We start from the raw sequence: 144,179 nt of genomic DNA on the forward strand, positions 1-144,179 counted from the left end.
AGATATGTGCTCTGCACCTGAGGCATGTTCTTGACCTCTGTGAATATTTTTCATTATGTTCAGTGCCCCCCCAAGTTATGAATAGTTTTATACAATAAGGTACTTTCAGCTTATAAGAATGCATTGTAATAAGCAAAATCTCGGAAGCCATTCAGGAAAGTTTTGCTAGACTCATTGTCTCTAACGGGAACAAGTGAGTGGAGAGACCAAGAATTATTACCTTCTATATCTTAGGTTTTTTTGTTTATGTAGATACAATAATTTCTCATGTTTTTTTTTTCATTGAAAACTGTGCTATTATTCCTCCCTGTCTTCTTTTGAGCTGTATTAAACAATGTTGTTTTGGTTACTGTGGTGTTCTGGGCCTTTGTGCTTTCGACTTTCTTGGAGAAAGGAAAGAAAACTGCTTTCTGATGATTCAATGTGTTGGAAGTTGACCTGGAGAAAGACAGGAGAGGACATGAAAGATGAAAGATGGGCATTCTTACCAATAGCAGACAACTTTTTTTTCCTGTAGCACTGTCACTGTAGCACTGTCCTCTTGTTGTTCATCAATTTGCTCAAGTGGGCACCATTAACTTCTCCATTGTGAGACTTGTAACTGTGTTTGGCATATCGAATACGCCCCAGGGCGATTGCCAGACTCTGCCGTGCGCAGGATATTCTTGGTAGCTTGCCAGGCTCTCCCAGAGGGATGGAGGAATCGAACCCCAGTCTGCTGGGCTGCCTGCAAAGCAAACACCCTCCCCACTGTGCTATCTTAGATGTTCTTTCTGTGCACCAAGCAAATGTTTTTTATTTATTTATTTATTTATTTATTTATTTTATTTTTGCACTTTCCTGCCTCTTGTCTAACACTTATTTGCATCTGTAAACCAATTAGTGATTTTGGTTTTGAATCGTGTTATATTCATTCTGCAACTAAGAGAAGGTCTGTTTATTAATCCTTCTCTGTCTTAGATCTGGTCCTTATGATTTTATGAAGGATGATATTTGGCAATAGGATTCCCATTAAGCCATGGAGGGTCTAAAATGGGGTCACTGCCCTTCTAAAACACCTTTCCCATTGTCACTGCTATTTACAATGGAGCACGGGATAGAGTCATAATTAGAGCATACCATATCCTTGGGGGAAATATATATTGCAATCTCTGTTTGTCCCAAACTGTGGAGAATCAAGCAGAAAAAGGAAGCATTTAAGGTATGGTTTAGCCAGCTCTAAATTCAACATTCAATTAAGCAATCTGAAGATCATCCAAGACTTGTAAATAAAAAGGCAATATGTAGCTTTCAAAATGTCAGCTGAAGGGAGTTCCAATTACAGCTTATAAATATGTTACTTGGATAAGTAATATATAAAGCATATTATAGCTACCATTTTCAAGGTTTTTTTTTTCTGATATTTCCTAAACTGAGAATGAAGAGGAACACTTTTTTTAAAAGGATATTCTAAGGTCTATGCTTGAGTTTATCAATGCTCTGGTATTTTTTCAGTTTTCCCTACCATGAAATTAGGGTTTCTATTTCTGGATCATTTCATGAGCACCATGTTCATGAGCACCAATTTCTTACACAATGATGTGTGTTGTATTCATATGCTTCTTAACTCTGAGTGGCTTTGAGTCTATTTGTTGTTTCATCATAAAGTGCTGATACTAGTGTTGAGAGATTACAATAGTCACAACTCCTGTCATGATTTCTGCTGAAAAGTCTTTCACTAGCACTTTTGAGTGCATTTGAGCATAGAGAAAACTGGATTCTAAGTGAAACATTGAGTATGAGTTTCTGAGTCAGTGGAAAAGGAATAGATTTACCAATAAATATTTGACCTTCTGATTTCCTTAACTTACAAATTAACTGCAAATTTGATGAGAAGGAACAACTTATTATTGGATACTAAAAGAAATAGAGCTTTTAAAGTATCTTTTTATCAAATGCTTTAAAATATTGATTTTACATCAGAACCTATATGTGATCAAAAATATATAATCACACACGTTAAAAATATGTTTGCTGCAGGTTGACTTTAGGTTGACCTTGCTGGAGCGATAGCACAGCGGGTAGGGCGTCTGCCTCACATGCAGTCAACATGGCCGACCCGAGTTTGATTCCTCCACCCCTCTTGGAGAGCCCGGCAAGCTACCGAGAGTATTCGATATGCCAGACACAGTAACAACAAAGTCTCCAATGGAGACGTTACTGGGCCCGCTCGAGCAAATCGATGATCAACGGGAGGGCCTTTACTTTACTTTACTTACTAAAATACAGTCCTTGACCTCTGTAGGTAAATGGAAAGATATGAAAAGATAATAAAAATGATATTTAGGGCTGTTGATACAACAAATCAACTTACCATTTATGTAAATAAATAAAGCATTTTAATTTGTATAAAAATAAGATCTGGCTCTAATATTATGCATTGGAATTATCTTCATTTAAATATAAACCAGTTGTTTTTACCCGATCTACTATTCACACATAATATTGACTGGGAAACATAATAAAGCTTTTAATAATGATATAGTGAGTAGAAGCAGTTATGTCAGATTCATCTAGATTAAGCACTACGGGAAGTTAGAGTCATTTAGTATTTCTTTTTCTATCTCAGAAAACTACTTATGCATTTTACTTTGTTGGGACAATAAATACTAAAATCTTAGCCAAAATGCAATAATTAGAAAAGTAATAAATTATTGGCCTCTAAAACCATGGAAAATTTTAAGACTTCCATGTATTTAGAGCTAAATATGTTCTCCTATATTTTCATACAGTAGCAGTTATCATAAAATACTTCAAGTATCACTGACGCTGTCCTCCCATTGTTCATCGATTTGCTTAACTATATATTGTCAATTTCAAAAATACTCAAGAGATCTTAATGGATTCTAAATATTGTTCTTTTCTAGTTTTTGTTCAAAGACATACTATTATAAAGAAAATAGGGACTATTTTAAATTGCTGGTTGCATTTTTTAAAATCTTCATTTGACTGAAAAAGCAAAGAACAAAGTTAATTATGGGAACAAAATAATGTAAACTGCATGAAGTCTCTAGCCATGCAGAGACTGGAAAATTCACCACTCTTATCTCTTTCCTTATAATGTCACTTGTTCCTTTGTGTGTCTGGAGGAACACAACTGGTGTTTGTTTAATGCCTAATAAAGTGGAAACAAATCAACAGTGAAGTTATATCTCCAACTTCAGAACTATGTAAATGCAGGAAAGGAAGCTGATAACCTTAACTTTCAGTTTACTTGTGTATAATACAAGGACACAAGTATTAACTAAATATTTTCTATAGTATATTAAAAAAGGATTAAATAGCATCACATATTTTTATGATTTAATACATGGTTCAATTTAATGTACATTGGACTTTCTATTCCTTTCTAAGTTATTCACATTATGAATACTTTCTATGTGGGGAATGACATGAAGAAGTTAAAACTAGAATTCAAAGGATTTAAGTCTTTGTGAATGTCACTGAACATTCTAACTCCTGAAAATAATATAAACATTGAGATAATATTCTATATATGTGTGTATAAATACATGTCTTGTATATACATGGATATATAGATATAATTTAATACAGGTCTGGAGAGATATTCCAATGGGCTGAATGCAGTGGTTCAATCTTTGCCACCCTCTGGTCATCGGCACCACCAGAAGTAACTCTAAGTCTGACCTAGGAGTAACACCTGGGCACTGACAGTGTAGACCAAAAAACCAAACAAACAAAAATGATGTATAACAGTGCTGACACAGAGTAAATATTCATTAAGTAGGAACATTCTGATGCCCTTAAGAAATGTGTTCATAAAAATGTGCACATTTAGCATGCTGAAAGTAGACTATAGACCGAACATGATTGCCACTCACTGCCTCTTTTGCAAACCACAACACCCAAAAGGAGAGAAAGAACAGAGGGCAATGCCCTGCCACAGAGGCAGGGTGGCATGAGGGTATGGGGGGTGGGTGGGAGGGATAATGGGATCCGTGGTGGTGGGAAATGGGCACTGGTGGAGGGATGGGTATTTGATCATTGTATAATTGAAACCCAAGTACAAAATTTGTAAGTATACAACTGTACCTCATGATGTCTCACTAATAAAAAATTTTTTTAAAATGTGCACATTTTATTTTCTCATGTGGTGCTTCTGAATTAAGATAATTCAACAATCTCCACTCTGGCATTATATAGATAGAAGCCAAAGTTTCCTGATAATTTCCTTTATCACCCCAGCTCCAAAGATAGGAGCAAGGTTGGAAGAATAATATCACCATGGACATGTTCAAATGTAGTATACTAAAGTGATGATCAAAGCTCTTGTGGTAAAACTTTTTTGCCCTATCTACTAAAATATTGTGCATTTACTTTATTGAACTGCTTTTATTTCTTGCTTATTTATACCCTATTAATTTCATTTTTATCCCCCCAGGAAACCAATAAAAATATAAATATTCATAAATAATTGGCTGTTATTTCCAAAGCTATTCAGCCTTTTTCCTGTTATAAAAATCTGTGTTGTTTTTTTTAATATAACTTGAGTAAAGGAGATTTTAATGGAACTAAAGATTTTTTTCCCTACATAATAAAATTACAGTAAACTGTGAACTAAGCTAAGAATCTGAGCTGTGATCTGAATTGTACCACGGAACACTGGGTTTGCTGTGAGAAACAGAATACTACCCTCCCTTTCTCACCCTAGACATCCACTCCTGAACCCCCAAGCCTGTGAATATTTTACTTTTCCACCCCAAAGAGACTCTGAACACAGCATGAAATGAAAGATTATGATCTGGTTTGTGTATTTTGGATTTTTAGTGTAAGTCCAATGTAATCACAAAGAACCTTGCAAGAGAGGCAGGAATGTCAGAAAGAGAGAGAAGTCGTGAGAAAGCAAAGAGCTCTGTGGTTGTAGGTCCCACAAGCCAAAGAATGCAGGTATTTTTTTAGATGCTATGTTAGAGAAGAACATGGATTCTTCTCCAAAACCTCCATATACTAGTGCTTACCCTTGATTTTAGGACTTGGGCAGAGAGAGAGAGAGGAGAGGAGAGAGAGAAAGAGAGAGAGAGTGAGAGAGAGAGAAAGAAAGAGAGAAACAGACAGACAGAGACAGAGAGAGGGTACTGTCACTAAATTTCTGGTAATTTGTTGTAACAGCAATAGGACATTAATATAACATGCTAAGCATCTTTACTAAACCATGTTCTGAGCTCACTCAAAGACAATTTAGAGACTGAGTTTTGTGGCCATTAACGTGATGTGTTGAAGTCTTACCAAATCCTCGGTGTGATGGTATTAGGAAATAGGATTTGGGAAAAGTAAACGATTGTGATAAATTCGTGAGATTAGGGTCCCTCTCATGAATGGAACGGAATTCGTGTCCATTCAAGAGGGAGCTTACTATGTTAGAACACAGTGATAAATGGGGGCCAGAGTGCATCTATAAGTCAGGACAAGGGTCTTCACCTAGACAGAAATCTGCTAGAACCTCGATCTCAGCCCTTTGGGCCTCCAAAACTTGAAAGAAAATGTCTATGTTTAAGCACTCAGTCTATTTGGGCTTTCAGTTGAATAACTCTAAGTCAAACTAGAAAATACACTTGAATATAAACCTTGAAGAGAACTCAGTAAGAGTAGAACAGTGCCCATTCCACACAAATCCTGTTCCAATATGTATAGCAATTGCTCATTTTCAACCTGCCAAGCTGTGTTTGACTGAGAAAGTGATGATACTGTTGTAGCTTACACTTATTGTAGGATTCCCCTTCCCTCCACCAGAAAGCTATAATCTACATTAAGATAAGAGTTGGGCTGGAGCGATAGCACAGCGGGTAAGGTGTTTGCCTTTCACGTGGCCAACCTGGGTTCGATTCTTCCGCCCTTCTCCGAGAGCCCAGCAAGCTACTGAGAGTATTCACCCACAGAGCAAAGCCTGGAGAACTACCGTATTCATATGCCAGAAACAGTAACAACAAATCTCACAATTTGTTATGAGACATTACTGGTGCCCACTTGAGTAAATCGACGAACAACGGGAGAACAGTGCTACAATGCTACATTGGAAGATAATAATTGTTCTCCAGGGTTGGTCACAAAAACTTTTGGTCGCTCCATCAAAGTTCCATATTGTAAACAACAAAAACTAACTGTAATTTACTTAAACCGAAAAATTCACATAAAGTATTAGGCAGGGGGCTGGAGCGATAACACAGCAGGTAGGGCATTGCCTTGCACACGGCCCACCCGTGTTCAATTCCCAGCACTCCATATGGTTCCCTGAGCACCACCAGCAGTGATTTCTGAATGCAGAGCCAGGAGTAACCCCTGTGCATCATCAGGTGTGACCCAAAAAGTAAATATATATATATATAATATATATATATTAGACAGCCCATAGACCCACGGAGATTGGACAAAAAGAGGTAAAACATATATGTAGTTCTATTCATTCATGACAAATTATTGATTTGGCTCAATTGCATGTGATGTAAAAAATAATTTAAGGGGGGGTAACTTCTCACAAAACGTCTTTATTTCAGCAGTTGACTTTAAGAGACTTCTCATTAGCAGTCTTTAGGAGATAAAGAATAACTTATTTTCTCTTTTTAAGTGTAGGTGAATTACGGAATTATTTTTCTCCTCTTCTCTTACAGCGAAAAATACTGCTTCCACCAATAACAAAATCCATGGTTAGTTTCCCAACACTAATTATTTTCTCATAATTTATTACATGTAACAACAGGAATATGAGGATAGGTAATTCATTCTGAATAATGAGGAGGAGATTTTGGAAAAACAAAAATGACAAAAGAGAAACTATGGCTGGAGAATGAAAAATGGAGAACAGAAAATTCATTACCTTGGGTAAGAGAAAATTGTTCAGGAGAGAAAAGTAAAATTGGTCACATTTCACAAGGCTAGCAATAAAAATCTAAACTGCTCGGGTACCAGAGTGAATGTACAGCAGCTGACCTGGATTTGATCCTTAGCACCCCAAACGGTCCCCTAAGCCCTGCCAGGAGTGATCCCTGAGCTCAGAGGGGGGAGTAAGTCCTTAGCAGTACTTGACCTCACCCCGAAAAATAAAAAAAAACACAAACCTAAACTGCTCTTTATCAAGAGTTGCATTATACCAATCAATGTGGTAAAAATCAAATGTTTTCAGATCCAAATCCTATTGCTTTATTTTCTATGGTTTATCCATTAGTCATTAGCAGAGGATGTTAGCATCTGCCTATAAGTTTATTCTTAATATGATCAGATATTCTTCTGTATTTTGTGATCTTCCCATCACTTCTCTAAACTAAGTGTGCTGGAACATATTTATTATCATTACCCAAATCTGAAGCAATAGAACTGGGACTAAGCAAGATGGAAAAAATCCAAAGAAGATAAATGTTCCTCTGTCTTTCCAAATATGGCTACTGCTTAATTGGTAGGAATATTGTAAGTTGAAATGCTTAGTACTGAGGAGAACTCTTAGCTATGAACAACTATTTCCATCCGCTGGGGATATTTGTTATATCCAAAATGTGAGTAGGCTATAGGGTATGAAAGCTCTGTCAATGTGCACACTGTCCTCCCATTGTTCATTGATTTGCTCAAGTGGGCCCAGTAACGTCTCCATTTTGAGACTTGTTGTTACTGTGTCTGACATAATGAATACGTCATGGGGAGCTTGCCAGGCTCTGCTGTGCGGGTGAGATACTCTTAGTAGCTTGCCAGGCTCTCCGAGAGGGGCGGAGGAATCGAACCCAGCTCAGCCAGGCTGACTGCACTCAAGGCAAATGCCCTACTGCTGTGCTAGCACTCCAGCCCTTTTGGTTAAGATCAAGTATAGTATGAAAACTCTGATCAAATAATAATAACATAATAATAAAAGAAAAACTGTTAGAAAATTCTTTTAAAATGCAACTCTGTGATTATAGTTCCTCCATGGTTCTTGGGTTTTTTTTTTTTTTTTTTGCTTTTTAGGTCACACCTGGCGATGCACAGAGGTTACTCCTGGCTCTGCACTCAGGAGTTACTCCTGGCAGTGTTCAGGGGACCAAATGGGATGCGGGGAATTCAACCCGGGTGGGCCGCGTGCAAGGCAAACGCCCTACCTGCTGTCCTATCTTTCTAGCCCCTCCTCTATGGTTCTTCCTCACCCTCCCCACCCCCTCCTCCTTCCACCTCACAGATCCACAGCTTTTAAAAATTCCGTATTTAGGAACCATAATTTACAAATTGTTGATAATTGAGTTTCTGGTGTAGAGTGTTCCAACTCCAATCCTACTGCCAGTGTCCATTGCCTTCCACCAATAATCCCATGATCACCTCTCCCCCACACCTAACCCCTATCAGTAACAGGCACACTTTTACGTTTAATAGTTGGGTTCCACGTTTGAAGTAGCATTGGTTCTGCAGGTTTAACCACAACTTTCCTTCCAAAACTCCCAGATTCACACTTAGAGACCCATTGTCTGATTCCCAGGTGAAGTCTAATATACCTGAATGTACAATTGAAAAGAAAAATATACAAATAGTAGTAGCTATAAGAAAGTTATGAATAGACTATTTCCAATTCTGCCAGCAAGGAACTTTTGTTAGAATTTGAATAGTAAGCTCCTGCTCTAAACACAGAGCTCATCATGCTGTAAGTGGGCAAAAAGGCAGGGGACAAGAACTGATTGTCCAATTCTCTATGGAAAAATGAGTCCATCTAGTTCTCTACTGCTACTGCAGTCAGAGCAAGCTAGCATCCTCTGTTCACTAAACAACCCGCCTTTATGAATCGTCTCTGCCTTTGCCAGGTAATAAAATGTTTTGTTTGAATGAAGTGTTTCAGGAGTGTGCTATGTGCCTAACCTGGCAACTATCACAGTATATAAGGGGAGAACATGTTTTTCTATATATCATTTTGCATAAGGTTGTAGACTCATTGTAAGAGACGCAAAAAATGATTTACACAATCCAAAGAGCATTCATAGTCATTCCTCTGATTTGTAAAATTTAAGAGAAGATACTTAATTTTTTTTTTTGGCATCTTGACTAGGTTGTTATATTATGATTCTCCTTCAGAAGGGGTGGGAAGGTATACAAAATGGGTCACTTGTATGCTGGTAGATGGAAACTAAAAATTCAGAAGTGAGCATAATATAGTATATGTAAATACCTCAATATAAAACTGAAATATTAAAGTGAACTTAAAAATAAAGATTCTTCACAATGCAACCAATATGGCTAGTATTTTGATCACTGACTGAAATTTCCAAATGATAAGAAAATTCTAGTGCTTAAGACAATAAAATTTGTTTCTTTCATTGTTACTTATTCTCAGTGCTACAGCACTTCCAAGCATTAATGCAGGGCTGATTGAGCCCCAAATGTTCAATCTCCTAATTATGGAAAACTCTCAGATCATATTTGGCAGAACCTACAGAACACTGCAATGTCCCCAAGTGCACCACTACTGTCTGAGCCAGGGATCACAGTGATCACCCAAAGATTCTCACTCTTTTTCTAATTTCTTTTGCTGGGAAACTTACCATGTCACTTTATTTAGAGAACTGGAACAGAAAGGATGTGTGTTAGCTCCCGGCCTGAAAAGCACCACTGCTCTCATCCTACCCATCTGCCTCATGAGCTCCTATCACCACAGTGATGTTGAGAGAGCTCTGTGGATCCAGGCTTTGGGTGGTGGTCAAGCTGAGATTCTAGGGTTGGCTAACTGAACTCTTGAATGTGCCATTTCCATCAACTGGCATGACTGGTAATGCACCCCCACCTTGCTTATTATTGAGTTAATGAACTCATCCTGAAATGTAAATACCAGGATGTGAGTGTGATCTGGCTGTGACATCTGTCACCCGCATCTATTGCCAATCTCAATTCATCACAGGAGAGACAGACTGCATGGGATCGAGAATGTACAAATAGCTGTACTGCTTTGCTAGAACTCTCGAACTAGTTCTCAAAGACTGTTTGCAAGAGAACATAGGGTAGTCAGGCTTCCAAGATTTCAGACATCTCCAAATGAGGCGTTGTATGTGACAGTTTGCCTTTCAATTAAAAAAAGGGAAAAAAAAGTATGTGAATACCAGATAGAAGAGTCAAGAGGACTTCATGGGTTAGGCATTCCATTTGATAAGAATGTAGTAGGAAATTCATAATCGCCTTAAAATGACTTATTTAGTTGCTGCAACAAGAAGATGACAAATCTCAACCTTAAGGAAGGACTTCTATGCTAAGACTGACTCTCTTTACAAGGAATTCATTCTATCGCCAAACGTGTCCCACAAAGATGTTTTTAGGATTTGTAAATCCTAAGGTTTATTCATACACTACTCTCAACCAGGGGAAGAATCTTCTCTAGAATTTATAGGAAAGGCAGTAGGAGTGTACAAACTCAGTTCATAAAACTTTATAGATGATGAGCTATATATGAGCTAATAGTTCATGGAATTATTCCTAAAGGCTTGAAGTACAAGGTTACATTTGCTCCATTTTCCCACCATGATCTCTGCCCAGTTCCCATGAATTGAATCCATGCGGCCCTTCCCACCAAGAAATCTGCTAAGAGGATGGTTTGTATGTGGCAGAGGCATAACATTGTTGTAGGTTCATTTATAAGGAAATTAGTTCTTGCTCAATTGAAATAAAGGACTTTCTAGGGCTGTGGCTTCCATAGTTGATCTCTAGGTTCTCATTCTTCAACAAGCCACTCATCTTCTTTTCAATTTCAGCCATTAAAGGCTCGAATATTAGTCAATGGTTGTATTAGATAGGGACTTGTTTCTTGAAACTCTTGATTTATTTCTTACTTGTCTATGTATCACCTGAATCTCTGCATTTATTATTTCAGAATATTCTCCCTGTGCCCCTTGTATGCAAATCTCCACTGTGAAGAGATTCACAGACCCCTGCATATACAGAAGCTAGCTCACAGATAAAAATCTCTTAAATGGAGGTGGTGGGGGGGGGGGGTCCGGGGGTTACAGCAGGAGCCTAGGGTGCCAACAAGGACAGACACTGGCATAGACAGAAAGTACTTCGTGAACAAGTTTCTCTGCAGAATAAAGAGGATTAATGTCTAATTGCCTCCTAACAGATTACAGCCTAGACTAACTGACCTCTGACTGTGAATCATTGCCCTTGATTATATCGAGCAGAGTTTTAGAAAGAACCAATCTTATGAGTTATTTGAAAAAAAATTAAGATGAATTTTGTTGAAGAAAAGAGTTGAGCATATCTAAAGAAATAAATTTTGATTTTGCATGGGTAACTTATTAACAATGACTTTTTGTGAACTTATTAACAATGACTTTTTGAATACCTTGGCCTGAATACTACAAAAGACTGAATGGTAGTTGCTGGTCCTGTTTGTCCGCATAGTTGGTCTTTATCTCTTGCAGCAGAACAAATGTATTTCTATGACTTGTGTTTTTTTATTTGATTCAACTGTTATTTTTTTCATTTTAAACAATCAATTTATGTTTTAAGAATTTTTTATTTAACATTTTATTACAATATTTATGGGGCAGTAATTTTCAACAAACTTCTGTCACGCAGGAGGGTTTTTTTTGATAGGATTTGCAAGTCTGCCAGAAACAGAATTCACGAAAAACATGTTATTCAAAGAAACTGTTAAAGTAATAATGAAAGAAGTGCTGCTAGTGCAAGACTTTTTTTTTCTTTTTGGGTTACACCCGGCGATGCACTGGGGTTACTCCTGGTTCTGAACTCAGGAGTGACTCCTGGTGGTCCTAAGGGGACCATATGGGATGCTGGGAATCGAACCCGGGTCAGCTGCATGCAAGGCAAACACCCTACACGCTGTGCTATCACTCCAGCCCCATGCAAGACTTTCAATACAATATTCAGTGACTATTCTCTTTTACAGAGATAATGAGTGAAAAAGAGCAGGTAGATTATAAAAAAATAAAATTAAAAAATTTAGATACCTACAGAAACCCACAATTACCAAAAGCTAAAGATAACTTCCTTCGTTGTCGCAGCCTAGTTCGGCCTCAAGATTTTATCAGCCTCTCCTCAAAGAGAGAAGAGCAGAAGTGCTGGTAGATGCTGCAGAAGCCGGGAAAAGTATTTGTAATGCCCGTCTGTCCTTCACCAACTACAAGACCAAGATGATTGCCCTCCCACATCCTGATGGATCCATCACATCCTCCAGAACGGCAATGGAGAAGATTATCCATGACTTCTACTCAAATCTCTTCGATAGCCATGTCCACTTGCCGACATACCAAATTCCACAGGATGGATATGTCGTTCCCAATGTTCTCCCTTCCGAAATCCGACACGCGGTAAAGAAACAAACAGCACCCGGCCCAGACAAGGTCAGACCTGAAAACCTGAAGAGCCTGCCGTCAGTACTCATCAATACACTGGATCGGCTCTTCACATGCTACCTGTCTGAATGCAAGGTTCCGTCCCAATGGAAAACCAGCAGGACCATACTACTGTTCAAGAAGGAAGACACCATGACATTGGCAACTATTGCTCGATCTGCCTAGTGTCTGTCATCTACAAGTTGTTCACTGGAGTCATCCTAAATAGGATTGGCAGAACACTAGATGAAGGACAACCATGCAAGCAACCCGGGTTCTGCAAAGGATTCAGCACCATCGACCATATCCACACGATAACCAAGCTCATTGAGGTTTCTCGGGAGTTCAAGATGCTGCTCTGTCTAACTTTCATTGATTTAAAGAAGGCCTTTGATTCTGTTGAGACAGAAGCGGTCATTGAAGCCCTAGCCAATCAGGGCATTCAAGCCCAATACATCAAGAGCCTCCGTGAGCTGTATTGCGGATTCACTACCAGGATCTCACCATTCTACAAAGAAGTAATCATTGATGTCAAGAGAGGGGTGCGGCAGGGTGATATCATTTCACCGAAACTCTCCAGTGCCACCCTCGAGAACATCATGCGACGACTGGAATGGGAAGGAATGGGAGTGAAGATAGATGGTCGGCAATTACACCACCTCCGCTTTGCTGATGACATTGTTTTAATAACACCAAACATCAGCCAAGCGGCACAAATGCTGGCCGACTTTGACCATGGGTGTGGAAAGGTAGGACTACAGCTGAATCTTACGAAGACAATGTTTATGAGAAACAGCCTCGTTCCTGACGCCCCATTCGCTTTCAACAGAATGACCATCTCCGAATGCAACAGCTATGTGTACCTAGGTCGATAGGTCAACATGACAAATGACCTGGCACCCGAGCTGCGCAGGAGGAAGAGAGCGGCTTGGAAGGCCTTCAAGAGCATTGAAGAAATAGCTAAGAGGACAAAGAACCTCCAGCTCTGGGCACATCTCTTTGATTCCATTGTTCTTCCTGCATTAACATATGCCTCAGAGACCTGGGCCCTATGTAAACAGGATGAGAAAGCTATTAGGTCTCACAAAGAGGAATTGAAAGAGCTATGCTTGGAATATCACGTTTCACTCAAATGAGAGAAAGAATCCGGAGTTCCGAAGTCTGTCGACGATCAAGAATCAGGGATGCTGTCTCATTTGCCAAGGTGTCGAAAATCAGATGGGCTGGTCACGTAATGAGATTTAAAGAAGACTCCTGGACTAGAGCTGTTACTGACTGGATCCCACGGGATGCCAAAAGACCACATGGCCGCCCACCTACAGATGGTCAGACTTCTTCATCAAGATCATGAACGATCGGTTTGAGGCTCTTCATGTTCCCAGAGCGAACAGATGCCATTGGGCTACACTGGCACGCGACAGGGACGAATGGAGACGTTACTGGCACCCGTTTGAGCAAATCGACGACTAACGGGAAGTTAAGTGATTAAGTGATTAAAGATAACTTCAGAAATATGCTAAAGGTTTGCAGAAAACCTTAGTTGCCTTTATATGAAACCCATGAATATTTCTAAACAATAGGAAAAAAAGTTTAATATCCTTTGTTCATCGAAAGTCATCTTAGCCAAAGGTGACAAAATTCTTCCAGTTATTTATTCTCTTCTCATATCAAACATTATATCTTGCTATTTTGCTCCTAGAGAGTAAGTTCTCCATTCAGGGGTTTGAAATACCTCAAGGGAATTTCAAGGGAAATTTTAGGGCTAGATTCAAGGAAATCCCTTACTTTAGGAACCATAAGCGCACATGAGCACATGTGCGCTCACGCACACACACACACACACACACACACACACACACACACTCACACCAAAACATACTCACACCACATACAGTCTTTTAAACTATCTCAAAGTGATCTAGTAAATACCACTGGGCTAATGGCATCTGTTTACAAGGCAAAATAATGATTCACCCTGGGGAGAAAGAATATATGAGATTTTTCAATTTAGTCATGCTCATTCAAAAAATACAATGAATTTCTCTGTGATATTGAAAACAGCATTTTATTAATTTTATATATGAATATTCATATTATAAACACATTTCATTACTTATAATTATTGTTGGCATATTAAAATATTTTTTTCTAATTGTGTGCAGGAATCCAAGACGTTGGATTAAATTCTCTAGATGAGTGAATATCAAGTTCTGTCATATACATTTGCAAGTCATCTTTAATTTCCATGTGGGAGGAGGAGAAAGAACAGTAAATACTCAAACGCAAACATATTTTTATTCACTTTGATTTTGCAAGGCATTATTTATGTGGGGAAAAGGACAGCTCCTTGGGATTGAACAGAATCTGGATAGTGCATTGAGGGCATTACTGTTGTAAAGGCACAAAATTCTGTGACCACTATAACTTGCCAAAGGTTATATGGTTCTGTTTGTATCATTGCAGATGTCTATAATACGGTAAGCTGTCCAATTTCTTTAATAGCATTTGTTCATTTGCTTTTGCTTTGTTTTAGTTCTTAGATCTTTCTTTTGTTTCTACAGATGTTTTGGAAACATTTCAGACAAATTAAACAACTTAGCAGATATGTTAGGACCAGGGTTTTATACAAAGTCATTTTATTTATTAAGCAATTCTCTATAAACTTTATAGTGCAATATAAATGTTCAATTTCCTACTTTGATGTTAAGTAGATAAAAATATTGAAAGGCAGCACAACCTTATCCTAATGTCCCATCAGAATATCTGTGATAACTATAGATTTTCCATTATTTTTTTCTGATTATTTAAGTCTCTATGTTTAAATCTTTTAATAGTTTTCCAAAACTAATTTTACTGTGATGGAATCTGTACAGATGGCTTTTAAAAGCCTTAGTGTTAGAATCTGAATTTTTTTCTTTTGGTTTTAAAAATTGAATGTGTGCATTGATGAGCCTTCGTTTCTCAATCTTATAATTATTGCTGGCATATTAAAATACTTTTAATATTTTACTCCCTCCCTCCCTCCTTTTCCAGACAATTGAGCATGGGAAGAAGTTAGTATTACTGAGAAGGTAAGGGATTACTTTCCTATGAACCAGCACGTGGCTCCTGTGAGCTGAGCTAGGGAAAAGTGTAGGTGTGAAGGTTAAGAAAAAGCTGTCTCAAAGAAATGCAGAGGATGATTAAATGTAAAAAGTCTAAGGTTGTTTAAAGTCAGACCGTTAAATGACTGCGCATTATCATGATCATAAAAGAAGCCTTTGAAAGAGAGTCATGCCTTACCTAAAATCTAAAATGGACCCTTTAAGAGAAAAAGTAAATTCAGCACAATGAAAACTACAAAAGATTAATTCCATCAGCTCCTGACTTCCACAGAAAAAATGATTCCTCCACTCTTATTAGCAAAAGAGACTGACCAGAATCACAGCAAAAATGTGCAGGGTAACCCTCTGACCTGGGTTTGAAATTATACACTGGTGTTCCGTACTTGTTCAGAATAAGGGGTTATCATCTCTGTCACATTAAATGTTTTAGAAGAGGTAGTAGGTCCTTTATAGGAACTGCAACTCCTCTGCCTGCCCCTATTCTAGTAAAGATTTCCTCCACACACTTGGTCTGACCTCACCCATCTTTTGACCCATCAGATATGCCTTCATCTAACTTCTCAAGTACAACTATTTAAAGAATGCCCAATTAGGCAAGAAGAACTATTACTCAGGAAATGATCACAATCTATTAAATATCTTCACACATATACATCATAGATACTTCTTTTTATTTAATAATAATGGCTAATCTGGATTCATTTCATTACTTCAAACTACTGCAGTAATCCACTAACAAATTCTCTTTGGAAGTATGGACTATTGCTTTTACAAGAACTTGACTATCAACTTTGAAACATTATACAACCTTAGACTTCATTTGAACTTTGCAGGTAAAGAACAATTTGGACATATTCCCAGTTGTATAAACTTGGGGGTGCATGTCTACCTCCTAGCCATATGTGGAATGAACACTCCCCTTCATTTATCTTGTATTTTCTAGGCTATCCAAAGAACACCTTCTTCTTTCATACCACTGCTTTTAAACTTTCCATAAGATGAACCTGAAGTGCATTTGCCTTTATGTGACTGACATTCTCTTGGAGAAATATGGAAGGAGGTTTAGTCAGATTAATCAATTCTTCCTTCCTCTGAGGGCTATGATGGCCCAACCATGGAGCCATGAATAATGTGAAATTCACATATCAGGTACCCATATTGTACTTTCATTCTTGTGAAGTGGTCAGGATGAATTAGAAATCACTTCCCTTGGAGATACAGGAACAATGTTCACTTCATGATCTGTGCAAGAAAACATGAAACTTGATCTGTGTTGTTTCTGATACTGCCTTTTGGAAACAGCAATTCTGTTTGTATGGTTATCACAAAAATCAGTGCCTCACTTGCCAGTTGTTTTAAAACTACTGAAGACAGAGGAGAAGCCAATGGACATTTTTGTTTGTTTGCTTCTTTTCTTTCACAAGATTTATTTTAAACCAAGCACTTCAGAGAAATTAAAATATTAACCATTACTATCATCGTCATTATTATACTCTTTAACCTGTAGTTAGCTCCCTTCATGTTTTGTATTCAAATATTTATCTTCTCACTCTCAACTCACTCCAGGCAATTCACTGCCCATTATACACACTTAATTTTCAAGACTCCATTTCTTGGAGTAAGTCAGTTTACTTGCTTGGACTATGTGTTTTCCCACTCTACACTTCATGAATTCCTCGAAGACTCCCTAAGATTACAGGAACCTCCAAGCAATGAGTATTTCACTTTGTGCTCTCACAGAATTTTGAGATTATTTATCTTATGTCCACCTTTTTAAAATAAAAATATAGTTTTACCTGTCATCACATAATAATAGCTTGCATATATAAATTAAAATGGTTCAGTTCAAATTGTGTTTTCTGCACAAAATATTGATAAAAATAGAAAATAAGGTAAAAATGGGAAAACATTTTCAGAGAACATCAAAGGAACTCTGCTTGCTTAAGAAATAAGTATAAAAAGAAATTAACTTAGTTTATTACACCAAATAACCTCCATGAAACTAAAAGCTATAGAAGGAAACAACAGAAAAATGAAAGGAACCATTCCTAGGGTTCTCAGTAGAACAGGATAATAAGGAAGCATTTGGGAACTCAAGTTATGAATTAGGAAAGTTCAGTGAACAAGAAGATTCATTATTTTTAGCCACTGACTCTATCTTAGGTCGTCTTTATTTATTCTTTTCTCCTAGTCCAATTCCACTCTTAGCCTCAGAGTTCCTTCCCACTTACTTTGGTCTTTTTATCATTTTAATCATTTAAGTCCTTTCAGAACTTACCTTCTAAGTTGTCTGACACTGGCTAGTGATTTAGATCTGAAAATATCTCGACAATCTTTACCTTCCAAACTGAATAAATAGAGAAAGCAAAAGAATGTCTTACATTTATTGACATGATTTTTTTTTTGCTGTTTGTTTTGGACTATATCCTGCTCAGTACTTGGGGATTGCTCCTGGTTCAGTACTCTATGGACCACATGATGTTAGGAATCTAACCAGGGCCTGTTTTGGACAAATATGTGCTCCACATTGTTGAACTACCTCTCCAGCCCCTTGAATACATTTCATTGTGAAAACATTGTATATGTGATGCTCAGGGCTTAATCCTGGCTCTGAACTAAGAAATCACTCCTGGCAATGCTTGGGGGACCATATGGAGTATCCGGAATTCAAACCCATTTGGCTGTGTGGTAAGCAAGTACCCTATCTGTTACACTATTGTTCCAGCCCTATACCATAATTTTAAAGTTATAGGATGGTCTGGGGAGTCTTCATAGACAATTTATCCAGGCAGATAAATTTGGGTTAGCTTTCTTTAAAATATCAAAAAATTATACAAATTATTTCAATATAGCATCAACTGGGATTGTTTACATTTATTTCCGTCTCTCTCTGTGTAAACATGCATTTTCAACTCTAGTTAACTTACAAATTTTTGTAGACTACATTTTTACTGAACTGGTGTCTGCTTAAATTTCTGATGAAGAAATTTTACCATGTGCTTAAAATTTACATTGCTTTTAAAATTAATATTATTTTCTAAATAATAGTGGTTCAGTCCCAGAAAGAAAAATCTATTTAATGCTTATTTGTTTTTAAATACTTTTTAACTTTATATAATTGTGAAACTCTTAACTATATCTTCCCAGTAACTAGTGCTCTCCAAAACCTTAAGTGACATTTAACAAAACATTTGGTCCTTCAAGACATTGTGATATCATGTGATAACAATTATTAATCATTGCAATATCTAGGGTAATGGTTTCCTACTCCTGATTTCACTATGGAGCTGAGTGTAGATAATTAACAAATTTATAATCTGATTTACTTCTAAGATTTTCAAATAAAAATCTGGTGTACGCATGGCTCTATTAAAGCAGATCTTAAAACTATATGCTAAAAATTATAATGCCCTTGTTTTGACATTTAGCTCTTTTAAAAAACAAATTCAACCCAATCCAAACTGTAAATTATTTAGTTTGCAAGATACTTTGATCTAACATTCTTAAAATTAAACCTTATAATTTTAGAAAAATGTTTAAAAGTATCAATGAGGAAATCACAGCATGGTATTCTTCAATAGTAATATTCTTTTTAAAAAGTCTTTAAATTTAGATATTTCAACTAAAATATTCACAGAAGTGTACTTGAGAAGACAAAAAAACTTGATGATCCTTACGACATATTCACACACCAAAGTTTTCAACACAAATACATTTAAAACCCAAAAGCTATGTATAAAAAGAAAATGTTTCATTTACCACAGTGTACTTAAGTTTTTTTATTGGATTGTTTTTTACTATGGCTCAGCATAGCAATGGAAGATGTCTGCTGAAATAAATTTAATTATGCTGTGTGTGTACATGCGTGTGTGTGTATGTGTGTATGTGTGTGTGTAGTATAAATATTTTGCCTTGATCCTTTACAGTGGGTTCACTTGATACTTAATTATTTCTAGGTTGTTTCAACTTAAGTTAAATTAAAATGGTATTACTGCATTTTATATAAGCAATAAGTCTCTATTTCTACACTAAATGAATTAGTAGGAAGTACATTTGCTTATAAGAATTAAGTAGCCTTTATCATGCATAGAATAACTGTACCCAATAAAAGGAAATATTTATAGTTATGGCACATTATGTCTTGGATAATTTTTATAAAATAATAATTGATTTACAGAACTATTTAATATTCATATTTCATCTAACCCATAATCACTTGTTTTCTTAAAGAAAAGGAAAATGGTAACAGAAAAGGTTATAATGCATTTAGTTATATTCTCCTAATAATGCATGAGAAAAATGTAATAAAAAGCAAAGTTGAAATGATGAAAGTTCACAAGAATTTATAGTATCAATGGCTATAAACTCTTATCAAAAAGCTCTGTTTAAGGCAACACTATCACAAATACACTTTAGGTACCGGAGCATTCCCACCAGGGCACAAGACTTCAGGTGACGTCATCAGATTGCACAGATTACAATTACTGATATATACACAATGCGCTGATGTTTGACATATAATAAGTGATTATTATATAATAGAAATTTCCGCTAAAAGTCACTTTTTGAGGCATTTTTTCCCCTCACTGTGGAATTGGAAGTATGGATGTGAATGTAGTTTTGTCATATTAAGTAGAAGAAAAAGTAGATCATGACTTAACTCCTGATATTTTAATACTGCTCTTTGGCCATCCGCAATCCTAAAGTGCTTTCAGTGGTTCTACATCAGCTCAGAGGGAACAACCCCCAAAGACTAATCACTAGCTAGAGATTTAGCTAATCGATTCCTGATGCTTTGCCCAGGAAATTGGCATTGCCATCTGAAACCTCTTTCTTTTGGAACATTAATTTTGAATCTGTTCTTTGCTGATAGGATTCCAGAAAATGACAGATTCCAGGAATTTCACTGGGGAAGTTCGGTGGGAGATCTTCTCTTGATCGGGGAGTAAACACAAAACCAGGACAGTCTTGGAGTAATCTGGAAAATTAAAATTAGTATTTGGTTTTAATATTTGTATCAATGACTATTCAAGCAAACATAATGCAACTTAATGGGTACTCCTGAAATATTATTAAGTAGAGCATTTTAAGTCTGACAGAAAGAAATTAATAATATTAATATATTCACATAAGCATAATGAAAAATTCACAATGACAAAAAGATCTAGCAAACAACATATTTACCCATAGTAAGAAAAGTAATTATGGAATATTTTTACAAAAATATAGGCTATAATCCTAAGAGTAAGTGCATATACAGAGTGATGGGGAAACAAATCCAAAATAATCAGAAAGTCTAGAAATGGCAAAATGAAACACTATAAACATAATGTTATAGAATAAACCACAACCCTTCCTAAGCAAATAGAGATAAGATAGTGTCCATTCTTCAATATATTTATTTTGTGAATTTTATTAAATGACATCATAGACATGGAGTTATAAGAGAAAAGTTCTTTATAAGTGAAAGAAAAGTTCTAATAAACTGATTACCTTTGTGACATATTAGTAGTGTTTTCTGTGATCAGGTTAGTAGACATCAGAAATATTTAATTGTACATGTTGCCATTCTACTTACTGTCTGATATTTGCAGTAATTTTTAAAATTAAGTTTATCTATTCTATCAACATTCATTTGTTGATGCTATTTGTCTATTTGATGAAGCTAATTTTAAGTTATAACCCTTTGGCTAAAGTTTATGAGTATTTATAATATTAGATTTCAGACAAATGTAAACATAATAAATGTCTTTTCAATCCATTTTTAAGCCCACTGATGAAATACATTGATCTTTCTAAGTCAGCTTTACAGAAAATCACTTACCATATCTGCCCAACCAGATCATGGCTTTACATTCCTGAAGCTTGAAGGTCATATATAAATGGAATACAGAAATGGTGCACGTTTGATTTTTGGATACCTTCTTAAGGACTGAAGAAATTAAGGTCTCAAAATTGACTGTTCTCAAGAACATGAAAGTCTTCTGTTACTGACTTTTAAGGCCTCCCAAGTGATGCTAAGGAGGCCCAATATCCCCTCCTTGTGATGCAATCTGTAGCCAACCAGGTGGCAGTTCCATTTGGGACCCAAGTATGTGGTACAGGGATGCAAAGATTCGAATATCCCTGCAGTGCTGGATTACTGGGATTCAGAGTGCTTGATACTTGCTTGTGCCTTAACCCTTGTACTGTCACTCTGGTTCCATTACTAACTAATTTTTAGCAGTGCACCAATAGCTATGTAATGTGCAAAATAATAACATAAATGAAATGATGATCTAGTAAAGAATCATAATATTTTAAATGCCTATCATTTATAAATCATAGTACTTTATAATATATAATAAAATGTTACAGAATTACATAGTATTAAAAGTGTTATCTTGGAAGCACAGTAGATGTAGGATTGAATAGAAAAAATTATATCAGTTTTATAATCTCTGAGAAGTGAGGATAAGAGTGTATATTTTTAGAACCAATGTTAAGAAAAACAAACTGATTAAATAAGATGAATCAACATTATCTGGATATTACATACCACCTACCATATTGGTAAAAATAACAAAGTCTGATAAAATCAGATTTTGGAGGAAGAAGCCTTCAAACATTGTAGATAGAACTTATGTTGGTATAATCAATTTGCACAGAAAATGGATGCTTATTAAAGTTGAAGCTGGGAGCACTCTATGTTCATAAGTAAATAATCTAAAAGATTCATGTGATGACTATAAATGTTTAAAAATGAAAAGCTGAATACATTCTAATTGATCTTGCAATGAAAACTGATTCTAATTCAAACTGTAGACTATATATTACAGGCACATAGAGTGACATACAGTTCTTGTGAGAGGCAACTGTTAGAGTGAGGAATTTTCAAGCCCGTTAAACCATTACTAGACTAAAGCCAGTTGTGAAAGAAATACATGGGACAAATCAGCAAATGCTAGAGAAGAGGAATTCTTCACTCATTCCCCAAATACTAAGGTTTGTAAGTACACCACATTAGGGTATACATTTCTGAGGAGCGATAGCACAGTGGTAGGGCGTTTGCCTTGCATGCAGCCAACATGGCCGACCCGAGTTCGATTCCTCTGCCCCTCTCGGAGAGCCCGGCAAGCTACCGAGAGTATCTCGCCCGCACGGCAGAGCCTGGCAAGCTCCCCGTGGCGTATTCGATATGCCAGACACAGTAACAACAGAGTCTCCAATGGAGACGTTACTGGGCCTGCTCGAGCAAATCGATGATCAACGGGAGGGCCTTTACTTTACTTACTTTACTATTTCTTAATTTTTTTTTATTTTTGAATCACTGTGAGATATACAGTTACAAAGTTCTTCATCACTGAGTTTCACTCATACAATGTTCCAATACCCATCCCTTCACCAGTGTATATTTCCCAACACCAATGTCCCCAAATTCACTCCCACAGAGCTCCCACCCCAGACTGCCTCTATGGCAGATAGCACTGTAGCACTGTCCTCCCGTTGTTCATGGATTTGCTTGAGCGGGCCCAGTAATGTCTCCATTGTGAGACTTGTTGTTACTGTGTCTGGCATATCGAATATGTCACGGGTAGTTTGCCAGGCTTTGCTGTGCGGGCGAGATACTCTTGGTAGCTTGCTGGGCTCTCCGAGAGGGACAAAGGAATCGAACCTGGGCCGACCAGGTTGGCTGCGTGCAAGGCAAATGCCCTACCTGCTGTGCTATAGCCCAAACATGCATAATAAAAATTTAAATAAAAATTAAACGCTCCAGCCCAAAAATGCATAATAAAAATTTAAATAAAAATTTAAAAAAATAAATTCAGTTCCTCAGTAACATTCCCACTGTTCACAATTCACAAATCAGGTTGCAAATAGCTTCAATATTTAACAGTTCTTTTCCATAGCGATGGTGTGTTCTGACTATTGTTTTCCCTTCCCATTTAGGCTGGCTGGTTGCAGAAAGTAAATCTGCTATTCTGGAATGTGTTTGCTTGCTTTTGGAGACACAGAGTTCTTATTTTTATTTTGTTTTGTTTTCCTTTGGTCTTGCCTAAGCATCTAGATACTGTGGCTTTATTCTCGAATTTTCCCTGGAAATAGGAGTTCCCTGATCCATTTACCTCCCATCTTAGTGCGATTTTTATTTTTAATAATCCATCATCTCCATAAATCTCTATGGTCCATCCATTGACCAACTGATTTTCATACAATATCTAATCTATCTGGCTAGTTCTCTGCTTATAGTCAAAACAAAAAACAAGTGCAGAAAATTGCCCCCTAACATAAAAGAAAAACATCTTCTGTTTAAAATAATACAATATCATTGCATTGCAAGATTTGAAATTGCTCATTAGAACTTGGAAGTGGAAGTTTGAAGGTAAGAGTTCTGTACATATGGGTGTGTATTTTGTGTCCTAAATACAAACATTGTTTAATTAATGTAGCAATAAACTTAAGTTTGCTGTTTTTTTATGTCAGAATTGTCATCCCAGAATTCCATGTGCTGTAAATAAAACTCTCCAAAGAAATAATTGCCTTTTTTACTTATACAACTTCTTATATAACCTCTAACAAATTATTGTTTGTCTTGAATGAGTAAAAATAGAATGATTTTCTTCATAATTCAGTCATTAATTCAACTTTTGAAAGCACAAACTTTTGATTGAAATCAAAATTATACATTCCCTTTTAAGTTTTTAATATGGTATGAGAAGAATAGAGAAGTTTTCTTTTGTCTTCAGGTCACACTGAGCAGTACTCATGGTTTACTCCTGGCTCTGTGCTCAAGGATCACAACTGGTTTGGCTTGGGAACCATATTTGGTGCTGGGGATCAAACCCGGGTTCACTATGTACGAATCTACCTGCTCTACTATCACTTAGGCCACCCAAATATAGAATTTTTTATGGAAAACGTTTAACAATGTTGTTATAAAGCACTGTATTTGCCAGTCTCTGCCCTGTAAATTTCATTTTTACATTTTATTTCACATACTTTATTTTTCTTTTTATTCCAATATTTAATCTTTAAATTATTTCATATGGGAAAATAAATTTTACTCAAATAAAAAATGAGAAAATATAATCTATAACCTATTTGTCTATAAAAATAGAAATGACTTTAGCAAATACGTTGAGATTCAATATAAATTGGCTTTTTACTGTCACTTCTGTGAGTATATACACATACTAAAAAATAATGAAAAAGTAGACAAAAATGTGAAGTGTTAATCTCTGAACAGAGAAGGTATGAGCTACTTTTATTTACTTTCTACATTTCTACTGTTTTTAAGACACATAGTAAAATACAAAATATTTTATTAAGAATACTAGAGGCGAGTTTGCTCTTAAAGCCCATGATCTTTCTTAAACACATAACTCACTTGCTTGTCTCCTTGTTTTTTTGATATTTCCAATACCAAGAAGACTGTGTTCTCTCTAGAACATGCACTTCTCCCCTTCTCTCCCCTCGCATCTTTCTAAATAAATTTCAATAAGAACTTTCTTACTTCACACACACATACACACACATGCACTATAGGTGGAGTAAAGATATGTATGATTACTCCTGGTATCAGTGAAATGTAGTTATCTAAACAGGATATAAGTTTTTAACCTTGTGTTGTCAATGAAAATGTCTTTAATGAAAATGTCTGCTGGGAAGACAAAGACCTGAGTTATATTTTGGGAGTACAACAAGTAACTAATACCAATGTCTCCTATCATAATTCAAGACCACCAGGATTTGAGACATGAGAAAAAATGTTTGAGAGTTTAATTTTATATTGCTTAAATAAACGACTAAAGGGATCAGAAAGATAGCTCAAGAGATGGGAAGAGTGTATGATTAGCATTCAGGAAGCCCAGATTTGCTCCCTGTCACCACGTGGTCCCTGTGCACCTCCAAAGTGACCCTTCTGCTGGGAGCAGTCCTCTGGGGCTTTTGGGTGTAGCTCAAAAATATTAAAAGAGAACTTGAAAAATACAATTTTTATATGCAGAGATTTGGTTTTGCAGATATAAATACAGGCCAGGACACCTCAAAATTCACAGAGACACACAGTTCCTTACCTAATCCCTAGAAAAGTAACAGAGGTATCCAGGAAAGAACTAGTGGTTGACTCTTCTGTAGTAAAGGTGACATCCTTGCAAATCCTCCAAAGAGAAAAAAATAGTACTCTCTAAGACTGACTCATTTCTAGCTAGGACTGATCTGCAGGTAAATTATTTGCAGATAACCTAAGTACCATTTTGTCCCCAGGAACTTTTCTAATTCTCCTGCAGTTATGTGTTATTTTCATACCACAATCAAGAAACTGGTCAGTTAATATTTATATTTTTCCTGCTGACTTCCTGTCATACTCTCATATTAAAGACAAATATCATGGCATTTTCTAGTAAAGGAAGGACTGCATATATGACTGTGATCCTCAAAGACATATTCCATGCAACCTTGGAGGATGATATTCTCCAAGGGGAGACACTCTACAAATGGAAGCAAACACATAAGTAAAAGACCATTTCCAACAACAGTCACTTTCATAGGAGATGACACCATAGTGTGAAGGGGAGGTTAATACTGTAGCTATGGAAACAAAGGAGCATCTATTAAAAGAAGCAATATTTGTCTTAAAGTCTCATGCAGGGGAGATGGGCGGTGGGGGAAAGATGATGTAAAAAGAAGCATAAAATCGGGAACAGAAGCATCTTTGATGCAAGAATCAGGTTAGCGAGTCTGTTGAATAACAACAAGGTCAGGGTGGCAGAAGATCAGTAAAGGAAAGAGGAAGTGGATGAAAACAAGTCATCAGAGGCCAGCAAGACCTTGATTTGACCACAGAGAGGATTTTAGCTTATGGTAATAAGTTTAACGTCACTTCTGCTCATGATGAAAAGTCACTGGAGGGTCTGAAAATAGAAGTAATAAAATCTGATTTATACTTTAGCAAGAAAATCTGATTTTTCTTTTGGGGTTGGGGGGGGAGGGAATTCCAGTGATACTCAGCGGCTCCCTGGGGGTGCTTGGGAGCCTGGAGATCCCACGTGTCCGCTGACAAGTCCAGACAACCTAGGTCATATGTGGAGGAGGAACTGTGGGGAAGAGAGCAGTAAGAACGGACATGGGAGAAGAATGAGTATCACACTGGGGTGTTTTGGAAGAGGAGGCTCAAGAATAGCTTGGCATGAGTTGAAATAAGGAAGAGAAAAGGAAAATGTCATCAGAAAATAATTTATAGTTGCACGTGATGGGGGGGGGGTGAAGCATGGAGAAAGGACTGATCTCTCCCTCTGGGTTTTCTGATTTGAACAGTTTGGAGAACTGTGGAGTCATTTGTAAGAGATCAATATAACTGTTCTGTGTGAGAAGCAGATTTCATGAAGTGCTGTGTATGTGAAATCATTTGCTATACAGGGCTCATTTAATTTGAATATGATAAACAAGTCATGAAAAAGGAAATACAGAATAGAAGATATGAGTGAAGAATTACGGGATGAACTGGAGATGCATAGAAAGGAAACAAGGCATGTGTGTGTGGTGTGATTTCAGTCTAAAGAAGAAATTGTAAAAAGGAAGGACTGTGCACGCTACTCACCTGCTACTTAGTTGTGGGAGACAAAAAAGAAATAAACTTCAAAATACAATCACCATCCCAATTCAAAAGATTCCCATGGGTGGGGTCAGAGCAATCTTACAGAGGGTGGGGAGTTTGCCTTGCGCTCGGACAACCCAGATTCGATCCCCAACTCCCCCCATAGTCCCCAGAGCACTAACAGAAGTGATTCCTCAGTACGGAGTCAGGAATAACCCCTGAGCAGCAACAATAAAAGGATTCCCACGGAGTGCAAGGAACGTAAGGTGGAATAAACTGGAGCATTAAGAAGGAGACAAAGAAAATAGACGTGTAAGAAGTATTGTTGGAAACCAGAGTAGATACATAATAGGCAGGAAGTTGAGAAAGTCTTGAAAACCAGGAGACATTAATTTCCAGAGGCTTAATAGTGAGATAAGTTTATGTTTTTGGTGGAAATGATTCCATTCAAGCAATTGAGGAAAGTATTCCTTTTCAGGAGAAAAGTTTTAAGAAGCTGAAAGCAAAACCAAAGAGGATGAGTTCAAATAGGAGCAGTGGGGCTGGTCTCTGTCTCTGGGAGAAGCTGGGGACCAGGATGCTGTGAGTGGGGCTGGGGTACTGCTAACAGAGCTCTCCCAAAAGAGGGTGTCCTAGTAATAGACTCATCTTTCCATGCTGCGAAATTTGAAGAAAACTTACCAATTTGAGTCAGATTCGGGAGCTTTTTTCAGAAGAAAAAGAACTACTAAATCATTTCTCTATGAACAAGACTGGTTCATTGGCTTAGTTTAAGATTACCACCATCAATGCCATGGGAAAATGTGTTATTATTTTAAGTTTCTATCATAAATGGGATTTTCAAAATGAAATAAGAAGTTAGACAGTAGAGTTAGAAAGACGGGGCTGAAGAAAAAGTATAGTGGGATGCTTGCCTTGCAAGCAGTGAACCTGGGATTAATCCCTGACACCCTAGATGATCCCTCAACCCTACCAGGAGAATGACCTGAGCACAACTGGGTGTCTCCCAAAACCGAAATGTAAAAACTGAATAAAGAATTTAGACATAAGTGGCACCTGCAATAAGGGCATTCTTCTTGGCAAACCAGGCCCCCAACTTTGTGAAGTCAGTGCTAATTCCAGGGAACTTTTCAGATCTGAACTGCAGGAATCCAATTCGGTGTAAGAAGTCTGTCAAAGAGTGAAGAACACTAATGCATGCCACAAAAAGAAGAAGAATGAAATAAAAAGGGGCGTGCGTCAAAGATGACAGTTGGGTGACAGCTATCTCAGGAAAGATGTTCTTGTGACGCCATAGAGTAGTCTTTATAGGTTAACTTGGGGAAAATGAGTTACTATTTTTCTTTTTCCTTTAAGATCCCTTAAGCAACAAGAAGCACTGAGTAGAAAACAAACAAATGGGGAGGGGTGGGCAATGGTAACTGTGTATTCTCAAAAGGGTACACATCAGTTGCTCTGTGCAATCAATACCTGTATGTCGTTGGGCTGACGTTGATTTTCCGTGGTACACTGCACGACTCAAATTTGTTAGCCAAGGTGACATTGTTTCCGAAAAGGCAGTATCGGGGCATCTTCACTCCAACAACTCCAGCAAAAACAGACCCAGAATGCAGACCGATCCGCATCTAAAAATGCACAGCACAACATGGTGTTTTTGGTCACTGGCAAAACAATTCTCACGTGTCCGTGTCCTCTGAATGCTGTCTAAATTATTCCGGTAATCATTCTCCTAATAGCGCTCCACCCTTTCTCAAGAGCTCCAACTCCGTTCCCTGTTCTCCTTACAAACAACTAAAATTTCCAGTGCAGAATCAGTCACAACGCTACACGCCCTTTCTGCACTGTGGTTTTGAAGGCCACCCACTCATCCCCTTGCTCCTCACCTTCTCACCCTCCCCCCTAATATATCCAGATCATGTGTCTTAAGTGCATCTGGGCATGCAGATTATTTTGAGTCAAAATAAGAGGAGGTCCTCTGGGGTCAAGGAACATTTTCCACTGCTTAAATTACCTAGAAGAATTTCTAGGGAAGAGCCTCTTCCCAGAGTTAGGTCAGCACCAGCCGTGCCCTTTCTATCTGAATAACCTATGGCGATACAGGGCAAGATTAATCATCACTTGCAGAACATCTGTGCTTTGTCTCGTGAATAATCCCCTCTTCAGTGACCTTCAGTCCTCTCTCTGTGAAGTCTACTACCCTCATCCATTTCCTTGCTCAGGATAGACATGTAATTAATCCTTCCTCCTTGAATTCTTGTCACTGGGGGACCCTGGTCTATACAAATAGAAGTTTGGGGTTTTGCACAAATCTATCTCAAGTGGTTTTGATGATTTGATCAGTTAGAGAAATACCATCAAGGTAAAGTGAAATTTCCCCTTCTCTCCCATTTAACGTATTAATAATTTTAAATTCATTTGTCTTCAATATTTGGTGCTACCTTCCACACTTAGTCTATCACATTCACCATAGTGACAAGACTAAGTGTCTACGGGTTTTTCATGGGAACATGTTTTATCTAGTGGGTCAGAAAGACACAAAATATTCAGGAGCTGTTTCTGACAACACCATCAGTGAGGGCAAAATAAGACACTTCTTAGGATATAAAGTGGAGGGTTTTAAGCATTCTTCTTTTGAATGACAAATATTATGAGACTAGCAACTGTACCATTTTTTTTTTAGAAACTGTAATTTTTAAGACAAAAAGTACAGAGAAAGAGTTAGAGTTGCTTAGGCCCAGATCATAATGGCCACTGGAGCACTGTCCTCCCACAGTTCATGGATTTGCTCAAGTGGGTACCAGTAATGTCTCCATTGTGAGATTTGTTGTTACTGTTTTTGGCATATTGAATACGCCATGGGGAGCTTGCCAGGCTCTGCAGTGCGGGTGGGATACTCTTGGTAGCTTGCTGGGCTCTCTGAGAGGGGTGGAGGAATCGAACCCGGGTTGGCCACGTGCAAGGCAAGTGTCCTACCTGCTGTGCTATCGCTCCAGCCTGATATACTCTTAAGAGGAACAATCAAGAAAAAACCCCTCAAAACAACAATAAGGTAAAGCAGAGGCAGGGGTCAGAGAATGAATGAAAAAGGAACACAGACAGCATGAAGAACATAACAGCACATGACATGTCGCCACCAATGACTCTGCCGGTTCCTGGCCAAGTTTTTACAACTACAATCTCTCAGCCCTGCCACAAATGAAACATGAGCACAAATCCAGGAGTAATCCCTGAGTACTGCCAGATGTGACTATTCACCAAAAAAACTCACAAAGATAAAAAATTAAAAATTTTAATTATGAAAATTAAATGTGAAAAATTAGATACTATGGTACTTAAGAAAAATTGGGGGGGGGGGAATTGAGGAGTGGAGTTGTCCAGCAGTACTCAGGGCTTACCCCTGGCTCTGTGCTCAGTGATCACTCCTGGCAGTGCCTGGGGACATATGAGATTCTGGGGAATGAACACAGGTCAGGCATATACAAGGGAAGCACCTTACCCCCCAAACTGTCTCTCTGACCCTTGTGGTGCTTTTACAGTCCAACCATGAGGTCAGGTATGTGGCTTAAGTAGTAGGGATCATGCCTTGTGGGTGAGAGACAGTGAGTTCAACTCCCCAAGCCCCACAAATACTACTAAAACTTGCCCTGGTAACCCCTAAATACTACCAGTCTCTAGTGTTTCCCTCTGCAAACAGGAAATACAAGCATATTCTTATTTTAGACTCTCCTCCTGACTCAGTGGATCAAAGAATCCTCCCACCTGTGCAGACTTATAATTGCTTGTGCTCAGATGTAGGAAACAATGAAAGTGTCACTGTAGGGCTACTAAAACTGGATCGAAAAGGCCACACAGTTTGCAGCTCCTTGGCTGCTGCAACATGGGCTGATATGTTAGATGTCAGTTTTTCTTTCTTTTTTTTTTTTGAACTTTGAAATTCTTTTCTTTTTTTTAAATTTTTTTGTAATTTTAATTTTTTTATTAAATCACCATGAGACAGAGCATTATAAAGCTGTTCATGATTGGGTTCCAGTCATACAATATTCCAACACCCATCTCTTCTCCAGTGTAATTTCCCAGTTCTAATGTCCCCAGTTTCCCACCCCAACCCCCACTACATAGTTTACAGCATATCAGATAGGATCCGATATTACTTCAAAGTACATTTCTGAAGATCATCTACTGAGGACTTTTTCATAAAAATTAAATAACAGATTTCCAATAAGTAGGATAATGAATGATAATCTATTCATAGTCTTTTAAACCAATGTCACACATGATCATTTAATTTTAGCAACTGCACTGTGAGGTTATTCTAGGATGGGACTTATCTAGAAATGTTGGATATTATGTACCTTGAAATAAATATTAATGCATTAGCTTTCAGTATTCATTCTTGTATAATGTCATCCCCACGTTGTAAAGAAAAATTAAAAACCACATTTTTCATACTTTTAGTGACTAGATCTACTTCTGTTTGCTCAATGAGGCATACGTTCTGGGATTTGGAAGCCAGGTTTCCTGCACTAACTATCCTTCTGTGGGTCCAAGGCAAAGCACAACTGTGGAAGTCTTGGGTGTTCCACAGCTTGCTGTGCAAAGCCCAGTTTCGAGTCACGCATTTGATGAGGTCCTGATGCAGGAGTTCCAGGTTTCTGACTCAAATTAGAGTTGATCAGTTTTGTTCTATAATCAGTAGTAGAGACAGCAGCTTTCTGAACATGTTTCCTGACTGAACATGGGAGCTTAGTTCTGTAGCCAATTTTAGCATCATAGAAAGAGCATTGGTTCTCCAGGGCAGCTTTGGAAATATTTTTTAAAAAATTGGTATTAAAGGAACAATAGCTTATACCCTAGCTCCTTAAATCATGGCTGATATATACTATATAGGTCATGAACTAAATGTGGAGTGTGATGGGGGAGGGAAGTCATGAAAAATATGCCAGCAGTAAAAGGTTTCTGAAGTGCAATGACAAAAAATCAATTAAAAATCAAATGCATAATAAATCTGAAGTATTTCTGACAGCAGTGTTGCATTTTTTGGGTGAAAAGAGGTCATAAGTGAAAAAAAAAGCATTAAGAGGTACCAGTTTACTACTATATATATTTTACAACACATTAACTTCAAATGTACATCACCAAACCTACCATTCAACTTAAAAACTATTTATTTTCCACAGTTTTAAAATTTAATTTAATTTTTTTTTTTTTGCTTTTTGGGTCACAGCTAGCGATGTTCAGGGGTTACTCCTGGCTCTTCACTCAGGAATTACTCCTGAAGGTTTTGGGGGAACCATATGGGATGCTGGGGATAGAAACCAGGCGGCTGCTTGCAAGGCAAACACCCTACCCAATGTACTATTGCTCCGGCTCCCCAAATTTATTTTTTGATGACTGATTTATAGATGGTATTGGTCTTATCAATGATCCTAGACATCATTTTGTACCTCCTAGTAATTGTTCCTGCTTAAATGAATCAGAGATATTTCACTCTATAGCAAAACTCTAACAGATACATCATTCTTTTAATAACAATGGAGAAGCATCTACTCGCCTGACATGGTCTGGACAATATATGACCTGCCTTACCTTGATAGGCTCCCCATGGGGAGACATGACCTCATCAGAGAGCTCCATCATCTTTAGGGCCATCAGCGCTATCTGCACGGCATGGGTATCACTTTCTTTGTGTAGTCCTCCAGCCACACAATATGCGTCTCCAATGGTCTCTACCTACACACAGCAAAGGTTTGATATTTTTAATACAAGTTCTGGAAGAATCACAGCATATATGTACATATGCACAGTAGAAGTTAAGAAACATGGCACACCCTTCAGAGTGTTTGGGCCCTGTAGAAAGTGAGAATAAAACTCAAATGTCTTTTTCCTCCTTCAGGAAATGGACTCAATTATCACCAGACACCAGGGGATGGTACTGAAAGGGAGAATAATCCTGTGAGCACAGGTTCAGAGAAGTTTCCACATCATACTTGCTCCTAGATTTTTCACATCTCATCTAATCATTTTGCCTTTTCAAATCGTGAAATGAACTTTGTTGTAACAAATGATCAGTTTTGAATTTATAAGGAATTGATTCAAAATATTGGAATCACCTACAGATTTTGCACTCTCTCAATATAATATTTTGCACAAAGTCACACACACACTGTTTGGTGAATGATGTTTTTAAAAGTACTTTAGACCACGGTAATGGGGTTAAGGCACTTGCCTTGCATGTTACTGACTCAGACTATATCCCCAGCACCACATAGGGTACCCCAAGCTCTGCCAGGAGTGATCCCTGAGTACAGAGCCAGGAGTTAGCCCTGAGAAAGCTGAGCGTGCCTGCCCAATGCCTAAAAATAGTCCTTTGTTTTCAAAAGGGACTTTGGGAATTTTCCGAGAAAGCGTTTTCGTTAATATTAGTCACAGGATAGAGAAACCCAGGTGCCATTTCATAAATGAGTAACAGTAATACTTGGAAGGCTATTGAAAATCAAACAAGTTACAAATGTTTTATTTATCACTGTTATGACAGGCATTTTTTATCTGTGATTCTGACTATGAATAATCTATTCATCGAAATCTACAGGTAATTTGCCAACTCTAATAGTTGCATTTTTATTCTCTTCTAAATTTACTGTAATTTATCAGGCCACTTTACTTTTCTTTCCCAGAGCCTCCACTGTGGAATAATGGAGAAGAGAAAGAATGAATTCCCTGAGCAAATGCTGAAGTCTTACAAATCTTCCTTGGCTCCTGACTTGTCTGTCTACTAATCCATAACATGACTCTCCTTATTCCTTATTCCCTTTCTTGCATACTTTTTTCCAATTCCACTGGTCTCCCAATATCCCTCAAACATAACAAATATGTTCCCACTTTCTATTCCTTTCTCTGGAGCAGTAATTCTACAAATGATGACTTGGCATATCTGTGTTTCCTTTACTTCCTGCTAACACTTAAGAAGTTCTGTTCTAACCTTCTGTGATACAACTATCAACCTTTACCATCTCTCTTCTTGAAAAAAATTAATGTAAATGTTTACAAGTTTCAAGTTTAAGCTACACAGTGTTTACCCTCTATCTTCACTCCCCTAAAGCGGTCATATTTTTTTTTTTATTAGTGAAACACCATGAGGTACAGTTGTAGATTTACTATTTTTTGTGCTTGGGTTTCGATTATACAATGATCAGATACCCATCCCTCCACCAGTGCCCATTTTCCACCACCATGGATAATATCCCCCCAACCCCATCCACCCATCCCCCCCGTCTCTGTGGCAGGGCAATCCCCTGTGTTCTCTCTCTCCTTTTGGGTGTTGTGGTCTGCAAAAGAGGCATTGAGTGGCAAACATGTTCAGTCCATAGTCTACTTTCGACATGAATCTCCCCTCCTGGGAGGATCCTCCTAACACCCTTTATTTGGTGCTCCCTTCTCTATCTGAACTGCCCTTTCCCCTAGAATACCCAGCTGGCCTCTAAGTTATGGAGTAATCCTCCTGGTGCTGATCTCAGCTATTCTTGGGTATTAATCTCATATTTTGTTACTTTATATCTCCCAGATGAATGCAATCTTTCTATGTCTATCCCTCTCTTTCTGACTCATTTCACTTAGCATGGTACTTTCCATGTAGTACCACTTGTATGTAAATTTCATGATTTCATCTTTTCTAACAGCTACATAGTACTCCATTGTGTAGATGTACCAAAGTTTCTTTAACCAGTCATCTGTTCTTGGGCATTCAGGTTTCTTCCAGTTTCTGGCTATTGTAAAGAGTTCTGCAATGAACAAACAAATGCAGATGTCACTTCGACTATACATTTTTGCCTCTCTGGGATATATTCCCAGGAGTGGTATTGCTGGGTCAAACGGGAGCTCAATTTCTAATTTTTTGAGAATCGTCCATACTGTTTTCCAGAAGGGCTGAACCAGTCGACATTCACACCAACAGTGAAGGAGTGTCCCTTTCTCACCACATCCGCGCCAGCATCGGTTGCTTTTGTTCTTTTGAATGTGGGCCAGTCTCTGAGGTGTGAGATGGTATCTCATTGTGGTTTTGATCTGCATCTCCCTAATGATTAATGATGTAGAGCATTTTCTCATGTGATAAAGCAGTCATATTTTTTTTTCTACTAGGATATTAGATCTACTGGAATACAATAGAAATTCACTCATTTGTCACCTTATTTTGCCCCAGTAGAATGCAAATCCTCTAAGTCAGTCTCTTTTTGATGAACCCATTTATAATCAGTGCTTTTGCTAATGAACAAACCAGGCAGTACTGAAAATTTTCTTCAGCAGCAATGACATAAAAAGTGCTTATTATCAAGGCTAACAAATCAAAGGCTTCAATAGATGCTCAGTTGGGGGAAGTGACAACCCTACTTGGTCTTTCTCCCATGTTGCTACGGTACTTGGTACAGTCTGGAAAGGAATCAAACATCCTTCAGGTGAGATGAGAATTTCATGCTTTTCAATACAACCATTGACCCTTAAATATAAACTCCTGTAGGAATTGTGCCCACCTATGCTTGCAAATAATTGATGAATCACAAATATTTGCCCAAGTAATAAATGACCATTTAAATCAACAATAAGAAGAATGAATAAGGTAAAGGCCCTCCCGTTGATCATCGATTTGCTCGAGCGGGCCCAGTAACGTCTCCATTGGAGACTTTGTTGTTACTGTGTCTGGCATATTGAATACGTCACAGGGAGCTTGCCAGGCTCTGCCGTGCGGGAGAGATACTCTCGGTAGCTTGCTGGGCTCTCCGAAAGGGGTGGAGGAATAGACCTCGGGTCGGCCAGGTTGGCTACGTGCAAGGCAAACGCCCTACTGCTGTGCTATCGCTCCAGACCATGAAGAATAAATAGAAAGGAAAAAGTAAATAAGGTTTCAGTTCAATTAGGTCATAGTATTGATAAACTGACAATTCATTGGCAGGCAGGCATCTACTTATCCATCAGCATATAACTAAGCATACTATATGTTTTACATGTATTCATGTATTGTATGCATACATGGATAAGACCCCAATTTGCTAACAATAGTCTCCAAGTATTACAAGTCAAGCGATAACAGAAATGGAGACTAATAGAAATGGCAATTCTTATCTAACTTGAGCTGCTCTTGTATTAGTGCAGATACCCTGGCTACCATCCTTGGTAAGATGCATTTAGTCTAAATACTTGATAGCAATTGCTTCTTCAAGTCCATCACAACCGTTTGCAAAGGAAAGTAAATGTTCTCTCAATTCTGAGAAGAGGAACATTCTCAAGATAGAAAATAACTGCAAATAAATATAACGAATTCCACAAGAGGCCATCAAGCTTAACCTAACAAGCCTATTCATTTATCTGTAATTATACATGAAACTCTTTTTTTTCCCAAGGGAATCGTAGCTTTGCCTGGAATTTCCTGTTAGAAGTTGTAGAAAGGAGGGTTTTACACTTCTGGCATCTAGACTGGAACAAAGCAGAGGTTATGTATTCTCGTGGTAATGATTATTTCCGCCTAAAAAATGTACTCCACGTTAAGGGAAGCTCTGAAATACCAGAGTGCTCTGGCAAATGAAGAGATGGTTCAAGTCACAACAAATGAATTGCATGTTTTCTTCTTATTGATACTATGGCAAAAAAATTAAAACTAATTTCAATCAGCAAAAATATGTATTAATTCTAAATGACTGATAGAATGTAAAAGCTTTTCATCAGTTTCATAAGTTTCATTTTTTATGATTATTATGGTTTAGTTTTAATGTAAACAACAAGTCTCACAATGGAGATGTTACTGGTGCCTGCATGAGCAAATGAATGAATAATGGGACGACAGTGCTATTAGGGTTTAGGAAAAGTCACTACAGTACTTCAAATAACACTCTGAATGAAAGAGGAACTCAATAAATCCTACTCCTGATAAGTACTAGGTACTATCTATCATACTCTTTCTAGATTCTTCTCATGAGGAGTAAGGGGCAGAATGCATTTAGTCAGGCACGTCAGCACTGCAAATAGGTCTCATTTTCTGTTTTAGAAGTGAAAGAGTTTACCTTCCTCAGTTTACCAAGTAAAGTAGAGAAAAGGCTGAAATGCAATCCATCTTCAGATAAACTGCAGATAAACCCTGTCCTCTCTACAATAACGTCTTCCCAAGGCAATTTGGGTTACAGTTCACAACAGTGAAAAGTACAGTGTCAGACCATATAAAATATATCTTCTTTAAGATGAGCTGCTTGGGGCTGGAGTTATAGCACAGCGGGTAGGGCGTTTGCCTTGCACGTGGTTGACCTGGATTTAATTCGCAGAATCCCATATGGTCCCCTGAGCACCGCCAGGAGTAATTCCTGAATGCAGAGCCAGGAGTAACCCCTGTGCAATGCCAGGTGTGAGCCCCCCATCCCCCCAAAAAAAAGATGAGCTGCATAGTACTCAAGTTTATTTTTACTCATATAAAGTGTACATTTTCCCTGTAGAGGCCCACTTCGAATTCTTTTACGCTTTATAACTCTGCTTGATTTTCACAGTCAAATGTCAGGTGTGTTGACTTTTGAACTTATCTTTCCCTGGGTCCAGTCTTGCCGCATTGCCAGCCTCAGCCCTGACTTCTGTGTAAACTATCACCCTTCCATTTGGCACTTATTCTTTGGGAAAAAGAGGGGAAAAAATGCGGGAGTTCTTTTATGGAATAATTATCTCTGCTTCTGAGCAGTTGCAGAGCTATTTCTGGCTAGAGAACACCCACATGATTAATGCACAATGCCTGCTCCCAGGATGGGGCCTGCAGGGCCTGCAGAGAAACGCTTTCATTTGCATTCAGACTCAGGTCCAAGTTGCAGAGATTTTCCCCTCAGTCACTTGGACTGGTACGAGGGACACAGTCCCGTTCCAGGCTTACCTTGTACACATCCAGCTCTCCGCACTGCTGGTCGAAGCGCGTGTACAGGGCATTCAGCATGGTGATGACCTGCAGGGGCGAGCACTGTGAGCAGATGGCAGTGAAGCCCACGATGTCTGAGAAAAGCATGGTGACATTGCTGAACTTCTTGGCTTGCACGACTTGCCCTTGCCACAGCTGCTGCGCGACCTCACAGGGAAAGATAGAGCACAGGAGGTCAACCGTCTTTTTCTTCTCTTCTTCCAGGGCCAGGTGGGCCTGCTCCAATGTGGCCTTCAGCTTCCCCATCCTCTTCTTCAGGCCATCCTGAGCTCTGGCTTGCTCCCCTATCAAGACCACATCCCTCAGTGCATTGTGAATGGGGATATCGGACAGATACAGCCCTCGCCCTGTAAAATCTTCCAATCTGTCCACGCAAGGGGACCCCAAGAACAGGATGGCGCTAGATTCAACAATGTAGAGCATTTGGCCTTTGAGGTCCATAACCTGTGAAGCAAAGGCAAACAAACAACTGTGGTTTTGCAAGAATCCCAAGAGCTTTCTCAGACAAAAGGAGAAAAAGAAGAGATACAATTATCATTCTTTTGCATTTCACCTTATTTTTTCCCCCTTTTTTATTGGACAAAGAAAAGTCTGCTTTCTACTGTTCTTGAAGTTCTCAAACACATGGTGACAACTGAAGACTCTTTTGGCTTGTACTCTACACAGAAATCTTGCTTTTCAATGTCCCAAATTCTGACTTCAATAATATATCAAAAACAAGGATAGCTGGTTCCTGTAACGCCTTTGACAGTAGCACTTAGCAGGAAAAGTTGATCCAAGACACACTTAGGAGAGATGTGGCTTCCATGAGCCATTTTGGGTAAACAGAGTTAACATGTATGGAGGAAGAAAGAGAAGTAAATTTGTGGTTCACTGTAGCAAATCCTCAAAGAAGGCCTGAAATATGTTTAGTGAATTAAAAATGATGAAATAGCAATGTCTGTCCTTAGAAAAAATGTATATTAACTAGTTTTTTCTACAGTGAAATCTTAAATGTCATCCACTTAAAAAAATTAAATATCCATTTTCTAAAAAGCTTACATCTTTATGATAAAAGACAATAAATTTGATTTCATTTGGAGGAGCATTTTGCCTCACCATTATGTGAGGTTTATCAGTATCACAAGCCTGATAACTTTGCTTATATTATCAGCTGTGATTCAGCAAAATTCCTTTGCTAAAACGAAATCATTAGCAAAGTTGATGAGAGAGCATCTCTTAGCAATTTATCAAGTCATGGATTTTCCATGTCTATGAAATACTGGTCAAAAGTCCATTTTTATCCCCATAAGAAACAAGTATTTTTAGTAGTACTTTATAAAACAATACCTCATATTATAATCAATTAAGTTAGTTAGGTGATGATAATTAGATTTTTATGCAACTTATCTAATTCAGCTCTAAAATACTCCTAAATAATTTTCAAAGCTGAACACATTCAATGAATATCTGTGTAGTCAAAAGAAAGAAAACAAATGAGAGGATTGGGCAGAAAAAAATTTCTTTAAATTATTTTTAAAAAAATAAAGAATTAGGCCTTCCAATTATATGAGAGTTGTTTTAGACATAAATGTTTTATTAAAGCATTTTTAGTGAGATATATGATTTTGTCTTTTGCTGTTGCATCTTCAATTATGCTGTAACTAATTTTTATAATCAAAATACTGAAATATTGGACTGGAGAAATAGCATAGCCAACATGGTGCGGGCCTTCCACACAGCTAATCAAGGTTCAATCCCTAGTATATCTTGACCCTTGAGCCTTCCAAGATTGTTCCCTGAGCACAGAGCCAGGAGTAAGCCCCAAGCACAGTCAGGTGTGGTCCTCAAACAAACAAACAAACAAACAAACCAAAACACTAGGAAGAAAACACGATTTTTTTTCCTTACCCTGGATGATTTCTTCACAGAATTGTCCCATCTCCGCACTCGGACAACAAACTGCATGTTTAACATAGTCATGATTCCACTAAACGTCTGGGTGATTTTGGGAGTGAGAATTTCAAAGTACTCTTCAAAGTGAGGTTTCCCTTGGAAATCTCTCCTGTTCATCAGCCGCCGGATGCCATTGCCAAATTGCAGAATTGTCATGTCTTTGTCAAACATGAAATGGAACGGAAACGTCTTACAGAAGAGAGAAGTAGGGATGACCAGGGACGACTGGGGCTTGCCCGGGGACAGGGAGGCCTTGGAGCTCTTGACTTGGACTGAGTAGAGCACGTAGGGCTCATTAACAAACTCCGTGCAGTCATTGTGGAAGCAGGGTGGCAGCAGAGACACAGCCACTTCGGTGTCGTACAGGGTGTGCGCTGCGGCCTTAATGATGCCCGGAAGAATCAATGAAGTGATTTTCTTGGGGAAGAAGTAGTAAACGTTGAGGAAGTCGTCGTCCTTGTCCAGGCACAGAATGGAGGCCTCCTCCAGCCGGCCTCTCTTCTCTGCCTCTTGGCAGTGGCTGCTCTGTTTCAGCAGGGTGCTGAAGCTGTTTAAAAAATCTTTGAGGGTTCCTCCGACCACTTTGAGGATGTGTTCATCTTCTTCATAACAAGTGTTGAAAAGCTCTTCGCCAAGAGATTCCTTGACGATCTCCACTGGAACTCCTGGAAGCACAGAAGAGGCTGTTTTCTTCCATATCAAGTATCATATCATGTCATTCAAGGAGGGTTTAGCCATTACTTCAGAGTAGCCCATATGGTCCCTGAACCCACCAGACGTGATCCCTGAGCACAGAGCCAGGAGTAATCACTGAGCACCACCAAGTGTGGCCCCCAAAGAAAACGACAACAAAAAAGTCCAACTCTGATAAGTTTTTAAAAATATGAATTTAGTATAATGAGAACTTTTATGCACACAAATCTTAAACAAGTATAAAAGAGTAATTAAATTTCTGAGCTTATACCCACTTCAGAAAAAGCTTTCCTTCCTTTCTGTTAACTACTTAACATACATTTTCAAAAAAGAAGACTTTTTTTTTTACTTTTGGGAGTTCTCTAGAAGGTAAGAATCAGACACAGGGTGAATTTTTGTGGGGTATGGCATGTTCGGGCCTTGGACCACACATACCAGTGCTCAGGGTTTACATCTGGCTCCGAGGTCATGGAAACTCCTGGTGGCACATAAGGAATCACCTGTGGAGCGAGGGATCAAACCTGGGACAGCTATATTCAAGTTCCCTACCAGTTTTATTATCTGTGTCTGGCCCAGGTGAAATTTAAATCACTGGTCTTGAAACTCTCTTTTGTCACTTCTTTCTCTACATGATAGAAAGTACCTTTTCTGTTCTCCAGAGAAAGACAACACTCTTGTGTCTAAAAGTCACCAGAATGAGTATTTATTTAGAATATGTTTTTTACTACCTTGATATCCTTCCATTACCTCTATTTCTTACATCCTGTGGAACAAGAGTCTTTTTAATGATGATGTTTAGGCTAGTACCTAGGTCCTAGAAAGGGGTCAAGGTTTTAAATTTGGGGGGGTGAGTGGTGGAGGTTCTCACACAATGCTCCAGAAACGCAGAGTCAATCTTGGAAATAACTAGACAATGGGAAACTTGTCTCAAAGCTGGAACCCAGGAATATAACACTGGCTGGGTTGGTGGACCATGCATTGGGGGCCACGCAGAGAATCAAACTTGAAATCTAGGTCATGTGAAATATATGCCCTAAACTCTGAGCTTTGTCACTGGCCCCATTATTAAATTCTCATTATCTTGTACATCTGGAAAGACAGCCTATTGGGCATCATAATCACTGAAAAGAAGTGACAAAGTTATTCATCTATTTTTTAAAAAAAAACCTATGAAAATGAAAATATGAAAACTCTTAACCTTTTCCCCATTATTGCCTCCAACCCTTCTGAAAATATAATTTATTTTATTCACTTGAGTAGAAATGTTCATGCATAAATGAAGAACACTTCAACACGTGATTACAATATATAAACCTCTATGGGTAGGATTCCCAGGAAGTCTTCTCTGTCTCCACAAATAAATAACATAAAAGGAGAAAATGTTTTAGATCAAACAAAAGAATGTAATAAAAAGAGAGTTATTCTTTATGGTAACAATGCATAATAATGACCAGTTTACATGGGAATTTACCCACAAATATATCCATGTATTTCAGGAGAAACGTTAGTTCCATACATATTTTCCAACAATGGAAAATAGTAGTTAACAGAACAAACATTAGTTCTACAAAGATAATCACTTGACAATGACATGTATTCAAACAACTTTATTACCTGCAGAAATTGCTTGGTCTGCAATTATTTTTTCAAAGTCTTCTTTTTCCAAAGATTTTCTGAAAATAGTTCAATAGCTTAAATTACAAAGTGGCAAATAATTTTTAAAACTTGAGACTACAACATATAGAAATAAGGAAGAAATCAAGTTCAATTGCGTGTTCAGTTGAGAAAGAACTGGACTATCACATTAAAATGAAAGAAAGAGTGAAATTTTTAATTAAAAAAATGTTGGAAGGGTTTATGGCATACCCATTGTAGATTATTTAATCATTTTAATAAAACATATTTACCTTTCTATTAAAATTATTAGGCTAATATTATCAGTTCTATATTGACAGAAAACCAGTATATATAAAAACTCCCAGGAGGGAATGTAAATAAAGCAGACCAGTCTTTTTCTGTAATCTAACCAAGATGAAAAATCTATGTTTTGTTAAATTTTACTTGTAGATATTAATATATTTTATAAAGAAAATACATCAAATAATTTGGGGGGTTTTGTTTATATATGCATATATACTTTTAGATATTACACTAAAGTTTTGTTTTCTTGTATAAGAATATGTATCTAAGGAAATCTATTACTTATCTGATTTTGTTCCTGGTTTCTATAGGATTGAAGTTGTTGATGATATAATAGCATTCATTCTTATTGTTAGAAGGTTCAGATAATTTCAACTCAACAATACACTGATTTATGGTTTCGCAGTTATTTTTGATGATTTCTAATAAATTACCACAGTGAACAAATTTGCCGAACCACTAAAGCATATTCAAAGACAATCAAAATTATTTGTCAGCTTTGTTCAATTTGTTATTACACAGTGAAATTTATAAATAATCATAAATATAAACTTTTAAATAAGTTTCACGACAAAGTTTTGTGTGGAGAAGTTTTGAAAGGAAATATTTGCAAAAGGAGAAGCTGTTCATTCCATAATTTTCCTACATAAAGCTAAATTGCTTTGTGTTAAAGTAGAATTATTTTTTAAAATTGGTCAAAGCTCACTATATCCAATTTAAGTATAAAGTTCCCCCCAAAACTTTATGTTATATATTTTGTTTTATAAGTAATCATCTTTTAGATTTACCTCTTTTTCTCATGTGAGTAATTTTTACTTTTGTTCACAAATAATAAGAGCAAAACTGCTCAGAGAACTCTGAGATGTGAGAAAATTTACTAGTCCAAATAGTACTTAGTCCAATTCAAAATGAATTCTCTATCTTTTTCTTCAATGAAAATAGTTTTAAGTGCAGGTGTGCATTCACACACACACACACACACACACACACACAACACACATGAGCTGATTAATGTTACGATGTATCACATGGCCACAGAAAGAGAAGAAAAGTGAAAATTCCTTCTTATAACCAAATTAAGGAGTTTATCACAAATACTATTATTCACAACTGCACTATAACTCACTCACTTACTGTGAATAGGATGTTTAGTCTTTTATTGAAGAACAATTCATTGTTTAACATGTTAGGATTTTGCTTTTCAAGTCACGCTAGTGGTATTCAGTGGCTGACACACTGAGAAGAGTAAAAGTTGCAGCTCACTTGCCAAAAATAGAAGATGGGGGATGGAGGCAGACAGGGAAAAAAAAAAAGAAAAAAAAACAAACAAAAACAGAAACAAGAAGAGGGAAGTCATTTACCCTATCAGCAGGCAGTCTTATGAGAACAAAAATTCCTTATCTTCTTTCAACAACTGAATGATTGTTATCAGGGCAATTTCAAACTGTGATCATCAGCTCTTGAAGAAATCAGGAAAGGGTTTGCAAGATTTCCAAAGAAAATAATTTCGGCAAAGTTTTGAAATTTTTAAAAGCACTCCATCACTCCATCGCCTGGAAGGCATCCTAACGAAACGTCTGCCTGTAGCTTTAGGAACTTTCAGAACACAAAGGCCTGAGAATAAATTTTGAGTAAACTGGCTGCCAAAGATTGAGGCAGACAGCCCCAGTAGCACAGCAACAAGGCTAGTGGCTATCTTATCAGGAGACTGAGAATTCAGGTCAGAGGCATTCTGGAATGCTTTTCCTATCACTGCTGTAAACACAGCTTCTGTCAGACACATAGATTCACACTTTCTACTTTGGGATCTATCAATGACCCCTTCTTGGCTGGCTGGCTGGCTATGCAAAGCTGGGAACAGTTAGCCTGCAAGGAAAATGAAGTGCAGATTATCCACAGAGCAGATTATTCCCTCATGAGTTGATGAATGAATTGATTAAATATCCCTGACTATGGTACCACTGATTTGCTAACTTCACTCTTCAAGTCTGCCCACTGGATCTCAAGTAATGTCTTATGTATAAATGAAATCATCCTTGGACTTTGAATCAGCAAGTTTTCTTCTGCCAACAGTAAATGTACTAAAATGTATTTGAAAAATGAGCTATGTAAATGAGTTGAAAAAAATCACCTTTAATATTAAGCATCCCCTGAATTATTTTTCAAAGAAAACCTAAAAAAAATAATACAAGGTAAAAATGCCTAGGGACTGGGGAGATAAAGGCCGTGGCCAGCGCTGGTTCAGTCCCCAGCACCATGGATTGAGCCGATCTTGTTTTGGTACTGCCATCAGCATCACCAGCTGAGTGGAGTCCTGGAGGGCCACCAAGCACTGCTAGGGTGACATCAAAGGGCCTCACAGTTCAGGTCTGAGCAGAATAGCATTTTCAGCACTTTGGATTCAGCCATCACCCTAGCTGGACAAGAACAGCCAGGAGTGGCCCCTGAACCAACTGAGAAATTCTTGGGAACCTCCTCCCTTGCCCCAGTCTGATGAAAAAAAGTGTAAGAGAAGCTGATACTGAGGGAGTGTAGAATGTTATAACCAAACAGGCCATAAAAAACACCAAAGCACATGCTTACATCTTGGTCAACAATTATTGTTTAAGGTCTCTAGAAACCTCTCCACCTAACCCACTTGATTCTTCCATCTACTACTTATATAGCTAAAAGCTTAACGATCTCTGACTCTGTGTGAGTGTGGTGTGTGTGTGTGTGTGTGTGTGTGTGTGTGTGTGTGTGAGAGAGAGAGAGAGAGAGAGACGCGCACGCGCACACAGAGGGAAGGGGGTGGGGGGAGGGAGGTTATCACAATCCTGCTTCCATGCAATGCCCAGGCCAGGAGTCTATACTAATTCTTTCAATCCACGACTTGGAGTCTTTTCTAATTCTTTCAATCCACGACTTCTTTGTCTGCCTCTAAATATATATATATATATATATATATATATATATATAGAGAGAGAGAGAGAGAGAGAGAGAGAGAGATGCTCAGGGATTACTCCTGGCTCTGCACTCAGGAATTACTCCTAGTGGTGCTCAGGGGATCATATGGGATGCCAGGGATCAAACCTGGGTTGGACACACATGCAAGGCAAATGTTCTGCCCTGCTGTGCTATTGCTCAGAACCTTCTAAATATTTCTGTTTATATATATTATATTAATATTTATATATTAAATATACATTATGTATATTCTACTAATTATTACCCTTTAGTAGAAAAGAATGATCCTCATGGATGCCTGTGAAAAGCTGTATCTATGCCAACATATTAAAATCACAAACTCTGAAAAATCCAGGTTAAAAACTCAGTCTGTCTTTTATAAAATGCTCTAAGAAAAAGACATTTTCAATTAACACAAAGAGGAAAGGTGGGAAGGGAAAGTATGTTTACTTTCCGATGAGTAACAACAGCTCAAACACTATGTCCAGAGGCTGGCATATCATAGACCTTAAAGAAATGGTGGCACATTCCAGATGAGTTGGCTACTGATAGAGGTCTTAAGATGGAGACACAATTAAAGGGGTTCACTTTACCTGATTTCCTTGATCTTGTGTTTTGCCAGCGTCCTCTGAAGAGCAAGGTTCAGCCTCTCGAGCTGAAAATTTATAAGAAAAGTTTTAATCCCTTAGTCAAATAATAATTCATTTAAAGGGGAATATTTGTTTGAAAATCATCACGAAAGCTCCTTGTGTAGAATTAAACGTCACCACTGTCATGGTAAAATGTGGAAAACTGACACTTTAGAAAACAGGGAACAATTTTATGTGCGGTTTTTCAAACGTGGGAAAACTCAAGCTCTGAGGAGTTTGAGTCTGGATCTTTGGGTCTAGAGCCTGTTCCCTTTGTGGGTGGTCTCACCGCAGCCACACACCGAGGTTGAACTGAGCCAGGCAGAATCCAAATAGAAGAGTCCAGTTTGGTAAGGTCAGACCCTTGAAGAAGGCATCGCGGGCATTGCTTCCTCGGAGGCAGGAAATCCCTTTACAACTGCTGCCAATACTTCAACCTCGACATGGCTCGAGCCAAGTAAATTCTTGTTATTCTCACAAACTCTTTTCCCTTAACTACAAGTACATATTTACTTTCAAAGATACTTTTCACTTCCAGGTCTAGAAAATTCTGGGCTGGGGTTGTCCCCGACTATTCCTGTTCTCTCCACCCTCCCACCCCCACCCCCCATTCCAATCTGTCATCAAGGTTAATTGATGACTAACACGAAACAAGTCTTAGATTTACCCATACTTTTACTGACTTTTTTCTCTTTGGTTTAATGACCCTCAGCAAATACAGTCTTTTCCTCTTTTATTGTTTTATGTGTACTTTGTGAATATTCTATTTCCAAAAAGATATTAAATAAGATGCATGTTCTACACACATACATCTTATTTAATAAATACTTTATTGCCCATTTATTTCTTCTAACGTTCTATTTAGTTATTCACTATATCTAGTAAACTAGAAAACAGAGCAATTGGTAAGCAGAGCTTCCCCTGATTTGGCATCCCACATAAACAGCATGTTTATCATAACCACGGATTCTTTCTGCACTTTACCCAGAAGAAAGTTAAGTACTTTCTGGCTATGCTTCAACTTGGGAAATTCCTTTTTTCTTAAGAACTATTTATATCACCCTTAGTTTTTCCACTGGCCAAGTGAAGTAGGTAGGGTAGCAAAATAGAACAAGCGTTTGCTCTTATAAAAAGAATTATGAAAAGAATTGTCCTTTTTAATGTGCTTATAGAGCCTCAGAAAAGAATTTAAAATTTCTTGGAATTAACTCAGGAGAAATGAAAGGAAACTTCATTGTATAAAACAGAAAATTCCCTTACTATGTACTGACACAGTGAACACCTCTGCCTGAGAAGGAAGCAAGCCAGGAAGGAGATTTGGCTAGTGGTCAAACCTGAGCTCAGTCCTGATAGCAAAGAGCAAGATGGATAGACAAGTTCAGGAAGGAAAGTACAAGCATGTTTCTCAGCAGTATTTTGTATCTAGGGAAAAGGAAATGAATCTTAAATTGGTGAAACCAAAACAAGGTGCATTTCCAAACCAGGGTACTTGAACTGTCTCTGACAGCACTGGCAGAGACACATTAGTGAGGACTAAAGTCCTTGATGTCAGGGATCCCTCTGACATCTTCCTGCAAAACATATTTCTACAGGGAAAGGGTTCATGACTAAGGTTATTAAGAGTCTCCTGGAGTGAATGAGCACTCAAATTTTAGCACGCCTAACTTAAAATAATTAATCTGTAATCGACTGTGCTTCTCTGATTTGCAATACTGTGAGTGATGTTTTCTCCTGTTTCACACCCATTACCTTGCACCCGCCTCCTTCCCCCAATACCAATCCCTTCCGACTCCCTGCTGCACCAACTCAGTTGTGTGGATCAGTTCTCCCATTATGTTGCCTTGGCCCTTGGTTGCCACCTTGCTGTGTATTTTTAAGTCCCAGCTATAAGAGAAATCACTTTCTTTTCTATCTGACTGACCTCACTCACCATGATACTTTCTACTTCCATCCACCTTGCTGCAAATTGCAGGACATTGTTTCCTTCTTAGGGCTCCATAGTATCTCCTGGGTTGCTAGTTCAGATAATGATTAACTTTTCTACCTTTCTTACTTTACTTCTAGATAAGAAATATTATAATTTTTCTTTTTTTTTTTTTCCCCTTTATTTTATTTTATTTTTTTTAAAGTTGTAGATTTACAATTTTTTGTGCTTTGGTTTCAATTATACAATGATCAGATACCCATCCCTCCACCAGTGCCCATTTTCCACCACCATGGATAATATCCCTCCCACCCCCATCCCCCCATCCCCCCGTCTCTGTGGCAGGGCAATCCCCTGTGTTCTCTCTCTCCTTTTGGGTGTTGTGGTCTGCAAAAGAGGCATTGAGTGGCAAACATGTTCAGTCCATAGTCTACTTTCGACATGCATCTCCCCTCCTGGGAGGATCCTCCAAACATCCTTTATTTGGTGCTCCCTTCTCTATCTGAATAGCCCTTTCCTCTAGGATACCCGGCTGGCCTCTAAGTTATGGAGTTATCCTCCTGGTGCTGATCTCAGCTATTCTTGGGTATTAATCTCATACTTTGTTACTTTATATCCCCCAGATGAATGCAATCTTTCTATGTCTATCCCTCTCTTTCTGACTCATTTCGCTTAGCATGATACTTTCCATATTGTACCACTTGTATGTAAATTTCATGACTTCATCTTTTCTAAGAGCTACATAGTACTCCATTGTGTAGATGTACCAAAGTTTCTTTAACCAGTCATCTGTTCTTGGGCATTCAGGTTTCTTCCAGTTTCTGGCTATTGTAAAGAGGGCTGCAATGAACAAACAAGTGCAGATGTCACTTCGACTATACATTTTTGCCTCTCTGGGATATATTCCCAGGAGTGGTATTGCTGGGTCAAATGGGAGCTCAATTTCTAATTTTTTGAGAATCGTCCATACTGTTTTCCAGAAGGGCTGAACCAGTGGACATTCCCACCAACAGTGAAGGAGTGTCCCTTTCTCGCCACATCCACGCCTTATGAATTTGAAATACCTTCCCTTTTTTTCCTTCTTTACCCCCTCTCTTCTTACAATTTAGTATTTTAGAACACATGTAGATCTAGTGATTACTTTCAGATCCTCCTATTAAATCTTTGACTTGAGGTAATATTTACAAGCAAATCAACTTGAGTTGATAAGACAACTCAGTGGATTCTACTTTGCGATAACTGTGGGTAGTATTTCGTTGTGAACTCCTTAAAAATACTATGTTTGGAGATTATCAGAGATCAATATCCATGAAAAATAAGCAAATAATACTGTAGTAGAAAGAGCAATAAATTACAAAATAGACACAGAGACTCTTCCACTTCTCTAGCTATTTTTTGTCTATAATGTAAGTGCCGTAATTTTACATGCCCAATTTCCTCAAGCAGAACTGAAAAATGTGCCGTAGATGGCCAGTAAATGCTAAATGCTATGACTCCAGCATTCTAGGTTGGTAGCTCCCACTCTAACTTAACTGAGGTTACTCAGTCTTAATGTTTGTTCCCATAAAAACATGATTGAAGAGTGAATTTAATCTGATTATCTAGAATAAGAACTATTCTGTGGTGAAATGGTATTTGAGATGATCCCAGTGGACTGTGAATATTAATTAAATTAATAGTATGCAAAGCTGCTGTGCTCTGGCAAAGACTATGAAGAAACGGTAAAAAGTCACCTTGTCACTTTTAGTATTGTCACGCTCATTAAGATCTCTTTGGAACGTGACAGTGAGTCAACAACAGGCAAGCATTGCTTTGGTCTTCCATGTAAATATTACATAAATTTCTAGAAATTACTCAGTAAGAAGGAGAATCTCAAGCATGTAGGGATAAAATTAATGGATCCCTTATTTCCTGGAACTGGTGAATGGGATATTTTAAAAGCTGTTATTTTCAAAATTAGTGTTATTGGGGTATAATAAATATACACTAAAGGCCACTCGATTTTAGGTATACAATTTAATAAACCATCCCTTACAACCACTAAAAAAAACCTATGCAAAGGATAAGTCTGAACAATATAAAAAGAATATGAAGAAGAAAGTTGTTATCAAAAAACCATACTTATGTTTGTTGTTGATATTATTATTATGGTTTGGGGGCCCTATGCAACGATAGATGTTGAATCAAGGTCAATTTCATGTAAGACAAAACACTTTAACCCCTGTGCTATCTCTCAGGCTCAAAGATATAATATTTAAATAACTGATAAGCTATTCCAGATCAGGACTTCTTAATCTTTTTCCAACTGTGGTTTCCTTCCAAACTTGGTCCCTTCCTGGGACCCTCCTGTCTGTTTCCTACAGCTTCACTCCCTACTCTCATTCTATGGTCTACACTAATGTCAACCTCCCATGTTGTGGGTTTACAAAAAAAATCTATGAGCACTAACAAAGAAAGGAATATATAATGGAGATGTTCAATTGCTTTTACTTTTAGCCTAATGTGTAGAGAAGTGCTCTACACGTCTCTTCTGTTCTTAAAATACTTAACCTAATTAAGAATATGCTCTGGGCCCTAGAGGTAGGATAGAGGGAGCAAAGTGCTTGCCTTGCATGCATCTGATTTGGGTTTAATCTCAGGCTCCAAATAAGGTCCCTTGCCTGTCAAAAGAGATTCCTCAGCACAGTCAGGAGTGAGCTCTGAACACACCCAGGTGTGGCCCAAAAATGAAAATGAAAACAAAAGAATTTCTAAAGCTGTTAGAAACAAACGCATTTGGCCCATCCCCAGAGTCTTTTTAAAAATTGCAGTAATAGAAATAGCAACAGGCCTCCAGATAAAGATATTGGCGTAGTTACAATGAAAAGACTGCATATCCTTAAGGTTCAATAAAAAATGAAAAAGTGCTCTATATCCCTAATCATCAGGGAGATGAAAATCAAAAGAACAATGTGGTATCACTTTATACCACAGAGACTGGTACACACCAAAAAGAATAAGAACAACCAGTGCTGGCATGAATGCGTGGAGAAAAGAACTCTCATTCACTGTTGGTGGGAAAGTTGACCTGTCCAGCTTTTTGGAAAAAAAAAACCTGAAAACTAGAAACTGACCTTCCATATGACCTAGCAACACCTCTTGTGGTGCAATAACACACAGCAGAAGACGTCTATACTTGTATGGTTCACTGCAGCACTGTTCACAATAGCCAGAATCTTAAAACAATCCAAGTGCTCGAGAAAAACAACTGGTTAAAGAAACTGTAATACATCTGTAGCACTGTAGCACTGTCCTCCCGTTCATTGATTTGCTCGAGCAGGCACCAGTAACGTCTACATTGTGAGACTTCTTGTTACCGTTTTTGGCATATCGAATATGTCATGGGTCGCTTGCCAAGCTTTGCCGTGTGGGCAGGATACTCTCGGTAGCTTGTCGGGTTTTCCAAGAGGGACAGAGGATTCAAATCCGGGTCTGCTGGGTGCAAGACAAAGGCCCTACCCACTGTGCTATCGCTCCAGCCCATAATACATCTATACAATGGAATACTATACAGTTGTTAGAAAGAATGAAATAATGAAATTCGCTTATAAAAGTATGGACCTGGAGTATGATGAGTGAAATAAGTCAGAAGAAGGACTCATAGAATGACTGTAATTATCTACCGAGAGTATTCGATATGCCAGACACAGTAATTATTTGTGGTATATAAAAAATATATAACATTAGACTACTACCCAAAAACAGTAGAAACAAAGGCCAGGAGGATTGGTCCATTATTGAAAGCCTGCCTCAAGAGCTACAGGAGAGAGCATTTGGGATGGGAATGGGACCATTATGACAATGATGTTTGGAAGGGATCAAAGGAATAGCTCTGGATGAGAGATGGATGCTGAAAAGGTAAAGGGCCAGTCATGATGGCGACTCAGTATCTATACTGCAAAGTTCAACGGGAGAGAGAGAGAGAGAGAGAGAGAGAGAGAGAGAGAGAGAGAGAGAGAGAGAGAGGAGAGAGGTGCCTGCCACAGAGGAGGAAGACTGTGGCAAGGCCGGTGATGGCAGAAGGGATGCGGGGAGGACACTGGTGGTGGGAAATGTATACTGGTGGACAGATGGATGTTGGAACGTCGTATGATGGAAACCCAATCACAAAAGCTTTGTAACTGCGCATATCATAGTAATTCATTAAAATAAATAAATAAATAAATAAATGAGACAAAGCAACCAGGTAACAGAATATTAGCTTTTAAGAGAATTTATTATCCAATCCATATTAGTAAAATGTTAGCAAGGAAGCTAAGCCCTAATTGAAACACTGACACTGTGTTCCTTCCTATAGCCACACATCAATAGGCCTCATCAAATGAGACCAGGAAGAGTCTTTGCCTGCCAAGTTCTTCTGCCCCTCTGCTGCCAATTGTAGGAACAGTCCTGATGTTTTATCACTCAGAGATGGTTTAAGGAGTTCATGTCCAAGATGCTTCCTTTCTATCAGTTATAACAAAGAGATGTTTACAAATTGAGTTAATTCACTCATTCTACTTTTTTATTATTATTTATTATTTTTATTATTTATTAATATTTTTTATTATTGTCACCCTGGTGTTCATCTAAGAGCTCAATAAAAAAGGCCCTCCCGTTGATCATCGATTTGCTCGAGCGGGCCCAGTAACGTCTCCATTGGAGACTTTGTTGTTACTGTGTTTGGCATATCGAATACTCTCGGTAGCTTGCCGGGCTCTCCTAGAGGGGCGGAGGAATCGAACTTGGGTCGGCCATGTTGGCCGCTTGTAAGGCGAACGCCCTACCCGCTGTGCTATCGCTCCAGAGCTCAATGGGTAGAACAATTTTTTCCTTCCAGAATAAGTTGGTGCTGTGGATTCTTAGTTATCAGAAACTCATTTGGGGACTTTTAAATGGCAAATATTTATGATATATAAGGAAGTCTGATACATAACCACAGATCTTAGTATTATAAAAGATGCTGGGGCAAAAAGTACATTAACAGGAGGTGCTATAGATAACAAAATGGCATTAGTATCAACATCTCAAAGAATAACATCAAGAGGTGTCAAGCTACTGGCATATACCTATTAACAAGCCCAGGCCCAGGGCTCTGACCTGTACCTGGCTAGAACAGAGACTTCAGATTTAGAAGCAGAAGAAACAGCGAGATTTTTCCATATCAAAAAGTGAATTAGAAGTGGAAAACTAGGTGGGGAATAAATATTTGTCCAGAAATTTTATTTTAAAATAATAACAACCAGACACTTAGGATATAGAACAACCAGGTACTTAGGATATAGAAAGGGCTCTTGATATGGCTCACTTAATGCACATTAAAATTCTAGGACTTAAGTACTATTATTATTTCAAATTATCAGACGAAGAAGTTGAGGGTAAGCACTGCTTAAAGTCACAAAGACCATCAGAGTGCACGATTTCCTTGAGAAAGGCCAGCTCTTAAAAATTTGAGATAAAGCAATATTAAATAATATCACTGCTTGAAAGGAATGTTTTTGTGGGTTTCCAGGAAATAGTCTACATTTATTATCAGCTTCAAAGTGAGAAAGCAAGGATGTTTTCTTAGAAAACATCGTTATCATTTTCAAAATATCAATAAACTAAAAAGGGCAAGCACTCACCTCTGGGAATATCAGTTTGCAAATACTCTCCGCCAAAGTGTGAAGATAAACTCGACTTCGACTGGTCTTCCTTTGAGGAATGTTTCCTCCTGCATTCTTCTCTGTAATATCCCCAGAGCCAGCAGGAGTTAATTCGCAGCTTTCAGAGCTTCCTGCTACATCCTGGGATGACTCTTTGGGACCCTGTCCAGGTGCCAGCAAGGAGAAAGGACACTCCCCAGTAATCTTGAGATCCTTCAGCTTGGTGCAAAACATGGTGTTGCTGGTTTTCCCCCAAAGTAGATATATTCTGATTACCTCTGCTTCTTCTGCAAGTAAAGGTCACTTATCTGGTCACGCGCTGTGGTGCCTGAAGTATTTTGGGGAGACAGAAAAAAAAGAGGAGTGACTTTGACACATCGGAGCAATCAAGAAAGACAGGCCTTTGGAGCCAGATAATCTCATCATCAGGCACCATCCAGATCACAAGGCTTTCTCTCATGGAAGAGATCAACATGATGTCAGGTCATAGCTATACAATGGGATCCAGCACCAGGCTGTTTCACTCAGGGCACCCCAGAGGGGGGTGGGTGAGAGCCCTCCTCACCTTCAAGAGACCCAGCCCCAGCAGCCGAAAACCTTCAGGCCCCAACGGCCACAACACTCAAGGCCATTCCCCACACGCTCGGGCCTAGCCTCACGCACAAGTCAACCTATTCATGGACTATGCGTCCACATTTACAGCCATGCAACGCATCATAAGACACTCCCTACACATTCTCCAAGAATACCACACCACATTTGATGGGGTTTAATAGTAGGCAACTAATCACAGAGGAATATATATATATAATATATATAAGGTAAAGGTAAAGGCCCTCCCGTTGATCGTCGATTTGCTCGAGCGGGCCCAGTAACGTCTCCATTGGAGACTTTGTTGTTACTGTGTCTGGCATATCGAACACTCTCGGTAGCTTGCCGGGCTCTCCATATATGTATATATGAAAGTTCACATCACTCAACATTTAACAACATGTTAGTAATATCCTAAAGAAGGTCTTAATGGCCCCTGTCAAAATAGAACAATCTTCACACTGTTTCCTCTATGGATACTTTTTGTAGTATTTTCAGCAGTTTTTCATAACAAACAACACAAGATATATTATTTCAGTTGTGCTTTGGGACAGGGATTGGGGATTGGGATGGAAACATCCCAAATACAGTGGTGGGAAGGTGTAATGGTGGTGGGACTGGTGATTGAATATTAAATATAATCAATTATTGTGAATTATTTTATAAAATTAATTTTTAAAAAAAGAAAGAAAGACAGGTCAGCAAAGGCAAAGAGCACCAGTGATTTTCAAAGAGAAAAAAAAAATTTGGGTGAAAAGATTCATTTTAAAATGATAGTATATTTGGTCAAAGTAAATACAAAATATATATACATATATATATTTTTTCTGGTTTAAGAACCCAATCCACAGTGCTAAATGCTTACTCATGGCTCTGTGCTCAATCAGGGATCATTCCTTGATTATTCAAGGGACCATCTGCAATGTTGGGGGTTGAACTCGGGTAAGCCCTTTACCTGCTATCTCTCAGGCTGCATGAGAGATACATTTGATACAAATGATATACATTTAATATATTAGTTAATCACACTCTTTTGATATTTTAATGGAACATAGTTCTTCCTAAAAAATATTCTCCAATTACTAATACATTTTCATTTTTATAACTTACAAGTCTATTTGTTTTTATTTCATTTCTCTGACACCACTATGGTTTTATGACTAAAGTCAAGTTCAAATCGTGGTTTTGTTAGTGCTAGTATGACTACATTCTCACTATATCATCCCTTCTGGAAAAGCAGAATAGCACAGACCCAAATCTCCTAAACATACCAAAACAAAATACATACATACCTATAGATATATGCAAACATACATATATGTATACAAAACCCAAATGTTTTCAGACCTAAAACACTTTCAAATGGAAAAATAAATTTTAATTGAAATGATTACTTACTGAAAATATACTAGTTTCAATAAACAGAGAACAAAATGAAAATATCATCAAAACAAAAAGATATTTTCAAGAAGAAAAACCCTACACAATCCCTAAGAACATGCTATTAGCTTTGCAGAGGTCACTGAATCTAAATCTAGATGATACTATAAACCAAGAGCTTTCTCTTCCTGGGTCCAATAAAGCATACACTGGGATGTTTCTGCATATTTTTTCTTGTATGTTTTGATTATTGTTAACATGAATTCCCATGTAATTCACCAAACACCATTAGCTACATGTCACCAGAAATATCTGGTTATAAACTCCAGCTTTTCAACAAGTTCATGATCTGATTAGTTATCTATCAACTATTTCCATTCTTGGAAAATCCAAAACCATGATAACAAGAGGAAAAATAACTCACATTAATTACCCTTGAGAGTCTGCCCGGCACAGAAGAGTACTAGAAACTACGTATATACTTAGTCTCACAGTAACCAGATGGCACAAAAGGTTAGAGGCTCTAAAATTTTGGTCTTCTGGTGATCAGAGAGATAGTACAGTGAGTAGGGCACTGGGCTTGTATGTGAACAACCCATGTTTGATACCCAGCACACCACTTGGTCTTCTGAGCACCAACAAGAAAGAGTAACTGATCCCTAAGCACAGAGCCTTGAGTAAGACCTGAGCACCTCTGTGTGTGGTTCATAATTAGGTCTATGTTCATGTAGAATTCTAGAGTGACAAATGAAGATCCAGCAGGCAGAAGAGTCCATGTTTTCTATTAACAACATCCTCCCAACTTTGGCAAGTTTCATTAAATCACACTTAGTTTTAAAACTAGGATACACTAATCTTTAAAAAATAAGGTTTACATGTTTATATTGAAATGCAAAAAAGAACATAATTATTATTAGCCAGCGGTGTTTGAGTACGGGATAGAGTTGGTATTTCAATCTTTTGAATAGGAGTTCAATTAATTTTTCACTTAGTGCTCTCTCTCTCATTAGGTTTTTATTATGTCATTAGTTTGTGGTAGGTACATTATGTAGATGTATTTATAACAGTAGGTAGTTTGTTCTCTAAACTCTAACAAGAAGCCAAAGTTGAGATGTAGCAGTGTTTAGAGTAAACAATTCCAACCACAGGTTGTCAGGTATGGAGAAAAATGACAAGTTGTCTGATCTCTGTGCCACTTAAGTCATACCTCAAACCTGTGATCAAATGGAAATCATGGTTTCTCATGAAAGTGCAAAAACATCCGATGTATTCATGAGCAGAAAACACCCCTCTTAGAAGAAGAGGGGTGCAATCTGATACAGCAGGAGACTGAAGGGAACCATTTGTGGGGATGATAGAGGCCAACAGTTACTTGGCTTTTAAAAGTCCCCAAACCCTGAGACTCTCACTGATGTGTCTGTGAACTCTCAATTTGACAAATACGTATTTCTCAGTTTTAAATACATCTCAAAATAACTCTCAGTTGAGTGGTGATTAAACCTTTCTACTAAGGGCTAGAGAGCTGATACCTTCAGCTTTGTGGGTCTCCATCAACCACTCAGCTCTGCCACTGCAGCATGTAAGCCACCGTTGCTCAGAGACAAGAGAACAGGTATAGATATGTCCAATCAAAGATTATTTATAAAAACAGGATGTGGATATGGGGGAGCACACCTGGTTTACACTGGGGAATCATTTAAGGTTTACATGTGACTCCGTGATCAATCTTTGTTGGCCCTGAGATGGGGATAACTGATAGTAGTGCGAAGGGAATCATATATAGTGAGAAGGAATGATCCGGATCAGCACTGTGCAAGGCAAGTTCCTTACCCCCATATCATCTCTTCAGCCCTGATTCAAATGTAATTTTGACTTCAAATCTAGAGTTGGATCTTCGCCTCCTCTATCCACTGGGCCTCCAAAATACAGCAGCCTGTGCAGACCCAGTTTTGTACAATTGAAATGTAATGAAGAAGTGCAGGAGATAATAGTAAATAACTCTAAAATTATTAGGTTGCAATATTTTTCAGGAATACGTCCTATCTAAACTGAATACTATTATTTCAGTTATATAAAAATAACTATAATAAGTAGAATAGGATGCTAAAAGAAAAGGAATATCATTAAATATTAGATAGGTTGGGCACTAGAGTGATATCACAAGGGTTAACGCACTTGTGTTGCATGAAGCTCACCCTGGTTCAAAATCTGCCACCACATGTTATCCTCTGAATAATATCAGGAGTAATCCCCAAGCACAGAATTAGGAGTTACTCTTCAGTACCGCTAGGAGTGGCCCCAGAACATAAAAGGAAAATAGATTGGATCTGATGAAAGTATAGAATTGCACCCTACATTTCTGATAATTTTTAGAATCTCAGTATTAGACTTGAGTTTGGCAAAATAAACTTTTCGTCTGTAAGTTTGTAAGACAAAAGTCTCTCAAATCATATTCTTTTATTATCAATGCACTCCAACTCTTGTTCACAAAATTTTTAATTTTTATCTTTATCTTCCCACTTTAGTTTCCCTGAAGCATGATACAAGTGATTGGTCAAACTTTCTTCTTCTGTATTACATAGTATAATTTCACAAAATGTGTCTAATGTGCCAGGGCCAGAGAGATAGCTCCATGGGACTGAGTGTGTCCTTCACATATGGGTGCCTGGATGCTATGCTCTATACCTCAAAAAATCCCTAATACAACTGTTCACAGGGCACCATAGAGGATGGGCCCAAGAGTAACCCCCAAGCACTGTCAGGTATAGCATACACACTCCCCAAATGTGCCAGTATGTCTTATATTAGAGGAAAATCAGCAACAGAAAACAAGTCATGCTTACTTTTGAAGATCATTTAAGTGGTTTGTCTCATTGATTCATATATATATATATATATATATCCATATATACACACATATATGTATATATTAGATAATTAGCATTCTTCATCTGTTCAACTGATGAAATTGCATTATGAAACAGATGCACTCAGGCCTAATACCTTGGAAACCTATGTTTGCTTTGCAGTTGCCTGCCAGAAATACAGGACATATTTTTCAACCACTTTCATGTTGACTATTCTGTATAATACTAATGTAATTTCAGAAGCAGTTCGACCAGCTGGTCTCCCCAGTTCATAGCTAGTCTTAGAAATGTCAGTACCTGGTACAGGAAAATCCCCTTCAAGAATCTAGACATCCGAAAACTGACTTCAATATTCTCTCACAAACTGCAATCTGTAAACTGTGTCTTCGGCAATCTTTAAAAAGAATTGAAGGTACTTATCTCATTTTTTTCTGACTAAAATGGTACTGGTAACCCTCCCAAGCAAAGAGATCAACTTTATAAGCACTAGTCCTCTCACTTCTGGAAACTGAAAATTATAAGAATCTTTCTCTCATTTGATAGCAATTGTCTCCTAAAAGGAGGCACAACTGTGTTTAATCATCTTTAAAGCAATTTTATATTTAATTAGAGACTGAAGTTCAATAAATTTTTGTGAAAAATATGGTACGTCATCAATAACATTTTAGATTTAAGAGGTAATCATGTGACATATTTGAAGAAACAGAATAATATAGTATACTCATTCTCATTTTTTCATAAAATATTTACAAAATTATAGAATAATTTTAACTAAATATCAAAACCTTTTGGATTATAGAGATTAAATATTTATGTGTTAAAATTTCTCTAGTGTGATAATCACCCCAAAGTGAATTAATGTGTTTAATACTGCTTCAAATTAAATAGTGTTCCTATTATGGTAGGACATACAGATCATGAAGACCAGACAAAAGTTTCAATATTTTGATCTTGAAAACTATATAACAATTCCCTAAGCTCTTCCTATCATTCTTGCGATAGTCTCATTCCTAAAATTGTTCCTTACACTTAGTCATTTAATAATATATTTACTAAAAATATAATAGTTATTACAAAAGGAGTTCAGGGAGAGATGCAATTCCTTTTTATTCTATCCAGCTCCATCTCTTTTCAGGCAGCTGCTATAATGTAATTGGTCCATAATCCATTATAAACAAGAGACTAATATCAATGTACAGTTGCAGCCCGTCTAGCACCCCACCCATTCCACTGGGATCCATTTCCAGTTACTCTCAGCTGCCAGTCAATGCTTGGGGACCTCCAGAGGGACATTGAGTTGTGCTTGTAGCACCATGTGGCTAGCAGGACACCATAGAGCAAATTAAGGACCTAGTACATTCCTTTCATGTATACCAGAACTTTGAGTTATCTCACAAACCCTCACTCTCTTTAATTTTATCCAGTCAGAATGGCCTAAAAGCACATCTTTGGCATCATATAAATTCATGGATACACTAATCTGCTATTTTCCCTGTTCTGTAACAACTTTTAGTGTGTCTTAGATCACACACACACACACATATATATATAAATATTACATTATGTGTACATATTGATACATGTATAGGCACATGTGTGTGCACATATGTATATATGTATATATGCATGAAGAGTGATAGCACAGCAGATAGGGCATTTGCCTTCCACGTGGCCAACCCGGTCAAGTGGGTTCGATTCCTCCACCCCTCTTGGAGAACCTGAAAAGCTACTGAGAGTATTCTGCCTGCACAGCAAAGCCTGGAAAGCTACCTGTGATGTATTCGATATGTCAAACACAGTAACAAGTCTCACAATGTTATTGGGCCTGCTCAAGCAAACCGATCAACAACGGGAGGACAGTGCTACAGTGTTATAGTGCTACATGAAGAGGAATGATAATAACACGAGGTCAGCTTCTCCATGGAGGCATGATTTCACCTCAGCGTAGGTGCGAGGCACAGTGGTGCCTAAAGTGGAAACGTTAGTGGAGCCTTCAAGAGTTCAAGTTCTCTGATCAAGTGGAGTGTTTGCTTCTTCCTCCTACCATTGGCCAGCTCTGTGACCTCACAAAGCTTTGTGACCTTAGTTCTTAATTTCACTTCTACTTTCTCTGGAAAACAGGGAAACTCCCAACGTGATCTTCTAAATATATTCTAAGAGTCAGCAAATCGATCAATCTAAAGCACTTATAAGTGAACTGGATGATAGTAAATGCTGTAATTTTAACTTCTGAGGAGTCATGTGACATCGGACACTTTTCTTAACCTCACTGAGCTTCTGGAAGCTCACCCATGAGACGATATCACAATGATGTAAGGAGGTGTTTGAAAGCTGAGAGGAAATAAATGCATAGCAAAAGTGATAAAGGATTGACACATTCACTCTTCTCAGAAAGATCCAGCAACATATAATTATTTGATCATAATATCACTTCTCAAAGCGTATTCACGAAAATTCTGATCTACAGGTCTGTAGTGTCCTAAAAATACAGAAAACATACTCCGCATGAAGAAAACTGATCCATACTAGAAAATAAAAACTATTTTGTGTTCTTTTTATTGGATCACAAAATAATATAAGCAATATTTAAAATAATAAAAGCTTATAGCTTCGATTTTGGCTTTACCTTATGTGATTCCGTTATCAAATAAAGCTAATGCCAAAGTTCTTAGTAAAATATTAGTATACAGGCTCATCTTCCACCATGGAATTTATCCTACATCTCAACCTGAAATGTGTGCTCTCCACTTCATACCCCTCTAGAGAAGTTCATCTTCTTTCTTGAACATGTAACACACACACACATACACACACACACTGATATATTTCCAAATCACTTTAAATAAAACTGTATTACTCTGTTACAAAAAATAGAACACAAAAATTGAAATATTAACTATAGCAAAAAAGGTACATACAATAAAAAAACATGTCAATAGAGCCAGAGAGATAGTAGAGTTCAGAAAAGCACTTTCCTTGCACACAGCCACTTGGGGTCAATCCTTAGCATCACAAAAGGACTGGTCCCTGAGTACAGAGTCAAGAGCAAGCCCTGATCAAAACTGAATATGTCTCCAAAACCAAAACCAAGCACAAGAAACATTTTTAATTATTCTAAAATTTTAGGGTGAGTTAAGGAAAAAGGTAGAATTAAACTTTACTATTTGAGCAGAGATTTCAGTTTTGATTTTCTATTTTTTAGTTTTGACAAAAGAGGTATCTTCAGTAGAGAAGATATTTTCATTTGAAGTTAAGAAGCTGCATTTATTTTGGGGGAATGTCCTGACAATTCCAACATCTCCATTGTTCAAAGACTGATTTTCACTTAAAGGGATAAGAGGCAGGGTAGACCCAAAGAATAATGAAAAGATATCCTTGTGTAAGAAATTCTATATTTATAAAATATATTAATGGATGTGAGGTTTTGGAGATACTTGTTACAGTGAGCATCTAAAAATAAGTGGTAGGAATGATAAACTGGTTTTAAAATTTTTTGTTCTTTTATAGCTCTAAGAAAAATTTCTCCCCTTGAAAGAAGCCTCTGAGAGAAATTATTCTTGCCCTCTAAAAAGCTGTTTTTCTTTTGCAGCAATAAGAAATAACCCCTCAAACACAGAACTAACCACTAAATAACGCAAGTTCAAATGGTCTAGGTTCATAACTGTCACATAAAAAATGTTAGAAAAAAGGACATAATTAATAAGGATCTCTTAGTTATTCTGATGTGGTCATTGGAAATAGCACAAGAAAAGGAAGGTCTCTGTAAGCATTGCTGGAGACAAGCTCTTATCCAACTAATCCAGAACAAACTGGCAGTGTAGAACTGGCCATGTGAAGGAAAAAGAAAACAAAGAAAGACTAGAAACAAATATGTGAATGGTGATGGTGGGTAGTTGAGGAAATGCAAACTTGGGAGGCAGGAATAGAGAGCCAGATGAAGTTAGGCCATCACTGAAAATACCAAACTCTCAGGACCTTCAGGCAGGAATTGGCAAACCCAACTTTCTATCTGCTGACTGGGATGAGGCAAAAGACAGCACCCCAAGAATTGTCTTGAGGTTGTTGAAGAACTGAATCAAAACTAATAAAAGAATTCATGATACATGAACATTATGTGAGTTTAAAAAGTTTTTATGATCTGATCAATAACAATTTCTCTTTATTTTCCCTGAAATGTTTCTACATACAAACAAAATACACCATACGTAGATAACATAAAACTCCAAAAAATATCGAGTTGTCCCTCTTATTTTTTTTCTATTTTTTTTGATATGCCGAAAACAGTAACAAGTTTCACAATGAAGATGTTACTGGTGCCCGCTCAAGCAAATGGATGAACAATGAGAGGACAGAGCTACAGTGCAGTTTATTATTTTTATTAGCGACCTTAATATTTTTTGGTTTTCTCTACTTTATTATTTAACTTTACTGATAAGGGAAAAAAGCCCACCATACATTGCAGTTTATGAAATTTATGAAGTTCTGCTCAGAAACCAAAAATGTTCATACAATTCCCAGTCTCCCCTTTTATCTCACTGTAAAGTGAGTCAAATGAAAAGGCATATATGCTCTCATTGCTAATATAGCAATGGTGCTTTATTAGTTTAGTGCTATGTATAATAGGTACAACAAAATTGAGTAATTTCAATAAAATATATTACTAGAAGCCTATAACCAGTAGTTAAGGCAAGACACAGTTTTTTTTTAAAAAAAAAGTAAACTTAGAGAAGCCAAAGGAGGCTAAAACAAGGCTGTATGGAATGCCTTCCTGCTGAAATAAAATTTAATGTCATCAAAATATTTATAATTTGCTGAGCTTTTAAACAAGAAAAATGTACTTGTACTTCAAAGGAATAGGGTACGAACCTAACAATATTACTAACAACATTACTGAAAGGTCATGGCATGGAAAGAAAACAGTGAATGCAGCAAAGGACGTTGTGGTGATGGTCAGGAAAGAATGGGTGCCAGAGATATTATAAAATTAAACTGCCATGCTTTGCAACTGACTAGGTCTGAGGAAGAAGATGACTCTGACGTTTTGTGTGGAAAGATAATGGGGCCACAAATGATGTCACAGAAGTGGGCTTGAGAAGGGTGTTGCTGAAATTTCCTCTGTGTATTTGGACCATGGACTATTAGTGGGTAGACGTGTATTTGAATATTGGAGTCTCTAATTAAGGAACATTTAACAGACTCAAGGCAGTTGCTTGGAGTCCTCTGAACGAAGGAAGCCACTCAAGCCAGAGGTTTAGTTTAAACCATCCGGTGTCAGCATGCAGAGGAAAAGGTGACTGGATTCAATACTATGGGAAATATTCATATTTGAGAACTGGAGAAGGCTGAAATCATACACTGGTGATGGGTGAGGGGTGGGAATTATGTGCAGGAGAAACATTATTAATAGTATTGCAAACCACAGAATATCAGTAACCAATTTTCAAAATAAGCAACAAAAATCCAAAATTATGTGAATGTAAATAATTTTTGAAAAAAAGTTTCAAAAAGTAAGATATCTGGTAGTGTAAGAAGTAAGAGAAGAAAATGTTGGTTTAGTCCATCTGCACTGCCATCAACTAAAAAAAATACGCCAGAGACTGGATGGTTGAAAGCACAAAAATTCACTTGGTCAGGTCCGGATGTTCAGGCCAGTGTCAGGTGAGTTTCATGTGAGGACTCCTTTCCCATCACACTGATGAGCATATTCTGGCTGTGTCCTGACATGGGAGGGGATTGGTGGAGAGAGATGGGGAGTGGGATTACTCTGCTGTCTATTATTATTATTATTATTATTATTATTATTATTATTGCTTTTTGGGTCACACCCAGCGATGCACAGGGGTTACTCCTGGTTCATGCACTCAGGAATTACTCCTGGCCATTCTTTGGGGATCATATGGGATGCTGGGAATCGAACCCGGGTTGGCCGCGTGCAAGGCAAATACCCTACCCGCTGTGCTATCACTCCAGCCCCCAGGCTGTCTCTTTTTAGAAGATCACTACAGCCATCCATCCAAGGGGTGTCTCCTTCATGATCAAATGTAAACCTGAATGTCTCCCAAATGTCTCAAATCACAATGTCATCCCATAGTGGTTACGGCTTCACACAACAAATTTTGTGGAAGATACAATTCAGTCCGTAGTAGGAGGACTGAGAAAATGTTACTGATTTTTAGATTAGAAATACATGTGTGATTTTTGTTGGACCAATTCTAATAAAAAGAATGGAGAAGCTTGGACAGAAGTAGAAATGCAAAGCGAAGAATACCATAACTGAACATTGATGACATCAAGACCAACAGATTGGGAAAGAGCAAGTAGGCATTTGAAAATTACAAAGCATGATATTACTTATGTATATTGGTAGTTTTCTTCAAACATAGACCACACAGTAGAAAGGGTTAATTCACATACAGAGCCAAAGAGCAGAGACTTCCACTTCTGCTTGGATTGCAGAAAAATCCTGAGACTAAACTCACTCCCAAGAATGAGAGTAAGCTTAATGAGATATAGAGTTTATACCTATTCACTGAGGCCACATATTGAAACTTTCAGAATGGTTATACTAAGGTGCAAGAGCAACATTATTCCACTATGACTAGAAACAAGGCAAGAATGTCTCTGCTCGCGGCTGCAGTGATAGTACAATGGGTAGAATGTTTGCTTTGTAAGCGGCCGACCCGGGTTCGATTCCCAGCATCCCATAAGGTCCCCTGAACACCTCCAGGAGTAATTCCTGAGTTCAGAGCCAGGAGTAACCCCTGTGCATCGCCAGGTGTGACACAAAAAGAAAAAAAGAAGAAGAATGTCTCTGCTCATCATGTTTGATCAACACTATGCTGTGGCTAAGTTTTAGGCTTTCCAGTGAATAAAGGAACAGAAGCAAAAAGCAGAAAGACTGGAAAGAGGAAAATAAAACTGGTCCTGTTTGTTATGTGTAGCCATAAACTTCCATGTAGAAATTTCCACAGGGCTTTCCAATTAACAAACTCAAGTCAGAAGTAATTTCATAAAGGCTGCAGGCAAGGTACACTACAAACATACATGGTAGCTTCTGTGCTAACAGTAAAGTAATGAGAGATGATACTTTTAACATCCATTTGTGATATAGTACTGGGAACAAACATAAAATACTTAGAATAAATATAGCTAAGATTTGTAAACCGTCTAAACTGGAAACTATAAATATTCATAGGAAGGCATAAATAAATGTAGAGATGTACTATCTATAGTTTAGGTACCATTTATTTTTTCTAAATAGTTTATAGATTCAATGTAAATTCAATTCTAAAATTCAGCCAGCTGTCTAGGAGACATTAAAAAATGACCATAATATTTAATGAAAGACAATAATTAAGTCAATACTAAAGAAGATAATACTGTATAACTTATAAACCTAACATAAAGTGGTATTAATCAAGATTTGAAGACACCTTTCCAAAGAAGCTGTATGATTAGTCTCTCTCTCTCTCTCTATATATATATGTATACATATATACAGGGATACATATGTTCTATTAGTTGTGAAGAAAATATGATTACAATGTCTAAATTTAAATGTTTGACAATGGCAAGAATTATAAAAATGAGGAATAACTAAAATTTTCATATTTAGTTGATATAAATCAAATTTGCTATCATTTTTTTAAGTATATCAGTTTCTTTTTCCTTCATTCTCTCCTTCCTTCCTTTCTTTCTTTGTTCCTTCCTTTCATTTTTTTTTCTTCTTCTGCCTGAATCACACAGTTAGTGCTATTCAGGACTTACTCTTTTTCTACTCTCATTGATCACTTCTTGAAGGGATCGGGGAGTCATATGTAATGCAGAGAATTAAACCCAGCTTGACTGCATGAAAAGAAAGCATCAAATGTACTACCTCTCTGAACCCATAGATCAGTTTCTTAAAATGTTTAACATGTTTTATTATACCATTCAGCTATTCCATTTCTAGGTTTTTATCCAAAAATGTGTAAGTGCATATTCAAAGATACATGTGCAAATATTCATAACCTTATCTGTAACAGCAAAACCACTGGACACTATTCAAACATATTTCATCAGGAGAAGATATAAAGTCATTAATACAAAGGACTACTATTCAGCAAGTATATGCAATAAAAATGAATCTCAAAATTGTGATGCTGAGTGAATGAACCAAACATCCAAGTAAACACACTGCAAAATCACACTCACATAAACTACAGATCACTGTATCACTGTCTCACTGTCATCCCGCTGTTCATCTATTTACTCGAGTGGGTACCAGTAACGTCTCCATTCATCCCAGCCCTGAGATTTTAACAGCCTCTCCTTACTCATCTTTCCCAACACTGCCGTATTAGAGGCTCTTTCAGGGTCAGGGGAATGAGCCCGTTATTGTGACTGTTTTTGGCATATGGAATGTGTCATGGGTAGCTTGCCAGTCTCTAAACTATAGATATTGTGAGTAAAATTTTTAAGAAACTAAAACTCAACCCTTCACCAGTATCTTCAGGAGGGATGGGGGTGGACAGAATCAAAACCTACACATTCAGTTTGGTGTGAGCTATAATGGCAGATTGTGACAGGAAGAGACAGAGTGTTCACTTAACCCCTCAGAGGAGTATTTTGCAAATAGTTCCTAGGAGAAAGGACTTCAGAAGAATCTTCTATTTTTTTCCTTTTTTTAAAAATTTTTATTAGAGAAACACCATGACGTACAGTTGTAGACTTACAAATTTTTGTGCTTGGGTTTCAGTTATACAATGAGCAAGTACCCATCCATCCACCAGTGCCCATTTTCCACCACCACAGGTCCCAGTATCCCTCATCTTCTAGAATAAGAACCAACAAAAAAACAAGACAAGGCATTTCAAGGGAAAGAGATGTATGTACAAAAGGCAGAGACAAAAATGAACAAGCTAACAAATTACAGAGAAGGCACCATGGCTGCAACACTGTGCACCTACAAGAATGGGAGAGGCACACTCAGACACAAAAATTTGGCTGTTGGATGATTCACTTAAATCTATAATCACTGAATAATTCCCATATCACTTAAAATGGTTTTTCATTACATAACACGCCGCAAAATTTCTTAAATTCATACAGTGACCAAGTATCATTTATCACGGATAGTAAAAATAAAGAAACCAAGCCTCTTGTATTTTTATAAGCCTCTGGTAACATGCAGTTACCAATTCCCCCTATTTATGAAGCAGTCATAATATTAAGATGGAAATTCCCAACTTGGCTTTGCTAAAATATTGATCCAACTGAACTCTAGGTTCAGTTGGCTTAATACATAAATGCCACAACACATTGGTGAGGAAAAATGTTCTAAACTACCCCCAGTAAAGAAGAAAAAAATAGCCCTTTTCAGGACTCTCACATCTTTCTTTTAGTCTCTTGCGGTTGAAGAATATATTGCTTTTCAATGCACTCTACTTGTATCTGTGTTTTCTTATCTGTATTCTACATGCTTTCCTTCTCTCTTGCTCTTGAGAAAATATGATTCTGCTCTTATATATAAATATCTATCCTGGGCATCTTAGGATGAAATCCAAAGAATTACATAAATTGATACGCGCTTTAGGTCATGGGACAGGACATGTTACAGAGAAAGTTTTTATGGAGAGTGTGAGTCTTAATAGATGACCTTCCTCCTTACGGCCAAACCAGCAGAAAAGTTGTGAATGGTAAGTAACCTAGTCTAAGTCAGGGCCATCTCAACTTCAAAGAAATATGGGGAAAAAAGAGAAAGGAATGGTAGAAATTTAAGATAAATGATTTGCTATCCAACAAAAGTACATACTCTATGGAGAAGCTTTATATTTGGGTTCAGTATCCATAACCCAGCCAGCAATGACCCAGAGCCAGGATTAAGTCCTGAGCACAGCCAGGTAACCCGCAAAAAAAAAAAAAAAAAACCTATTTACAGCTCTCTTCCGTTTGTTTTCTTTTTAGCAAATAACTATGCGAGGCCTTAGGAGTATTTCTGTAATTGTCACACAAATGAACCTGAAGTTGATTTACACAGTGGCATTTTAAATTCTTATTTGTGGTAGACATGGACAATGAGGAATGTTACTTATATCGAGTGACTGCAACTATTTCAAAATATTTAATAAATGGAATCAAACCCAAAGGGATTTAATTCGGAGGACTAACTTTTACTATTTAAACTGACAAAATATAGAGTGATGATCTCCAGTAAAATAATACTTTGCTTTAAATCTTGACATACCAAATAGTGACAATATTATGATTACACAAATTTCTTTCATTTTGTTTTTATAGTCTTTTGAGTTCCTAACAGATGAGCTATCTTAATTAAAGATTATGCTCAAAAATAGCTTAAAAGTTCATAATATAATAATATAACATTGGAATTCCTTGCTCTCTGTTTAATTAACTTAATCTAAATCACACAAAGTTTGCTATGTAGGGCATATCTAAACTTGAAAAATGATTAAAGAATTTGAGTATAAATAGCTTATGTCAGAGCATATACATGAAAGTAGATTAGTCTAATAACAAAAATTCTCTAATAAAAGCATAAAGTAGTAAAATTAAAGGATTTCTTAACCTCACCAATGAAAACATCTGATGCAAGGTTAAGAACCAAGTGATTTCCTAGCTAAGTCTAGAAATATATATCATACAAAATAAGCTGAAATAATTTATGAAGTTCTAATTTAAAACTACAAACTCCCTAAATCCAATAAATAAATGGCTCCACATTACCTAACAGAACTAAGAGAGTCAGACCTACTGGCCTATTGTAATCTAACCTCTCTTTCATCTAAATTTTTATGGGGGCTGGAGTGATAGCACAGTGTGTAGGGCGTTTGCCTTGCACACAGCCGACCCAGGTTCGATTCCCAGCATCCCATATGGTCCCCTGAGCACCGCCAGGAGTGATTCCTGAGTTCAGAGCCAGGAGTAACCACTGTGCATTGCTGGGTGTGACCCAAAAAAACAAACAAACAATAAATTTTTTTATGAATAGTCCCTAACAAAACCTTAGGGTTATATAGGAGTCCTGTACTACATAAGACAGTTTACTGAGACTTTTCTGCCCATAGAACATGTCTATTAGATATCTGTGAATAGAACATGAACTAAACAGAGTTGGTATCTCCTCCTATGGAGCTTTAGTCTAGTGGGAAATAGAGACACAAAAAGTGATTAGAGTGTAGCATAATAATATGACAGGAAAAGTAGAGAGGAATTCACACTGTAGCACTGTCCTCTCATTATTCATCGAGTTGCTTGAGCAGGCCCAGTAACGTCTCCATCGTGACACTTGTTGTTACTGTGTTTGGCATACCGAATACATCACGGGCAGCTTGCCAGGCTTTGCCGTACGGGCGAGATACTCTCGGTAGCTTGCTGGGCTCTCCGAGACATGGTCCTCAATTTAGAATTGGAAAATCACAGCAACTAGTTTAGGAATTGAGTTTGAGATTAGGGGGGAGGATAATTAGTTAGGGGGTTCACAAAGATTCAACAAAGGAAATATAAAAAAGGAGGGGGAGGTCCTCATATTACCCACCAAGGAATAGAATAAAATTGTGCCTTATGATGAATTTATGTTGTTCGTTTCTTTTCTCCATAGAACTCTCTGTTGCACAAACACGCACACATCCACATCTGCACCCACACTCCCATACACAGAGCCACTTTTTCTCTGCCTAGACAATCCTTCCCTCTATTCTCTCTATTTAAATACCACAGGTCCTATGAAATGAAACATCTGAGTTGGTTTTCAAGTCTCCACTAAGTCCAGGATCTACTGTAAAATGTTTTCTTCAATATCTCCTTCCTATAGAACTTGTGCCCTCCTTTGAAGTTCCAGAGAATGTATAAGAACTGCACGACACATAGTAAGCACACTGTTCAGCAGGTATAGTTCTGAAGCTATTTCTGGGTTCTGTTCTCTCCACACAAAGAATTTTAAATTCATTCCAGCCAAAGTTTGGTTTGTTCCCATTTCCCTCCACGACAGCATAACCCACGTATGCTGTATTGACAGAAGTACCAAAAGTGTGACATCTGTGGAGAGTATTGTTAAGGTAAGGCATGAACTAAACTTTCAAAAATCACAAAATTAAAACCATTGTAAATGTGGGTATTACTTCCAGATGTAATGGTAGTGGTGGCATTTTTATAAGATCTAGAAAAAGCACAATCCTGGGAGAGTTCAAATGAGACTATATGATAACTTGCATCCTTTCTTTGTTTCCTCTCCATTTCTCAAGCAAAGAACAATCACACTGGCAAAAGAAAGACAAATCGTAAGATAATGCCTTTAAGGTTCAAAACACTGCATGATATTGATATTTCAAATAAGTTTAAAGATGTTCACTTAGGCAAATTACATCGCCAAGAACTGAAGGCATTGGCAGGAAACAATGAAAATCTTTTACTATATTATGATGAAGAGAAAGGTTGATAGAGAGCAAGCTATCTCAATTTTCAAAATCGGAAGAGTGAAATCTAGCAAGTGAGGCCAAAGAACTTAGTGGCCTTGATGTTAACGCCATGCCTTACGCCTATGAGAAACATAAAGCCCTGAAATATGAGCACTCAGTGTGTGAAGGATGCTTATCTATAAGTCAGCAAAAGTCACAAGAAAGATAACATCCTAAACTAAACTAATGTTACTCCCTTTAACAAAGTGTCATCCATTATGCAGAAAGTGAAATAAAATTCATCAAGGAATTGGACTAAATCTGTCACATACTAAGGCCACACATAGGACTGTGAATTCCCAAGAAAATAGAATTACTTTAACTGCTTGGAGAGCTAGTACTAATTCATGCACTTGTGCATAACATGAGGAAATATCCTTGATCCTGACAAATGTCCTTCCAATTCATCATTTTATAGTTCACTGGAGCGATAGCACAGCGGTAGGGCGTTTGCCTTGCATGCAGCCAACATGGCCGACCCGAGTTCGATTCCTCCGCCCCTCTCGGAGAGCCCGGCAAGCTACCAAGCATATCTCGCCCGCACGGCAGAGCCTGGCAAGCTCCTTGTGACGTATTTGATATGCCAAACACAGTAACAACAAAGTCTCCAATGGAGACGTTACTGGGCCTGCTCGAGCAAATCGATGATCAACGGGAGGGCCTTTATCTTTATCTTTATCTTATATTTCCTTGTATGAAAATATTAATTAAACCTAATTATTTAATGCCTTTAAATTAGGAAGAATTGTTTATCTAGATTATGAAATCTAAATAAAAAGAGACCAATATTCTGGGATAATATACTAGAGGCAACAATTAAATTTAATTGCTGTATTAGTGGTGGGAGGTGTTGGGCCACACCCAACAACATTCAAACAAATAAACCCTAAAGGGTTTATTTCTAGCTCTGTGCTCAGGTATCACTTCCAAAGCTGCTGGGCGACCATATGCAATGACAAGGATTGAACCATCAGCAACCAGTAAAAGTCTAGCTTTGTAACCCCTGTACTACCTCTCTGTCCCACCATAAATATATCTAAATGGCTCAGGTCGAATTGATCAAATGTATAACTGCAGAAGAATGTACAAAAATAGAGCATAAGTATACCATGTGGTATGGAGGCTATGTGTGGTATGAATGCTATATATAGCATCCATACCAGATTCTATATATATGGTATGTAGAGGAGAACACAATATATTTAATGCAATATATTAAATGCTCTCAACGAACTTCTTTCTATTAAGCTCTTGAAAACCATACTTTAAGGAAAATAGAAGTTCCATGGTGAAATGAGACTCTCAAACTTTGTGTACTAAATTGGACTGAAAATGGACTGCTAAAGAGAGTACTAAATACATAGTACTTTAGCTACAGAGAGCTAAGTACTATGTATTTTAAAAATTGGTATAAATACTCTAAAAAATGCTATAATTATTACAGGTCAAATAGCTCAGTTCAGTTTGAACTTTTATGCCAACGACAGGTGAAAAATCCCTCTTATATTCGTGATAAATAATTCCCTAAATTGATGTTACTATTGTTGACAAATTTGGAAATGAGGTCATCTTCCAGGAGTGAAAAGAGTGAGGATAATGAAAGTAGACAGGTAGACCGAGAAAAATCTGCAACAAGTCCTATGGACAATTCACCAAGTAAGAGAACTTTTAACAACTAACTAATAAAATACTATCATCTATCCCTAAAGCCCAAATCCAAATAAATCTATTTGTAGTTGATTCAGAGATTGCTAGATCAGTCAGCTAAGCTCCATCACATTAAGGAAGGTAAGGACCACTAAAAGTGAAGCAGGAAGGGAGGCTCGGGAAGGTCTGGCAGGGAGACATCTGATGATGGGAGCAGAATCCACAATGATGTCCCAATGAGAGGTGAGCAAAGAGAAGAAAACCTGAGAAAATTGGGTGTAAAAGGAAGGAAGGCAAGAGAGGAGGAAGCAGGGTGGTAATGAGTGAATAGAATTCCTGAAATCATATGAGCCAAAAAGAACACAAAATTCTCAGCTTTGTGAATTCGGACAGTTGAGGACTGAGAAGGCCCAGGTGGATGAATCCCTGTGGATTCTTAGAGGGGACTGCCAAGTCCCATCTGTGGATGTTGGGGATGTTGAAGGCAGAGCCTGGAAAGTGACAGCAGAGTCAAATCTGGAAAGAACACTCTTGGTATTTTGTATTCCAGAGGGAGTGAAATGTTAAGGAGATCAACAGCATTAGAATGGGAAGAAGGTATCCCTAGGGAAGGATGCGACTGTAGAAAGACAACTGGGCAAGAGGTTAAGAAATAGTTTACACTGGTTGTGGTTCTCAACAAGCTGCAAGTCACATGATAGAGCACAGACTATTTCTCCGTCCCTGTGAGAGAAGCATTCATGCAAGATCACTGCCCCAAATACTATTCCTTACATTGTATTTTTAATAGACAAATTCATGCTATGAAGGCACACATAGGCTCGCATTAACACAAACGATTTCTATTCTTTGGCGGGGGGATGGGGATAAGGAGCAATTTGGGCCATACTCTACTGTGCTTTGTAGTTATTCATGGCTCTATGCTCAGGAGTGACCCCTGTTACTTGATCAACCTTAAGTGATGCTGAAATTCAAACCATATGGGAGGATAAAAGGTAAGTGCCTTTACTCCCTCTACTATTATTTCTCCCCTCTTAATTTGATAATTAAAAGTAGACATAATTTGTGACTGAAGAGATAATGCAGTGTACATGGCCAAAACCTGGGTCAATATCCGGCATCCTATATGGCTCCTTCAAGCTCTGCCAGAAGTCCTGAGTGAAGAGATAGGAGGAGTAATTCCTGAACATTGATGGATGCGATCCCCAAACAGAGCAACAAACCAAATGTGTTTATCAGATACCTACTATGTGTGAAGCACCGTAAAACTCAGGATATATATCCTGAGAGTGATTCAAGTTGGGAGAAGATAAAGAGGTCCCGAAGGTACTTTGCATGCAATGTGGCACATGACAAGAAGATAAGCAGAGGTCAAGTCCTGACAAAACTCAAAGCAAGCTTTCCTTGGTTTCCCCAACTAACTTTATCCAAGGTGCTCACTCCCAAAGGCACAATCTGTTGTTCTCTCAAATAAATTCCCACAATGTTCACCATGGAAGAGCTGAGATATTCTACTTGAGTTGTCTTCTACTTTCTAAGAGGAGGGCTCTTCACAATAAATGACTATTAATGGCCAGAAAGCATCTCAAGTAATTAATGACAAGTAGAGGGAATCACATGTTGTATTGTGGCAAAGGGGACCAAGCCCAGAGCTGCACAACTTTCATGATGTAGTTATTTTTGCAGCTATGGGGCTGACGGTGTGAAGGAGTGGGCCTATGCTCTTCACCCCTAGCAAATAATTGTATTCATGTTCCATAAACCTCAGGTCTTTGGGAAGCAAAAGTTATTAGCCTGAAACCCTTAGAAAGAAACAAATGAATGAATCAAATGAAATACTTATAACTTTTTGGAATAAATAAAATATGCATACATCATTCATGATGGACAAACAATTACTCCAAACCCCTATTCACCAAATAATCTGTGGACAACTAAATTTACTCAAACCTAAAAATTGCTCAGAGATCTCCCTATAATATCCCATCGAAATAGAGATACACAAAACATAACTAGTGCTCAGGCACCTAATAAATATTCATTGATAAATCTATATGCCTATAGAGTAAAAGCCATTGAAATGACTTCTTCCAAATGCTAATTTAGAAAATTATCTCCATGAATATGCACAAATTATGCAAATATTGTTGAGTAAGCATTTATAATTAAACAATATAAAATCAGTATTTTGTATCTGAAAAAAATCTATCCTCACATAAGAATGGAAAAACTCAGCAACTGCCTGGAAAATCTGATTTACAGTTGCCAAACTCTTCATTCAAATACTTATTTTAGAGTAATCTGAATAGCTACTTTTCTCCAAAGTTTTTTCTGCATCAGTAATACTTTTGGTTTGGTTTACACCAATTCTGCTAATGAGGCGGGAAAGCTAGCTCTATGGGCTGAAGGCAGGTTTTTTGTGCAGGACGCCTGGATTCTATCCCTGGCTCCCCCTGGCTCCTACACACTAATGGGGCCAACTGTAGAGCCAAGAGTAGCCTGAGCACTGCTGGTTGAGCACTGCTTTTACTCTATAGCCTCGAAACTAGGGGAAAAGGCTCCATATACTTCTTATATATTCATTATTCTTTATTTAGAAAGCATCATTCTAAAAGGCAATTTTGCTTTCGTCTTTACCTAAATTCTCTCTTCTGTACTCATCTTATTTGCGAGTGCAATTAAAAGATTTAATTTTCCTTGTAGGACTTCTAAAAAAATTCAAGGCCATGCGATATATGGAACTGTCAAACGATGTTAATTAAAGATTTAAATGTTTGAGGACTGACTATGACAAATTGTTGACATTCTGTCACAAAATATTTTGATGTGTTTATAACAGCAATGATTTCATTGTGGTTATTTATTTTTACTACAATGTAATATTAAAAACTTGTCAAAAGTTTTCAAATGTTTTAAAAGAGATCATTAACAGAATTTTATTATAAAATATGTAAGTATTAATCATCACGATGTGTCTACATTTTTTTCCTTTGGTGCTGTCGAGTATAAATAAAATATCTACAAACGTATTTTCTCATATTTTAAATGATAGAAAACAATCTTATATATCTTACTTCACAGCATCTAAAAACAGTATGGGATAATTTGTATTAACGCACAACGAACACCGTACCCATCATGAGTACTCTATACTTTTGTTAGGTTTCAAAAAGAGAAAAATATAAATCTCATTTTTTCTGCCATTTTAGAAAAACATCTCATAGTACAAAAAAAAAAAAACAGCGCCTATCTATTCATTGAAAATTTGAACTACTTAAACTCTACCTCAAGTACCTTAATGACTACATTTAAAGATACACAAACAAGTCACCTATTTCACATGAGATGTTTAACTATCCTACATATTCCTTAAAATCTATCTACAATCTTTATGAAAAACATTCAGTTTTGACCAGAAATAGAGGGTCCTTATATAACATAAAAGCATACCTTTTAACTCTGTGATTCTTATTTTTTTTAATTGAGTTCCACTATCCTTTGAATATCTCAGGACTAGCTTCCCCAAAATTCAGCAGCTTTAACGTTTGAGTGCAGTACCAGGAACTTCAAGACCACAAAAGTTGACCCACAGCCCATACTTTTAACAACTGAACAGATCAAAGACTACATAACTTCCACTGAAAGAATAAAAAGTTTCAGTGACTTTTAGCAACCAAAGTTTCCTTTGAAATTTCAGGCATTCTTAAATTGCTGTTATATTATCATTGACTTCTATCACTCTTTATATTACTTAAAATGAACCACTCCTCAAGGAAAAAAAAATAGCCATTTTAAGAAAAAAAAAAAACAACTTCTATACTACGAATCTGTACCCAACATTAAGTGCTTCAAGATGTCCCTGTGTAATCTTAGGGTAAGCGGTGTCCCCACTCCCAAGTCTAGTAATTGAACATGCAATGCAATCTCCGTGAGTACCAGTCCCCAGCGAGGAGTTACAAATGAAGCTCTCGATAGATAGATGATAGATAGATAGATAGATAGATAGATAGATAGATAGATAGATAGATAGATAGATAGCCCATTCTATCAAAAATCCACAATCATACAGAAATCGAGCTGCTTTTGACCGGTTACCATTCCACGAGCCATAGAACTAACTAACGTTAAGGTTTATTTCCGATGTCGCAAACGCTTTGCCCGTGCAAAATGAAAAGCGTGAAAACGAGTGAGGCAAAGACAGACCCACGAAACTCACAGTCTGATATCACATGACTGCATTGCCTGGCAGTCCCCGACACAAATGTCACCGACAGGGAGCAGAGACCCCTGAGAGTTTCCGCAAACGGAAGCAGCAGGGACCCCCTCCAACTCCCCCAGGGCTCTCTGCGGTTTCCCAACGTGCTGTTGTTACAATGAACGAAAACAAAATAGAGCAGAAATTTACACACACACACACACACACAATTGCACACATGCACGGACACATGCACACAATTGCACACATGCACGCACACACACACATGCACACACGCACACTCACTCACTCAGCTCCAACCAGCAGCAGCCTCCCGGGAAGTTTGCTTTCTCCGTGCAATTCAGCCCCCCCCGAGGGTCTCCCTCTCCCGAAGGGCCACTGTCTGTCTCACCCGAGCTCCTGGCCGTCGCGACCCAGCTCCGGGGCGGCCTCCGGCCCCTCGAACCCGCGCGGCGCCCAAAGATCCCGCGTCCCGTGGCGGCTCCGGGCTCCGCGTCGCTGGCTCTGCGCGGGGCGGGGCGGGGTGATCGCCCGTGGGAGAGCCAAGCCCCGGCGCGCCCCGCGCGTTCTCACGGCCCAGCTCGGTGGGCTCAGCAGCGCCCACCGCAGTCCGCCCCGCCTCCCCCGAGACCCGAGCGCCGCGCTCCTGGGCTCCCGGGTTCCCCTCCCCCACCCCACCCCCCGGCGTGGGAACCGGGTCCCGAGTCCGAGAAGGTGGCGAGGGACCAGCCCTGCTCCGGCCGCGGGGAGGGACACAGCCTGTGTGCCCGGCCCAGCCGCCCCGGAGGCGGCAGCTACTTACTTGGGAGGCTTCCCGGGTCGGCGTCTCCGGCAGCAGCTGGGGGCTTGCATCTGGGAGCCTCACCGCCAACGCAGAAAGGGGTGTCGGGGCGGGAGGGGGGGATCACGCGAGGCACCTGTGCTGGGGCTCCCTCCGACCCACTCAACAGGCTGGGCGGAAAGAAACGCACCCGGGTCAGCGGAGTCCCCTGCGCGCCGGGGAAAGGCGCAGTCGGGCTCGTCTGAGTCCCTCCCAGCGTCTCCTGAGCTCCCCAGACCCCTCCGGGATCCCTCCGACAGCCTTTTCCTCTTGCAATTTGACTTCGCTGCGGAATTGCTCCCCCTATGAGACTCCGAAGACTAGAAGAAAAGAGCGGCTTCCGCGCACGCTGTTCAGGTCACTCCAGGTCGGACCTGGGCTGGCTTTGGCGCTGCCACCCCGCAGGTGACCAGCGCCTGGGGCCGTTCCCAGGCTGCTCCCCGGCTTTTCTGTTTTGGTCTAGCAAGGAAACTAGAAAAGACTGATTAAAAAAAATTTTTTTTTTTAAAAAGCAAAAGCAAAAAAAAAAAAATTAAAACAAACAAAAAAAACACAAAATCCTGGCTTGTGAAAAACTAGCACTGTGCTGAGTCCCACCCACTAGACGCGGACAAGGCCAAAAGTCAGGTCCCAAAACTACAGCCACCCAATCACCATCCCAGGAATGACTGCCTGGAGGACAGAGATCCAGAAGGGGTGTGCAGAGAAGGGGACCGGAAAGGGGGGAAGGGTTCAAGGCCCATTCATCTGATCCATTGAAATAAAAATCTGCATCACTCTGTGCCTTGCAAAACTACAGCACTCCATAGTTAAAAACCACTCCCTAACTCTGGGGAAGTTGATATTCTGAGGGATGTTTTGACTTTCAAGTTTAAAAACAACCTATTTTTTGCCAATGTAAGACTATATTGGTAGAAGATTTTTATCTTACTAGTCAGATCCTGATTCTGCTCTATTTCATGCCTTTAGTTTCTTTTGTCTTGTGTGAGCACATGGGGTGCAGCACAGAAAAATTAATTCTGGTGTTAACTTTTTGAGCCATCTTTCTGACCTCCGAAAATATTGCCATGCCCTTTCCTTGTGATTTCACAGTTCATCAGAATTATTCTGGATCTTTCGTCAGACCCAAGAATGGAGACAAAATATTATCTGCAAATTGCATTTCTCCTCAAACCCACCACGGAATCTGGTAGTATTTTTGCTTCCCCATTATTTGCACAATTTTCTCCCAGTCTTGCCTACTAGGTATTACTAAGAATACTTAGTAGGCCAGCATTACTCAGAGCAAGAAAATTAAATAAGTTCTCTCACTACCAGGCAAATGTTCAGAGCAATAATTTTGCACTTTTTGTTTCTACCAGTTCTAAAACCTCTACTTCAACTCTTAGTTCATGGTGATGTTTGTAATTCTCAGAATAGTACCTAGAAAGGAAAATAAAAAGAAACACATAACAGGTAATTGATTCTCTTTCATATCTGTTTATATATGACGTGCCATATAGAGAGATGTCTCTGTACAAATCTCATATGTATCACATCTTTCTATATATGTAGAGTGTTTGGGATCTAATCCAAATCCTTATGTATTAAAGCTAATGATCTACCACTTAACTACATCCTTGATCTAAATCTTAACCAAGTTTTTTTTTTTTGGTTTTGTTTTTTTAAAGAGACATACAATGCTAACAATGCTTACAAAAGGAAAAATTGCCATCCAAAAGAAATATTTTATCATGAAGCAGCAGTAGGGTTGGACTTGAAAAGGGTATTTATATTTGGGAAAACATGAAATAGAAGCAGATTTTGTTTTCAGTTTGTTTTCTTCAGGATTAAAGTTGTGAGCGAAAAGTTTAGAGGTAGGAAGGCATGCTACCAATTCTCAAAGAACTGGGAGTGAGGCCATTTGGCTGGTATGCAAAGCACATTTTAAAATATCCAGGAAGATCAGGTAGAAGGATCAGTTGTGTGCTTAAGGCCTCTCTGCCTCTCTGGCCTGTCCTCTCTTTCACGTGTCATAAGCTAATATAAAAACTGCCTTTGTCAACATTAGCTTTACTCTTAGCAATATTTCTTTCATCTTAGAATACGACTTGCTTACCCCCATTCATTTTTGCATTTATATTCTCAATTTCTATAGCACAGAAGACTACTTCTTATGTATCACGTTTAACGTCAGTGATTGCTGCCTTTAGCTACTCTGTTTTATCAACAGTAGATTCTTGGTTAGTAAGTGTGTTGAGTTCTCTTTCTCCTCTGCTTCAGACTGTGGGATATGAGCAGAAGAAACTACAAAAAGGAAACATCAAAGGTCTTTGTGAAAGATATTCCTTAATCTGGGTGTTTGATAGGCCAAGAAAATGTACTATGGGAATTTTTGCATGATCTTTAGGGACATGATCTTTTACACTTAGGGAAGTTAAATTTTTGGTCCAAGTATATAGTAGTGAACATAGCTCATATGGACATAGTTGATTTACACTGTTAGTAAAATGGTTCTTAGAGACTATATAAATATTGTGTCATCTTTTAGGCCTATTCTATTGGTATTTGGGTGGTGTGAAGATTAACCTCTTGTTTCTATGTTGTTGAGAATAGAAATCATACAATGACAATTTTAAAATTAGTATTAAATATCCAGATTATACTAATCTTTCTTGGACTTCTTGTCTTTGGCTGAAAACTTCAAGGTTTTCTTCTCAGGATTCTTTGCTTTTCCTCTACCCAACTCTGGATAGTTGATTAAAAAAAAAAAACACTGTAGCACTGTCCCCCCATTGTTCATTGATTTGATCGATCGGGCACCAGTAATGTCTCAAATTGTGAGAGTTGTTACTATTTTTTGGCATATTGAATATGTCATGGGGAGCTTGCCAGGCTTTGCCCTGCAGGCGAGATACTCTCGGTAGCTTGACCGGCTCTCAAGAGGCAAGAGGGGCGGAAGAATAAACCAGGGTCGGCCATGTCAAACACACACACACACACACACACACACACACACACACACACTCAAATGTGTATTTTTTTTTCAGGCGTTCCACACTTGTAAATTCCAGTGGAAACCAGAGATGTGATCAAACTCTGCTGCTCAGAGTGTGACCTCAGTTTCTGCTGGATCAGGCGAGCCTAGGATCCCGTAGACCAACTGGAGTCACCCCAAACCTAGTGAATCAACATACTCACTCAACACAAACCTCAACAGATTCCTTTAAAGGAATAAAGTATATGGAGTTAGTCTCAAACAGAAATTTTGTGAATCTGTTCAAGTTAGGGCATTTTGAGAGACATCATCTTAATCCCCCCTCCACCCGCCTGGAATTTTACTGCTGTATTGGTTCAAGTGAAAGCGTGTATCTCCTGGATTTAGTTATGCTGTCTCTATAATAAGTTAATAAATTAAAGGGTACTGGGAGAAAAAATGGGAAAAATCCAAACATTAGAGTTGGGAAGGAATGGAAAGAATGTTATACTCTTAAAAATATGAGAGGGGGGGCACAGCGAATAGGGCATTTGCCTTGCTGACGTGGGTTCAATCCCCCAAATCCCATATGGTCCCTGAATACTTCCAGGAGTGATTCCTGTGTGCGGAGCCAGGAATAACCCCTGAGCATCAAGTGTGACCCCAAAAAGTCAAATATATGTGTGTGTGCATGAGGGGGCACATCTTTATACTTTTAAACAAACTAACCGCTTATTGTATTATACATCAAATCATGATAACTTAACAATTGCAACAATGTTAAGATGAACTTCATTATCTTTTTCTTTTGTATCTTGTTCTTCCTCTTCTCATGATAATTCACTTTCAATTTGTTTTGTCTCTACTAAGATAAATTTTACACTGGTAATTTGTATTAGGGCTATGTTAGGATTACATGTGTCTCTTTTGGAATGCAAAGTTTAATTATGGGGGAAAAGATCATATGAAACTGAATTCTCTCAATTTCTAACCATGGTAAAGATATTCACAAAGTATGTTAAAATATAGTAGATTCTAATGGTGACAGGAATTCTGTTCACTTAAGTTTGTCAAAAGAAATGGTATTCTTTAGTGGTAAATAGAACAGGCGGAATTAATGTCCCTCCAAAGAAGTCTGTACCCTAATTCTCTAATCAATGAATGCATTGTTATATAGCATATAAGCAAGAAAAAAGTCGGGTTGCACATAGGTTAATCAAATATCCTTGAGATGGAGAAATTAATTGGAATTTTCTGTGTGGGTTGAGTGTAACCGACAGTTTCTTTATAGATGAAAAATGGAGGCAGAGGAGTGAGAAACAGACTAGTGATGCAATGTGAGAAATATTTGAGTGCCAATTTCTGATTTATGGAAAGATATTATTACCCCAGCACATATGCATTCTCTAAGGCTGGAAAAATCTAGAAAAGCAATTCTATCTCAGGCCTTCCAGGAAAGAAGCGTTTATGTTCATGTTTTGATTTTAGATTAGTGAGACTCATTTCACCCTTCCGTCCTCTAGATATGAAAGGTTTTGTGGGTCTTATGAAACCAGGTTTGCAATAAATTGTAAAGGTGACAATGGGCAAATAGTAGTGATTTCGGTTCTGGAAGTTGGTGGTAGTATAATAAATAATGAAAACGTGAAACAGTTTTAGAATGGTGCTATGAAAAATGTTAGCTGAATTTTGTGAAGCAGATTTCTTAAAAAAAAATACTAAGTTGGTTTGATTTATTTGTTACTATGGTTCGAATATTAACTTCCTTGTGGAGGATTCAATCGTGTTATTTTTTAAACGGAGACCATGAGAATGGAAAGCAATATCCTCTAGAGATTAATATGGCAAGAGTGACTGCAGCTAGAAATATGGATCTAAGTGCTACCTACAATTGCACAGACGTGAATGAGGAAAATCCATACTGAAAGCCTGAGGAAAGGAGATTTTTAGGACACATTGCCAGAAAGCATTGCTGAACTGTAGTTTATGATAAACAAGAATTTGGATAATCGGCAGAGGAGATTTCAAAACTATATGTCAAAGGTTCACATTGATTTATCTTTCTACTTATCATAAAGTTGAGAGGAAACAATAGATTAAAGGAAGAGCTATTAGGGGTTGGAGATAGAGTACAATAGTTAAGTCCCTTGTCTTATACTGAACCTGGTACAATCTCCAGCACCATTTATGGGATAAGATTCTCCTAACACTGCCAGGAGTGATCCTTAAGCAAAGAGCAAGGAGTAAGCAGAGTCCTGAACAAACAGAGTGTTGCCTTACAACCACCTCCACTCCTGACCAGGAAGAACTACTAAGCAAAATGTACCAAAGATTTGATGATTAAGGAAATCCTCAGTTTATCTTAGTTGCAGAAGATGCCATACCATCCTTTTTTTTAGGTAAAAGAATATCAATTCACTTTGGTTACACTAAATTTTGTTAATTATAATAATTGGGGAAAAGAACCTAACCATGTTGATATGGCTTAGTTTTCTATTTTTATTGTATGCCTTCGGGCTGGAGCAATAGCACAGTGAGTAGGACCTTTGCCTTGCACGTGGCCGACCCGGGTTCGATCTCTCTCTTGGAGAGCCCGGCAAGCTACTGAGAGTATCCAACCAGCACAGCAGAGCCTGGCAAACTCCCTATGGTGTATTTGATATTCCCTCCCCCCCCCAAAAAAAAACAGTAACAAGTCTCACAATGGAGACACTGCCTGCTTGAAGAAATCCATGAACAACGGGAGGACAGTGCTATAGTACTAAGATTTCCAGTCCATAAATTATATTTCAAAAAGGGACCAAGAAGTCATACTCTACACCTTGAGCTATTTACTGCTACTTTAAAAATTCTCCCCTCAGAAGATACACTGGTGATGGGAAATGTACACTAGTGGTGAAAGGATGGGTATTGGAACGTTATATGACTGAAATCCAACCATGAACAACTTTCTGTCTATGTCACTGTGGTCTAATTAAGAAATAAGTAATTAAAAAAAATTAAAATCTTTCCCCTCCACCAGGAATAATTGACAGCCATGAGTTCTGGAGGGTAGCTGTCCAATGAGGAGATTATCTGGTGGTGCCTGCAGGGTGTGGCTTATGGGTGTGATCCCTGAGTCACCAGAGAGTGGGGGAAGCAGACAGATCATCTCTGCTTTTGGGTCCTGTTGAGTCCAGAGTCCAAGGTCACAAAGTTCCGCATTATCTAGGTTCCGTGGGACTTCATTCATGCATGAGGCTCAGCTTGGAGTCCCTGTGAAGAGATATGTTTGTACGGTTTTAAAGTCTTAAAGTTAAATATTCTGTGGCTGAAGCTCCTGAATAGATATTGTAATTCAATAATAAAAAATAAAGGGCTATACACATAGCAGTGTGAATATATCTCAAAACATTCTGAAAAAAATTTCATAATGGTTCAGGCTTATGCCAGTAAACAAACAAAAAGTCTCAAGTAACTTGCTTAACTTTATGAACCTCACAGAAAAACAAAATCAAAATAGGTAGCAAGACGGATGTAATACAATTAGAGTGGATCAATAAGATATATAAATAAAATAATACAATAGGTAAATGAAACCAAGAATTGCTTTTGTGAAATTACAAAGAATATTAGAAAATTCTTAGCTAGACTCGTGAAGATGTAAAGAGAGAATGTAATAAATGATATTAGATATGAAACTTGAAAACTTGACTCAACCCCCTGATCCTCCAAATAGTTTTTAGAGCCATACAATCTCCCAGACTCTCATGAAAAAAAAAAAGAAAAGAAAACCTGGACAGCAAGTGACAGGTACAATATCAATACACAGATACTTTATTTTGTATATGTAAAAAATAAATTAGATGAGGAAAAAAAACAAGAAAAAAAATTGCAATTTTAAAAAAATCACATGCCTAGGATTCAACAAAGGAGGTTAAAAATTTATTTCACCAACACCATAGGAGGTGAAAGACTTGCACAGTAGAGTGGAGAACAGTATGAAAGCTTCTTTAAAAAATAAAATACAAGGGGGTATGATGCCACCAGCAGGTCAATCTGTACCTGTGAGGTGAGTGCATCAGCAGCCTGATGGCAACGTCAGACTTTCAGATACCCCAAAATTGCTGCTGTGCCTTTGGCCAGACCCCAAAAACTTGAGGCAAAGTTTATCAAGAAAGTAAACGGCCAAAAGTTAGGTATGTGGGAGACACACCCACAAACCACCTCCGGCTCAGTTATGTAATTGGAGGCATGGCCTCTCTGGTTCCTGATTGAACTGCTTAATGGCCGTGATCCCAGAGTCTCAGAAACGAATCTCGGAACCCAAAGGCTTTTGGCAGAAATGTGTCCTGTTCCTGCAGTAGGTTACTGGCGCTGGGCCACTCCAGGTGGGAATAGGTTTTGTTCCTTGGCCTGTTCCCCTTGGCGGCCTGGTGACCACCATCCTCCAGAGGCCACTGGACAGTCAGGTTTGGGCCTGCAGTGATGAGACACACGGGGCCTCACCACTTGTGGGTGGAGCCGACTCTTTCTCCCCATCCCAATGAGACCCCTAGTCGCCACCTACAAACGGCCTCTCTGGCTCCTGATCAAGCTGATTAATAGTCATGATACTGGAGACTCAGAAACAAATCTTGAAACCCAGTGGCTTTTGGCAGAAATGCATCTGGACTGCATAAAAGATGGTCGCCAGCTCAGAGCTTATTGAAAAGCCAGATATGAGCCGGCGAGGACCGGGCAACTGCAGTCTCATGGGAAGGGGGGGCGGTACCAACTCGTCCTTCAGACCCTGCTGAGGTCATGAGTTTCCCCCCATGAGCGGCTCTCTGGCATGGCCATGGCTCCAGAGGCAACAGGACTTAGTCCAAAGCCCAGCAGCTTGCAGAAGAAAAGTGAACGGACCATGTGTTAAACTACGGCGCCATGCCTCCCCAGGAGGGAAAGGGTGTTGCTCTCTTCTGCCTTTTTCCCTCCTGGCAGCAAGGTGGCCGCCGCCTCAGAGCTTATAGGAAAGCCAGGTATGAGCCGGTGGTCACGGGGCAACTGCAGTCCCATGGGAAGGGGGGTGGTACCTTCATGCCCTACCGAGGTCATGAGTTGCCCTCCACAAGTGGCTCTCTGACACGGCCATAACACCAGGCACACAGAAACCAATCTCGTAAGTATCTGGCTCTTTGCAGAAATCCAAAATCGTAACCACGTGACATTATATGATTCTCATAACCAGCTATAGAAAACAAAATATTTCACAATGCCTTTTCAGCAATTCTGATTGTTTGGGGGGAAATTCTAAACAATAATGGTGCATCTTTTGTTGAAATAATGAATGTAATCAATGTAGAGAAGAGTTAAGTAGAAATCATCTGCCTCACAGGCATTGGGAGGGGTGGGAGGGGGGTATATTGGGGTTCTTGGTGGTGAAAAATGAGTACTGGTGAAGGGAAAGGTGTTTGATCATAGTATGACCAAGACTTAAACCTGAAAGCTTAGTAACTTTTCCCACAGTTATTCAATAAATAAATATAAAAATTTAAAAAATTTAAAAAACATTAAGATGGAGTTCATGCCCAATTCAATCAGCTAATCAGTGGCTGAATAAATAGGAGTACTCCTACAAAATAAAATAAAATAAAATAAAATACAGAAATTTTATGGGGCACAGTGATTCTACTTCATGTATCTGCCACAGAGCACAAGAACATTAATTTATAATATATGCACACCCATGTACTATATTTACCATAACTAAGATATGGAAACGACCCAATTGCTCAACAACAGATGAGTTAATAAAGAAATTCTGCTGTACATACACAAGGAAATACTACCTAGAGTTATAAGAAAAGATGAAGTCTTTTTTTTCATATGGATGGAGATAAAGGTGATTATGTTAAGCAGAGTAAGTTTAGAAATGTGGACAAACATTGGATAATCTAACTTATATGTGGGAATATAAAGAAACAAATCAGCAAAAAGCAAAAAAGAAAAGAAAAGAAAAGAAAAGAAACAAATCAAGGGAACTGACTCTGCCCAATGAATAAAGACCCTTGAACTCTGACATTAGAATTGAAACTCCAGCTGAGTTGTGCAGGGTAATGGGGAGGGTTGGAGTTTGGAGAAGGAAAGTTGCTGCTGATAGAAAGATACCAAGAAGCAGAACTGGAGGCTTTGGGGCTCTTTGGTGGTGTCTGTAGTACTGAAACATCAGTTGGCAAAAGCATAAGCATAAACACTGTTAACAGTCTTGTTACCATAAAATAATAAAATAAAATTTTAAAAGAAAATGGATCAGAACTAGAAAGCAATGATGGACATGCAACTTCCTGAATATACAAAAATGCATAGAATTGGGGCCAGAGTTATAGTAGAGTAGGTAATGCATTTGCCTTGCATGTGGCTCACGCGATTCTGTCCCTGACATCCCACATGGTCCACCCATACCTCCAAGAGTAATTCCTGTGTGCAGTAACCCCTGAACATTTCCAGGTGTGACCCTCAAAATTTTATAAAGATAAGCACTGTAGCACTGCCCTCCCGTTGCTCATCGATTTGCTCGAGCGGGCCCAGTAACATCTCCACTGTGAGACTTGTTGTTACTATTTTTGGCATTTCGAATACATCAGGGGTAGCTTGCTAGGCTTTGCCATGTGGGTGAGATAATCTCGGTAGCTTGCCGGGCTCTCCGAGAGGGCTGGAGGTATCAAACTCAGGTTGGACTGTTCGATCGTGTGCAAGGCTAATGAATAAAAGTAAATAAATAAATATAAAATTGTAGAATACTTTATTCATTTTCTCTTTGAATCACCCACTGATCTCTTGTTGGACATTGTTGTGCATGCAAATTCCACACTTTATGCATTATTAAACAAACTAGCAAGCAAACAAAAGCAACCACCAAATCTCATCAACCACACTATTAATCTGGTACCTCATACTTAAAAAAAAAAAAGGAAGTCCGATGTAGCACACATTTTTTTTGGAAGTATTGCAGAATGCTTTAATAGACTGATGTTCATGGTATTGAATTCATCCCTCCAATTTTTTAAGCAGTGAAAAGCACTATGCAGAAGGAAAAACAGAGACACAAAGAGCCAATGTACAAACTCCATTTATATAAAATGTTTACAAAGAAAATCTAATCTTTAGTAACCGAGGGTAGATTTGTGGTTGCCTGAGGTCAGAGCTGGGAACTGACAGCAAAGGGATACAAAGTACGTGCTGGGTGATGAATTATTCTGTATATAATTTTGGTTGGCTGGAGCCATAGCACAGTGTGTAGGGCGTTTGCCTTGCACTCGGCCGACCCGGGTTTGATATGCAAGCTATGGAGAGTATCCTGCCTGCATGGCAGAGCCTGGCAAACTCCCCATGGCGTATTCGATATGCCAAAAACAGTAACAACAAGTCTCACAATGGAGACGTTACTGGTGCCTGCTCGAGCAAATCGATGAACAATGGGAGGACACTGCTACAGTGTTATAAGTTTGGTAGCGTTTATGAGGATATATACATATCTCAGAATTTATTCAACTATGAAGTTAAATGGCTGTACATTATTCATTCTATGCTACTTTATCTGAATGGAGCTGACTTAAAAAATAAGAGCTGTATTGTAAATCTGGCCTTGCTGGTTAGCATTTCTGAAGCAGTGGGGGGCAGCTGAGGAACTGAAGGAAACTCGGAAAAGAGGAAAGATGCAGTCTTCTCCCCTTCACCTAGAACCTTGCCTGTAAAGTTTGTTCACAGCATCACCATCATTTGGGAGTTGCACAAACTGCTGAGGATCACGCCCTGCGGAGACTGAAGGATTGAAACATGCCTGTTAGCCCAGTGGAAGCCACAAAATGCACCAGAGGCAACATTAGTTAAAACTAACATCCTTTCTTTTTAAAACGGCCCATTGAAGGAGCTCTCTCTGGTCTGGGTAGACAAGGAACCTGGTTCCCTAGAGGTGTGGCTTTGGGAAAATGGCTCCATTTCCAGTTTTCTTTGGGAATTTGTGAGTGATAGGTGGCCTCATTTTGTGTCATGTCCTTTGTAGGTTAGCATGCTCTGATTTTCATCTGTCTGTTGATGTGGATGTTGAGCCCAAATCATTATTTAGGAAGAGGAAGTTTCCTTTACTCCAACGAGACCCATTCACTTCACCTGCCCCTACTTCTAATCTTACTCATTGTAAAGAAATAAATCTTTTTCTATTTAAATCACCAGAAAAAAAAATAAGAGCTGAAAACATCACCATCAACATCATCATCATCAATAGCAACAATCAAAGTTATTTAAAGGAGGATAAATGAGCTCTTCTCTGGGGTCATAGCATTTTACTTGTCAACAGAGAAGCATCCTAGTTAAGATGAACTGTCCATGTGCTCTATGCATTAGGTCATTTGTTTCCTTAGTGATACTTTGAGGTAAGCGCTATCATGTTTACTCAACATATGAGAAAACTGAGGTGATATTAAGAAAATTAAGCGCTATTATTATATCTGCTTAACAGCTGAGAAAAAATTAAGCACTATTATTATATCTGCTTAGTATATGAGAAAAGCCTCTGCTAGCAAGTGGCATACACAGGACACACTCAGGCTATTTGGCTCATAATCCCAGAGTATGATTTACTCTGGTAATTCTGAAAGAAGCTCACCAATTATGCAAAATACAGATTCTGAATGCAGACTTACTAAATGGGATGCTTTGGGTACTGCAGCACCCAGAAAAATATGTTCTAATAAGAATTTATAGATTACTCTGATGTCAAGTTGAGACTCACACTCAGAAACATTATCTCTAACTAGTGAAGTTGTCATGAAAAAAAAAAGTTGTTAATGGTGTACAAGAAGCCGGTATGACTGACCGAGTTCCAACCTTGGCTCCTCATATGATCCCCTAAGCCCCACCAGAATTGATTCCAAGCACAGAGCCTGAAGTAAGCCCTGAGCAGAGCTGGGTGAGTCCCCCAAACAAATAAGTTTGGGGCAGGCTCAATTGGTGATATAACTTAATAATTGTCTTGGAAACTTAGTACTTTCCCTTCAATCTGTTATAGCTTGTTATTTTCTTTGCTTGCTATTGAAGTTACCAAATGGGCAATGAAATAACTTGACTCCTTTATGGAATCATCAATTAGCAGTGTAGCGGGAAGGAAGGAAGGAAGGAAGGAAGGAAGGAAGGAAGGAAGGAAGGAAGGAAGGAAGGAAGAGAGGAAAATGAAGGGAATAGAGGATAGGTAAATGGAGGAAGGTGGGAGGGAAAACGATGAAAAGAAGGAAGCTATTAATACGTTACAAAGCATTAGAATTATATTCAACATAGCTATATGTATAAAATAAAATATTAAGGAAAACAGGTAATTTTACTTCTTCAAATGGCATAAGATTGACTTTTAATTCCTCTTTTCATGGAAAGATATTTTTAAAAATATGCACTAGATCAATGAATGCCTTTTACAGAGAATAATACTTTCTTAGAACATTTCAATTCTAGGCCTGGATAGACAGACATCCTAGAACACCTGTAAAATAAGCATTCTCAGAAGAATGAACAATGTTTGAGAGTGAGGATGAGGTTCCACAGAGTTCACAAATGACATCCTTAAAGGGATATCACTTTCAGAGGAAGGTACTGACTCAAAATGAAAAGATGTTTTGCACGTGATTATAAATATAGGGAGATGTGAAAGACCTTATATTTTAAGAGGAACATTCTAAGACAACATCCTTAACTATAGGTAAAAAAAGCAATCGTGCGAAAAGTCATGCTTGTAACTTTTAAAATAGTGCCTTTCCTCATTTAGGGAAAACAAGAAAAACTCTTTAATCAATAAAGAGCTCATTCTTCTTTAAAGTACTGTTAGCAGGGCTTGGTGAGATAGTATAGAAAATTGAATGCACCAGGTGCTTGTCTTGCACAAAGTTGACTTGGGATCGATCCGTGGCATCCTATATGATCCCCACGAGCACACCAGGAGTAATTCTTGAGTGCAGAGCCAGAAGTGATTCCTGGGCGTCACCGGGAGTGTCCCATAAACCAAAAATAAAATTACAACACAACATTGCAACAGATGAAGCAGTTTGGGCTTATTATGTTAGCCTTCTCATAGTTTACAGCTCCAAAATATGATGTGGATCAAGAGAACGCATCTCACTAAGCTGGCCGATGGGAACGAGACCTGCCGCTTTTTTTGTGAGGCCAACATCACTCCCGAGAAAGCGGCATGTTCCACTCATGAGCAATGATTCTGTGCCAGAAACAACTAGCGAACGTCGATCAATTTTTGCTTTCAGTTTACACTTAACTTATGAATTTAGGATGTTTCACTGGTGCCTGCTCGTGTGGCTCAGACAAGTTTCTGAAAATAGCGAATAGCAAAGCTGGGAACAGCAGCATAGACGGAGCCGCCAAATCTCAGCTCACCAGACTAGGCCAAAAGGCACATCCTGAGCCCAGGTTTTAAAAAGGAAACGGACTCCAGTTTCAAAGTAAAGAGAACATTGTTTTGACATAAGGAAAAGGCAAATTATGCAGAAGCAGCCTTGTTGAAATATCATTTTATGAAAATGACAGTTATGGCTGCTGATCTTATATTTATAAAATACTTTGTTTAAACAGTTGACAATATTACCTAAGAGAAATAATGTCTTACCGAAATACTTTCTTCTTACTTCTAAAAGTGTATGCTATTTTGGTCTGATTATAAAAGTAATGCAAGTGAATAAAGGGGCATTCCTCTTCCTCATTCTGGAATGTGTACAGGGAAATTTTATTTTTGGTGCAAAATGGCTGACAATGCAAGATAAAACTTTGAAACATGATTTTTAAGGCTCAACCAAAATCAAAATCCTAAAAGGTAATAGCTGAGATTAGAAGTAAGAATGATGAATTTCACTGATAACTAATTGCAGCAATGAAAGTTTATTGAGGAGAGTGAAGAAGAGACAGAAGATGAAACTAGTTATACAGAAAGAAAATACCTTTTTGTTACAATAATATACCATCAACCTTCCTTTGGGTGGAAATCATACAAATTAAGTAGCTTGAAAATAAGCAGGAAGAATTTTTTAAAGAGGCTGTTTATTAGAAAAACCACAGAAGGCTGAGAGAATCAGAAAGAAATTCTTGCTGGGGAGTCTAAAGAAAGGATTCAAATAATTTCCACAGATTACAACCAGAAAAAATGAAAAAGGCCTGTAAAATGGAAGACATCAAATGCATGAGAAAAGTACTTCCATAGATGTTATAAAGACAAGCTTAATAAATTTCAAGTAAGAATTTCAAGAACTTCAAAGTAGTAATCACTCAAACAGTGTAAAATATGTATAATAAGTATAAAACTTGATGACTTTGAGACTGGAATCAAAAATAACTTCTATGAATAAAAATAAAAGTGGAAAATTAACTCTAAATAATTACCTCTCTAAATGGAAAATTGACTCTCTAAATTAACTATAAAGGTTAAATATCAGATCAGATAAAACAAAAGAGAAAATTAGTGAATTGGAAAACAGATCTAAGGAAATAACCAGAATTTAGACAAATTGTTAAACACAAATGGGAAGGATCAGTTAAAATTTATAAAGAATATTGTGAACATAGTGGAGATTTAGTGAAAAGGCAATACTAAAAGTGACAGCAGCTAAAACATTTAATTGAGGATATAATTTAGTCACCTATCCTCTTCTCTGCTCAAAATTTCCAAGAAATATAAATAGAAACTTAAAAAAAACTATTAATAAGTCACTTTGATATATATAAACAAACAAAAAGAGATTTAAAAATGAATTTACCTATAATGATATGATAAAAGCATCAATTTTACTAACCTTTATACAGGAACAACTGAAGTTAGAAGAAAAACGATCATTGTCTTCAAACTGCTAAACATTCAAGAAAACATTAGTCACCAATTTAGAAATTTATATTAGAAATAAAATCATTCAAGTATTGAAAATTGGATTAAGGAAAGGTGATTTCAGAGTTTGTAACTGATATATCTTCAATAAAAGAATCTTAAAAGATGTACTACATGGTAATTTGGAATAAAGAATTTTGGAAAGACTACTTCCAGTGAAATGAGCTGAGAGTCAAGGAAGAATAAGCAAAGTAAACATGTTTAAATGTTTCTTATAAATATAAAAGGTATTGAATGCAAAACTTTTTATTTTAAAACTTCCATTTATCAGAAACTATAAAGAAGCAAGTCAAAACCAAACAAAAGTTATCTGAAAGAAATAGTTAAAAACAGATGAACAGGTTTATGAATTTGTATACATATCTTGAATTTTTTATTTGCAGGAATTCAGGTCTTAGAGAATAAACTATTTCTTTTTTGTTTTGTTTTTGGTCCATACCTGACAGCACTCAAAGCTTAGTCCTGGCTCTGTGCTCAGATATAACTCCAGGGCATGTGCAGGGGACCACATGCAGTGTTGGAGATCAAATCAAAGTCAGCAACATGCAAGGCAAACACTGAAATTCTGTACTATTTCTCCATCCCGAGAATGAGCTATTTTATGATTACCTGTGTCATGTTTAGATCATTTCAAATTTTTATAATTCTATTCTTAATTATTGTATATAAAAGATAATAATTTACGTGTTTTTTCTTTGTTCATTTTGGGCATAATCAGGACTTACTCTTAATGGCACTCTTGGCTTCCTTTGAGCTCTGTAAAATTAGGGAACACACCTGGTCATGCTATGGGAATCATACGTAATACCACAGATTGAACACAGGTGGATTCATAGAAGGTATAACAACTTATGTTAAATTCACATCTGACTTTAAAAAACTATACTTATTTGGTCATTGGGCTGGAGCGATAGCACAGTGGTAGGGCGTTCGCCTTACAAGCGGCCAACATGGCCGACCCGAGTTCGATTCCTCCGCCCCTCTTGGAGAGCCCGGCAAGCTACCGAGAGTATTCGATATGCCAAACACAGTAACAACAAAGTCTCCAATGGAAACGTTACTGGGCCCGCTCGAGCAAATCGACGATCAACGGGAGGGCCTTTACCTTTACCTTATTTGGTCATTATTAGAACCATTACCATTATTTTTAAAATTTCTGTTTATGTCCTTTGCCTTTGAAGAAAGCTTTAATATTTATTTATAAGTATGAGAAATAACATCTAGTATTTTATTCACCTGAAATATCAGAATGCAACAGGGAATTTTAATTCTCCCTTGTTAAAATCATAAGAAATTACAGATCAGAATAGAGTTTTATTAGAAAATTTGAAAGAGAATAATACCAAGTGCTGGACTGATTATTTCCCCTTTAAAGGTAAAGATTATTCTCATAGTAACTATGATAGAAAACCAAACCAACAGTTGTGGCTTGTCAAATAGGAAAGGCATTTTAAAAATTAAAATAAGTGTGCTTGTTTTCTTCTTATCAAAATCAGAAGCCCCACTTTTTTCCTTTTAAAGAAAAAAAGGGGCTGGAGCGATAGCACAGCGGGTAGGGCGTTCACCTTACAAGCGGCCAACATGGCCGACCCGAGTTCGATTCCTCTGCCCCTCTCGGAGAGCCCGGCAAGCTACCGAGAGTATTCGATATGCCAGACACAGTAACAACAAAGTCTCCAATGGAGACGTTACTGGGCCCGCTCGAGCAAATCGACGATCAACGGGAGGGCCTTTACCTTTACCTTTAAAGAAAAAAAAAAGAAAAGAAAATGAAAACCCACTTCCTGGGGGAGGAGCACAGATGGTTGAAAAGAAAAGATTCTGTGAGCACTGCTATGGCTTCAGGACAAAGAATGCACAAAACAGAATTGAAAGCAGCATTCCAATGAAGCCTTGCTGGGAAAATCACTGGAGAATACAGACATCACCTCGGGCAGATTCAATAATGTGGAATCCAGAACTGAATGTAAATTCTGAGCTAAGAAGTGTTTCCTGGGTGGTTGAGGAGAGAGCAGAGTAAAATGGACCTGACACCTGAAAGATAAAAGAGGCAAATGCTGGCCTTCAAATTCCAGCCTAAGGCAGAAGATTGACAGTGTAAAGGATGCACAGAACTTCAGCTGTGGAACAGGACTCAGCTGAGACAAAGGCTGTCTCAGTTCTTGGAGAGCTCAACATGGTGGGCTGTACTTCCAGATAAGGCTGGGAGCAGGCATTCCCAAGGGAAGTCCCACTCAACAGGGGTGCAGCTTCTGTTCCATGCCCACAGGCTCACTCTAATGCAAGGGGACAGGGAATATCAAGTGATGACCAACTCTTGAAACAGAACAAAGATTACCAAGCAATAGGTAGACAGAGCAGTACGGGCAGGAAAAGGAAGAATGAAAGTAACTTAATGGGGCTGAGCATTTGGGTGATAATGAAGATACACTCATTTTGTACATGAAAACTATAATTGTAACACTATTATAACCATGTTAACTAAGAGAGAGAGAGAGAGAGAGAGGAGAGAGGAAGGGAGAGAGAGATGTATCTTTATATATATATGAAGATTATTACAGTTAAGATAATGTGTTTACAGCGATATTGGCACTTATCATCTTGGTTTATGTAGTTACCTCACCTTATCACCACCTTAGTCCAAAATTACCCACCTGTAAACCTGTGTCACTATGCATCTAAAATGTTTTTCTTGACAGTCAAATATCCATCACTTTTCTAGAAAATGGCGAGTGCAACAATATAAATTTTTGAAAATTTCTGTTGTCATTGTACTTTTCTACTCTGATTGTCAAATGAAAAGATTAATGTTAGGGGCCTGAAGCAATAGAATCACAGGAAAGGTCCTTGCCTTGCATATGTCTGACATCTGACACTGCATAGGGTCCCCAGAGCACAGCCAGGAGGGATCCTTGAGCACAGAGCCAAGAGTAAGTCCTGAGTACTGCTGAGTGTAGTGCTAACCCCGCCCCCCTAAAGAAAAAGATTAACATTAGTCTGGGAAGATAGCTTAAGGGGTAGGGCATTTGCCTGTAATACATGAAGTCCTGACATTGATCTCCAACATTACCTAACATTACTCTAAAGAAAAAGAGAGCAAAGAGGGATGATGAGAGGGATCAGAAATACACGTATAATATACTTAGTTTTGCTTTAAATTCCATTTTAATAAATTGTATTGTTTTTGATTGGTTCTTAGTTCTAGTGTGACATTCAGTTGTGCTCTGGGCTTAGCTCCTGACTGGCTCATTGGACAATATGGGGTGCCAGATATTGAACCCAGGTCAGCTATGTGCAAGGCAAGAATCCTACCTGCTGTATTATCACCCCGGAGGTTTTGGGGTTTTTTTTTTTGGCTTTTTGGGTCACACCCGGCGATGCCCAAGGGTTACTCCTGGCTCATGCACTCAGAAATTACTCCTGGCAGAGCTTGGGGGACCATATGGGATGCTGGGAATCGAACCTGGGTCGGCCATGTTGGCTGCGAGCAAGGCAAACCCGCTGTGCTATCGCTCCAGCCCCACCCGGAGGTTTTTTTTTAAATTTCCTGCCCACACCCCAAACTTTTAAGTGACAATTTATATATCATTTCTTTATGCAGAAAATAGAAATTAATTTGTGCATTTCAAAAGAGAAAGATAATCATAGGACTACTGGAAGACCTTAGAGAGAAATGTTCCAGTGAAAGATTCCTTGGATGAGCTCAGCTGTCTGCAGTGTGAATCAGGATGATGTCAACCTTAAAAGTCCCTTGGTCTATGCAGGAATCTGTGGCTGCCAGAGTGGAAGAATCCTTATCACCTCTTCCATCTAAATCTCACAAGAAGTTAGAATCTGAAAGAAATTCTGCGGGCGAAATGTTCTGGGGACTTCTAAGATCTTCACTTAAATTAAAGGAGACATTCTAGAAAGGAGCAATCAATTGATGCTCAATTGATAAGAGACAATCTGGGGTAACAGAAACTCTTGAAGACATATCACAAATACTGTCAAAGTATGTCTATTTCCAACTAGACCTCATAATCATTTCTTATGTGATATTATATTTGCTCACATAAGCTATAAATAAAATTACTGGTTTCAAGTTAACTGGCCAGAAGTTTAAAACCCAGAGAACATAACATAGTGAAGAGGTAGAGCTGAGTTCAACAAAAAAGAGACTGAGTTTTTTTGTGAAGTCATCAAGAGTCATGTAAACACAAAGTCATCCGATTTTATGATTATTCATTAATTTTACAGACTGAAATGTTTATTTTATCAATTCATTAAAGATAATGTTTCAATTAATCAACACTTTCATTTGATTCACTAATATCCTATTAATAGCTTAGTGTCCTAAACCCCAGGGATTTTGAAAAACTAATCATGGTCCTCCAGGAACTCACAGTTCAGAAAAGGAAAGAAAATTGGAAAAAAATGCAACACAGTGATATCAATGCCATGTTAGATAAGCAGAAGGTGTGTTAGGAAGTCAAGAAGGGAAATTAATAATTTCAAAGCATGTTAAAGCATTGATAGCAATTTTCTAAGTGAATGCACAGATAAATTGTTTCAATCTGACATTAGAGAACCGAAATTTACTGAGATCAAGCTACTCTAAAGTTGTAAAGGGGTCAGTGCTGCTGCCTAAGAGTTGAACTGCCTCCTGATATTCAATAAATGGATGGAAAAGTGAGGAATCATTTGGTATCCAGAGAAAGAGGTATGAGGATATTATTGGATTTACTGAGCTTCTTAAGGTTTGTATTTTCAAATTTCAAAATACAAAGAATTTAGTGCTTGGCTTAGTGTTTTGTTTTATTTATTTGTTTATATTGTTCTAATGACATAATTTTACATAAAAGGAAGTAAAAGTTTTCTCATAATCAACTAAATAGTACCAGCAATGAAAAATAAACAACAGAAACTGCCTAAAGGACTACACTTATTAAATCAGATAATAATAACAAAATAAACTAAGAGGTCAAGGGAAAAGTTTATGAGAATATTTATAAGAATATACATTTTAATAATAGATTTATAATATCTTCCATCGTTCAACAAAATCTTTATAAAACCTCAAAATACTTTATATCATCTATTAAAAATCAATTGTTAATTTAAGTAGATAGTAGTATGTAAGAACTGAGATTGATTTTACAGGACAATAATTTTAGCCTACAGGCTATGGAAAGTGAGCAGCTGATGATATGGGCACTTTTAATGAGCAGTAATGAAATATTGATTATTTTAACCATAGCACAGCGACAAGAGCATTTTTTCTTTTATACCCTGTTTTCCTTCTATAAATAATGAGTGCTTCTTTTTAGGAGTTGAGTAAGTAAAGTAACTGGGAATTTGATATGTGGAAGAATAATTGTTGCTAGTAAAACATAGCAGTAAAATACAATATCTTAATTTTGCCTTCATCAATCAAAGCAAATTGATACATTGATTAAAATTATTATTATTTCTAAATTTGGGGGCCACATAATCAGTGTTCATGGCTTAATCCTGACGCTGCACACCCAGGTCGGTGGCATACAGGGAAGTCTCTATAATATCACTTTGACCCCTAACTCCCCTTTTTAATAAGGTGATGGTGAGGTCAATCACCTCTACAGTTCTTTTTAGTTACTTACTTTTAACCATGTGAGTATTGTGGGTGTTTAGAGAAGTGGGAAAAATTCAGGGAAAAAAAATATTGTCTATGCTTTCTTTAGAAACAGGTTTGTACCTGGGAGGACGGGGTGGAAATCCTTTACTAAGTAGATATTAAAAATTATAAATCTGATATTTATAATTAAAAATTAATTCAAATTGCATTGAGATGAGAGGGTAATAAAAATGCCTGAATAGAAGAAAACAGTATTTGACGCAATTATTTGAAAACAAATCAAGCAAGTTACTTGATAAACATGAAACTTTTTTAAGATTAGAAAATATTTGTGTACATGAGCTCATATAATAATTTTAATTATACTTACAATGTTTTAGGCCATAAGATTTTTTTTAACTATGCTTTCAAAATGAATCAATGATTCATTTGATATGCTTATTGGTTACAGTACTTAAAAGGTGTTGAGACAGAATTTTGAGAATACAAATTTTTGCAGAAAAGTTCACAATTTGTTGCAGTTGTAAACCATGTCTTTCATGAAAAATACATTCTACTAACTTCTTGACAATCAACATCTAATTATGTACACACAGATAACCATTTAGTTAATTTGACCAGCATGAGAAGACTGTAGCATTTAAAAGCAGAAAAATGTTCAACAGCAATTCTCTTTGTTTAAAGGAATTTTATGAGAAAATAAATGTCACTCTACTAGATGACTGTTATAATAGTATGGGCTCTCAAATTTCTGTGACAGCTTGGATTTATTATTTTTGGATTGTTGAAACTGCTAGAGTCAAACTTGTTATACAATTTAATTTTTTTTGGCGAAAGATATTTCTCTTCTACCAGATGAGATTTTCTTTAGGAAAAAAGAAGAAAAATCCAGGAAAACGTTTGTAAAGGTGCTTCAGTGATTATATTTCAGTTTTCCTAATCTAAACCATTTGGTCTCCATCCTCTTTTGTTTTTCCATTCTTCTATTGCTATTCTTTTGGGGCCACACCCAGCAGTGCTTGGGGCTTACTCTTGGTTTTGAGCTCAGGGTTCACTCCCAGTGGGCTTGGGGGACCATATATGGTGCCATGGGATCAAACCTGGGATGGCCCAATGCAAGGCAGATCCCTTCTAATGATTATATTTCAGGAGAATAAAGATTATATTTCAGGAGTTAAAATCAGTGATCATTATGAACATTAAGTAATGTGAAGAGATGCACATTACGTTCGCTTTTGTATTTCCTATACAATCCTTACACTTTAGTAAAAGAACCGAAATGAACAATCTATGTGAATTTGCAACATATTAAAATAGAATTTTTAGTGTAGTCTAAATTTTATTTCCCATTATTCAATAAAAAATATTTTAAAAAACTGCTTAATTTAACCTTGTTTTTGTTTAATCACAAAGTGGCATGAATCTTAGTCACTATACAGCTGAATTTCTTAAGTACTATTGAAAATTCATAGTGAAATGAAGAGTCATGAAAAGAACTCACTGTGATCTTTCCTCTTAATTTTAATTGCTGTATGAAAAGAAAGAAGTTTTTTAGTTACTTTATTTTAAATGCCATAGCTCAGTTTTTTTCAGTATTTCTTCTTTGTCTTGGTTATACTCATATTTCCTTCTCCTAAAGCCATAAATTTGTTGAGAAAATATAAAAATATCTCTAAGGTTTTGGGTTGTCTTTGATATTTGAGCATGTTTTGTGGCTATAAAGCAATGATTAAAATTCTTTAACTCTTTGGTAAAAGGACATTCATTTTACTGTCCTAAGAGGCAATTTACTCAACATAACACAGGAGAGGAGATATCACAATTACCCAAAGGCTTAGGCTATCCAGAGGTCAGAACTGACTCACTTAGATTCCCGACATCCATCTTAGTCAACTAAATTTAATAAAACTAGCATTGGCCTTAAGATAATTAGAAATCTTTAGAACATTCTCATATTTTAGATATTTAAAAAGAGAAGCTAATTGTCAGTAGGCCGCTTCTTGGATAATGATTATCTGTTGTTATTCATCTTCTTCCATGCAACCCAAATATCACTGCTTTATATCTGAAATTCATGGATTATTTTTCCATCTGTCTACTGAAAGTCATCATCTGTGTTTCTTTCTAAGGTCTACAATGGTACATTTTCATAAATTTGGTCTTCTCCTTGTTATCATGAGGTTTTCTCCTCTAATGACTTTTAGTAGCTAATCGCCATAGGGTTTTGGGTACACACTGCATTCTGAAAGCCTGGCCTTCATTTTTAAGTAAGAATGCTTAGACTCTAGCTAAAGCTATCTTTAGAGACCATAATCCATATGCCATAGATGTCAACCATTAATCAGTTTGTTTTGTTTTTCTTTTGTTTAGTACTGGGGCCTTATCCAGCAGTACTTAGAGATTACTCCTGGCTCTGTGCTCAGGAATCATTCCTGGCAGTATACAGGTGACTATATGAGGTCACCTATATATCAGGGATTGAACTATGTTTGCTGCAAGCAAACCTGTCCCCTTACTTCTAAATACTGCTCTGCAGCCCAATTAAGAACTTTTAATGTGATCGGCCGTGTGATATCTTATAATCTCATTCCTACTTTAGACAAACTGGCAGGCTACCGAATGTAACCTGCCCACACGGCAGAGTCTGGCAAACTCCCCGTGGCGTACCCAATATGCCAAATACCAGTAACAATGAAGGGTCTCATTCTCCTAACTCTGAAAGAGCCTTGAATATGGCACTTTTTAAAAAAAAATCTCAGGGCTAGGACGAAGAGACGTTACTGGGGCCTGCTCGAGGCAATCGACCAATAACAGGATGGTTGTGATTGATTGTGAATGTGATCTTTATTTTGCATGACTTTTTGACAAGTGGTTGTCACAACCATAAGAAAAATAGGTAAGTTCAAGATTATCTTGATGCCACCTCAAAAAGAACAGAGAGGGCACCAGAGTGATAGTACAATGGGCAGGGAAGTTTCCTTGCATGCCAGAATTTGATCTCTAGTACCTGATATAGTCCCCACAGCCCACCAAAAGTGATTCCTGAATTCAGATCCAGGAGTAAACTCTGAGTAGTGCCAACTGTGGCCCCCAAACAAAACTGAACAAACAAAAAGAAGAGGGAGGAACCGCTCCCATCTGGTACTGAAGACAATTAATCTGCAAATTCCTAAATTATTATGTATTGTCTGTTAAAAAAAAAAAACTTCTTTTGTGAGTACTTAAAATGATCCTACCTATAAACAGAATAGAATGGGATTAAGTCTTAAAGAGAACATAGGTGGAGGAAGGCTGGCCTGTGGGATGCACCTAGCTACATGGATCAGGTAAAGGTCTAGGAGTAAGGCATGGAAACAGGAGCCAGCAGAAAAGAATGGGTCGTGCTACCAGCCGTGCTAACAACTGCACTTTGCAGGGAGGGCGGGGGACAATGACTGAGAGACTTATGTTCATCAAAGCAACATCATTTCTTTTTACACTGCTCAACACCAGAGTCTAAAGAACCCTCGGACTAGTTACTGTGTAAGCATCTGTGTCCCCATAAATCAAGTCAAGATCTTGATCACAACCATCTCAAAGAGTTTCTGAAAGGGGAAAAAACAAGTCATCCTGGGAAAGATGTTCGTGTAAATGTTGGAACTGTAATTCAATAAGGAATGTACTTCAGTAAACGGTTCCCACGGGTGGGTGACACTTCTCTAAAAGAATGGCAATAGTCTGTTATCTGGATAAAATGCAGCATGCATTTCCTCACATACTTGCTATTGTGTAACTGAGGACAAAAAATGTGCAATGTTAAAATACAACTTTTCTCATGATACTAAAAAATGTTTAAATTTGGATGGAAATAAAGAATCTCATAAAATACTTATTTTTCCTGAAATAAACTTTATTCAAAATGGGTTAAATTGCTTTAAATTATTTAAAGTTGTCTGGTTTTATGCTATGAGAAGAATTTTAAATGGCTCTATGATAAATCCTTAAAGAATGAGTAGTCAAGCTCATATGTAAGAAGTGACATTTTGAACGTGTAGACGACACCTGTAAACCAAAAATGTATCTTCTAAGATTATACATATATCACTTGATCTAAAGCATGTTTTTGATACAGCTTCTGAAATTCAGTCTGTAAACCATACATAACTTTGTTGTCAGATTAAGAAATGCCTTTATTTCAGATATTTAATTTTTCTGGTGGTTTATAAAAAGGACTTAAATTTATCCTTGTTATCTAACCTGAGGCTGGCGTGATAGTACAGCAGGTAGGGCACTTGTCTTACATGTAACTGACCTGGTTTTGATCACTGGCATCCTATATGGTCCCCAGAGCAGCCAGGGATGATCTCTGAGCACACTGCCAGGAGTCAGCATTTGAGCAATACCACTTTGGCCCCCAAAAAATAAAACAAAAAATAAGTAAAGTAAAAGTAAAGGCCCTCCCGTTGATCGTCGATTTGCTCGAGCGGGCCCAGTAACGTCTCCATTGGAGACTTTGTTGTTACTGTGTCTGGCATATCGAATACTCTCGGTATCTTGCCGTGCTCTCTGAGAGGGGCGGAGGAATCGAACTCGGGTCAGCCATGTTGGCTGCGTGCAAGGCAGACGCCCTACCCACTGTGCTATCGCTCCAGCCCAAAAAACAAAAAATAAATAAATAAAATTATCTAACCTATCCTTGTTCAGCCAATTATTATGATCTGTTAAGAAAATTTTATTATTTAAGAGATTGGACAATATTAATTTTAGCTAATTTTATGGCCATATTTTAAGGACAGATTAGACTGAGAAAATTGAAGAGTATTTATAAAGATTTCACCAATATGATTTTGCAACATGTGTCTAGCTTCACCCATTTATCACGATCCAGCTCTAAAACGGTTATTTGTTACATTTGGTCAATGTACATTACAAGGCTGCAAATTACCTAAGGTCCACAGGTCACACTGAGGCTTACTCTTGGGCTATACTGTCTACAGGTTTAAACAGATGTAGAAATACATTTATCCATCATGATAATATCATGCAAGATACTTTCACCATCAGGAAAATTCTGTGTTCTGCCTTGTTAGATGATTTAGGATATCAATTAAATGGCTGGTATTTTGTTTGCTCTTTTTTTGTTTGCCTTTTGGGTCATACCCAGCAATGCACAGGGGTCACTCTTGGCTCTGCACTCAGAAACTGCCCCTGTTGGTGCTCGGGGGCTCATATGGGATGCTGGGAATTGAACCAGGTTGGCCGCAGGCAAGGGCCGCAGGCCCTACCCACTGTGCTATTGCTCCACCCCCTAAATGACTGTTTTTTAAAGAACTGCTGCAGCACTTCCCTTGAGTATCACATTAAAAAAATACTGTACCAACTTCCTAATGATATATGTTCTAGAATGGAGCAAAATATTTTTCAAGCAGAAAGAATGAAATGTTAAACACTTGAAAATTCTACAACCTTTTGTATTAGTCTTATAAACATCCATATTGAAAAATATGGGCAGTTTATCATAACTGATCTAGATAAAACTCCAGAATATTGAATATGTACTATTCTATTAATACAATAATATAATTTGTACACATGTTTTAGGTAGATCAGAACTTTTTATTGGTTTTAATTATCCATTAGATTTGAACACTAGCTGTAAGTGAATGATATTTTTATTGCAATTATATCTGAAATTTTTGGGGGAACAGCGATCTATAAGAAATACTTAAAAAGCAAAAATATGTAATACCAAATAATAAATACAATATTAAGATATAGGGATATGTGACATATTCTGTTGGCAAAGATAACAAAAAATCATAACCGACCCATGTAGATAATTCTTGTAGGTTATTTTTTCAGGTAAAGGTAAACCTAAAATAAATTTTTTAAAATATTTATATACCTATCATTGTTTTTGCTGTAAATAGCAAAAACCAGATTTGGGTTTCTGTACCTTCACTATTAGTGCTTTAGTGTCACAATTCAATAAAAGTTTACAATCATTATTTCTTCAAATATTTCTTTGTCTATCTTGCTTTGTTTTTTCTCTTAAAGTGCTCCGGTTATGTGTGTTTTGTATCATTTTTAAGTGTTCACATAGTTCTTAAAGTCTATTATAGGGGCTGGAGTGATAGCACAGCAGGTAGGGCGTTTACCTTGCATGCAGCCAACCTGGTTCAATTCCCAGCATCCCATATGGTACCCCATGCACCACCAGGAGTAATTCCTGAGTTCAGAGCCAGGAGTAACCCCTGTGCATCACCCAGTGTGAACCAAAAAGAAAAAAAGTCTATTATATTTTTAATCATTTTCTTGATTTTTGATGCAAATTATTATATCTAAGCTATAAAAGCTTTATGGGTTGTAGTGGGTCAAGAAACTAAGGAAAATAGATATTTGCAAGGATTTCTATTATGATGGGCATTGGGTTATATTTGATGTTTTCTTTAGCTATCATTATTTCTTCATTATTCTTATTGTTACTATATTAATTTCTGCTCTTGTCGATGGGTTCCCAAGGTAACCCTTCTCAAAGAAAGTCTGCTTCTCACAGCAATAGCAGTTGTAACCCACTATCGCTATACAAAATTCTTAGAGGTGTGGAGGTAATATATTGGATAGAGAATTTCTTTAAACAAATTCCCAAATCAATTATTTTAATAGATGCAAAACTATGTTCTTGCACGAGCAACAAATAGTATATAATCTTTGATAGCTAAAAACTATTAATTTATGTTATGTTAACCAACAAATACGCCCATTAATTTGTTGATAATATTATCAAATACTTGTTTCACAAGATGAACTAAGTGCACTTCTGTGATGAGAAATTTTCAAGAATTTGTATTAAAGCACTTTCATTCCTAGGTGGGAATAGATGTTAGCAATAATAATTTCTTAGAAGTTATGGAAAAGGAAACATCTGACTTCCTCTGTTTATAACAGAAATTTCCTATGTCCCACATTAGAAGGTCTTGTGGCTTAGAGGTCTTTTCTTTCTCAGAAGAAAAAATTTTTTCACTGCCAAATTGGATATATCTAAAGAACAGAAAAGATAAAAATTTAGTTCTTCCCTAAGCTTTTCTTGAAAAAGCAAAGATTATTTTCCTTTGGGTATCTGAGATAATAGAAAAGAAAGTGCAGTGAAAAAGAAGTAAAACATCTGTTTGGAGGGTTTCATGCAGCAATTTAGAAATAAAGGACATCACTAAAGTAGACACAATGATGCAGTATATCAAAGAAAACCTTTCAAATTTATTGAGTACTGTATTTTCCTTACTGAGTAAAGTATAGATGAAATACACATTAGATAATTAAAGTAATATCAAAACAGTTTAATATTTCCCACTGCGACAAAGAGAAAAAACAATATATGTATATAATTATATATAAAATATATAACCACAATTTACATTTAATTAAACCAAAGACATAAGAAATAAAATTACAAAGAATTATGAGATTTTATAAAGAAAAATTTCATCTTTGCAGGTGGTAAGTGGATATTTGTTAGTGGAATCTTCCAGAAAGAATGAAGTTTAAATAGATGTAAAGAGTGTTTGACAATTGAATGGAGTGTTGGGAAGAGTGTTCCTGGAAGAAGGAATAATAACTGTAAGAACTCCAAGAACAGCCAAAAAAAGCATGTTAGAAAATAAAAGATGTTGCATTTAGCAGGTTTGGAGGGAAGAATAAAAGAAACTTTTTCTCTTAATCAGAGTCTAAGAACACACCAAAGAGGGATAGAACAATGGGCAAAGCTCTTGTCTTGCACACAGATGAGCCACATTCGATCCCCAGAACACCAGCTTGTTCCTCTAGTACAGCCAAGAATAATACCTGAGTAGAGACAGAAGTCAGTCCTGTGCACCACCGAACCAGGAGTAAGCCCACATAGAGTGCTGTGGTTGGGGCCTATAAATCAAAAACCAAAAAACCCACGGTCATCTAGGGAGGAATAGGAGGTCTTAGTCACTCTCGTCCCTGGCTTTGTATGTATGTGTTTATCCTGGAAAACATCCCCACTGGTAGGTTTTAGATTAGGTTGCTTCTTGTGTGAAAAACTTCCAGCTCCAGTCCCATGCAGCCCCTTCCATGAAGATTTGTTCTTTGGAAACTAAAAGACCAAGCGTGGTATTGGCACTCCCCAAATATTACCATCTCTGTCTTGTTTATATTTTCACATTATGAGGTCTTCCCTGTCTATGTAAAAATCTGGACCTAAGTTGAACAAATCTATGTAAGATTCAGGACACTTTATTTCAATACTTTTTATGTATCTTCTCCATCAACCAACTATGAGATTTTTTATTATTAGGGCTTGTTTAGTCACTAGAAATGAATAATGTTTATTGAGTGAGTGAATAAACTTAAACTTAAGAAGTCACTTTAAAGATGAAGATGTGACTAAAAATGGTAGAGCATGTACCTACTACTGTGAGGTCCTGGGCAATTTCTATGGCTCCAGAGCACTGAAAACCACAAAAATCAGGTAATAATTTTGATACTAAATGTATGACCTGTAGGCTGCAAGTGAAGTTAATGGTCCAGTCAACAGATGCATCACTCCTTGCAAAAATCATGGAAAGGTAACCATAAGGGTTTCTGTATGGGGCAGGCTGGAAATAACCACCAGTACAAACTTGTTGTCCTAGATGGATTCTGGGCCTTATGTTTTGGTCTATTCTGCATTTCAAAACAAAACTGAACTCCCGTGACTAGTTTTTAGCTGAGAGTCATATCTAGTCTTCAGAGTAGAGATCCTATTCCTTTCCAGCACAGAAAACAATGTCACAATTCCCAAGGATCCATCTCAACTGTAGTTTAGATTAAAGAGAACATAAAAAAATAAAAAACAAAAAAATAACATGTTTGGAAATTAAGTTCAAGGACCCATATGTTCCATCATTAATTAAACTAAAAAAAGCATTGCAAAACAAAAAGAACAAACCAAAAAAAAGTGTATGGTTTCAGTGGAGTCCTAAAAGGTCCTAGGATGCCTTCTGTCGAAGAAGGTATTTTTATTTATATTTATTTATTTATTTATTTATTTATTGCTTTTTGGATCACACCTGGCAGTGCACAGGGGTTACTCCTGGCTTTGCACTCAGGAATAACTCCTGGCAGTGCTCAGGGGACTATATGGGATGCTGGGAATTGAACCCTGGTCAGCCACATGCAAGGCAAATGCCCTACCCGCTGTGCGATTGCTCCAGCCCCTGAAGAAGGTATTTTTAAATGCAATTGAAAACAATTATGTTGGAGGGAAAACAAACTAAAATTCTCAAATAAACATGGCACAAATGTAACTGTTTCATAAAAATTGATAAAATTCTGAACATATTATTGCAAATCTTCTGGACAAATCACAATTTAGAATGGCTATATCATTTAATGCTGTTGATATTTTCTTCTATCAAACTTAAGGACATTTAAATTTTTTGTGAGTTCAACATTAATGTAAGAATTTTAATATAGCAAATATCCTATTTCTATATCAAATAATTAGTCTTTGATATTGTTATGTATATTACTGTGCATGTTGATTTCTACCCAAGTCTAAAAGTATCAATCTTATATATCATTCAATTATATTTTATTAATAGCTATATCTAATCTCTGCTTTGTGTATCAATACTGGATTCCAGAGAGTTCTAAACACTTTTATAGAAAGTACATTCACTCTGTCATTAAGAATAAATTAAAATGTCAAATCTGGTAGACTCCTATATCTTGAATACATTAAAATTTTTAGTTTAATCTCTTAATAGTTATTGTTTATATGATTGATATATAATGACATTTTGCCAAGTCTATGGTTATTAAACAAAATCTTATTAACAAATCATGTTCTTATGTAGAAGAATCAGATCTTTGATTTCTAGTTCAAGAGGAAAATCATACTATTTCCTGAGCAATATGCGTCAGCCATGGAAATTAGTTCTCTAATATTCCTTTGCATCACACAAAGCACAAATTATTTGAATTTTCACTTAAGATTCTTGGTTAATCAAGAGAACTTAAAAATGCAATGGCCCAAAATGAATTGTGAGCCTGTTTGGGTTGGCAGAATATTTTCCATATGGTTTTCTCTGCATAGTTCCTCTGCAATAGTATGGCTCCTTATATTACTTTTCCCTCAAAGTCAAAAAGCTGAATGAATTTAAGCAAGACTCAAAAATTTTACAGGCCTATAATTTGACTCTATTCCACAGAGTGATTTTTATTCCATGCAAGCATAAATTGTCTCACTGCATTTATATCTACAAATCAGGTGAAAAAAATATGTTAGGTGATTGAGATGTTAGGTATATAAGTAGATTAATGCATAAAATATTATTCAAGATTTTAAAGTAGTGATTTATTTAATAAATATACTTTATTCTAATATGAAATATTAGAATATATGCATGATAAAATAAATAATAGCAATTTTTGTTGATTATTGATTCTACTATACTATAAATTATAAGGATCCCTTCAAAAGTAGTCTTAAAATATTATCAGAAGAAGGGCATAGAAAATTGTTTCAAAGAAAGTTTTTAAGTGTTTCTTTCACAAAGAGATATATTATGTACTATTGGTATAAAAAATATTTCCCAAACTTATATTTCCAATATATTTTTATAGAAACTGCATTTTAAAGATCGAGCATACAAAGTGCATAAAATATAAATGAGATAATATTGCACTTTTCCATAGTTGTTAAAAATCTATGCAAACAGTCAATGAAGATATGTGAACTCCAATAAAGTTGCCAAGATCCTTTCCCATGGTATACAACATAATTCTCACCACCAACAAGTTTATTACAAACATCAAAACTTAACTTACCAGTCCTTTACTATTAAATAAATAATGACAAGGATAAATTTGCTAGAGATTTGACTTGAAAAAGGCCAAATATAAAATCTGGCCCAACAGATGGAATGTTTAAAACAGAAACAGCTGCTTACCATCAACTGGTTTTCTTTAACAAATCTTCTTTCCTGCTCATTAAAACACATTTTCAAGACCATGTACAAAATGTGAAATAGCTATTTTGTCAACACACATCTGCTTGATCTCAAAAGCATGGTGTGACTTTATAATGCAATTAGTGGAATTCATTTGGTGTAATCCAGAAGATTTAATAAAAAGGAAGAAAATAACTTTCAATAAGAATCTAAAAGATACATTTCATAAGAATAATTACAACTTTCTGCATTAGTGTATAATAAATATCCATTTTACTATTGCTTTGAAAACTATAATGAACAGATTAGCTGATAAACATATATATATATATATATACATATATATGTACTAGAACATAGGCAAGGAAGTGCTCAAACAATGTTTGCATAAGATTTAAAATCAACATACTCTTCTCCTAAAATTAAGTTATTTGAAATGAGTGTAGTGATAACTGCTAAATGAGGATTTAGCAATTAGCAGGAAACATTTCCTTGTTTCCAGATTGTAGTGAAGGATGACAAAATACTGCTAGAACAGTAATAATGTATTTGTTGATAAATAGTATTAATACGATCCGAGTTCAATTCCTCCGCCCCTCTCAGAGAGCCCGGCAAACTACCGAGAGTATCTTGCCCTCACGACAAAATCTGGCAAGCTACCCATTACGTATTTGATATGCCAAACACAGTAACAACAAAGTCTCACAATGGAGACGTTACTGGACCCACTCAAGAAAATTGATGAACAACGGGAGGACAGTGACAGTGACAGTGACTGTAAAGTAATAGTTGCCTATGTATTTTGTGCTGGTTGCACAAAGTAAAAGCAATTTTTTATTCAAAAATTAAATTTACTTATACAATATATCTATAGATAAAATAGGATTTATTCAACTGATTCTTGTTATTTATCACCTTTGTACAGTATTGGCCTCAGGATGACAAGTTGGCTCTGTCTTCTTTGCCAACTCTTAACAAACAAATATAGCTGCCTAATCTAGGAGAGTGATATTTGATGTAGTCTGGGTAAATGATAACCCAAATATTTAATGGACTGTTGAACAAACAAGACCAATTTTACTGTTTGTACTATTTTGGTCTGAAATATTTAAACAATTTAATTAAATGCCTACTAAGGTTTTTATTTTTTAATTATATTTCTGTGGCCTGTGGTGACTTTCATTATGTTTTATATGTTTGGGACATTTACTGTTTGTGAAAATAAAAGGATATTATAATAAACTGAAGGTATAGATCCTAATTTCAACAGGATATTTAAACTAGCTTGACATGTAACCAAGAATCCAACGTTTCTTTTAAACTGCTTCAATAGTGGGTATTATAATTTTTTGAAATTCTAAGAACTAAACAAGGCAGTGAAGATTGACCATAAGCTAAATAAAATAAAACTTGTTGAAAAGGAGATTATAATTATTGTTTAATAATGTTATAGAATACATTTTCTTGGCTATTACAGTGTAAATATTCTAACCCCCATTGTCTTGTCTTTGGAAAAGATGTCTGGAATTAATTTATTTTTAAGCTTAAGTGTGCTCAGTGTTTTGGTTTAGTGCTGAAAACTCCTCAAGGAAGATCACTGAAGATTTGCTGACCTAATTGGAAAATTCAATTCAAATGTAAATTCCTTTCAACTGATTGATGGAAATTAGTTAGGGTGACAATTATACATTATGGACACCTTCAAAATAAGTAACATTTAAAAAGATGGCCTATTTTGTAAAGCTATTTAAAATTTTTATTTTAGTTCGAGTTTTGATTAAAAGGAGTAGACCCTTTTCTGATAACTGGCTTTCAAAGGAAGAATGAGTCATGCCAGAAACGTCCATTTGGTAACATTTGGCAAAGGGCTTTCTATTTTCTTCATATTTTATGAGGACTCAAAATAGATTTAGGAATTCCCCCTCTTAGAGTAAACATCATAACGCTAACTTGTATTTAAAAGATAGCTTTTGGTTTCCAAAGGGTTTTCACCTACGTGAGGAAGCTTTGCCAGTCTGGACAACACCCTTCCAATGCAGTAGAGGTGTTAACAACCCTGTTTATAAATGAGAAAATTAACCAATGGCCTATAAAGGGATTTTCCAAGGACACATGGTTACTCTGAGAAAAGCTGGGAACTGAATCCTGAATTATCTGACTCACTACTTAAATGTTCTTCTGACTGTTTGGTGTTGAGTGATGAGAAAGATCCTGAGTAAGAGCAGCCTAAGGAACAGGATAATAGTGTCAGAGGGAGACAGACTTTTAATAAGACCACAGAAAAACGCTTTTGTGCTGCATTTTCATGGCAGAAGCAGTTGGCCACACCCAGTGCTTTTCAGAACTTACTAAAGGCTCTTTGCTAAGGGATATCTCTGATGATCATCACTGGTGATGCGGGGCATGATACTAGGCTGGAGGAGTTCCAGTGAAAGGGAAGCTCTTTAATGCGTATACTATCTCTCTGGCCTGCATTATCCTCTTATCCTTTCTCCTTTTCCCCTCTCATGGGATTTTCAAGGATGATATCAGGCATTTTTCACTTTCTGATAACTCAAATTTGATATCACTAATTCAATTTTTCCTTATCCTGTTACTATATATTGAAACTTAATCAGACTTTAGTGTATGGGGTTAGAAAGGAGTCTGACTAACACCCAAGAATCACTTAATCACTTAACTTCCCATTAGTCATCTATTTGCTCGAGCAGGCGCCAGTAATGTCTCCATTTATCCCTGTCACGTGCTAGTGTAGCCCAATGGCATCTGTTCGCTCTGGGAACATGAAGAGCCTCAAACCGATCGTTCATGATCTTCACAAAGAAGTCTGACCATCTGGTAGGTGGACGGCCACGCAATCTTTTGACATCCCGTGGAATCCAGTCGGTAACAGCTCTAGTCCAGCGGTCGTCTTTAAATCTCATTACGTGACCAGCCCATCTGATTTTTGACACCTTGGCAAATAAGACAGCGTCCTTGATTCTTGATCGTCGATGGATGTCGGAACTCTGGATTTTTTCTCTCATTTGAGTGAAATGTGATATTCCAAGCATAGCTCTTTCTATTCTTCTTTGGGAGACTGAATAGTGTTCTCATCCTCTTTGTGTAGGGCCCAGGTCTCTGAGGCATATGTTAATGCAGGAAGAACAGTGGAATCTAAGAGATGTGCCCAGAGCCGGAGGTTCTTCGTCCTCTTAGCTATTTCTTCAACATTCTTGAAGGTGTTCCAAGCCGCTCTCTTCCTCCTGCGCAGCTCGGGTGCCAGGTCATTTGTCATGTTGACTTCTCGACCTAGGTACACATAGCTGTTGCATTCGGAGATGGTCGTTCCGCTGAGAGCGAATGGGGCGTCAGGAACAAGGCTGTTTCTCATAAACATTGCCTTCGTAAGATTCAGCTGTAGTCCTATCTTTCCACACTCACGGTCAAAGTCGGCCAGCATTAGAGCCGCTTGACTGATGTTTGGTGTTATTAAAACAATGTCATCAGCAAAGCAGAGGTGGTGTAGTTGCGACCATCTATCTTCACTCCCATTCCTTCCCATTCCAGTCGTCGCATGATGTTCTCGAGGGTGGCACTGAAGAGTTTCGGTGAAATGGTATCACCCTGCCGCACCCCTCTCTTGACATCAACGATCACTTCTTTGTAGAATGTTGAGATCCTGGTAGTGAATCCGCAATACAGCTCACAGAGGAGCTGTACACCCAAGAATAGCCGTGATAAATAGCAGGAGGTTTACTCCATGGCTTGGAGGCCAGCCACACTCTAGGGGTAAAGGCAGCTCAGATAGAGAAGGCAGCACCAAATAAAGGGTGTTGGGAAGATCCACTCAGGATGGGAGATGCATGTTGAAAGTAGACTATAGAGCTGGAGTGATAGCACAGCGGGTAGGGTGTTTGCCTTGCACGTGGCCGACCCTGGTTCAGTTCCCAGCATCCCATATGGTCCCCTGAGCACCACCAGGAGTAATTCCTGAGTGAAGAGCCAGCAGTAACCCCTGTGCATCAGTGATCGCTGGGTGTGACCTAAAAAGCAAAAAAAAAATAAAAAAAAGTAGACTATAGGCCGAACATAATTGCCACTCAATTCCTCTTTTGCAAACCACAGCACCCAAAATGAGAGAGAGAACAAAAGGGAGTGTCCTGCCACAGAGGCAGGGTGGGATGGGGGGGGATGGGGTATGGGAGGGATACTGGGATTAGTGGTGGTGGAGAATGGGCACTGGTGGAGGGATGGGTACTCGAACGTTGTATAACTGAAACCCAAGCACAAAAATTTGTAAGTCTACAACTGTACTTCATGGCGTTTCACTAATAAGAATTTTAAAAAAATAAAGGTGTCTGAGTTTTTTTTTCTTTTCTTTTTCCTTATCTTTTCATTTCTTTTTCTCTCTCTCTTTTTTTTTTTTGGAAAGTGACCAACTGGTTTGACCAGAAAATTAGACCATAATACATAAATTACATTGAGGAAAACATAGATAGAAACTTTCATGACATGGAAACAACTCCAGTGATTCAATACCATTGAACAAGAAAAGAGAATATAAACAAAGGGACAACATTAAACTAAGAAGCTTCTGTACTGCAAAATCAATAATGAACAGAATAGAGTCACACCAGATATTTGGATAAAATATTTGCTCACCAGTCATCTGACAAAGGGTTTGCATCCAAAGTATATAAGGTCCTGGTAGAACTTTACAGAGGAAAAAAAATAAAATAAGCAACCCCATCAAAATGAGTAGGGGAAGAGGGATAAACAGAAACTTCCTGAAAGGGTATATGAAAAAAATATGTCCAGACTGGCAAAAATATTCTCTGCCACTCATAATCAGGGAAATAAATGTTAAAGAACAATGAGAATCACCTAACACCAGTGTGACTGACACACACCACAAAACTTTAAAAAAAATGGTTTTGGTGGAAATGTGGCAAAGAAAGAAATCCACTGCTTGAGAAAATGTCAGCTGGTCTATATATATTTTTTGGAAATCAATATACACACTCCTCAAAAAAATTAGGAATCTACCTACCATATGATTCAGCAATCCCAAGCAATTCCAGTTTTTGGCATTTACTCCAAGGGCCCAAGAATTCAATTCAGAAAAGACATTTGCACTTCTACAGCACCATTCACCATAGCCAAACTCTGAAAACAACCCACATCTCTGATAACAGATCACTGGATAAAGAAATATGATATATATATATATATATATATATATATATATATATTCATAGCTACTTCTCATGGAAGGGAGCACAAAATGGGGCTCCCATAACCATGCCACCGGACTCCACGCCAGGCTCTTTTCACTTGGGGAGCCTCAGGGTGGCGTGTGGGAGCTCTCCCAGCCCAGAGGGACCCAGCACCGGCAGATGACCTCCATTGCCCACCTGCCACCATGCTCCAGGCCACTTTCTGGATGCTTTCTGCCCATTTTCCATAATCACCACATCATGTGTATGGGGTTCAGAATTACGCAACAAATTTATATATATATATTCCTCTCAGAGAGCCCAGCAGGCTACCGAGAGTGTCCCACCCACATGGACAGAGACTGGCAAGCTCCCCATGGCATGTTTGACATGCCAAAAGCAGTACCTATAACAGGTCTCATTCCCTGACCCTGAAAGAGCCTCCAATCACTGGGAAAAACGAGTTTGGAGAGGCTGGTAAAATAACAGGACTGGGACGAATAGAGATGTTACTGGCACCCAATTGAGTAAAATTGAGGAACAACGGGATTATGGTGATACAGTAATACAGTGATCACCCTCAGGCAGACTCTCCTGCCCCTGAGCCTGGCTGCCCTCACCAGGGCCCTTTGGATGGGGGCAGATTGAGTTTCACTCCCCACCCTGAGCTAAGCCCTGGCAGCTGACGACCTCTGAAACCCACCCACAGCCAGGCTTAAGACCACTCTCTACACACTCGGATGAGTCTCATGCATGAAGGAACCGGCAGAGGAACCCAGGTGTGCGGGACCTGCAGCTGAGATATCCAAGCCTGTTCTGATCAGGACTGGCCTCCTCCACCCAGATCCCCCATCGTCCAGTATGTAGGCACTACACCCACCCACTACCCCAGGCAGCGTGTAATCCCAGCAATGGCCAAGATCCAGAGACTATAAAACCAAGCTCCCAGAAGCTTGTCTATTTCAAGTTTATTGTATGGTTCTTGTTCTCAGAGAACCCAGCAGGCTACCGCGAGTATCCTGTCCGCAAGGCAGAGTCTGGCAAGCTTCCCGTGGTGTATTCAATATACTAAAACCCAGTAACAATGATGGGTCTCATTCCCCTGACCCTGAAAGATCCTCCAATGTGGCACTTATTAAAATCTCAGGGCTAGGACAAATGAAGACATTACCAGTGCCTGCTCAAGGAAATTGATGAACAATGAGATGACAGTGACATAATGGAAAAATTCTATAAGAAATGATAAAGTCAAGAAAATTGTATTTTTTTCTCCCTACCTTCTTTTTTTCATTATTTCCATTCTTTTCCTTTTCAACTGTACTTATTTTCAAGCAGTTTCTGAACTTTAGTGGACTTAACTTCAAATTGAAATTGATATTCGAAATCAAGTCTATTCGTGGAACACACCTTCTAAAAATAAGGATACTAATGGAAAATAAATTAAATGAACTTATATCCTAGATAAATTAGTTGGAAGAGAACATAGAAACCAAAGAACTGGCACATTGGGAGTTAAATATATCTCAAGATTTTCTACCAGAGAGAATGTTGACAGCTTAGATGTACTTGAGATAATTTGGCATTAAGTTTATTAGAAGAATTGAAAAGGAAAAGTGTACATTTATGCTTAAATACACTGAAGTTAGAATGACAGTGATTCCAGTAATTCTCCTAAGTGGAAATATACAGCAGCCAATGGAGATATTTTAAAAAGAAAGAACAAAAGTCGGGAAGTCAGGTTTGATGAATAATGTACATTGGGAGAAGTTTTCTTTAAGTATTCAGTGTGACTCTGAAGAGAAATGACAAGAGAGAGGAAACAATCCCACAACGAACATTTGTAGAGAAAGGGAACAGAGAAGATACAGGCCAGAAGTGCTATGCTTCAAATAACAGTGATATATGTTTTCTGGAAGCCAGGAATGGAAAATGTCCATGAAACAGCCAGGACCGCAGGTGGAGGGAACATGAGCTATGATATCATCTGTAAAGACACTCTAAGATTTTGACTCAGAGAAGTAAGACTTTGACTCCTAGGAACAAAAAAGAAGCTTTGAGGTTGAAATAAACAAGTTGTCTGCACGGTGACATCGGACTGCTCTTAATTATAAAAATTTGGCATCATGAGGATACTGCTCTGAAGAACCTGCCCTTCCCAACTTTTTAAAATTTTTTTGCAGTGCCTGAGATTGAATCCAGATCCTTACACATGTGAGGCATGTGCTTCCTACTGAATCATATCTCAGCCCCTACAAACTCTTTCTTTTCACTCATTTCCCTGACCAGACCCTCAGCATGCCATTGACCAGGAAGGTACTCTTCATTTTGTTAAAAATTTTTTTCTTTTGTAATATGACCATCACTTGTTTTCGGGAGTTTATTATTATTTTTTTTGGCTTGCTACAAAGCACTTGTTGAATTTAATATTATTTCTGGGAACCTAGAGAGTCATTGATTTGATCCATTGGAACTGAGGATTCACAGAAACAGGGTAAAGTGTTTTGTTCTTTAAATAAGGGCAATACATAGTTGTGTTGGGAGGTCACTAGGGCTCCATTTGGTGGTGGCAAGCTCACTAGGGCTATATTTGGTAGTGGCCTTACAACACCTTTTAGAACGAAGAGGCTATCAGTAACTGCAAGATCCAGTCATAAAACCAATTGAACTGGTTCATTCAACTTTGTCTGGCTGTGTTAATCTCAGAGACTAAGTGAAATAGTGATTGTTGAAGCAATAGGAACACCTACATAGCTAGCCCCTAGCAGTGGGATGTCTGAACTTTGTGTTTAGCATGGCATCACCATCCTCCTGGTTCCCATCACTTTATGAGCTAAAATGTGCTTGAAGTACTTGATCACTTGATCCCCCGTTATTCATCGATTTACTCCAGCGGTTACCAGTAACTTCTCCATTCATCCATGTTGTGTGCTAGTGTAGCCCAATGGCATCTGTTTGTTCTAGGAACATGCAGAACCTCAAACTGATGATTCAGGGTCTTGATGAAGTCTGACCATCTTGTCGGTGGGAGTCCATGCGATCTTTAGATGTCCCATGGGGTCCATTCAGTAATGGCTCTAGTCCAGCGGTTGTCTGTAAACCTCATTACATGTCCAGCCCATCTGATTTTTGATGCCTTGGCAAATGAGACAGTGTCCCTGATTCTTGAGCATTGATGGAGATCAGAACTCCGGATTCTATCTCTCATTTGAGTAAAGCGTGATATTCCAAGCATAGCTCTTTCGATTACTCTTTGAGAGACCCGAATAGCGTTCTCATCCTGTTTTCGTAGGGCCCAGGTCTCTGAGGCATATGGTAATGTTAAGGACAAACAGTGGAATCGAAGAGATGTGCTAGTAGCTGGAGGTTCTTTGTCCTCTTAGTTATTTCTTCAACGCTCTTGAAGGCATTCCAAGCTGTTCTTTTCTTCCTGTGTAACTCAGGTGCAAGGTCATTCATCATTTTGATTTCTCGACCTAGGTATATATAACTATAGCATTCGGAGATGGTGGTTCCGTTGAGAGCAAATGGAGTGTCAGGAACGAGGCTGTTTCTCATAAACATTGTCTTCGTAAGATTCAGCTGTAGTCTGACCTTTCCACGCTCACGGTCGAAGTCGGTCAGCATTTGTGTCGCTTGGCTGATGTTTGGTGTTATTAGAACAAAGTCATCAGCAAAGCGGAGGTGGTGTAGTTGCCGACCATCTATCTTCACTCCCATTTCTTCCCATTCCAGTTTCTTCCCATTCCAGGCATCGCATGATGTTCTCGAGGGTGGCACTGAAGAGTTTTGGTGAAAGGGTACCAAACCTCTCTCTTGACATGGATGATTACTTCTTTGTAGAATGGTGAGATCCTGGTAGTGAATCTGCAATACAGCTCACGGAGGATCTTGATGTATTGAGTTTGTACACCCTGATTGGCTAGGGCTTCTATGACCACTTCCATCTCAACAGAATCAAAGGCCTTCTTTAAATCAATGAACGTTAGACAGAGCGGCATCTTGAACTCCTGAGAAACCTCAATGAGCTTAGTAATTGTGTGGATATGGTCGATGGTACTGAATTCTTTTCAGAACCCAGCTCGTTCACATGGTTGTCCTTCACCTAATGTTCTGCTAATCCTATTCAGGATAACTCGGGTGAACAGTTTGTAGATGACAGACAATACGCATATTGGGCGATAGTTGCCAATGTCGTGGATGTCTCCCTTCTTGTATAGTAGTACAGTCTTGCTGGTTTTCCATTGGGATGGAACCTTTCATTCAGACAGGTAGCGTGTGAAGAGCCGAGCCAGTGTATTGATGAGTACTGATGGTAAATTCTTCAGGTGTTCAGGTCTGATCTTGTATGGGCCAGGTGCTCTTTGTTTTTTTTCCCGACAAGATGGCGTGTTGAATTTTGGAAGGGAGAACACTGGGAACGATATATCCAATTGGGACTGGACCTGCCAGTAGCTAGACAGTTACACCCACCAATTGCCGTGTAACCCCAACAACGGCCAGGGTCCAGAGATTATTATTATTAATATTACTAATAATAATAGCAATAACATTATTATTAATAATACTATTAATTATTATAATTAATAATAATATTATTATTAGATTATTGTGCTTTAAGTACAATAACTAGAATATATACAGAGCTGTGTCCATAGGATGACAAGCAATCAGCGTGGAATTTATTCTAAGGATATTATGGGAATCTCCTGTTCTGCTCTAGTGCGCTTCCAGCTTAGCTTCTAGGTCTGTAGCCTTTTTACTTCTACCTCAACTTGTCTTACCCAGAGGACTGTCCTGCCGTGGGATTTTTGTTAGGAGGATATTTTCCACACATAACCTAAGAGTCAGGTAAAATATCTTGTGCAAGTTTAGGCTTCTCATTCTAGAGGATCAGAGATTTTGAAAAGGAGCTATAGGCTTGAGAAATTTAAAAGTAATATAGCACCAGGGTCAAGGAGAATATAACAGGTAAGATGCTTGCCTTGCACATGGGATGACACAGCTTGAATCTCTGCCACCCAAACGGTACCCTAAGAACCACCAGTTGAGTGCAGAATCAGGAGTAAGCCCTGAGCATCGCTGAATGTCACCCTAAAACAAAAACAAAAAGTAATATGGATCCTTACATTTGGTTATGACTAGGATATTCATATATGAGATGTCTCAATTGGTGTGATTTTAAATAGGAAACAATAGAATATTGCAGAATTGGAATAAATCCGCTAAATACGCAACAAAGAGTGTGAATGACTAGGGTGAGGGTAAATGAAAGATGTGGTGTCTTTGAAGAGAACATAATGGCTTAAAAATATTAGATGAGATTTCACTATAACTTTCCTACTCTTCTTAACTATTAACAAAAGTTTGATATTTTATACCAACAAGCAAAACTATTCAACACGCTTCTGCCAGAAAACTATTTGATAATTGCTTTGCTGATATAAACCCAAACATCGAATTCAGTAAACCTGTACTTAATGTGTAAGATGACAACTTTCCAGTTAGTCCAGATGCCTGAATTTTGAAACAGTTTTTGAACGTATAAAAATTCTTTACCTCGAATTTGGGAAACATTTCATCAAGTGTGTGGAAATTATTGTTTATGTACTTAGTTTGCTAGACATGTTTCAGCAGATTTTGTTTATTTTTCCACTAGAAATTGTGCTTTGGATTCAGAAGGCTTTGGCATGATGTCATAATGACCATAATAGTTTTAATTAGTTTGCTATTATATATAACTCAACTATACTAAGTGGATAGCATGTTCAGCAATTTAAAAGGTTGTCAACAAATTCACAAGGCATTGCTTTCAGCATTTACATAAAAATCTTGAGTTTAGGCTTTTAAAGACGTTGGCTTTTATGTTTCAGATATATATTTTACTTAAAAACTAGAAACTAAAGTTCAGGGAAAAAGAAAAAGTCAATGTTATCAAATTAGGGAAACTACAATAAAGTACAAAAAGAAAATATTTACTCAGTTTCGTGATAGAAAATGCCAACATTTATGGATATAGACAGAGTAGGTGCTTTGGCTTCACAGAGTTTCTCATGTGTCTGGTCAGACTGCCATCCACAATCCAAGCAGCTGCCATGATGCCTGGAACATACGAGATAATAATACTAATAAATATCTCTGTGTCACTGGATCACTGTCCTCCCATTATTCATTGATTTGCTCCAGCGGGCCCAGTAATGTCTCCATTGGAGACTTTGTTGTTACTGTGTTTGGCACATCGAATACATCACAGGTAGCTTGCCAGGCTCTGCCGTGCGGGCGAGATACTCTCGGTAGCTTGTTGGGCTCTCTGAAAGGGGCAGAGGAATCAAACTCGGGTCAACCATGTTGGCTGCGTGCAAGGCAAACGCCCTACCGCTGTGCTATCGCTCCAGCCCACTAATAAATACTAGTCAGTGAATGAATAAAAATGAATGAAAATGTTAATACTATTTATCTAAATAGTCTGGATGATCTGACTTACATATAACTAGCATATAACATTTACATTTACTGCATAAAAATTTTAAAGATAAAATTACTAGTAATCTATGCATCACTGCAAAATCTTGAAATTTGAAGTAAAACATTTATTAATTTTAAATATATTTCATTCTAACAAATATTATTTATCTTTTAAATGCTTCAAAAATTTACAAAACTGGTCATTTGGGGGGTATAGCTTAGAAATAGACAGTTTTTTTGATGGTCAATTATTTTCATACTTCACAATTATTTAATTGTAAATATAATTATAGCTAGAAGTCCAATGCACTATCCATTGCACCACAAATGTTTGAAAATTTGAAGTTGAGCAAATTATTCACTTCTTTTAGAAGTTCCTTACAATGAAACAGGAATATTTTATTCTCCTCTTTCTCCCTCTTTTCTTTTTCTTTATTTACACATTGTAGCTTACTAGATTTGACAGTAATGAGAACAAAGGGTTTTTTATTGTTTGTTTTTATTTGGGGAACTGACAGTGCACAGAGGTTGTTCATACACCTATGTTCAGGGGTTGAAGCCAGGAATTGAACTGGGTTTGCAAATAATGTTCCTGTATGCTTAGTTTGTTCTCTGACCCTTGAATGAAGATACTATTAATTTTGAGAGGAATTGGACAGCACCATTAAATGAGTGTCACATACAGGCATTATATTAAGTTAAAGAGACACTTTTAAAAGATGTGTTTTATTTCCCCTGACATCAGTAGGAAGTGACTATTTTTATTATGAGTATCAGAATTATCAGCTTCCCAGTCACATTGTGAGTTTTCTGAGTATAAACTGTTAAAAATTTAAATGATAAAAACTAACAACTTATAACTTGTAGTATTTTATAAGCCTTTTCAAAACTGCAGGATAAGGTGGAAAAATATTTCAATTCTAAAATTAAATGTGTCTTACAAAAGATTACACATCTTCCTGTACTTTAATCTTTTTCCTATATCTGCCCTCTCAAACATATATCCCTGATTATAATACATAAGTAGAGTATCCCGTTTTCATGAAAAGATATTCTTAAAAATTTATACACCATGATTTACAATGCTGTAAACAGTAACACTTTCGGCACACAAAGTTCCAAGATGACACCCCAACAGTGTCAGCATCCCTCTACCTCTGTCTATAAGGCCCTCTCAGAACCCCTATTCCCTTCTTATCAGACTCAGTACTATAAGCTGACTCTGAATCTGTTATTATTAGTTGAATTTCAGCTCCTTAGTATGATTCTTTAAATTCCACATATGAGAGAGATAGGTCTGCATTTGACCCTCTGCTTGTGACTTTGCACTCAGCGTAATGCCCCTCCACTCCATTTATATAGCAGCAAACTGAAAAATCTAATCTTTTCTTAGAGATGAATAGTATCCCATTGTGCACAAAGACCACAGTTTCTGTATCCAGTCATCTATTCTTGGCACTTGGGTTGTTTCCAGATATTGGCAATTATGAATAGTGCTGCACTGAGCACAGGAGTGCAAATATCTTTAAAAAAAGAATGCTTTTGGAATTTGGGAGGACGTGACAAGAAGTGGAAATGCTGGGTCTTACGGAAGCCAAAGTCTTGATTGTTGAGAAATCTCTAAATTGTTTTCCAGAGAAGCTGAATCAGACTACATTCCTGCATAGAGGATGTGGGTCCTTCGCAACAGCCCACCAATATTGAGCATTTCAACTTTTTTTGATGCACATATATCTCTCTGGTGTGAGATATCTCATTGCTGTAAAGTAAAAAGTAAAGTAAAGGCCCTCCCATTGATCATTGATTTGCTCGAGCGGGCCCAGTAACGTCTCCATTGGAGACTTTGTTGTTACTGTGTCTGGCATATCCAATACTCTCGGTAGCTTGCCAGGCTCTCCGAGAGGGGCGGAGGAATCGAACTCGGGTCGGCCATGTTGGCTGCGTGCAAGGCAAATGCCCTACCTGCTGTGCTATCGCTCATTGCTGATAGATTTTAATTTTACATATTATATGAAACAAAACAACCAATCATATCAATTGCATTTAAGTATTTTTACAACTGTAGGGTCAAGCTTTGTTCTGATGATCTCATCTAAACTGAGAAAATCAATATTCTATGAGAAAGAAAAACCTTTAAATAGTATCTCAATGACCACTCAAACTTCAGCATGATTGTCTAACAGCTGCTGTGGATACAGAAAAAAATGAATTATTTTTCTTTATTTTCCCACCAGCCAGCATAGACTGTGATCACTTGTTAAAATTAAACTTCTATATGTTAATTTATATAATGATGAACATGAACAATTATGCATAATTAAATGTAATTATTTTATAAATTCTTATGATTATTTTCTCTGAGGCTACCACAAAACTAGTAAGACCCAAGTCTTCCAAATTTACTGAAACAATTGCCATCTCAATGATCTGTTTATGATTTTTTACAATAATCTATTACTTACGATTACTTCTGAAAATATAAGATGAATTTTTCTAGCTCATTTGATATGATTTTGTTAGAATTTATTCATGATTGGAAACTTTTGCTCAAATAAAAACGGGACAAAGATATTTCACTAAGAAGAATACAAGTCATTTTCAGGCTAAAATTCCTAATTGTTTTCTCACCTAAAAAGGAAATCATATTTAATGTTGGTCTTTCATCAGGTTAACTGGCAAAGTGATTGAATTAAACATGGTAAGGGTATTGTTAACATTACAATTTGTTTGGAATTAGGCTGTGGGAAAGAGGAGTTTCTACAGGAAGTCAAGCCAAGTTAAACAGAGAAGGGAAAAAATACTGTTATTCCCTTTACTCCAAGTCTGGGTTAAAGGGTTGATTATGTGGGAAGATGCCAAAGGGTCAGATATTCCAAACCCTGGAATTTGGCGACTTGACAAATTCCTAAATATAACTTATGGTTTCAAATACTTTTTCTTATTTTGTTCCATTAATTTAGAGATTTTGATATAGTTATCAAATTTTAAGAAGTTTATGTTTCCCTAAATATGTCTTATATATTTAAAAAGTAAATGTGTAGTAAATATATTTCTGCATATGAGTAAACAGTTTTTTAACATATTTTGCATATGGAATATGATATGTGCATTATACAAGCTAAACACAATGTATTTTATATATGTATTATATAGTATCATGATTTTATTGAATTTTTAGGTTTTTAGTTGAATGGACAATTTTATATAAAATCATATCTTTCCCTTAGTTGAAATATGAAGCAGCATTAATTTGACATTTGTATGCATTAAGAAATTGGACTCAAAGGGGGATCACTTAATTATTTAAACTATAGCTCCTGAACTGTGGGAAGAATACTTCCTTCTTCAATTATGTTAGCTTGATGATAATGTATTTGTATTAAAATCAATGAATGTATACACTGTCAAACTCTTCTGTGATCAGCAAAGTGCTATGTTGCTTTATTTGAGAAGGACTTTAATACAGTATATATTATTTTTTATATTGCAACAGAAAAATAAGTAAGATAGGGTTGTTGGTATAGTAGATCTCTCATATGTTCTGCTTATTTAAGAAAAAAAAATCTCGATTCTTTTCCAAGACTCATAGTTCTGTTATTTTTAGTTACGCTCTATGTTCTTTTAGTGGTAGATTTTAGACTCAAAAGGAATCTCCAAAATTCTCTTTAAACACAAAGCAAGATTTTCCCTTTTCTTTTCTTAACCCAATGTCTTATGGATGTCCTTTTAAAAATAATTTTTGGATTTTCCTTGGACCAAGAGTTTATAAGTCTCCTCTCTCCCCTCCCTTCCCCTCCCCTCCCCTCTCCCCTCCCCTCACCTCTCCCCTCCCCTCCCCTCCCCTCCCCTCCCCTCTCCTCTCCCCTCCCCTCCCCTCCCCTCTCCTCCCCTCCCCTCCCCTCCCCTCCCCTCCCCTCTCCTCTCCTCTCCTCTCCTCTCCTCTCTTCTCCTCTCCTCTCCTCTCCTCTCCTCTCCTCTCCTCTCCTCTCTCCTCTCCTCTCCCCTCCCCCCATCCCTTTCCCTCCTCTCCCCTCCCCTCCCCTCTCCCTGTCCTCCCCTCCCCTCCCCTCTCCCTGTCCTCTCCAGTCCTATCCTCTCCAAGCCTATACTCTTCCCTCTCATCTACAATCCTCTCCTCGCCTTCTGGGGAGCCACACTTGGCTGTGCATAGAGCTTACTCCCAGCTCTGAGCTCAGGGATCATTCCTGGTGGTGCACAAACCTCCATATGTGATGCTGGGGTCTGAACCTGGGTCAGCCATGTGCAAGGAAAATGCCCCACCCACTATAATGTCACTCAGACCCTAAAGCTAATAATTTTCTCTTTAGTTTTTTCACCTTAGTTATGAAATTGGGGGAAGTATATGAAAACCATTGCCTATATTTTATTTCTTTGCTAAATAAGGACCACCATTATTTGTCATCTGGCAGTAAGCAAACGGAAACATAGCAAATGGAGAATTCAGATCAAATCCTAACCCAGCAATTTAATGAGAACAAATAGTTCAGACACAGTCTCTTACTAAAAAAAATTCTTTTGATATGATTCTTAAACTTTATTCACCATTGTTTTGGAAAAGATGAATAAAGATCTAATTTTTTATAACATGTATTAGCTTTGCTGGAGTAATAAAATTTCAACATCGAAGCAGGTGTAAGAAAAAATTTTAAGATAAAATCAATCATCAATTATGAGAAACGGAGGAAATACAATAACTGGAATAAAAAAATAAGAAAGACTAATTTTAATAAAATGAACTTTTAGAATAACACAGATTGTGATTTAAAGAAGAATTAAGTAACAATTAATGCTGAAGAATAAAATCATAAATGGAAAATTTTCACTAGCATCTTGCTCACAGAAGCTCAAAAGTTTAACATCTCAGCAAGTAGTTTTTACTCTGAATCCCATAAGTGCCTCACCACACTGATTTTTTTCTTGAATTCTAAGGTTGAACTACGACAGTTTATTTAACAGTGTGTTTTCTGAGATATATCCATGTTGTTATGACAAAGCATTGTTGACTTTGCAATGTGACGTAAAGAAATATCATTACTTCTTCCTATGACATTCATGGTCAATGATTTTCAAGTTTGCTCCTAAGACTAAAGTACCAAGAGATTAGGTGGAGGAAAATATAATTGGCTTCCTGGGTTAATAACTAAGCAAATTCCTAGCATCACACAGAATGTAGGACCCAAACCTTTTAAATCCACTGACAAACCTCTAATGTTCAGTTATCATCTTTTCTAAATAGATTTCTTTTGGAATTTCTACACAAGCTGGGTGACAAGTGAATCTTTATGGATGATACTGCTGTGGTTTCAAGGAAAGACAAAGTCAAAAGAGAAAAAAAAGATGAAGAGTAAGAGTGGAAAAAGAAAAATGAAGATGTGCGGTGAGGAAAAAGAAAAAAGAAAAGAAAATGGAGGGGTAATTTTTAGTATGATCAAAACAAGACAAAGAAAAGAAGAAATTACACAGAACATGGAAGAAGAAAAAGAAAATGGGTGCAGAAAATAAGAAGAGGTTATAAAAGGGAGAATGTGAATGTTTCTTGCTGAAGTTACCATGGGAAATGAAAACTGTACTTGCTTCATCTTGGTGAAGGTACTGCTTTTGGTGACTTAGACAGCAAGAAAAAGAATTGGGAGTCCACCCCGCACATCAACTCTAAGGGTGTCTGACTGAACAGGCATCCCAGAGGGTCAGCCCGGGGGACTGTTGTCTGGACACTCACCTACAGTGCTGCTGAATGGCACAACTAACAGATGGTGGCTCTGTTAGGACCTTTCCTCAGCTGAGACAGAAAACTTGTTTTCAGTCAAGCAGAGCTGTGAGTTGAAATTTGGGATATGTGATCTGCTTTCTTACACTTAAAGTGTCCTATTCTCAAAAAATGGAGACAGAAAAGAATGCAAATGAACAGCTATAGCAAATAACTTTTGACTACGACGTAGGGTAATAGAATTATTTTTAAAGGATTTTGCAACAAACAGACATGTTTGATAATATTCACAGTTTCTATAATAAAGTAGCACTTGATTGGCATTAAAATGTTAATAAGTGGGCTTTCTAAATTTAGGAAAACTTTCAAATTTTATTCAAAAGCATCACCAGAAAATTGTCTTTGTTCTTTTTTTTGGGTATTTAATTAACTTATTTATTTTTCCAAATTTTATTTCATTAAAGCACTGTAAATTACAAAGTTATTTATAGTTGGGTTTTTGACATACAATGTTCCACCACTGATACCCACACCAGTGTCAACTTCCCTCCAGGACTCCCAGGGTCTCTCCTGCTCCCACCCACTACCTCCAGACTGCCGTCTTGATAGACACATTTTAGGTTTGGTTATTAAGGTTTGGGCCTCATGATTTCAGTGTTGCTGGCTTTGTGGTGTGGGTACTTAGCTTTATCTTGCATGAAGCACTCTTGATCTTAAAGAGTCTTAGCCAAAGTTGGCAAAGAGAAGGGACCACTATGACAAAGATAGTTGGAAATGATCACACTGGATAAAAAGCGCATGCTGAAAATAAGTAACGGAACAAAAATGACAATGTCTCAGTATCTGTATTGCAAACCACAATTCCCAAAAGGAGATAGAAAGAAGAAAAGTGTCTGCCATAAAGAGAGGCTGGGGCGAGGAGGATGGTGGTGGTGAGAGGGAAACTGAGGAAATTGGTCATTGGAAATGTACACTGGTGGAGGGAAGGGTGTTGTAACATTTTATGTCTGAAACCCTACCATGAACATCTCTGTAACTCTGTACTTAATGGTGATTTAAAAAATGAAATCCACACAGGAACATAACAGTTGTCACATATCTATAACCCAGAACTTTGGCAATGGCAAAAGAAATAATATTCAATTTCAGTTTGATTTCATTGATAAACATCGACAAGAACTCTGTGTATGAGTTCTCATTAGGAATAAAAAGAAATATATTATTTTATAGTCATCTTATGGACTTTTTTTAAATAAACCTGAAGAAAACTTTGATGAAGTAGAAATAAAATATAGCTACATATTTGTTTTTGCTTAGGGCTACATTGACAGTACCCAGATCTTACTCTTGGTTCTGTGCTTAAGGAAAAGATCACTCATACAGTGCTTGAGGAACCATATGTGGTGCAGGGGATCAAACCAGAACTGACCACAAACAAGAGAAAAAAATGTACATTTAAAAGAAAAGAAAAGGCAAGCTGATTTCTTTTTTCTTACAGCAGCTATTGAAACAGTTCTGGGATAACGATCAATCTTTAACAAGACAATGTAGAGAAGCCTACCTAAAAGGGGCTGGTTGGACCCCATTAATAATTTGTATTTAAATGATTCTTGTTTGGGGTCTGGAGTGATAGCACAGCAGGTGGTGCGTTTGCCTTGCACTCAGTCAACCCAGGTTCGGTTCCCAGCATCCCATATGGTTCCCTGAGCACCACCAGGGATAATTCCTGAGTGCAGAGCCAGGAGTAACCCCTGTGCATCACCGGGTGTGACCCAAAAAGCAAAAAATAAGTAAATAAATAAATTAATGATTCTTGTTTGTTTTTTACAAACTATGTGATATGAATCCAAATTCATAAATCTTCCCCAAATTATTTTCCTTCAAATCGTATTTAGTTGCTTTGCTAAGTATTCATTTGTGTTACCAAGCAATATCTCCCACTATATGGATTTTATTTTTAACTTTATCACCCATTCTTCCATATATTTATAGAAGCAGAGAAATAAAACTAAAGACAGTTTATTTCCAAAAGATTTGATTTCTAAATGGTAATGTTTCATCTTTTTCTCCTTTCTCTTTTCTGTTCACATTGAGAATATATCACATAAATTTATACTTCACATTTCATTTGTGGTAATCATACCAGCTCAGAAATAAAGTACTGGTCTGATAAGTTTTTCATAAGATCAAAATCATAACAGGCACAAGCCTATATCCCATTATAGTTTCATTGTTATAATTCACTTTACAAATAAGGAAACTTTAAGCAAAAAATACCTAATAAACTTATGTGAACTATAAGTGCTTTTTGATTTTGATTTTAGTTCTTAAATTTTGCATGGAATTAATAAAAATTAAGATAGATTTCAGAAATATACCTTTACATTTTTAATTAATCTTAATATCTGAAATTATTATAAAATATAAGTATTATACTTAATATTGCAAACTGACAATAATCTATTAATAATATAAAGTAGCAAAGCCTCTGTTCAACTGTTCAAAATAATTTCTTACCAGAAGCTTCAATACTGAGAACTAACACCATTCTTCTGATTTCACTGTTTCAAAGTTATCCATGATTGATAGAGCCTAAGAAGATGAGAGATATGTGCAACAAAATCAAGTTTTCAGATTGCTAAGACTTACTAAAATGTCAGATTAGTTTGCTGTCACAAAGACTCCTCGGGAATTTAAAATATAATAAACTTACTAGTTTTACATATTTACTGGTAGTTATGATTATCAATAATATGTGTTGAGAAATCGACAGCATCAGGGTGAGTCCAATTTGATAATGATGATTATTTTCCTGCTAAATGGAGACAAGAAGTCATGATGAAAGTGGTTATCATTTTCAAAGATTGAGATATCAGCATTTTCAATATCTGTGTGGAGATTTTGGAGAAGGAAACCAAGTATTATAAAGATAAAACATAAATAGGAGCTAAGAAAAAATGTTTGTGAAGCCATTTCTTTCTTTGTTATCCCAAATTGCATTTTCACTCTCTTACTGTACTGAATTTATTCACTGAAGCATTGTATCTTATAAGTTTCATCTCAGTAAGATTATATAACTCCTCTTCTCTTTCTTGCTCTTTAGCAAGAAATATATAATATCAATAGCAATATATAATATCAACATATTGATATAGGCGGTTTTTTGTGGCTATCTCTTTTTGTGGCCACCCTCAAGAACATCATGCGACAACTGGAATGGGAGGGAATGGGAGTGAAGATAGATGGTCGGCAACTACACCACCTCTGCTTTGCTGATGACATTGTTTTAATAACACCAAACATCAGCCAAGCGGCACAAATGCTGGCTGACTTCGACCGTGAATGTGGAAAGGTTGGACTACAGCTGAATCTTACGAAGACAATGTTTATGAGAAACAGCCTCGTTTCTGATGCCCCATTCACTCTCAACGGAACGACCATCTTCGAATGCAACAGCTATGTGTACCTAGGTCAAGAAGTCAACATGACAAATGACCTGGCACCCGAGCTGCGCAGGAGGAAGAGAGCGGCTTGGAACGCCTTCAAGAACGTCGAAGAAATAGCTAAGAGGATGAAGAACCTCCGGCTCCGGGCACATCTCTTTGATTCCACTGTTCTTCCTGCATTAACATATGCCTCAGAGACCTGGGCCCTACACAAACAGGATGAGAACGCTATTTGGGTCTCCCAAAGAGGAATTGAAAGAGCTATGCTTGGAATATCACGTTTCACTCAAATGAGAGAAGAATCCGGAGTTCTGACATCCGTCGATGATCAAGAATCAGGGATGCTGTCTTGTTTGCCAAGGTGTCAAAAATCAGATGGGCTGGTCACGTAATGAGATTTAAAGATGACTGCTGGACTAGATCTGGTACCGACTGGATTCCACTGTATGTCAAAAGACCGCGTGGCCGCCCACCTACCAGATGGTCAGACTTCTTCGTGAAGATCATGAACAATCGGTTTGAAGCTCTTCCTGTTCCTAGAGCGAACAGACGCCATTCGACCACACTAGCACGCGACAGGGACAAATGGAGACGTTACTGGCGCCCGCTCAAGCAAATTGACAATTAACGGGAAGTTAAGTGACTAAGTGATTATATACACAGAGTGAGAGAGGGGGTGGAGAGGAGTTATATAATATAACACATTGTCGCTAATGAGTCCTCTGCAAAGGTGTTGGTAGTACATTCAATAAATACGACTAACTCTTTAAAACTGCTGAAAATGCCTGGTATTTGGTTTCTTTTTCACTCACTTTCTTCCCAAGTACCATTTTTATTCTGCATAATTAATTATCCCAAATGCTACATCTTAAAGCAACATGTGTACTTTCATTTTGTAACTTTCATGAGTCAGGTGTCAGGCATAGCTTAAATGGGTTTTCATCTTCAGAGTTTCTCTGGTCTGAAGTCCAGAGGATGTTGGGTCTAGACATTCACCAGAGACCTGAAGGGACTTTTCTTCTATCCTCCCTTGGGTTGTTGACAAAATTCTTTTATTATTATCACCTTTAAAATTTAAAATATATTTTTATTTAGACACCATGATTTATTAAGTGTACAACAACAGAGTTCCACACATATGGTGCTTACAACCAGAATTATTTCTTTGTAATGATAGGTCCAGGACTAGTGGTTTTGGTTCCTTGCCAGAATCTATCCTCAAATTCTAGAAGATACCCTAATTTCCTTTTCGTGTGGGCTTCTCCAATATTTTCAAAGGTGCTTGTTTCTTTCAAGTGGGGGAGGGTGAATGATACTGAATCCAACCCACTATGCAGCTGGAACGGTGTATAATGCAATGTATTCATAAGAGTGACTTCCCATCACCATATTTTGATGCCTAGAAAAAGTCCTGACATATTTAAGGGGTGAGATTTCATAGGTCTGGAAGAGCAGAACAGAGAGATGGTGGTTTGCCTTTATCTCTGTTTCAGCTAGTATGTGTGATGGGTCAGTCCACAACTTTCTTATGGTCTTGAAGATTGCAGAAAACAGCAATTGTGCAACTCTGAGGTTTTCATAGAGGAGTTGAACCCATCTTGGGATGCTTATCATTGGTCTTAATACACAAGAAAGTGAATCCTTGGTTTCTATACCTCTTGCAGTCTATTTGTCTATCATTACTGATTGAGCGGGCTGGAGCGATAGCACAGCGGTAGGGCGTTTGCCTTGCATGTAGCCAACATGGCCAACTCGAGTTCGATTCCTCCGCTCCTCTTGGAGAGCCCGGCAAGCTACCAAGAGTATCTTGCCCACACGGCAGAGCCTGGCAAGCTACCCGTGATGTATTAGATATGCCAAACACAGTAACAACAAGTCTCATGATGGAGACGTTACTGGGCCCGCTGGAGCAAATCGATGAACAACGGCGTGATCCATGAGTGATTGAGCATGATTCTTTACTGATTCAGGGATTATACTATTTCCTATGTTATAGACTTGCTATTATTTAAGTCAGTTTAGTTATTTTTTTTACCTACTATGTGATGGTGAGAGGGAGGCATCCTTTCCTTATTGCAGGAGACCAAGTGTATTACAATGGTCTGAGTTAACAACTCTAAGTTGATGAGCCTGCCTCATACTTATCTCTGCTGTAAAGCACTAGATTTCTGTCTTGTTTTGTTTATAAACTGAGTTTCTTTTTAACGACTCTGTATGTTTCAGGCTGCTTTTCATAAAACAATTTTTAAAAAATGGAATTATTGCACCATACTCAGCATTAAAGTATCCAAATTCCTGCACTGATATCTATTCGACAGCCTCCACTCTTTGTACTCTCCCCACCTTGTCCCTTTTGGCAACCTTAGTTCTGTCATGTGAATAAAAAGGTTAGTTTGGGATTGGTTCAGTCTGACCCCTTGATTTGTTTCTTTATATCACAAGCAAGGAGACCTGGATTTATTAACTTTGATAGCCCAAGGCAATTCAAATTCATACTGCTCTGTAGTGGAAGTCACAATCTGAGTTTTCTTTTCAATGTGAATGGGCAGCTAAGGTGAATAATATTCAGCAATGTTATTCAAAAGGGAGATGAAGACATCTGGTGCTCCAGCACAATAGTGGCAGAAGTTATGCCTGCAGGGTCGTAATATACTCATCTACAAATCCCACATGGGTCATTGGCAAGCAATTATCTTTTGCAGTGCTAGGGTTCTGCTATTTCTAGATGCTTAGGCAAGACAGAAGAAAAACAAAAAGAAGAAAGAATTCTGTGGCTCCAAGAGCAAGCAAACACATTCCAGAATAGCAGATTTATTTTCTGCAACCAACCAGCCTAAATAGGAAGGGAAAACAATAGTCAGAAGACACCATTGCTGTGGAAAAGAAGTATTAAATATTGAAGCTATTTGCAACCTGATAGGTGAATTGTGAGCAGTAGGAATGTTACTAAGGAACTGAATTTAATTTTTTTTATTTAATGTTGATTGATTTAGATTTTAGTCCTTGTTAAGTTTTAGCATGTTGGATACATGTTAAAAAACAGAATTTAGATAATATAGTTTTGGGAAATTTGTTTAGACTTGGTACAATGTTGATGGCCTCCTGACTGCTTAAGTAAAGACAATGTGACCAAGGGATTTAGAAGCTTCTGAGAAGAAGAATAAAAGATCATGAAATTTGATGTAAGCTCTGGGGCCAGAGATAGTACAGTGGGCAGGGCACTTGTCCTGCCAATCAACAAGTTGAGTTCATTCCCAGCACCCTAGATTTTCCTTGAGCCCTTCCAGGAGTGGTCCTTGAGGGTAGAGGCAGGAACAGACCCTGATCACTGCAGGGTATGACCCAAAAGCTAAAAAACAAAAGAAAAAAATTTTATATACATGAATTCTGGAAAATAATCCACATTGGATTGTTAGCATGCAAAGCAAACAAGTTAAAAAGAAGTTTGGAGAGAAAATTAGTAAGTTTGGAGAATCTTATGCATAATTATTTTTTTTTATTCTGCTAGAATTCCAACAGAAAAGCAGAAGAATAGGTGACTCTTTAATGAAATATTTTTAAAGCATTTTTAAAATTCCAATGCTACGACCCCCAAATCTAGTTGCCTCCATCCGATCCCCATGGTTGAAACTCTCTTACTGCTTTGGTGAGTCAAATAAACACAGATGCTCAAAGCTAAAAAGAATAAATATGCTCTTGGGATCAGTTCCAAGATATATGCACATACTTATTTATTGTAGCACTATTTACATTAGTCAGGAACTGGAGACAATCCAAGTGTCTAAACAACAGATGAGTGGAGGGAAAAAAACGTGGTCTACATTTACAGTGGAATACTATTCAGCTATAAGAAAAAAAATGAAATTTTGTAGTTGTTGCAAATTGGATGGAATTGGAGGAGTTTATGTTAGGTGAGGTGAGTCATTTTTTATTTTATTTTATTTTATTTTATTTGCTTTTCGGGCCACACCCGGCGATGCTCAGGGGTTACTCCTGGCTCATACACTCAGGAATTAGTCCTGGCGGTGCTCGAGGGACCATATGGGACGCTGGGAATGGAACCAGGGTCGGCCACGTTGGCTGCGTGCAAGGCAAATGCCCTACCCACTGTGCTATCACTCCAGCCCCCCCCTCCCCCAGGTGAGTCATTTTAAAGTAAAAGGATGAAAACCAAATAATTTCATGCATATGTGTAATAATGTAATCATGACTTCTACTCAGATCTCTTTAATAGCCACATCCACTTGCCCACATACCACATACCACATGATGGATATGTCGTTCCCAATGTTCTCCCTTTCGAAATCCAACATGCCATCTCTTCGGTAAAGAAACAAAAAGCACCTGGCCCAGACAAGATCAGACCTGAACACCTGAAGAACTTACCATCAGTACTCATCAATACATTAGCTCGACTCTTCACACGCTACCTGTCTGAATGCAAGGTTCCATCCCAATGGAAAACCAGCAAGACTGTACTACTATACAAGAAAGGAGACATCCACGACATTGGCAACTATCGCCCAATCTGCCTATTGTCTGTCATCTACAAACTATTCACTCGAGTCATCCTGAATAGGATTAGCAGAACACTAGATGAAGGACAACCATGTGAACAAGCTGGATTCCGAAAAGGATTCAGTACCATTGACCATATCCACACAATAACCAAGCTCATTGAGGTATCTCGGGAGTTCAAGATGCCGCTCTGTCTAACGTTCATTGATTTAAAGAAGGCCTTTGATTCTGTTGAGACGGAAGCGGTCATGGAAGCCCTAGCCAATCAGGGCGTACAAACTCAATACATCAGGATCCTTCGTGAGCTCTATTGCGGATTCACTACCAAGATCTCACCATTCTACAAAGAAGTAATCATCCATATCAAGAGAGGGGTTCGGCAGGGTGATACCATTTCACCAAAACTCTTCAGTGCCACCCTCGAGAACATCATGCGACGACTAGAATGGGAAAACATGGGAGTGAAGATAGATGGTCGGCAACTACACCACCTCCGCTTTGCTGATGACATCGTTCTAATAACACCAAACATCAGCCAAGCAGCACAAATGCTTGCGGACTTTGACCGTGAGTGTGGAAAGGTCGGACTACAGCTGAATCTTATGAAGACAATGTTTATGAGAAACAGCCTTGTTCCTGATGCTCCATTCGCTCTCAACAGAACCACCATCTCCGAATGCAACAGTTATATATACTTAGGTCGAGAAATCAACATGATGAATGACCTGGCACCTGAGTTACGCAGGAGGAAGAGAGCGGCTTGGAATGCCTTCAAGAGCATTGAAGAAATAACTAAAAAGACAAAGAACCTCCAACTACGAGCACATCTCTTTGATTCCACTATTCTTCCTGCATTAACATATGCCTCAGAGACCTGGACCCTACAAAAACAGGATGAGAACACTATTCGGGTCTCTCAAAGAGGAATCGAAAGAACTATGCTTGGAATATCACGATTCACTCAAATGAGAGATAGAATCCGGAGTTCTGATCTTCGTCAACGCTCAAGAATCAGAGACGCTGTCTCATTTGCCAAGACATCAAAAATCAGATGGGCTGGACATGTAATGAGGTTTACAGACAACCGCTGGACTAGAGCCATTACTGATTGGATTCCACGAGACATCAAAAGATCACGTGGACGCCCACCTATAAGATGGTCAGACTTCTTCGTCAAGACCCTAAATGATCGGTTTGAGGCTCTACATGTTCCTAAAACGAACAGATACCATTGGGCTACGCTAGCACGCAACCGGGATGAATGGAGACGCTACTGGCACCCGCTCGAATAAATCGATGAATAACGGGGATTAAGTGATTAAGTGATTAAGTGATATGTGTAATAAAAGGAAGAAAGAAAGGTATTATGGACCAGGAACAATAGTGATAGTGATTGAATAAGGTGCTTGCCTTGAAAGTGGCCAACCTGGTTTCAATCCCTGGCATCCCATATGGTGCTCAGAACAATTCAAAGAGTATTTCCTCAAAGTAAACCCTGAGCATCACTGGGTGTGCCGCCAAAAAACAGAGAAAAGAAAAAAGAAAAAAAAGGATTAAGGGATTGGACAATCCCCAATAAAAGTAAATCCTGAAACTAAAAAACACAAGGGGCAAAGTTAATGATGAGTGTTCGCATGCATTTCTTCTCTTACTGCAGGAACTCTCCCAGTTCTTAATAAAAGCGAGGATGCTAATTTAGCTGGAGTTGATTTGAATAGATACACATCCCCAAACTGGAATGTCCCTAAAATCAGGAACTAGTTATTACTAGCATGTCAAAACCTACCACTGTGTTTGGAAGATTTATTTTTCTCTTATTTGCAATTTTTCTCTGTAAAAAGCTGTAGGGAATGAATGGACCCTGGAATGTGAGTTTTATTTCAAGGTTACTGAAGAATCATAGGGGTGCATTCAAATGGAAAACTGTTGAATACTACCCACAGGGTACTACTGCTGGGAGCAGAACATTCAGTTTGGAGAAACTTGTGAAATGATGATAATGGAATATTTTAAATCTAGTTCATTGTTAGTGAAAATAAAAGCTTATTCAGATAGGCAAACCTTTCATCCAAATTTAACTGTAAATTACACATGGTAATTTCCACTTCTTAACAAATATGTGACATTTTACAATAAGTAATAAACTATCATATTTTTGGTCTAAAAATAAAGTGAATTTTAAAATAAGTAAATTCTGGCACATGAACTACAGAAATAGTAACTGAGGCTTTGGAGTGGGTTTGAGAAATAGTACAGAGATCTTGAAACATTGGTACAGAGATTGTTGTAGTAGTCTGTAACTATAAAATAACTGTAATAGAAATATAAACTATAATACTCTATTGGAATAAATAACAAATATATAAAAATAAAGACTAAGCAATCTCAAGATATTATACATCTTATAAAAATCTGTTCTAGAACTTTTAAAACAATATACCACATCTCATAGAGTTTAGCCATTATTTTGACATATTGAAGCAGTGGCTTTATGTTATGGAAGATGAAAGTAAATGTAAGCTTGGCCCCTGTTGAAAGAAGACATTTATATATATATATATATGTATATATACTATATATTTGAGCATATAGTTTATTGCATATATACATTTATTGTAATGACATTTTCACTTAAACATCACTATATGCAAAACAATCATAGTGGGTGTGCTTATATAAATATGAATAGATATTCTAGGGCAAGACATAATGCAGCTGGTAAACTACCAGCCTTGCATGCAGTCAATTTCTGGTTTAATTTTTGGCACTGCATGTGGTCTCAGGAGTACCAGGAGTGATCCTCAGAAGTGGTCTCTGAGCACAAAACCAAGAGTACACCTTGAACAGGGCTTAATCTTACTCCATATGCTCCCTACCCCAAAAAACATTTCAATGGAACTTTTTAAAATTAAAAAGTTTAATTTAGATAAACTCAATATACAACATTGGATTACTTTTATGCATACCTGATAATTATTTGAGATATGTATATCATGGTCACGGTCCTCCTGTTGTTCATCTATTTGCTTGAGCGGGCCCAGTAACATCTACATTTTGATACTTGTTGTTACTGTGTTTGGCATATCGAATACGCCGCAGGTAAGTAGTTAACTTTCAGCACCAAATTTTATATACTTTTAAGACTGAGGACTCAAGACTGATTGACTTACAACTGCTTCAGAATTAAGATGGTTCGCAGATATTGTCTTACTCAGTAGAAAAACTATCAACTCCACACCCAGGAGCAGTTCAATTGGTAAAAAGAAATTTCCACAAGAGAAATGTTTTCCGGAAGAGAAATTTCAACAGACACACTAATTCTGCTAGAATCAAGCAATCCTGGGCAAAAAAATTCAGAAGCCTGTTTCCGACACTGATTTGCTTTTGCCCCAAATGGAAGCACTGATTAAGGACAACAATTGGACAAACACGCATGCATCAAGCGTGATGTATCAGAAAGAATTCTTTAGCCAGTCGCTATTTTCTGCTATTTCGATTCCTATTCCTGGAACATTGCTGACTCCCAAAGGGTTCAGTAATCACATCTGATTACCAGTTGCAATTTGTGGCTCTCAAGGTTAGACTGTGGGAGAGAAAAAAAAATAACTGGGTGGGGAGTTCTCCTAAATCAGCAAAGTGATTGACTCCTTGGCATAAGCATATTTTCAAGTGCGAAGGTGTTCATTATAACAACGCAAAATACTAAAAACTCTGTTTACCTCTCTCTTCTGCAAACCTTTACCGAATGCATAATTACAGATCTGAATTTTATCCAAGGATAAAATATCTGACAATTCCACAAAGCATAAGATGTATTTAGAAAAATGCCTATTACTCTCTGGTTTGTCCTCTAAAGATGGAAACGTTCTAGAGTCAGACCCCATGAATTTCTAGGGTTGCTGGGTGGGCAGTTGCCAGGTGCCTTGAAGTGACACTTGTCAAGCTACTCACTGAAAAGGCCAAGAAACCACAATGTTTTCAGAGCATTTCAAAAAGAATTTCAGAGTAGGGACATAGTACTAGTTGAAGATTTAGGGATTTTCTTAAAGTATTCCAAATCAAAAATTGCTAAGAAAACGTGACCATTTAAAAGATCATTAATTTACAACCAGCAACGAATTACCTACACAACAATAAATATCTGCCAAGTTAAGACCAAGGAGATTCTCATTGTGAGAAATCTGGCAGAACTTCATTAGATCTTATTGCTCTGCCTTGGATTGTGGCTTCCCTAAATTTTCCTCTTTCCTTCTAAACTATTTTCCCAGCATTTTACTGTCCCTTCCTTCCTCTCTCCTTTAGTTCCTTTCCTCTCCTGTTTTTATTACTCTAATGACTGCTTGTTAAGATCATATTGGAAGGGCTGGAGCGATAGCATGGCGAGTGAGGTGTTTGCCTTGCACGCGAAGGACCCCAGTTCGGTTCCCAGCATCCGATATGGCTCCCCGAACACCGTCAGCTGCCAGGAATGATTCCTGAATGCAGATCCAGGCTCAATCCCTGAGCATCGCCGGGTATGACCCAAAATGCAAAAAAATAAAAATAAATAAATAAATAAATAAAAAGATCATATTGGAATTGGCATGAAGATTGAAAATCCTCATGCCCGTCCTTTATTTTGTCCTTGAGGGACAGTGTTGAGTACAGAAAAGCATGTGATGCATGTGATTCATACCCAAGAAAATATGAGTACCAGATTTATAATTATGAAATGTCGAATTTTAGATATCCATCTTATGTCTTCTGAATTTTCCATTTTTTAGATAATGTGAGGATTAAGAGAGAGTAGAGAGTTCTGAGTACACTTTACATGGTATGAAGTGATGATCAAAACATAATCACTGACACGTTGTAAATGCCTCAGAATTATAGTTCGAGACATTTTCCACTACTCTTCCCTCCCCATTAGTGAGACCAAGATATTTTTAGACTTGTTCCCTTTATCCAGTCTAAATCCTTCTGCTCTGCAAGGTTATGAGACCTGGACATCTCTGCCTTCTCAGCTTCCCTTTTCATCACTGAAAATCCCTCAATCCACATCTCTGTTTAGTCTGAGCCTGACCTAAATATAGTAGAATTCGGCCAATTAAAGAAACAAGAAGGAAATAAAGGTATTCTTCAATAAATTAGATCACATGCTTTGTTTGCATGCAGGAAGCCTGGATTCAAGTACTAGTATCATATGTTCCCCTAGCACTAGTAATGGCCACCCCAGAGCATGGATCTGAACGTAGTCTCTGAACATTGCCAGTGAAATCATTCCCTATCTTCCCAAATAAAAATATCATAAGAGCAGAATAAAAGGAAAGCTAGGATCCAAGCCAGCTATTCCCATTTGGCCCATTTAGCTGACAAATATGTGATCATGACATATAATATCTACAAACATATTTGTGAAATATAAATCTATCAAATAAGAATACATTTGGTGATTTATTGATATTTTTATTCCTCTTGGATTTTTTTCATTCGTCAATGATCCTGAAATTGAGAGATTGCTACAATATCCCTTGCATTTGAGTGTGTGTAAGAGTTCAAAATGGATGCTGTTGTATAGTTTTCATGCATTTTTTTTATTCTTTTGGATCCTTTTACATGATCTATAGTTTTTAATACTTCTGTAGGGTGAAGTGTCTCCCTTCCTTTTGCTTCAGTGGCTTGGGAACATTAATCAAAGGTAATTTGGTTCTGATGCTGAAATTCCTAGAGCCAAACCATCATAGGAGAAGCAGAGTCTCTGTTCCCATTCTCCCAAGGCACAGTGACCTCCCTGGGTTCTTTTTCTTCCATAAGCAGTCAAAGCTTAGATTCTTTATTTTTTTTTTTTCCTTGGGGTGGTGGATGTCACACCTGGAGATGCACAGGGGTTACTCCTGGCTCATGCATTCAGGAATAACTCCAGGCAGTGCTCAGGGGACCATATGGGATGCTGGGAAGCGAACCCTGGTCAGCCGCGTGCAAGGCAAACACCCTACCTGCTGTGCTATCACTCCAGCCCCAAAGCTTAGCTTCCTTTAGGTCTGTTGTTTTACAAAGAAGTGATGGCATGTCAGTTGCTGGTCTCAGTGACTCTGACACAAACCACAGTCATGTTGATTAATCCAGTTATATTAAAAGTTTATGACTTTCAGTCTATTGAGTCTGAAAGGAGTTCTTTGATCTAGATCTCATCCAGTTCTGACTTTGTGACATTATTATGATTTCTTGCTTATTCTAAGAGGACGCTTCTTGTGAAAAATTTCTGTTTTGAGGTTGGAGAGATAGTGCAGGAGTAAGGTGATTGTCTTGCATAGAACTGACCCAAATTTGATTTCTGATACTGCTTATGATCCCCTGAGCAACACCAGGAATGATCACTTAGTGCAGAGCCAGGAATAAACTCAAAACATAGTCAGGTGTGGCTCAAAACCAAAAAATTCTGGAGGCAAGTTTATCGTCAATGTCTCTAGATATTCCAATATCATGATCCATTGGTAAACTAGTTTTTCAAAAATGCACCTTCTGAGTTCACCTAGTCTTTTATCTAAAGAAATTTAAATATATTTAGAGATATATTTGAGACAGATTTTTTTCTTTACTGATGCTTTGGGTGAAAGATTGTTACATAAAAGTGAGAAATAAATTACAAATAAACATCAAAAAAAGTTTGAGCTTAACCTGTAATAGGATTTACCATTACACTGAATATTAATGCATATTACATAACAGCATCAGACTTGTATATAGTGGCAAATATATGATATTATGACTCTATTTTTACTTTTTAAAAAACAGCAATATTAACTTTGGCTACTGGAGATTTCAAATCCAAGTTCCATTTGTATCTTTTAAATTAAATTTATAATAGGACAGGTATTTATCTTATAATTAAATAAATTATGGGCATCTTGAGAGCAGAGAGCTAATAATACTCTTTCATATTTCCATCAAGAATAGTATTAGATATTATTATAACTTGATAAGAAAAATGTTTCCTGATTACTTACATCTGATTTAGAAAAATGTGTAAGTTTTTGGCAAAAAGATTTGTGTTAAAATCCTTACTCTCTTACATTGATATCTGAATCTCTGAAAGTCTTTTTGCAATTACTTTTCCTCAGTAACTCTTTGTAGAATGGAAATAATAAAGTCTATCTAAAAATTATCTGTATTTAATACACATAAGGAATTATTTTACAAGTCTCTACCAAGTAAATTCAGTCTTAAAAATTATAAAATCCTTCCATAGTTCTTCATGTCATCATGTCAATATTCTCTCCCAACATGGTCCTATTCCTGTCATTAAGTCACATTTACTTAAAGCACACAGGGTATTTATACAGTTGTCAAGAATGTGATGAGTTTCATTTGAATTTGGTGAGTTACTTAGAGTGATTTGTGGTGGATACTATTGCTGAACTCTTTCATATAACATATTAGATGACTCTCTTTTCTCTGACTTAAAAATAAGCCTATTAAAATAATACAGTGAATGAAATCTTGTAATAAAAATTGAAAAATATGAATTTATTGAAAGCTTTAGCACAAGATTGTACATAATCCCAAAGTAAAGACAGTTTGTATTATGTATGTACCAACACATTCATAAGCAATGTACTATATATAAAGATCCCTGAAATCCCTGGAATTGAAGCTATAGTTCAGCAGGTAAATGTTTGCCTTGCATGCAGATGTCCTAGATCTGATCCTCAGCATCCCATGTGGTACACTGAGCACTACCAGGAATGATTCCTGAGTGCAGAGCCAGAGCTAGGTGTAGCCCCCAAACAAACAAAATAAAAATATAAAATCACTTCTGATACTTTTGGCACTGCTATTCTTAAAGAATTAAATAAATTGCATAGGTACATAATAAAAATAAGAACAGAGATCAGTTGGAAATACAGGGATTAAACCTGAACTATTTAAGACTCCCAAAGCCAAGTACAAGACAAATGCTTTATGACCAAGAATCTTATCAGCTACATTTTGGCCTGGAAGAAATGACATATAAAGAGTTTTTATTTCTAGATTTTCTGTGTTTCAAAGCATGTACCTTATCAGAAGGAAAATATATGCAGCTTACTCCTAGTGGCTTAACTAATTAAAGGAAGGAAAGACAAAAGTACAGGCACTTAAACCATGTGACCCCGATTTTGGTCACTCATTGTGCATCAAACAGATGGCACTTGCCCTGCTGCCCCAAATATGCCATCCTTCATGCTGCTCTGACTTACCAGAAGAATAGAAGCTACACACCATGATTTTTGCTTTTACTGCGGTGATATCAAATGCACTTCTGAAGATAAACAGAAGCACAATTTCAAAGAAGCTAATCACTTATGAATTACTGTGTCACATATTGAAGAGATTTGTTGGAATTGAAAATAATCTTACATAAGAATATAAGTGTAGGAATGGATAAGGTTATCATAGGCCCCCAAAAATGAAAATAAGTGCACAACAGCAGGAATTGTGAATAGAAATCTGTGATTACTGCTAATGCCTGAAGTGTTAGTAACCATGCAAAATAGCAACAAGCTGGTGAACAATAATAACTATCAGTGCACACTATTCCCACCTAGAAGAAACAGAACTTCTAATGCAAGATAATTTTTTTATGCCAAGTTCCTTTTACATGTTCCACTCTTGTGTGGCATTTATCTCACTTGAATGATCCATCACAGAAGGTATTTCTGTACCTTTCACACAGTTGAATAGATTGTTTTTGTTGGAAGCTCCCTCTCTCTTAATATCAGAGCTGGCATTCTTATGAAATTTATTTACTTGATAGAGAAACTTCCTTTAATCTGAAGCGCCTTTGGCCCAGGTTAAGTCATGAGCTACTTTATAATAAATGGCATGACTCGTTGAGAACAAGAAGCAAAATTTATGATTCACATACTTACTGCAAATGAATTTGTCCAAGTTAGATTGGAAACAACTGTTCCTTGCTAATCAACATTTGTGAATGTGTTAAGGAATACCTTGAATAGTCCTAAATATCAACTGTAAATTACACTTCTATTGGAAGTAATTTGTGAAATAGGTAACCATAATTTAGTAATTTATTTAACAACAACTTACTAATAAAAGTTTGAATTTTTATTTTTATTGGTTTTACATTAGTTTATGATATTATGGAGATGTTGCCAGAAATCTAGCTTTACACTTCTATTCTTTGCATGTTGGAGCTCAAGGTTTAATCTCCAGTACAAGTGACACTTGAGCACCCATGTAAGTGACCCTAAGCCAAAGCTGGGAATTTCCCCTGACTTCTAGTAGGTATGGCCCCCAAACAAAGCAAATCAAGTCAATCAATGGAGCGATAGCAGAGCGGTAGGGTGTTTGCCTTTCACGCAACCAACATGGCCGACCCGAGTTCGACTCCTCCGCCCCTCTCGGGGAGCCCAGCAAGCTACCGAGAGTATCTCACCCGCATGGTAGAGCCTGGCAAGCTCCCCGTGACGTATTCGATATGCCAAACACAGTAACAACAAAGTCTCCAATGGAGACGTTACTGGGCCCGCTCGAGCAAATCAATGAACAACAGGGGGGCCCTTTTAATCATCTTAATAAAGGTAAAAAAATCCAACATCTGTGTTTTAAATATTCATTAAAGTTATAAAGAAGTACTCAACTTGATAGAAAACAAAATAGAACAATCCTGCAAGCATCACAATACCTAGTAATCAAAAAAAGTTTTATTTATTCATCTGAATGAGAAATTGAAGACTTCTTTTTCATATATTCTATGACAGTCTAGCAAATGCAATAAGTCAAGAAAGGCAGTTAAAAGGTATACAGATTGTAAAGAAAGGATTAAA

At 37.7% G+C, this 144,179-nt stretch overlaps 1 protein-coding gene across 2 annotated transcripts; it reads right to left on the minus strand.

Moving 5' to 3' along the window:
• Positions 1-18,323: 18,323 nt before the first annotated feature.
• GUCY1A1 (guanylate cyclase 1 soluble subunit alpha 1) lies at positions 18,324-77,997 on the minus strand. 2 transcript variants are annotated; one of them, XM_056119056.1, is made up of 9 exons: positions 77,625-77,997; positions 53,646-53,994; positions 46,044-46,105; positions 42,199-42,257; positions 39,847-40,556; positions 37,915-38,400; positions 32,607-32,750; positions 28,491-28,645; positions 18,324-20,423 (listed from the first exon to the last, which is right to left on the minus strand). In XM_056119056.1, the coding sequence occupies exons 2-9, from the start codon at positions 53,898-53,900 to the stop codon at positions 20,222-20,224; spliced, it is 2,073 nt and encodes a 690-aa protein (XP_055975031.1). In that variant the 5' UTR covers positions 53,901-53,994; positions 77,625-77,997; the 3' UTR covers positions 18,324-20,221. The 2 variants fall into 2 exon arrangements, with proteins under 2 accessions (XP_055975031.1, XP_055975030.1); XM_056119055.1 differs by lacking the exon at positions 77,625-77,997 and adding an exon at positions 77,214-77,313.
• Between the last annotated feature and the right edge of the window lie 66,182 nt (positions 77,998-144,179).

Source organism: Sorex fumeus, unplaced genomic scaffold (genome assembly GCF_029834395.1).
Source record: "Sorex fumeus unplaced genomic scaffold, SorFum_2.1 ptg000039l, whole genome shotgun sequence".
NCBI lineage: Eukaryota > Metazoa > Chordata > Mammalia > Eulipotyphla > Soricidae > Sorex > Sorex fumeus.

Excerpts from the sequence above, each read along its gene's own strand:
- GUCY1A1 (XM_056119056.1), bottom strand. The coding sequence starts at position 53,900 with ATGTTTTGCACCAAGCTGAAGGATCTCAAGATTACTGGGGAGTGTCCT. Across the intron at positions 42,258-46,043 it reads CACAAGATCAAGGAAATCAG|AAAATCTTTGGAAAAAGAAG; the intron begins GTAAAGTGAACC and ends AACTATTTTCAG. Across the intron at positions 32,751-37,914 it reads GAGAGCTGGATGTGTACAAG|GTAGAGACCATTGGAGACGC; the intron begins GTAAGCCTGGAA and ends TGCTGTGTGTAG.